Below are 144,179 nucleotides of genomic sequence, written 5' to 3'. Positions count from 1 at the left end.
TGTTGGAATTTTACAAATTATATAAATGTAAACCTCGAAGGCTTAAAAGAGAGATTTCGAGAGTTAGTGAGAGAGATAGAAAATAGATAGGAGGTTTAGATTGTGAGACTACAGGCATTGAAACAAAAAAGGGCCGTTGATACAATCATGCAAAGGGAGAGCAAGCCAAAGCTAGATTGTAAAAACAGAGTTTTATTTGTATCTGTAAATTTGTTAATGAATGAGGAAATTGAATTCATTGTGACTGTGTGTATCATTCATTTTTTGTGCTGAGTGATCCGTAATTGGGAATTTATGGTTCTGTGTGATAAACCATGATGAATGAATTCAAGTTGAATTTCTAAAAGTCTTTCTGAGTGACAAAAGACTTATCGTCTGGGTAGAATCCGTGTGATTCCAGTCAGATTTAATAGATGTATGTACAGGTCAAGTAATTATGAAATCTGAAGGAAGGGAAATAATACAGAGTGTATTATGTATTCCAGTTCGAAGTGGTGTTAAAGAAACAAAGGTATAAGTTGCAGGCAGAGTAATCAAAGAAGTCTCGGCGCACTATTCCTAAGCGGAGAAATGAGTTGGCAGAATTGAACTTGATAACAAGACGTTCTGGAATGGTGAGCTGGCGATGAAATCGAGTTATCAGTAAGTGTGGGGATAGGAGTGGATGAATGTTTTGATCATGGTTAAAGCGTTGTATTAAACCCTGGTCGTCGATCATGTTTTCAACTGCTGACGTCATAGTCAACTGCGGGGGTTAACCATTATTTAACCAGTGTGTTAGTTGAAGGGCCGCAGACCGTTGGATCATTGTTGTGCTGACCGTTGGATTAATATCGCATCGCATCATTCATGAGTGAATGAACCCTGGGCGGAAGAAATTGCGACATGCGATGTAAGATGATTGGGCAATTAAATGTCGTGCAAGTAGTCCATGTGATATCACTGCTGGGTGTCAGATCAAGTGTGTCTTGATCAAACGGTGGAGAATTAATCTAACAAGATTTGTGTGGAAAGTCAATGTGGGAGCAATTGTTGTTCAATCGGGCGTTGTTCATTTGCTATTCAATCGGGCACTGTTCAATTGATGTTCAATTGCAAGTGCTGTTCAATTGTTGTTCAATCGGTGCTGTTCAATTGTTGTTCAATCATGCGTCATCATGCGTCATTTTTAGGGGAGCCTCGGGAAATGTGCCAAAGCTGTGGAAAAATTGGAAAGGTAAAGTTAAAAGCGATTTATGTATATTTCTATAGTAAAGCGGATTAAGGGAAATTAACCATGGTATGATTAGTGTTGAGACCAGAGTAAGAGGGTATGGTTAATATGCGCGGGTTTAAGAATTAATCAGAGTTTATGAGGATTGAGTAAAGTTTCCGCTGGAGTGATTAATTAAGGTTTAGACCATTGATTAGTTTTTGAAACATTTCTGCATGAGAATTTATTAAGGGGTCTTAAACCTTAACTAGTGAAGGTTTGACTAGGCAGGATAAATGAAATTCCTGGGAATAAATGAGATTATGCATTTTATATGCATACTGTGGGTATTGTCGGCTTAGGCTGGCATCATTTTGGTATCAGAGCAGGAAAAATCTTTTTTGGGAGAAAATCAGAGTGGGTTTGTCTTTTGAAGATAATTTAGAACTTATGGAATTATTTTATTTCATAATTAACTTTGTGGACAGAGAACAGATTTTGAAGAGTTTTCTTTGAAAAGGACAGAACGGGAAGAATTTTCAGGAAACCAGAGTGGCACGACAGAAGTGAAGAGAAGAATCAGATCTGAATCTGATTGAGGTAAAAAGAAATTGATTTTCTTATTTGATTTTGAAATTGGTGATTGATAAATTGATTTTTGAAAGAGATAGAAGAAAATCTACTTTGGGAGAAAGTAGATCAGATTATTGGAAGGACAAATTGAAAAATTGTTTATGAAGGGATAGTGGAAAAACTGCAACAACAACATGTATTCAGAAAATTTGGACAGTGAGGTATGGTCTTTATGATTTCAATTAATTAATGATGAATTATTGATTGAAAAATGCTATGAAGATGTTTGATACTTGTAGTGAAGAACAAGCAGAGTTTTTGATGATGATGGCAACGAACCTATCCAACTAGAGGTTGGAAGAAAGGAGAAAGGTGACTAAGTGCAGCAGCCAGAGGAGCAGTGAGACTCTAAAAGGTTCGAGAGAGTGGACCAAGAGAGAGAATACCTATGAAGAGATCAAGCTCAGAGAGGAAGCTTGATATGATATTGAGTAGTAAGAGAATAATGCGACAGGAAAAGGCCATGTTGCAGATCACCAATCGGGCACGGATGAGCTCGTGAAGGAAGATGACCATGGAAGGTCTTAGAAGAGGTTCTAGAGAATGCCATATAGGTAAGATGAGTAATGAGGAGAGAGAGAGAAATATTGCAGTGATGAGAGTACAGTTGGATATACTACAGGGATGGCTACAAGAGAAAGAGAACGAAGACCGAAGACATGGATGGAGAATGAGGAAACATGTCAAATGGAACCCATTGCAAAAGAAATGGAATGCCAAGTTGATAAACGAGTTCAAATAAATTGAACAAATACATATTGCTTCGTTGGAAAAGGAGAGACTCAAGGAATTAAGTCACAGCAAAGAGGATTTGTTGAAACCCAGAAAGTCCATTGTGAAAGATTGGAGACAGAGAAGCTCGAAAGAGTTGAGCTACAGCAAAAGGAAAATGCTGGAGAAGGTGTTGACATTTTGGTATGTGAACCAGAACATGGACCATTACTTTTCGAAAGTGATGAAGAGACAGAGGAGTTGAATCATATGAATGATTCAGAGCAGCTAGAAGACTTGATGACTGAAGCATCAAATGAGACCATAAGATCCTGTGTTTTTAAAACTGATAATTTGTGTATGGTTGTAGGTTTGGAAGAAGATACGCAGCCTTTTAAAGCTGTCAAAAACATAGAAGAATACCTTCCAGAAGATAAAAATTTTGAAGCAGAGTATGACAATGAGACTAGAGAAGAAACAATTCACTACAGTGAACAAGTGCAGAGAGGCGTCACTAAGACAAATGGTGCGGAAAAGAGACTAGCTAACAGTCTCAAGGATTCTTTGAGTTTGAATTAGCATACTAATGTGCTGACAGGGGAGTTAAAGGAAAGATCAGAGCAATGTACCGAAAGGTTGCCAGAGGAATAAGACGTACAAAGGCCTTATATTTTTTATTTTGATAATTGTCTTATGATTTCAGATTTTGTTGCAGAAACTAGAACATATTTGGCACAGGTGGACATCCAAATGAAAGAAGGGAAAGAACATCTACTGAAAGATGTTAAGGAATATTTAGCAGAGGAAGAAGGACTATCTGATGATTGGTCAATAGCAAATGAAGAAATGAGAGATTGTGTAAAATTTCCAAATTTTACTCCAAGTAAAATCATTGAGTTATTAGAGAGTTAGACCTTCAAAGGAGAAAGTTGGAAAAGCAGGGGATAAACGTTCAAGATAAATTGTTGATGAAGGATGACAAAGAAATTGTCGTAAATGACAGTCAAGAAGAATTTGACAGGTACAATAAACAGAAGAAGAAAATGGTCTTGGAAGACAATGTAGCAGAAACTGAAAAGGTGCGAAATTCTATAAAAGACAATAGTGAACAAGAGGGTAAGGATGTAAGGGCGGCAACAAGAATGAGAGTTCAACAATCAAGAGTTGAAGGTAATCAGCAGACAGAGGATATACTGGACAAAGAAATTGAGTTGATAAGAAGGATAATGATGAAAGTGTCTTAGAAGAAGACAATCGCAAGAAAGGAAAGAAGCAAAAACAAGAGGAAGACAACAGAAGAATGTGAGAGCATAACAAGTGGAGCATTGCAGCATAAGATATGGAGACCTGGAAAACAACAGCAGACAACCGCGACAACAGAGCAGCTGAAAGGAAAAGAAATAGGCAAAGATAAATTACAAAACAAAGTATGGGATCCAGGAGGACAAATATTAGAAGCACATGATCTGGAGATCATGATTATTTTCTACTTTGGGAGTTTGATGCAGGAGCATTTGGCTCAGAAGAATCATTGTATTTTAGTAGACATAGGGGGGTATTGTGTTTTAAGGAAGTTGGTTTCCTAAGTGTTGAATTAATGTAATTACTTAGGTTTTGAGTGATTTTAATGAAAATAGGAATTAATTAAGTATTGTTTGGATATTTGTAAATGTTCCCGAATGTAGTAGAACATGAGTGATGATGAGTAATTAGTATAGATTGAGATATTGTAAATCTTAGAAAGTAGTTCATGATTTATGGAGGATCCTTAGGACTAGATGAAAGTTGAGATCCTTTAGGGATAAAGAAGATTTTTTAGGAACTAATTGAGGACTTAGAGGATTCTTAGGGTTTAGTTGAGAAGATTGAGGATCTGAACCAAAATTGGTAAACATAATCATTTTGTATAAATGTAAACCTTGAAGGCTTAAAAGAGAGAGTTCGAGAGTTAGTGAGAGAGATAGAAAATAGATAGGAGGTTTGGATTGTGAGCCTACGGGCATTGAAACGAAAAAGGGCCGCTGATACAAATCATGTAAAGGCAGATCAGGCCAAAGCTAGATTATAAAAACAAAGTTTTATTTGTATCTGTACATTTGTTAATGAATGAGGAAATTGAATTCATTGTGACTGTGTGTGTCATTCCTTTTATGTGCTGAGTGATCCGTAATTGGGAATTTATGGTTCTATGTGATAAACCATGATGAATGAATTCAAGTTGAATTTCTGAAAGTCTTTCTGAGTGACAAAAGACTTATCATCTGGGTAGAATCTGTGTGATTCCAGTCGGATTTAATAGATGTATGTACAGGTCAAGTAACTACGAAATCTGAAGGAAGGGAAATAATACATGTGTATTACGTATTCCAGTTTGAAGTGGTGTCAAAGAAACAAAGGTATAAGTTGCAGGCAGAGTAATCAAAGAAGTCTTAGCGCGTTGTTCCTAAGCAGAGAAATGAGTTGGCAGAATTGAACTTGATATCAAGACATTCTGGAATGGTGAGTTGGCGATGAAATCGAGTTATCAGTAAGTGCGGGGATAGGAGCGAACGAATGTTTTGATCATGGTTAAAGCGCCATATTAAACCTTGGCCGTCGATCATGTTTTCAACCGCTGACGTCACAATTAATTGCGGGGGTTAACCATTATTTAACCAGTGTGTTAGTTGAAGTGCCACAGACTATTGGATCATTGATGTGCTGACCGTTGGATTAATATCGCATCGCATCATTCATGAGTGAATGAACCCTGGGCAGAAGAAATTGTGATATGCGATGTAAGATGATCGGGCAATTAAATGTCATGCAAGTAGTCCATGTGATATTACTGTTGGGTGTTGGATCAAGTGTGTCTTGATCAAACGGTGGAGAATTAATCTGACAAGATTTGTGTGGGAAGTCAACGTGGGAGCAATTGCTGTTCAATCGGGCAATGTTCAATTGTTGTTCAATCGGGCACTGTTCAATTGCAAGTGTTGTTCAATTGGTGTTGTTCAATTGCTGTTCAATCGGTGTTGTTCAATTGTTGTTCAATCCTGCGCCGTCTTGCGTCATTTTTAGGTGAGCCTCGGGAAATGTGCCAAAGCCGTGGAAAAAGTGGAAAGGTAAAGTTAAAAGTGATTTATGTATATTTCTATAGTAAAGCGAATTAAGGGCAATTAACCATGTTATGATTAGTGTTGAGACCAGAGTAAGAGGGTATGGTTAATATGTGCGGGTTTAAGAATTAATCCGAGTTTATGGGGATTGAGTAAAGTTTCCACTGGAGAGATTAATTAAGGTTTAGACCATTGATTAGTTTTTGAAACATTTCCACATGAGAATTTATTAAGGGGTCTTAAACCTTAACTAGTGAAGGTTTGACTAGGCAGGATAAATGAAATTCCTGGGAATAAACGAGATTATGCATTTTATGTGCATATTGTGGGTATTGTTAGCTTAGGCTACCATCACTTTGGTATCAGAGCAGGAATATGCTTTTTTGGGAGAAAATCAGATTGGGTTTGTCTTTTGAAGATAATTCAGAACTTATGGAATTATTTTATTTCATAATTAACTTTGTGGAAAGAGAACAGGTTTTGAAGAGTTTTCTATTGAAAATGGCAACAAGAAATGCTAAAAATAGCATTGCTATAAATAGCCGTTTGAGTACCAGTGTTGGACATAGCAACAAGGAATGAAAAATGGAAGTGCTAAAAATAGCATTGCTATAAATATCATTTTGGCATGGATTCCAATTTTAGTTAGTCCCTGAACTAAAATTGAGAAGTAAAATTCGAATTTGATTTAGCTGCTGTTTGGAAAATAATTAATTAATTCATCTTGAGTTAATTAGTTGTAGAAAATCAAACATGAAGTCTATGTGAGGACATGCAGCAATTTCTCCATTGATTGAGGAATTTATCCATTAGTTAAAGAAATAAGGATGAGTTGTAATTAGTTGGCTCAGTTAACTAAGTCAAGTCCAGTTAGATTAGTTCAAATAGTTTGTTGAAATAATTGTGAGTTCAATTAGTTAATGCATGCATGCATGTAACTGTTGCACTTCAGATAACTGAATATTCTCTCATAAATAACTCATGCATGTCAGTTCAGACAGAGGCCCAGTTGAGATCAGATGATGGGACAATGTACTATCAGTTGCAGGAATATTCCATTGTGAATATCTCTTGCATGCAAAAGGAATTCATTCCTTAGAGATTGCGCAATTACTTATTCAGTTTAGTGAGTGTGTGATGAGGCCAATCACACAGGTGGCATCATTGGACCCCAAGAAAAACTGCGCAAGGAAATAGGAGGCTTGGAGGGTTGAGGGAAGGCATATTTAGTGTCTATTCGGTCTATGAGCTGTATTGTTTGATTGCAGAGAGAGCAGGATAGATTGTGAGCTGATTCTTTTTGTAATACTGAACATATTTACACTTGTATTATAATTCAGAGATTGGGGTTTTAGGCTGAGGATTTCCCTGGGTTATTCTTCTGCGTTCATGTGTGATTGAATTCTCATTCTCAATTATATGTGTTCTATTTGATCTTGCTCATATTCGATTAAGCTTCCGCAAGTTTGTTGTAGAAGTAGATCTTGTATTTTGTTTTAGTATATTGCATAATCTGTTGATCTACGGTGGGAATTTCTACATGGTATCAGAGCAAAGGTGATCAAAGGTGAAGAACAATATACAAAGAAGTGAGAAGTTCAAAGTTTGAGGTTCCTGAATATAGAAATCAAGTTTTTTTCACATCTCAATTTCACTCATGGCGTTCAACGGTTTAAGACTCAAGTATGCCCTTGATGGCAGCTCGAATTATATAGCCTGGAAGGATTGCACTGAAGCAGTATTAGAGGATAACAGTCTAAAGGACTTCATTGATCAAGAAGTCCCCAAGCCCGCAGCAACTAATGCTACAGAATTGGCGGAATGGAAGAAATGTGTGGCTAGAGGAAGGATAATCCTCCTGGAGGGAGTTAGAGACCACATTATCTTGAGCCTCCATGGGAAGGAGACACCATTTTCGATGTGGAAAACATTGAAAGATCTATATCAGAACAACAACGATCAAAGGAAGCTGGCGCTGAAAGACAAGCTTCGGAAAATCAAGTGTGAAAAGGGCAACACGATCTCTACCTTCCTGAACAAGCTCACCACCTGCAGGGATGAGCTTGGAAGTGTAGGGATCACGATAGCCGATGAAGACATGGTGAGTCTAGCTCTCCTCGATCTTCCTAAGAGCTGGCATAGCTACCAAGACTCGGTAAATGGAAGAGAAAAACTGCCAGATTGGGAACGACTTTGGTCGAATCTGATGCAAGAGGAGATATGGAGAAGCACCAAAGATGGATCTTCTTCATCCAAGGAGGATGAAGAAAATTGCACCTTAGCGAGTAAGGCAAAGAAAGGGAAGGAGAAGGTGTCCCCTTCCAAATCCAGTTCTTCCCATGGTGCGAAGAAGCTTAACAAATCAAAATTGTGATGCTTTCATTGTCATTAAGTGGGCCATTATGCTACGAATTGTCCACAGAAGAAATCCAAGAAGGGATCCTCAAAGGGATCTGATGGTGAGGCACTGGCCTCACAGTTCGAGTTGGATTTCACCCTCTTCGCATGCATGGTTTCATCTATGGTGGGATGTGGTTGGTTTCTTGACAGTGGAGCTTCTTTCCACATGACCGGAGACAAGAGTTTGTTCAGTACCTTGGAGGAGAAAGATCTCCACATACTCATAGTGATGGTAATGATGAAAATTATAGTGTCTCAGGTGTAGGCACGGTTGTTTTTCAGAAGGAGCATGGAGCTCGCATTACCTTGACTGATGTCAAGTATGTACCAGGACTGAAGAAAAATTTGGTGTCGATCGCAATGCTGGAAGACAAAGGGTATGATGTAGTCTTCAGTAAGGGAAAGGTTTTCCTTTGACACATCACCACTAGACAGGTGAAGCAGATCCGTTCACGAGTCAAGAACCTATATTCTCTTAAGGTTCAAGATGCATGCAAAGCCTTGAGGAGCAAGGCAACTGATGGAGACTTGGTGGTTGAAAGGGAGAGTACATTACGTCTCAACATGCAATGCCAGAAGAAGTCCCAGACAATTGTGGAGGAGCCACAATTGGTGAAGCAGCTTTAGGAGTTTGTGGAGCAACCACAACTAGAGAAGCCGAGAGGAGACCAAGTGGAGGCATCCACTCATGCAGAGACCTCCAGTAGGGGGAAATTTCGAGCCAAGTGGGCAGAGGGATCACATGCATCCATACCTCCAGGTCAGAGGTGGGGCAATGTAGAGTGATAGTCCTAAGAAGGCTAGAATAGGGGCAGGATCATTGAGGTACCCAACCTCTTTGATTAGACCTTACTACAGGAGCCCTAACGAGGAGTAGTAGGACTAGTTGAGTGGGTAGAGACATATGCGGATGGTGCAGCAGAGAGAGCTACAGTGCAGGAATCCCAAGACAGTGCAGAGCTAACAGGCTGCAACAATGCGAGAGGCACAGGAGTGTTGCACCAGTGCAGGATGGCACAGAGAGGTGTGCAACGGTGCGAGATGCATGGAGTGTTGTAGTAGCTCAGAGGTCACAGAGGGAGCACTTGTCAGCAGCAGAGGGAGCTTCAGCATCAGATGGTGTTTTTAGCCCAACAGAAAGGTCAGTTGGGAGATTTTTTGTTTCTAGAGTCGCTGGAGCAATAACACTTGGGAAAAATGTTGCATACAGAACATTCCAAAGGTTCAGGATCAGGTTCGAGTTGAATGCCTTTCTTGTTGAGAGGGAATGTTGAAAATGGCAACAAGAAATGCTAAAAATAGCATTGTTATAAATAGCAGTTCAGGTACCAATGTTGGACATAGCAACAAGGAATGAAAAATGGAAGTGCTAAAAATAGCATCGCTATAAATAGCATTTCAGTATGGATTCTAATTTTAGTTAGTCCCTGAATTAAAATTGAGAAGTAAAATTCGAATTTTATCTTAGCAGCTGTTTGGAAAACAATTAATTAATTCATCTTGAGTTAATTATTTGTAGAAAATCAAACATGAAGTCTATGTGGGGACATGCAACAGTTTCTCCATTGATTGAGGAATTTATCCATTAGTTAAAGAGATAAGGATGAGTTGTAATTAGTTGGCTCAGTTAACTGAGTCAAGTCTAGTTAGATTAGTTCAAATAGTTTGTTGAACTAATTGTGAGTTCAGTTAGTTAATGCATGCATGCATGTAACTGCTGCACTTCGAATAACTGAATATTCTCTCATAAATAACTCATGAATGTCAATTCAGACAGAGACCCAATTGAGATCAGATGATGGGACAGTGTACTATCAGTTGTAGGAATATTCCATTGTGAATATCTCTTGCATGCAGAAGGAATTCATTCCTTAGAGATTGCGCAGTTACTTCTTCAGTTTAGTGAGTGTGTGATGAGGCCAATCACACAAGTGGCATCATTGGACCCCAAGAAAAACTGCGCAAAGAAATAGGAGGCTTGGAGGGCTGAGGGAAGGCATATCTAGTGTCTATTCAATGTGTGAGTTGTATTGTTTGATTGCAGAGAGAGCAGGATAGCTTGTGAGCTGATTCTTTTTTTAATGCTAAACATATTTCCACTTGTATGATAATACAGAGATTAGGGTTTTAGGTTGAGGCTTTCCCCGGGTTATTCTTCTGTGTTCATGTGTGATTGAATTCTCATTCTCAGTTATATGTGTTCTATTTGATCTTGCTCATATTTGATTAAGCTTCCGCAAGTTGTTGTAGAAGTAGATCTTGTATTTTGCTTTAGTATATTGCATAATCTGTTGATCTACAGTGGTAATTTCTACATTTTCTTTGAAAAGGATAGAACGGGAAGAATTATCAGGAAACCAGAGTGGCACAGCAGAAGCGAAGAGAAGAATCAGATCTGAATCTGATTGAGGTAAAAAGAAATTGATTTTCTTGTTTGATTTTGAAATTGGTGATTGATAAATTGATTTTTTGAAAGAGATAGAAGAAAATCTACTTTGGGAGAAAGTAGATCAGATTATTGGAACGACAAATTGAAAAATTGTTTATGAAGGGATAGTGGAAAAATTGCAACAACAACATGTATTCGTAAAATTTGGATAGTGAGGTATGGTATTTATGATTTCAGTTAATTAATGATGAATTATTGATTGAAAAATGCTATGAAGATGTTTGATACTTGTAGCGAAGAACAAGCAGAGTTTTTGATGATGATGGCAACGAACCTATCCAACTAGAGGTTGGAAGAAAGGAGAAAGGTGACTGAGTGCAGCAATTAGAGGAGCAATGAGACTCTAAAAGGTTCGAGAGAGTGGACCAAGAGAGAGAATACCTAGGAAGAGATCAAGCTCAAAGAGGAAGCTTGATAGGGTATTGAGTAGCAAGAGAATAATGCTACAGGAAAAGGCTATGTTGCAGATCACCAATTGGGCACGGATGAGCTCATGAAGGAAGATGGCCATGGAAGGTCATAGAAGAGGTTCTAGAGAATGCCATATAGGTAAGATGAGTAATGAGGAGCGAGAGAGAAATATTGCAGTGATGAGAGTACAGTTGGAGATACTACAGGGATGGCTACAAGAGAAAGAGAACGAAGACCGAAGACATGGATGGAGAATGAGGAAACATGTCAAATGGAACCCATTACAAAAGAAATGGAATGCCAAGCTGATAAATGAGTTCAGAGAAATTGAACAAATACATATTGCTTTGTTGGAAAAGGAGAGACTCAAAGGAATTGAGCCACAACAAAGACGATTTGCTGAAACCCAGAAAGTCCATTGTGAAATATTGGAGACAGAGAAGCTCGAAAGAGTTGAGCTATAGCAAAAGGAAAATGTTGGAGAAGGTGTTGAAGTTTTAGTATGTGAACCAGAACATGGACCATTACTTTTTGAAAGTGATGAAGAGACAGAGGAGTTGAATCATATGAATGATTCAGAGCAGCCAAAAGACTTGATGACTTAAGCATCAAATGAGACCGTAAGGTCTTGTGTTTTTAAAACTGATAATTTGTGTATGGTTGTAGGTTTGGAAGAAGATACGCAGCCTTTTAAAGCTGTCAAAAACATAGAAGAATGCCTTCCAAAAGATGAAAGTTTTGAAGCAGAGTATGACAATGAGACTAGAGAAGAAACAGTTCACTACAGTGAACAAGTGCAAAGAGGCGTCATTAAGACAGATGGTGTGGAAAAGAGACTAGCTGGCAGTCTCAAGGATTCTTTGAGTTTGAATTAGCATACTAATGTGCTGACAGAGGAGTTAAAGGAAAGATCAGAGCAACGTACCAAAAGGTTGCCAGAGAAAGAAGAGGTACAAAGGCTTTATATTTTTTATTTTGATAATTGTCTTATGATTGCAGATTTTGTTGCAGAAACTGGAACATATTTGGCACAGGTGGATAGCCAAATGAAAGAAGGGAAAGAACATCTACTGAAAGATGTTAAGGAAGATTTAGCAGAGGAAGGAGGACTATCTTATGATTGGTCAATAGCAAATGAAGAAATGGGAGATTGTGTAAAATTTCCAAATTTTACTCCAAGTAAAATAATTGAGTTATATAGAGAGTTAGAACTTCAAAGGAGAAAGTTGGAAAAGCAGAGGATAAATGTTTAGGATAAATTGTTGATGAAGGATGACAAAGAAATTGTCGTAAATGACAGTCAAGAAGAAGTTGACAGGTACAGTAAACAGAAGTAGAAAATAGTCTTGGAAGACAATGTGGCGGAAACTGAAAAGGTGAGAAATTCTATAAAAGGCAATAGTGAACAAGAGGGTAAGGATGTAAGGGCGACAGCAAGAATGAGAGTTCAGAAATCAAGAGTTGAAGGTAATCAACAGACAGAGGATATACTGGACAAAGAAATTGAATTGATAAGAAGGATAATGATGAAAGTGTCTCAGAAGAAGACAACCGCAAGAAAGGAAAGAAGCAACAACAAGAGGAAGACAACAGAAGAATGTGAGAGCATAACAAGTGGAGCATTGTAGCATAAGATATGGAGACCTGGAAAACAATAGCAGACAACCGCGATAACAGAGCAGCTGAAATGAAAAGAAATAGGCAAAGATATATTACAGAACAAAGTATGGGATCCATGAGGACAAATATTAGAAGCACATGATCTGGAGATCATGATTATTTTCTACTTTGGGAGTCTGATGCAGGAGCATTTGGCTCAAAAGAATCATTGTATTTTAGTAGACATAGGGAGGTCTTGTGTTTTAAGGAAGTTGGTTTCCTAAGTGTTGAATTAATGTAATTACTTAGGTTTTGAGTGATTTTAATGAAAATAGGAATTAATTAAGTATTGTGAGGATATTTGTAAATGTTCCCGAATGTAGGAGAACATGAGTGATGATGAGTAATTAGTATGGATTGAGATATTGTAATCTTAGAAAGTAGTTCATGATTTATGGAGGATCCTTAGGACTAGTTGAAAGTTGAGATCCTTAAGGGATAAAGAAGATATTTTAGGAACTAATTGAGGACTTAGAGGATTCTTAGGGTTTAGTTGAGAAGATTGAGGATCTGAACCAAAATTGGTAAACAAAATCCTTTTGTATAAATGTAAACCTCGAAGGCTTAAAAGAGAGAGTTGGAGAGTTAGTGAGAGAGATAGAAAATAGATAGGAGGTTTGGATTGTGAGACTACAGGCATTGAAACAAAAAAGGGCCGCTGATACAGATCATGTAAAGGCAAATCAGGTCAAAGCTTGATTGTAAAAATAGAGTTTTATTTGTATCTGTACATTTGTTAATGAATGAGGAAATTGAATTCATTGTGACTGTGTGTGTCATTCCTTTTATGTTCTGAGTGATCCGTAATTGGGAATTTATGGTTCTTTGTGATAAACCATGATGAATGAATTCAAGTTGAATTTCTGAAAGTCTTTCTGAGTGACAAAAGACTTATCGTCTGGGTAGAATCTGTGTGATTCTAGTTGGATTTAATAGATGTATGTACAGGTCAAGTAATTACGAAATCTGAAGGAAGGGAAATAATACAATGTATTATGTATTCTAGTTCGAAATGGTGTTAAAGAAACAGAGGTATAAGTTGCAAGCGGAGTAATCAAAGAAGTCTTGGCGCATTGTTCCTAAGCGGAGAAATGAGTTGGCAGAATTGAACTTGATAACACGACGTTTTGGAATGGTGCGTTGGCGATGAAATCGAGTTATCAGTAAGTGCAGGGATAGGAGCGGACAAATTTTTTTATCACGGTTAAAGCACCGTATTAAACCCTGGCCGTCGATCGTGTTTTCAACCGCTGACGTCACAGTCAACTGCAAGGGTTAACCATTATTTAACCAGTGTGTTAGTTGAAGGGCTGTAGACCATTGGATCATTGCTATGTTGACTGTTGGATTAATATCGCATCACATCATTCATGTCATGAATGAACCCCGGGCGAAAAAAATTGCGACATGCGATGTAAGATGATCAGGCAATTAAATGTTGTGCAAGTAGTCCATGTGATATCACTACTGGGTGTCAGATCAAGTGTGTCTTGATCAAACGGTGGAGAATTAATCTGACAAGATTTGTGTGGAAAGTCAACGTGGGAGCAATTGTTGTTCAATTGTTGTTCAATTGCAAGTGTTGTTCAATTGTTGTTCAATCGGTGCTATTCAATTGTTGTTCAATCGGTGTTGTTCAATTGTTGTTCAATCCTGTGTCATCTTGCATCATTTTTAGGTGAGCCTCGGGAAATGTGCCAAAGCCTTGGAAAAAGTGGAAAGGTAAAGTTAAAAGCAATTTATGTATATTTCTATAGTAAAGCGTGTAGAATTTTCACTGTAGATCAATTGATATATGCAATGTCCTAAAGCATAATACTAGATCTACTTCTACCATAAACTTTGTGGAAGCCTAAACAGATATGAGCATCATCAACCAAGAACAAATATAACTGAGAATGAGAAGTAGTCAACCATAACACAAAAGATATAACACTGGGGAAAGCAACTGCCTAAAACCCAAACTCTATATTATCATACAAGTGGAAATCTTGTTCAAGTTACAAAAAGAATCAGCTCAAAAGCTATCCTGCTCTCTCTGTAATCAAACAATACAGCTCACACACTGAATAGACATAGAATATATCTTCCTCAAGTCCTCCAAGCCTCCTATTTCCTTGCGCATTTTTGATTGGGGTCCAATGATGTCACATGTGTGAATTGGCCTCATCACACTCACTGTAACCTCTGATCCAACTGCGCAATCCTTAAGGAATAATATTCCTTCTGCATGTAAGGAATATTCACAATGGAATATTCTTGCAACTAATAGTACACTGTCCCTCCATCTGATCTCAACTGGGTCTCTGACTGAACTGACATGCATGAGTTATCCATGAGTGAATACTCAGTTATTTGAAATACAGTAGTTACATGTATGAAAGCATTAACTAACTGAACTCTCATTAAATTAATCTAACTGGACTTGACTCGGTTAACTAAGCCAACTAATTACAACTCATCCTTATCTCTTTAACTGATGGATAAATCCCTCAATCAAAGGAGAAACTGTTGCATGTCCTCACATAGACTTCATGTTCATAATTCCTTAACTAATTAACTCAAGATGAATTAATTAATCAATTTACAAATCGCTGTTAATATCAAATTCGAATTTAATTCCTATGTTTAGTCCAGGGACTGACTAAAATAAGAAGGGATCCCGAAATGCTATTGTTAGAAAAGCTATTTTTAGCACTTTCACTTTTCCCCCATTGTTGCTAAGATCCACAATGGTTGAACTGCTATTTATAGTAGGGCTATTTATAACAGTGCTATTTTTAGCATTTTCTATTTTTAGCATTTCTTGTTGCACTTTTCAACACTCCCTCACAACAAGAAAGGGATTACCAGTAACCTCGATCCTGTTTCTGTGGAACTCGAACTTGCATTTTGACAATGCCTTAGTTGAAATATCTGCATCCTGCTCCTCGGTCGAAACATACTGCAACATCATGATCCTCTTGACCACACAGTCCCGTAGATGATGGTAACGGATATCTATGTACTTGGACCTGTCATGAAACAATGGATTCTCAGGGAGTTTTATGCAACTCTAATTATCACAGTATATCATTGTAGGATCCATCATCTGACCAAACAATACCACTAGAATCTTCTGCATCCAAATGGCCTTGCATGCTGCCTGGCAGCCATGTATTCAGCCTCTGCTGAGCTAAGTGCAACTGATCTCTGTTTCCTGTTGTACCAAAAAACTGCAGTTGAACCAAGGTTGAAGATTCCTCCAGAAGTGCTCTTCCGGTCTGATGGACTACCAGCCCAATCCGCATCCGTGAATCCTTGCAGCTTCACTCCCTCTGTCCGTCTGTACCACAATCCATACTGTGTAGTGCCTTTGAGATATCTCAGCACATGCTTCGTTGCTTTCCAAAACAGCTTGGTAGGCTGAACCATAGCTTGACTCAGCTGGTTCACCGCAAAGCATAAGTCAGGTCATGTGTTCACTAGATACATAAGTGAACCCACCAGCTACCGATAAACAGTAGCAGCTACTACCTCACCTAAAGTAGCATCCTCCTTCCTCCAGTTCCCAACTAGAGGAGTCTGCATGGGTTTTCACTTCTCCATGTGAAAGCGCCTGAGTATCTCATTGGCATACTTGCCTTGAGACACAAATACTTCCCCATCTTTCTGCCACACTTCCATGCCTAGAAAGTAGTGCATGAGGCCCATGTCCTTCATATCAAACTCTCTTGCAAGGTCCTCATTGTAAGATTTGATTAGCTGATCATCACCTGTCAAAATCAGATCATCGACATAAAGTACAATAATCAATGGCTTACCTTCTACCATGATGTGGTAAAGGTTCGCATCTGCTTCACTCTTGGTGAAGCCCAATCCAATGAAATAGCTTTCGATCCTGGTATGCCAAGCACGGGGTGATTGCTTCAGCCCATACAGTGCTCACTTCAGTCGGCAAACATGCGACTCGCGATCGAAGGTCTCAAATCCTTCGGGCTGCTCAATGTATACCTCTTCCTCAATCTTCCCATTGAGGAACGTCGTCTTCACATCCATCTGATGGATCTTCCAACCCATCTAAGCTGATAGAGCTAGCATTGATCTGATAGATGAGTACCTTGCTACAGAAGCAAAGGTCTCATCGTAGTCGATCCCCTCAACCTATGAGAAACCTCGGGCAACAAAACTTGTCTTGTGTTTCTCAACACTGCCATCAGCTGCCTGCTTTACCTTGTAAAGCCATCGGGAACTAACCACTGACTTGTCCCCAGGTCTAGGGACAACATCCCACACACTGTTCCGTATGATAGAATTGTACTCTTCTACCATTGCATCAACCCAGATTGGTTGCTGCATTGCCTCCTGAAAAGATGAAGGTTCGGTCGCTACACACTCCCCAACCAAGGCCATGTAGCCAGTGTATCTCTTGGGAGATCTCCTCTATCTGCGCTGAGAGGAAGGCTGCCCCACATTCTCTCTCGCATCTAGCATCAATCTGTCAGCTTCCCGCAAGCGTTTCCGCTCGTCTCTGGAAGACTATCCAGGAGTGGTGGTCTCCACTACTAGATCCTTTGCATTTGGCTGATCCACATCATCAGGAGGCTCCTCCTCCTTTGGAACTAAAAGTTCCTCATCTCCATGCAACTTGAGCTCCCTCTCAAGTGACACTCACATGGCTCTCTGCTTGTCAAACTTCAGATCCCTGCACACTACGGTCCTCTGACTGGCAGGCAGAAACACACGATAGTTGTGGGGTGTATCTGTGTACCCCACAAGTATCCCCAACTCAGCTGTTGGGTCTAGCTTCTTTCGAGCATCTTTGGTCACATGACAGTAAACTGATGATCCAAAGATGTGGAAGTGACTCACATCTAGTCGCTTCCCCAAAAAAGCCTCCATAGGTGTCTTCATCCCCAAGATACGATGAGGACTTCTGTTCTGAAGGTACACTACTGTATTGCATGCCTCAGCCCACAGATGAAGTGGTAGGCTTTGGTCATGCAACATTGCTCGAGCTGCTCCCACAATAGATCTGTTCTTCCTTTCGGCCACCCCATTCTGTTGTGGGTTATGAGGTGCCGTCAGTTCCCGTTTAATTCCTTCTGCAGCACAAAAGTCTTTAAACTGCTGGGAAACATACTCTCCACCATTGTCGCTACGCAAGGCTTTTACTTTCTTTCCAGATTCTTTCTCTGCCAAGGCTTTAAACTCACAAAACCTCAAGAAGGTCTGATCCTTCTTTTGCATAAAGTAGATCCAACATCTACGAGAAAAATCATCAATAAAAATAACATAGTACCTTTGCTTAGTGGTGGAGGCTGTAGAGAATGGTCCACATACATCTGAGTGAACTCGCTCTAGGATTTCTCTAGCTCTACTATCCCGATCCTGAAAGGAATCTTTTGCATACTTACCCAGGGTGCATCCTTTGCATGTATCTATGTGCTCCAGTTTTTCCTTGGGTAAGCCCATAGAAATTTGCTGCATGATCTTCAAGGTCCCGTGACGCAAGTGGCCCAGTCTTCTATGCCACAGCTCGCCAACATCTTGGCTCTGCATCACCTCTGCTTTGGAACTCAGTGCAACACAGTATTCTACCTCCAACTTGTAGAGATTCTTTACTCGAATCCCAATTCGCTTGGTCTATCCGGTGTCGATATGCCTCAAGAAAATTTTTCCTTTACTAAAGACTACATCATAGCCTTTATCTTCTAGCATAGCAACAGACACAAGATTATTTTTCAGATCTGGTACATACTTAACAGCAGATAGGGTGAGAGGAGCACCATGCTCCCTCTGAAACACAACTGTACCTTCACCTGAGACACAGTGCTTTCCATCATCGCCCATCTCGATCCACATCTGGAGATCCTTCTCCTCCAATGTACTGAAAAGATTCTTATCACCCGATATGTGTAAAGAAGCTCCACTATCCAGGTACCAAACACATCCCATCATGGATGAAACCATGCATGCGATAAGAGAGAAATCCAGCTCAAACTATGAGGCTAATGCATCACCATCAGATCCCTTGGAGGAACCCTTCTTGGATTTCTTTTGTGGACAATTCAGTGCATAATGACCCACTTCATGACAGTGAAAACATCACACTTTCAACTTGTCAACCTTCTTCCCACCATGAGAAGATTTGGATTGGGATGCCTTCCCTTTCCCTTTCTTAGCTTTACTTGCTAAAACTAGATTTTCTTCATCATCTTGTTTTGATGAAGATCCAACCCTCGTGCTTCGCCTTATCTCCTCCTGCATCAAATCCGACCAAAGTCATTCCCAATCTGGCAGTTTCTCTCTTCCATTAATCGAGTCCTGGTAGCTATGCCAACTCTTAGGAATACCTAGGAGTGCAAGACTCACCATGTCATCATCAGCTGTCACAATCCCTACGTTTCCAAGCTCATCCCTGCAGGTGGTGAGCTTGTTCAGGAACGTAGAGATTGTGTCACCCTTTTCGCACTTGATCTTTCGAAGCTTGTCCTTCAGCGCCAGCTTCCTCTGATCGTTGTTATTCTGATAAAGATCTTTCAATGTTTTCCACATCGAAAATGGAGTCTCCTTCCCATGGAGGCTCGAGACAATGTGATCTCGAACTCCCTCCAGGAGGATTCTCCTTGCTCTAGCCACACACTTTTTCCATTCCGCCAGTTGAGTAGCATCAATCGGTTTTTGGAATTCTTGATCAATGAAGTCCTTTAGACCATTATCTTCTAATACTGCCTCCATGCGATCCTTCCAGGCTATATAATTTGAACTACCATCAAGGGCATATTCAAGTCTTAAACCACTAAACGCCATAGGTGAAATAGATGTGATAAGAACTCAATTTCAATATTCAGAAACCAAACTTCGAACTTCTCCTGCTTGTATACTGTTCTTCCTTGATCACCTTTGCTCTGATACCATGTAGAATTTTCATTGTAGATCAACTGATATATGCAATGTCCTAAAGCATAATACTAGATCTACTTCTACCATAAACTTTGCGGAAGCTTAAACAGATATGAGCATCATCAACCAAGAACAAATATAACTGAGAATGAGAAGTAATCAACCATAACACAGAAGATATAACACTGGGGAAAGCAACTGCCTTAAACCCCAACTCTATATTATCATACAAGTGGAAATCTTGTTCAAGTTACAAAAAGAATCAACGCAAAAGCTATCCTGCTCTCTTTGCAATCAAACAATATAGCTCACAGACTGAATAGACATAGAATATATCTTCCTCAAGTCCTCCAAGCCTCCTATTTCCTTGCGCGTTTTTGATTGGGGTCCAATGTTGTCACATGTGTGAATTGGCCTCATCACACTCACTGTAACCTCTGATCCAACTGCGCAATCCTTAAGGAATAATATTCCTTCCGCATGCAAGGAATATTCACAATGGAACATTCTTGCAACTAATAGTACACTGTCCCTCCATCTGATCTCAACTGGGTCTCTGACTGAACTGACATGCATGAGTTATCCATGAGTGAATACTCAGTTATCTAAAATACAATAGTTACATGTATGCAAGCATTAACTAACTGAACTCTCATTAATTTAACAAACTGTTAAATTAATCTAACTGGACTTGACTCAATTAACTGAGCCAACTAATTACAACTCATCCTTATCTCTTTAACTGATGGATAAATCCCTCAATCAAAGGAGAAACTGTTGCATGTCCTCACATAGACTTCATGTTCATAATTCCTTAACTAATTAACTCAAAATGAATTAATTAATCAATTTACAAACCACTGTTAAGATCAAATTCGAATTTTACTTCCTATGTTTAGTCTAGGGACTGACTAAAATAAGAAGGGATCCCAAAATGCTATTTTTAGAAAAGTTATTTTTAGCACTTTCACTTTTCACCCATTGTTGCTAAGATCCACAATGGTTGAACTGCTATTTATAGCAGGGCTATTTATAGCAGTGCTATTTTTAGCATTTTCTATTTTTAGCATTTCTTGTTGCACTTTTCAACAAAGCGGATTAAGGGCAATTAACCATGGTATGATTAGTGTTGAGACTAGAGTAAGAGGGTATGGTTAATATGTGCAGGTTTAAGAATTAATCAAAGTTTATGAGGATTGAATAAAGTTTCCGTTGGAGTGATTAATTAAGGTTTAGACCATTGATTAGTTTTTGAAACATTTCTGCATGAGAATTTATCAAGGGGTCTTAAACCTTAACTAGTGAAGGTTTGACTAGGCAGGATAAATGAATTTCATGGGAATAAAGGAGATTGTGAATTTTATGTGCATATTGTGGGTATCGTCACAGTATTGTCGGCTTAGGCTGGCCTCATTGATTGTATTCTACACCTCAACTATCTAATCGTACTCATCCTTTTCTATCCAATGCTTCTAATCATGAGCCTTTGCTCGGATTCATGTCTGCGGTGACTACCAATTACCCATCCCAATCATTGCGCACTATTTGGAAACCCAATGTTTCCTTCTGCGAGTGGAAAGGAGTCATTTGCAGTCCGCGCACACAGCGAGTGCTTAGACAGCATGGGATTACAAGGTACAATCCCTCCTCTTCTCACTAATCTCTTGTTTTTTAGAATGCTCGACCTTCGAAATAATAGTTTTCATGGCCACTTTCCCTATGAACTGGGAAGTCTTTTTCTTTTTCGCTTGAAGATGCTTCTCTTGTCTTGGAATCAACTCGAAGGTTCTATTCTACCCACTCTTGGTGGGTGCCGAAGTTTACAGAACTTGTCTATGCCCTATAACAATTTGAGAGGAAACATTCCGTCCCAATTGTGTGTTCTCCCCAACTTACAATGCATTCACTTAAGATCTAACAATTTGTCAGGTACAATTCCCACCTGCTTGGGAAACTTATCCTCTTTGGACTACATCAGATTAAATAACAACCACCTTAGTGGTCGCATTCCTTCCGAATTGGGTATGCTAAGTCAAGTCAGTGTCATCAATATGTCGAACAACAGTCTGATGGGTCAAATTCCTTCCTCCTTTTCAAACTGCTCAAGTCTCCGTCAATTGACTCTGGCTGACAACCAATTATGTGGACACATTCCAGCTGATTTATGTAGCGAGAACACTCAGTTGAGGACTGTATCTATTTGGTAATCAGTTGAGTGGCAGCATTCCCGCTTCCCTCTTCAATTGCACGAAGCTTCGAGTGATTGAATTAGGGAGAAACCAGCTCAGCGGAGTAGTGCCCATGGAATTGGGTAAGTTGACTCAACTCAAGCACCTTTACTTGCAAAATAATCAATTGATTAGTGGCAGCACAACACAACAAGTTTGCCCATTCTTACTGCTCTTAGTAACTGTTCCACCCTGCAAGCAATAGCGTTATCCCATAATCATCTCAGGGGACGTTTGTCGTCTTCTATTGATCACCTGTCTAAAAAAATGGATGTCATATACTTGGGCAACAATGAATTGGATGGAGAAATAGCTCCATAGATTGGAAACCTAACTGGTTTAACATTGCTTGATTTAGACGAGAATTCATTTACAAGAAGAATCCCTTCTTCACTTAAAAGGCTTTAAAAGATGGAGAGGTTATTTTTAGGATCTAACAATTTACAAGGAACCATTCGAATGGAAATTGGGCAAATCGGAACTTTAGGGCTCCTAGATCTCCATGGAAATAATCTCTCAGGAAGAATCCCCAATTCTCTTGACTGCCTTTTGCAGATAAGATATCTAAATATCAATCAGAATTAGTTATCAGGTAATATACCAGCAAGCCTAGGTAATTGTGTGAACTTGGAACAGCTAGACCTCTCATACAATAGCCTCAGTGGGTACATACCTCCAAAGGTTGCTGGTCTTGCAAATTTAGTTTTTTATTTCAACCTTTCAAATAATTTATTACAAGGTCCCCTGCCTTCGGAACTAAGCAAGATGACTATGGTCGAAGCTATAGATATTTCTGCAAATCAGTTAACTGGTGACATTCCAAGCTCACTTGGAGGCTGCAGAGCATTGAATTACCTTAATCTTTCATGCAATGCACTTGAAGGTACAATTCCAGAACCACTGTGTGAACTTCAAAATCTTCAAGACATGGATTTCTCCTCCAACCATTTGTCAGGTGGAATACCCATGTCATTGGAAAATCTCAAAAATGCTCCAGCACTTGAATTTATCTTTCAACAAGTTTTCAAGAGAAGTCCCTCAGGGTGGTGTTTTCAAAAAGCTTGGTGCCACTGCTTTTATAGAAAATCTCGTTCTGTGTGGGAGTTGGGTAAGTTTGCCACCATGCTCTACTATCAAACATAAAAGACATTCAGCGCTGAAAAGAGTTATCATATCTGCTGTCGTAGTTACAATAATTGTTGTGTGGTGTTTGTTACTGGGTATCCTATGGAGATCAAGAATGAGCAATAAAGTGGGTACTGAAGTATTTCATATGGAGAGCTCATCATTCAATGACATGTATTGAGTGAGGACAACTTGTTGTATGGTGTTTATTTTTTGGTATCCTATGGAGATCAAGAAATCGCAAGAAAGTGGGTACCGAAGTATTTCATATGGAGTGCTCATCACTCTATGACAGGTATTCAGTGAGGCCAACTTGTTAAGATTTGGTAGTTTTAGTAAAGTGTACAAAGAAGTTAGAAACAGTGCCACAATCAATTGTTGCTATCAAGCTTATGAATTTGAAGAATGAGGGACCTCATGAGATTTTTGACAAATACTACAATGTTTTAAAATGACTCCTAATACCAGAACCTTATTTGAATCACAATCTTTTCTTCAAACCTCCGAATCAAAGATTTGAAATTTCCTAAAATTGGTTATATCTTGTTGGTGAGAAAGTGGATTGAGTTTATAACAGTAGACATTGCCCAAGGCATAACAGGGTATACTGGGGTATAATGTGTCTCTATCACCATTGTTTTTTGCAAATGATCCATCGGGGTTTAAAACCAATGAGAAAGATATGATAGCATACTTAATGTGCTTTGGCATTGCTATGGTATTTGTTTTGTAAATTTTGAACATTCAGTGTTCATTTCCAATATGCAAGGTTGCATTCCTCCAGCTATTGTTATTTGTTAGATATTAGATTGTATATAAGTGATATCAAGTGTTTCTTATTTTGTTGAAAACTGTGAATAAAATAGCTTATTATGATTATCTCTAAATGCAGAATATGGACAGAGTGAGTGTGTGACAACAACTATGAAATGATTTTATTGGTGATGTCAATTAGAAAGAAACATACCTATAACATGTTTCTGAAATAATTAAACTTGTAAAAATAAAAATAAAAATCCAAATAGAAAGATACAAGTTTGATGACAAGAATTAGTGTGACAAACATTATGAAAGGAGATAAGGTGACTCTGTTTTGTTGCTCGCAATTAGAATCTTCATGGTTCAGGAAAAATGCCGCTTCTTCAAGTTCTAACTTTATGTTACTAGAAACGAGAAACGGGAAACGGAACGGGAAACGAGAAACGAAGTTTGGAGGTTTCGCATATAAGAAACGAGGAGAGAGAAAAACACCATATTAAAGGTGAACAATATAAACAAAGCATTAATCATAAACCTGCAATGTTTTTGCTTATGAAATTGAAGAACTACATCAACTATCTACTGTTGCTAAGAAGTTATTATGCAAACTTATTCTTGACTCTTTATGATCATAACAAGGTCATGTTGTCATCCTTACAGAAACTCTGGAATAGTTATAATGTTGCTACATACTAATACTGTTTAGACTTTTAACTGGAAAATTTATCAGCAATGGTTACCTTGAAAATGAATTTAAACTGGTCGATATTTACAACTTCATAACAATCTAACTCATTGAAATCTAAATCATATAAAAGGAGAGAAGTTAGAACCTAAAGTTATTATGTAAAGTAACGAGTCATAGATTTCATAAGAAGCACTATAATTGTTTCCCCTTGGTTATGACACAGGCATTTGCCTTCCCGTGTATCGAGTCAGCAACAACTGGCTTACTGATTTACCACCGTTATAGAACCAAACTTACAACGAGTATTTCACTGTATATTTTTTCGAAAGTTTTGTTCCAGATTGTCATGATAGTACTAGTGCTTTCCCTTGGTTACAAACCAAATCCTCGATGATGAAAATGCCAGTAATCTTTGCTATGGAAGGTACGATAGAAGTGTTCCTGATCTTTGCTATGGAAGGTACGATTAAAATATCACTGAAGTGGTATGAGTTACAGAAAATCTCACGGCAGTCAGAATCATTTTAACGGAGTACATATACATGCATTGATATATCATATGGACGATAGAACAGAGGTTTCATTAAATTAGGCTAAAAGAGGATATTACAGGACTAAACAAAGGTATAGCGCATTATGATATGAACAGTTGATCCCAGCGAACCTCACCTACCCAAATCTTGAGAGAATTATGTGGTCTGGAATGAGCATTCATAAAAGAAAACCAGAGATAGAGATTGAAGTTTGTAGGCAGTACCTTTTGACAATAGAATTGACAATGCTGTTGAAGATAACTCGATGGGGGGCGTGAAGCTGCTTGGCTCTGATCTGTGCCTTGCTTGCATCTGAGTAGTGATGGGTTTGCTCTCTTCTTCTACTTAAATCCTTGAAAAAACATGATCAACTGGAGTCTAGAACTAAAATTTAATGGCAACTAGTGTTTTTCTTTGGCAGCGCTCTCACAATACCTTGCGTTCTCAGCTAGTTCTTTCTTCAGCTGCTCGCTCACAATACCTTGGAGTGCTTATGTTTAATTTCCAAAAACTAACAGTCCAGCGCAGAAACTAACAGTCCAGCGCAGCGGACTAACAGTGAACTACGAATTAAACTCTCTGTATGTGTAACTTTCAGAAAACTAACAATCAATTGCTAATTAAACTCGATTTAACCCACGGTTTGAAAAAATTAAATTTAATCCGAGTCCGAAAAAATAAATTTAACTGCAAGTCTATCCGGAAACGGCGAGAAGAAACTGTTTCGTTTCACGGGAAACTGTTTCTTGCCAGTGAAAACGAAAACGGCCGTTGCAGACGGCGTTTCTAGTATGGTCGGGTTTCTCCGAAGGTTTCTGCCAGAAACGGCGGACATCGTCCCGTTTCTGGTAACTAGAGTTCTAAGAGAGAAAAAGTTGTATGACTAAGTTAAGGTATTTGAATTCTAACATATTTTTCATTTGCATTCTCTTTGATACTAACATTCTACAACTACAGAGAATGGTATTGTTTCTTTTTAAATCCATATTCAACCTTGAAATTGTATGCTCCATAACTTGCTACATGCATACTCATTTTCAAAACCTGGAAACTATAAGTTCGAAACGTTTAAAGAATTTCCCTAAAAGCTCACTGTGGAGTAAGGCAGAAAAATGAATTTATCGGTAATTGTCATGCATCTTTATCTACTCTGCTCAAGCTGAAATTCCATCCATTCTGTATACAAGAAGTAATTTGTGCAGGCTCATTTTATTCATGATTAGTTTTTCTCCTTACACTAGAAACATAATATACATTTCGGGCTGTCAAATATATTTTTGGAATCGGAAGTATGCAAGAATGTCGGTGGCTCTGAAGACTAAAAAGTATGGTAACGAAAACATGAAGTCATTTGGTCCATTGTGATTGGCTACATTTAATTCAAGTCCTACCTCCCAGAAATTTTATCTATATTAATTGTATGATTGGCTATATTTAATTCAAGTCCTACCTCCCAGAAATTGTATCTATATTAATTGTATTGCTGTCAGACTAGGACACTGATCTGTTCAAATTCATAGCCGCTCTGGAAAATCCCCGTGCTGCTCGGTTATGCCCAGCTTCTCCTCTATTCACGCTCTCTTGATCGTCTTTTAATTTCCATGTATGCGGAAATCCCACAATCTTTTCTTCAGAATCAAGACTACAGACCAGGGTTTGGTCTTTCCGGCACACATAACACTTATGAGCGTCCCCAATTGCATACAGGAGTTACCCAAGCAGCACAAATAATACGCAGCTCTTTTGATTACATTATTAACCCCTAGAGGAGCCTTTCTCCTTAACTCAATATTCACAATCAGCGCTTACACCAAGTGCACGCAAAACAGCGCTTAAGCACCCAGTTCCTAATCTTCATAGATCACGCCCAGCCTGCTTTGTTCTCCTAAGGCTAAGGTTCGACCCCGCGCTTATCCAACCTCCGTCTAAAGGTTTAGTTGAGGCGCTTGGCCTCACTAATCCCCACTAATCCCCGACCAAGTGGAAAATCCCCGTGCTGCTTGGTTATGCCAAGCTTCTCCTCTAGTTACGCTCGCTTGATTGCTTTTTTTGGTCCATCCTGAACAGAAAGCGGTGGTAGAAAGAAAAAGTGGGAAGGGAAAATAATAGTTAGACCAAGCCGTTATTTTGGAAATTGAGGCTTTAGCAGGACTGATGTATCAAATTTAGTAGTAACTTTGTGGCTTTATGATTGTAAGCTCTGTGTGGCCTAATGTTAAATAAAAGAAGACTTTGTAGGGAGATTTATTGTCTAGTTTGTGATCATTTATCTGCTTGAAATTTTTTAAATTCATGTTTAAGTTCAAGTGCAATGACTCTCTAGTTTGTTTTGTAATGGTGGTTGTCTTATATAAATAATAAATGTATTTACTCACTTTTTAAAATCCTGATTTAATTTTTGGTAGTTTGGGAGAGACCTTCTTCCCTTGCGGAAGATTGAAAATTTAGTGTAAGCTAGATTACAGTGGCACCTTTTTGTTGGCCCCTGAAGCACCACCTTGGTCTCTTACATTATTTCTCACCAACTAATGGTTCTGTTGCGAGGACCTTGAAATTTAACTAGAGTTTTTCTGATAATGGCGAGTAGGATTTTAAAGAGCAATATTCAGACCTGGTGGGAGGGAAAGTGTGATGCCTTTGTTCATTAACAAGTAGAATTACAAGAAGAATCTTGCCTCATTGCACAAAGAGATCTTTTTCTTTGCGCCAGCTAATAATCAGTACAAATATTTTGGGCCGAATTCCCCGAAAATCTATATAGGTGGTTGTGACGGTTGCGAGATTCTTTACGAGATCGAAGTTCTAGTCGGATCTATCAAAACTGGTTTTCATCAAATCTAGTTGCATTAGATTGCCTAGATCACAAACTTACTAAAGTTGTTGATTTTTGGGTGAAAACTACATTGGAAGGGTATATTATTGAATTTGTTGCAGAAAACCATTAGTATTTCTCAAATGCATAAGTAGTTTTCATGTTTGGGTTAAGAGGAAGATTATTGAAGGAAATCCTTTTGTGGATCAAGATCTTATTGGTGGAAGAAATATTGCTACCCTTCCCTTCAACTAATATGGTAGCTTAAAACCCTTGTGTTGGGGGAAGGATCTTGAGGGAGATGACCTGTTGCAGAATATAGGAAAGAGTTGTGATGGAGGGGAAAGAAAGATGGAGTGCTAGAGATTTTAGGGCAACAAAAAGGACTCATATATCTAAGAAATGGAGGGAGAGAAAGATAAGGGAGATTTGAAGGAGATGAGAGGAGGAGAAAGATGAGGGAGATTTGAAGGAGATGAGAGGATTTGAGGCAAATATAAGAAGTGTTGGCCAACCCGGAGTTGCAGAAGAGAGGATTGAGAGGAGATGAGAGTTCTAACAGAGGAAAGGAAGCTATAGAAAGTGAGTGAGGTGAACAAAGTTGCGATGATGACACCCATTAGGAATCAAGTGAAGCATAGACACCAGACTAGAAGATTGTGGCGACTAACCCCAGTACCCCTATAGATGAATATATGCATTATGTGATGCATAGGTTGTTCCAAGAAGACATTTCGTCCCCTAAAATCAGTACTCCGCAAGATAGCAACATGGTTGTTTCTCTTCCATCCCTTCCCCTTATGCTTTATCATAATCTAGTAAGTTTCTTTTCTAAGATTTCTAAGACTTTGAAGTTTTGATGGTATTCACAAAGTAGATACAATTGGTAGATCCTCTAGTGGTAGTCAGCAGAATCTGGTGAATATTTCACAGCCTCGTCCAAATGGGTTTGTTTTAGTTTTACCTAGTCCTACTCTAATGGCTGGTAATGTGGTGAGATCTTTCATTTGGTACCTTGAGTTTTGGGGGTGAGGAGATGAAGACATTGAATAACCTCGGTACCTATGTGAGGCCATTTGGAGGTCTAAAGAAACTCTAGATGCAACTAAGTTAGTTGAGTTTCAAACTACATTGAGGGGAAGAGCTCTTTGACGGTACATCAAGTTTATACCAACCCTTCAAAATTTGACTTTGGATATATTGAAACAAAAGTTCATTAAATAATTTAAACTGCCTCAATTTGAGCAATGGGATATGACAAAGTTGCGGGACATCAAACAGAAGGAAGGGGAATTTGCATGGGAGTGCCTGCAAAGATTCAAAGATGTTGTAGGGAAACTTTCCCATCCTGTCCATCCATATCATTCAAAAAAGTGGTTTATTTAGGCTTTGTTACCATTAACAATAATACCCTTGACACAATAAAAGATTACCACTCTAGTAGAAGCCTTAGAGAAAGCTATGAAAATTGAAGCTATGACGGGATATCCTAGCCACCTCAAATAAAGTGCTACTTCTAGTGATCTTGCTCTAACTGATGTGTAGAATCAAATTGTTGTTTCGATTGAAAAATTGAAGGATATGAATACTATGAAACCTAGTCATCCTTACATTAGGTGCATAGGTTGCTACACCAAAGGCCATCATGTTACATAGTGTCCAAGGTTGCAAGGTGTGAGATCTTCCAATGTTTCTTTAGAACCCCATCCTTCACAGACAAGGCCTTCAGGCAAAGTGCACAAGTATGTTCAATTATTCCTTTTGAGGGACACACTTAATTTCATGCCTTCCTGAATCAATAAGGAATGTCCTCCAATGAATATTGTGAAATTTGTCATTCTCACGGGGATTCACCTTGATTATGCCCCATACTACAAAAATATTTGAATGTTTCTAGTTCCATTTTTTGTGTGCTTTGTGGATCTCCTACACATAGTATTGACTAGTGTAGAGCTTTGGATGCTCTAATAGTTCCCATAGACACAATTATCATTAAAGTAAATACAAGACACATTCAACAAGATGAGCACCAAAGCCAATGAAGTAGTTTAGTTTATTTAGTACTTATTAACATAACATATAACACACACATCCAAAGAATAGTCTTACAATATTCACGATACATGCATGAAAATGTGTTGGCTCAATGAGCTTCTGATTATTAGGTGAAAGATCCAAGTACATAGTTGCAATGGTGAACCACTAGCTCCAATAGTGGAACATTAAGTTACTTCTTGCTTCTCCAAAAGAATGATTTTCTCTCTTATGCCAAGCTGAAGAAGCCAAGGCTAAATCTCCATAGTATCTGCCTCCAAAATCCCTTTTCTTGAGTTATGAGGTTGATTTTTTCCGTAAGACAAATGACTTTTCATATCCCCATAACTCTTGAACTACCCTCATGACTCTTGGACTTCCAATGTGACCTTTTGACTTCCTTAAGACTTTTGGACTTTTCCTAATGACTCTTTTGTACATATATGATTATTTTTTCCACATGTGACTTTTCATATTCCACATGTGACTATTGGAATTCCACACATTACATTTTGTCATTTTTCATTTGATAATTACATCATTACATCCACAAATTATGTGGCAAGACACATGGACACATATGTCAATTTATTGACACTTGTACAAGCCATGACTTGGTATTGATGACATGGGACTTCATGATGATGTGGCAATACCACATTTTTCTCCTTGCTACTATGTCTTATATGTTCGATGATAAATTTGATTAGTTCTTCATCTTCACCCTCCAAAGGGCCTTGGATCAATATTGGGACCTTCTGAGCTATCATGCAATGTCTTCATTCTATCATGGTCCAGGATTTTCTTCATGTCCTCATGATGGTTATTCTTTATGTTGTTGGGTGTCAAGCCTAATTATCTTCTTTATTCATAGGTCTTGTCGCGTTGGACCCCAGTTCCTAAATGGAGCAACAATGTGACCCATATGATAGCCGTCAGGGGGGTCCAGGGGGGGCGATGGCCACTTTTAATGAGCACCCCCCTGGCAGGGGTTTAGGGGTAGTGCTCTCGAAGCTAAAAATAGATGAAAAAATTCCTTGTAAAATATTGTAATTTTGTAGTCAATCTAGATCGTTCATTAGGTGGATGATCTGAGGGTAGAAGTTATGTTTATTTAGGTTTTTCCCCCTATAAGGCAACCCTTGGTTTATATGAGGGAATTGTGTTACAATTGTGTATTATTATTCTAAGTGATAGAGAGAGAGGAGTCTATGTGAGAGTGAAGAGGAAATTACAGTGGATCTGTTGTAGGTTGTATCTCTTCATTTGTTGGATAATATAAAGGGAAGGACTGGATTTTTCTCCATGGACGTAGCCCAAATTGGGTGAACCACGTATATCTGTGTCTCTCTTGTTTTATGTGTTTTCTGTGTTTGTCTTTCTGCAATATTTTATGTATTTCATTGCTCCGTTAATTAATTTCTAACATATGCTTCTTCTTTGCAAGTTCTTATTTGTCTCTTCCCCTTAACATATTCCATGAGAATCACCTTATCATGCTAAGTTGGTACAACTTCCAATGAACACCACCCATGACAAGGCAAAATCAATCTTGAAATCATATATTATATCTCTACCTTGCTCATGGAATAAGCTACTTGTGATAAGCTTGTGAAAGCACTAAGAAGGAAGGGTTTGATGAGGATGGCGCATTTGAGCTCAACAATGGTTGAGGAAGGAACCATTGTTCACTAAAATTGCACCATGCAATATGAGGGGCTCATCAAGGTCCAGTGCAGTTGGCAATTGCAAAGGACAATGTGATGAGCTTGTTGACTAATACTATGCCATGAACTAGACTCAAGGGAGTAGGAGACAGTGATAGTGTAGTTGAGCTTGACAATGAGAAAGGGATGAACCCACAACTCAGTAAAAATGCACCATGCACTAAGAAGGCAAAGCAAGATAAGTCTCAACACAATGAGGAAGTTAAGTGGACAAGGGTTGAGAGCTTGTTGACTAAATTTATGCCATGTGATATTACTAAGAGGCAAGCTAAAGGGAAGTCATATTTTTCTTGAACAATGATCTAACTAGGTTCACACTTTCAACTAAAATTGTTTCATGTTCTAGGGAGATAGATGGGCTCAAGGGATGGTGTAGTTTTATTCAACAATAGCTTATTTTTCACTAAAAGTGCGCCTTGCGCCTTATGCTAGCGCAATTTTCTTCAACAGTGACTGATTGTTCACTAAAAGTGTGTCATGCGACCTAGGCTAGCAAATCCTTCTTCAATAGTGGTTGAATGTTCATTACAAGTGCACTCTGTGCGTAGGAAGGCTCACTGGAAGAGGAAATTTCACATTTGACTAAGGCAAGAAGGAGAAGGCTAGGTCACTTTGCCTTGAAGGTGTTGAATGTGCAGCCCTAGGAGATGAACTTAAGAAATACTTAATGCACAAGTCTAGGAGGGAGATATATGATCAATGAGGCTCATGAATGAGTAGTGCTCATCACCTGGTGAAGGGTTGAGGCTTTCATAACTTGCACTCGGCAGCAGGATCAAGAAGAACTACAAAATGGCTAAGTGTGGGATCAATATAGTAAGAGAGGGAAAAGCATCTGAATAAGACTCAAACATGGATCACACACATGAAAGCATCAATACAATCTAAGGGAATACATAGGACTCATTAAAAACAATCACACCTTGAAACAATAACAAAGTGACACTTATTTATAAGTGTGACATTTGAGATGACACATTGTGACACTTAGAGTACAAGTTGTGACACAAAGGTCGAATGCAACGAGAAAGTGTGCTAAAATATAGGAATGTGTCTAGTGAATATTCCTATGATATGTAGGACCATCGAATGCAGAAGAGCGTGATAGAATTGACTCTAGTGATGTGAAAAGGTGCGACACATACAAGAGTGAAAATAGCTAGAATCGTCTCTTGTGACATAAATAAAACATGAAAACATCTCTTGCAAAATCTAAAGAGCTTGAAGGCGATACATGCCATAGTAGATATAACATGAAAATGCCATTTTTTAAAGTGAAAACAAGAAAAAATGATAGCCATGAACATGAAAGAGACACTTGTGAAAGAAAAGGTGCATAAGAGAAATAGTTAAGAAAACTCATTAGAATAGAAGTACAATTGTAACCAAAGTGAGGGAGGATTATTAATGAAAGTGTGCATTGACTTTCATCATAGGTTGAGCATTGCATGAGTGTTGTCTTGATGGATTGTGTTATGCATGTTCAATCCTGCATAAAGGAAGTGCGCTTATGAATTCATTAAGGAATGAGCATGTGTGAGCAAGTGACTTTGAAAGTTAGAATCTGTGAAGAAGACTTAAACATTTAGCAAAATATCAATCGACCATGAATTGACCATGGAACGATAGATCGTAAGAGCCTCAGTGAGCTCCAAAATTCAAGTGTAGGAAAAATTTTGGAGGGTGTTGATCGCGACGTCAATACATTCCCAATGGGACAATATTGTCCATTGTGCATAATCTAGATAATGAATTGACTTGATAATTGCAATGTTCAACTGCATGTGTTGTAGGAATGTGGAACATGAGTCTTCTAACAAGGATATAAAAGCCATTTTTTTGGTTTTCCATGTTAGACAAATATTAAATTCCACATCAAATTAATGTTCAATATGGATAATTTTCCTTGTTACCCACCATTTGGTTGGGTACTTAAAGGGGGGAATTGTGTGGGAAATGTATAACAACTTGGCACTACTAGAGGCACTACAAAAAGAAAATTAACTCAATTAAAATAAGCTAATGTGGTGAAAACTTCATATGCTCAGGGAGATTCAGACACATCTCAAAATGAGAGGGACATAAAAGAAGAGTTAAATAAAGCAATTGATTTAAATTAGATGATGGTGTCTCTGATTGTAAGACACTTTGTCAAACTTCATCATGAGTAAAAGATTAATGTTTCAATGATTTCCAAATTCCATTTTCATTCAATATAAGAAATCCACGATACAATGGGGAAATAGTTTCAAATTCAGAGAGTAGGATAGGGGACGATACATCACTCTCATAGAAGCATGTGCAACCTCCAACTTTGCATCTATTTTTTGGTTTGACCCATTTTAGTGTGCCCATGACTGTGGGACTAAATTTTCCGGTAGATATTCTAGCCTCTTGGAATTCACATATGCAACATTCTCTTTCTAAAATGTTGGAAGTATATGATTGTAATACATGTATGATATTAAGAGAAGGAATTTGTGGTGAAGGGTTTCTTACACACGATATTTCACATTTTTCTTATGCAAACATTCTATGTTTCCACACATATCATCAGTTATCATAAGTGTCTATTATGTCAGTGATCCATTTTTACATAATTGATGTAACTTCAATGGTAATTAAATTTCCTAGTTATGTAAGAGGCGGTCACAAAAGAACCCCAACTTTCATGTATATTTGTTCATAGATCTTGATACAAATTCCCTATTCTTTTGTAAGTCCATTATTCTTTTTCAATATTGTCAGATGTTCTCCTTGAATTCTTAACTTGCCAACATTTTTTATATAATAATATTTTTTAATACTAGAACCATAAGATTAAACATTACACGAATTTCTACATTCATACAATGTGTATTCTCAATATCTTTCCTAGAAAAATATACCCTCCTACAATGTAGTCAAAAACTTCATTCACACTATGGAAAAAATAACATCACAAGTCTCCATTGAAATTATTACAAAGTTCTCTCTTTCACCTAAAAGCTCTAAAATGTGTACCTATTAACAAATTACATAGGAATACGATCAATAGCAATAGGAATATGAAGGGATTAAGTAGCATTATGAAGGAAAGAGCATTAAGTCAAGGCAACGAAAGAGGATACGATCTAAAGGCCTAAATGTTGGCTTATCGATCGGGAGGGAGGCAGGGCAGGGCACATCCAGAGTCGAGTCGTAGCATCAGATATAGATATAGATGCTAGCAGTTCCACGTCCAGGTGAAGCAATTGGTTAGTAAGGAGATCGATACCCATGCCAAAAGAAACCCTTGTAGGAACGACCTTAAAACTGCTTAATTCAAAATATGGTAAAATAGCTCCTGGATGAGGAACTATATATACCTATTAACAAATTACACACCTAACCTCCTCAGGAGTCAAATGCCTTATATGACTTAGACATTATACTAAAGGTGCATCTAGATGTAAAGTAATTCATAACTCATTAGTTCCAAACTAAAAATAAAACATTGAACTCGTGATCTACTATGCACAAGATTTTAGCATTAACATATTGCAAATACTCATAGCAATAGTTATAAATATAATATATAAGAACGTGTGTATATAGAAATACATAACTATGAATAAATGTATATTATATGTAATTATTAAAAAGCACCTTTATAATACTACTAAAAATATTGATAAATGTTAATTTAGCTTTTACCACTTCTAACAAAATAGGAAGTTTAAGATGTTCTTAAAATATTTCCAACGTGTTGTATATATGTTAGGATTTCTTACATTTGTATACAAACTATGTCTACAATCATGTAGTATTTACTTTACCATTAGTGGAGATTACAAAACCATTGAATCATCGATGCAGTGATTGCTTCATACATCATTCATTGTGCTTGATACATAGAATAAATTTCTAGTTTAAGTTTTATATTGATATGGAGTTGTTCAATGACAAGGTTTTACTAGTAACTCCATAATAATATTGAAATGATTAATGTCAATTTGACATTTTCTTCCTGGACCAACAACTTACATTAACTACATAAAGTAATTCAGGTAACATTTTGTTAAGTAACACTCCATTTTTTCATTATCTTCCCTTATCACACATTCAATTTCAGAATGTGTAAGCAAATATATATACATGGATGACATTTAACATCATATCAACACTTTAACTTACATTGTTCTCTTTGTGCCGAATTGTATACTGATCTTCTTCTACCTTGTTAAGAAAATACTATTTATGATTGATACCCTCTCATGGTTTAGTTTTGCATGTGAACTTTGTGAACTTTGCATAAATACATTGGATAATGCTTTCATATTTGGCATTATTCTATAATAATTTTGGATTGAACGTACTTTTATTTTAGGACATCAAATTCTAGATAGCTCTAAGCTTATACATTGTGTCAGCGAGAGTATATATTTCAAAGAAAACATGCTGCTATTTTATAATAGCATAGCTACTTCTATAAACAAGTTATTATAACTTGCGTATAATACTTTGGACTATGGTTTACTTGTATTTATTTTGGTGTGTTGTTAAAGGAATGGTCTCAGTAGTTTGGTTGTTTCTCGTATTTATATTTGAAATATGTTAATGGGTATTTATAATGTGGGTATTTTTTTATTTTTATTTTATTTATTATTTATTATTTATGGGAAATGAATGATTTATAGGTGCTAACAGACTAATTTTAGTTGCTTAGTCGCATTTGGTATCTATATTTGACATATGTTAACTGGTATTTATATGTGGACTTTTATTTGATTGAATTATTCTCTTTGCTCCACTATTCATGAGAAATGAATGATATGTAGGTTAGTAAAGAGAGAAGATGGAAGGAAATATCAACAACTTTAAAAATCCCTAGTTACTTTATAAATTACTTGTTTGTGCTTCACAAACATTACATAGAGTTTTTGCACCACTTTGAGTAAGTTAATTACTTTGGAACACGGTGACAACTTGCTCCTCCTCCTGGTATTCATCTTTTAATAATCAAATAGTTAGACCTACAATTATTTTCCAACTTCCTTTGTTGCTTTAAAAAACGTATATTTGAATGTTATTTTATCTTGTGATGCTTAGAAAATGTACATATGTTTAGGTCCATTTCCTACTCCTTGTCCTTCTACTAAGTCCATGGACAATGGCATCACATACCAACTTTTGGTTGATCCAAAGCAACCAACAAAGAAAAGGAAAAACATGGTTGATCATGCTTAGTTGTTTGGAGGTGAGATTCTGAAATTTGAGGAAGAATGCAACATATCTCCAACATTGTTGTGAATTCAATATATTTGTTTATATATTCTTGTTCCAGGTCATTTGTTTTATCTAGGAACTAACTTTAATATTCATTTTTGTTTCGTTTCCCTTCTAGTGGATCTAAGTGCATATGTTGGGAAAACTGTGACAAGAACAGTCGATCATAGATTTGATAATGGCTACTTGGCGACTGTGGTGGTAGGCTCATAGCAACTTAAAGGTATTTTATATCATGTTCCTACAAAGAGAGTTGTTCAAGAATATGCAATGGTTCTATGGATAACGAGCAATGTAGGTTGTGATGCCCTTGGGTTGGAGGTGCATGTCATGAAGAAGAGGAAAGAAAGGGTACCTAAGAGAGATCTCAGTGTTGCGCGTCTATCAAAAAATGGTTACAGATTCTTTTATGTCGAACAATGTGCTAGGTTAAAAAAGACATATGCACAGATATACCATGTATGACAATGAATGATTTGTGGAACAAGATTTCAGATAATGAAAAAATGATATGTCAATCTGCTATCTTTTCCTTTCTTTGTTTTTTCTCCTTTCAGCCCTACAAAATGTGCAAGTGGATGCACTTTGTTAAATTAACTATCATTATTATTATATTTATTGTAGCAATACATTGAACGGAGTCAACAAGTTGTGTGGATCATGCTACAGGGGTGTGACATTGAGCTAACTCCATTGAGTTGTTTTTTATTAAGTTAAAAGTAGGGGTTGCATGATTATAGATTTAACAAAGATTATGCCTTTATGTGTATGGCATTTTTTAAAATCATGCCTATATATGAGATTTTAAGGATTGACATAACTCTTCACGTAATTCTTTAAAGGGTGTTAGCTCAATAGAAGAGGATATGTCGTATAAGTAGGAGGTTGGTGGTTCAATTCCACTAGAGCCCTAAGATAAATTAATCAATGATACTGTGTTTATTTTTAATTAAATACCTTTTTTATTGATTTATTTGAGTGGTGAGATTTTTTTGTGGATTCATTATTTTATATTGTCTCTAAAGAAACAAAAGTGTTATTGTATTTTTTTTTAAATATAAATTTTTATTTCTCTAGAGAGATAAATAATAGCTATGATTAAAGAAATATTGTCTTTATAAAGGCAATATGTCGTTAATCCCAACTAAAGACAAAAATGAAAATGTCTCTATGAGACAATAATGCTTGTATTCTATAGTCTTTGTAAAGACAAATTTTTAAGACAATAATTTGAGACACTCACTTAAAGACAAAATTCAAAACAATACATAAGTTTTTGTTTTTTTCTTCTTCAGTTTGAAAATTAAATAATTTACCCAAAAATTGTCTTAAAACCCCCTCTATGTTAGTGACATAAAGAGCAACCATATGAATTGTTAATTGGTTTGAGTCATGCTAAGAGATTCAATTGTGTGATGGACACTAGCAAATAAGTCTTTAGCTAGTTCTTTAGTTCCCTCTTCTCTTTCTTATTAGAATATGCAAACTCTAGCAATGAACATGCATAATCTACCAAAGCCAATGCAAATGTTTGACTTATATATATATATATGTTAGGGATGTGTTGATAGTGATTGATCTAATTTATAAATATTTGCTTAATATAATTTTTTAAAATTAGGATAGATAGATAGATTCATTATTTTTTTAATCTATGATAAATAAATAAATAAATCAATAGGGGTGTAAATTTGAGTAAGAACATTCATTTTCTTGTTCTTACTCAAATTTATACATATTTATTTACTATAAAGTAAAAAATTTATATTAAATAAATATCTATAAATTAGATTGATCACTATCAAAAACAACTTTAACAAATAATTTTATTTTTATTTTTATTTTTTTGAGTATGGAGTATGTCCTAAAATTGCTTCTCTTCTTAGGACTTAAGGAACTGTGAAAGGTTACCTCTCCCCGATCATTCCACGTGAGCTTCTCTTCTTAAGACTTAAGGAATAGTTAATGGCCCAAGACCCAAAGGTGTTTGGTAGGAGTGAATGCTTACCCCTCCAATAACGTAATTTTCCTTAAATAACTTTGATAACTAATCTGCATAGGCCCATAGCAGCTAGAGCGAAGTCGAGTGACAACCTTGCCTTGGTTTTTCTTGCAACGATGAGAACATGGGAGGAACGTTCGTAGTGATATTCAGAGATTTTGCCTTGGTTTTTCTTGCAACGATGAGAACATGGGAGGAACGTTCGTGGTGATATTCAGAGATTTTTCCGTAGAAAGATCGAATTGTACCCGAGGAACAATGGACTCCAAAAGAGGAAGAGGCCATGCGCATAGATCCTTCGAGCTCTTTTGACATGACAGGTGGTGGTCTTTTTTAAATAGTATATGGAATGGGCGAGGAACCTCCCAGAACGCCTTTCCGCGTAATAATTGAGATAAAGATCATGATGGATTGGCTTCTAACGCAAGAAACCAAATCTGTGAAATACCGCATGAACTCTCAGTTGACATGTAATTTCCATTTTACCCATGAACTGCCATGTAATTTCGATGTTTCGTTTCTTTCCCTTCTATATAATGTTTCTATTTCAGCTTCTTCTCGGGCATGTCTACTTGGGTTTTTAGTTTCAGGCCACTGATTCGGGGGTATTTTATGGTCGTTTCTTTAGCTGATCTTGTGGTTCCCCAGAAATACATTCTACCCGACCCCTACAAAAAAGGGCCTGTTTTTATTGTCCTAATTTGGTTACGGAATTCTCAGCAAGCGAGGCATGTTCGATTACGGTGTTGTTCGCGCAACTTTCCTCCGGGAGTGGCATCGCGGGCACCTTCCGATTCTGCTCGTTATGTTTATGTTGATGATGAATGTTGCAGCAGCATCTATGGCTGGTATGGCCATGGTTGATAAGACTGGTAAGAATAAATATTGGTTAGCTTCTTTACTTGGATGCATTCAATTCGTACTCGGAGACCTGTAACGAATTATAATTTTTTCTTTTTTACTGCATAAGAAAGCCTATCGGCCTAGATATATGAGTATGATAATCATAATAATTTTTTACTGCATAAGAAAGCCTATCGGCCTAGATATATGAGTATGATAATCATAATAATAATAATTTTTTAAAATTATTGTAAAATCTGAGAGATTAATTAATTCAAATAAATATGATTAATTTTTTTTTGAAAAAAATATACTTTTATAGAAAAGTTACATCACCTTGCTCAACAAAGAGAGAACAAGAATTGGGAAATCGCACAAGCCTCAGCGTTTTTCCAAAATAACAAACAGTTATAATTACAGCGAAACCTGAAACCTGATACTGTATTTAAAATAAATTGATCAGCTGTTCTGTCACAGTTAAAATTACAGTTAAACCTGATGATTGATACTTATTTAATACTGATTTGACAGGTTAATACTGAAATTAATACTAATTTCAGTCAAATCCAAATCCAACGAATGACTCATTCAAAGCCTCCGCCTATCTGTCTTTCATATTCCACGCGAGCTCGGTCAGGCAATACAAATATGAAACACAAATATGAAACGGAGTGGTCTATAATGAGATTTTTTTGGAGATTCCGGTGACGGAATCCGGTGGAAGAAATTGAGGTTAAATTTTGATTTGTTGCAGTTAAAATGGTTTTTTAACTGCATATTTAGATTCAGCACCCTGAAAAATCCTGGGACGCTTTCATTGTGCAGAAACTAACTATCAAACTTGCGATTCCAATAAATTCCTGCCGGATTTCGACCCGAAAAACCCGCCGGAAAGGCTTTCAAAAAATCGCGTTATAGACAACTGCATATAATATAAACTGATTGGGTCCTCTCCTTCTGTGCCGTTGTTACTGTATGGCGATGTCTGTAGACTCTGAAAGTGCAATTCCACTGTTGTCATCGATGACAGTTAGAAGTGATGACGATCCCATTCGTTTGAGCCATTCGTGTGTCCAAAGTGACAGATTCTGCAAGATGTCTGCAGCCTCTGGAAGTGCAATTCCACTGTTGTCATCGATGACAGTTAAAAGTGATGACGATCTCATTCGTTTGAGCCATTCGTGTGTGCAAAGTGACAGATTCTGCAAGATGTCTGTAGCCTCTGAAAGTGCAATTCCACTGTTGTCATCGATGGTTAAAAGTGATGACGATCTCATTCGTTTGAGCCATTCGCGTGTGCAAAGTGACAGATTCTGCAAGATGTCTGTAGCCTCTGGAAGTGCAATTCCACTGTTGTCATCGATGACAGTTAAAAGTGATGACGATCTCATTCGTTTGAGCCATTCGCGTGTGCAAAGTGACAGATTCTGCAAGATGTCTGTAGCCTCTGGAAGTGCAATTCCACTGTTGTCATCGATGACAGTTAAAAGTGATGAAGATCTCATTCGTTTGAGCCATTCGTGTGTGCAAAGTGACAGATTCTGCAAGATGTCTGTAGCCTCTGGAAGTGCAGTGTCATTGAATAAGATATATAAATGTATTGATGATACAAAGATAATTGTCAATGACATTGCTGTAGGTAAGGCTAATTTTTTAATGATGGCATATTATCTTCTGGATCTCCGATCATTTCTGGAAGAGCTATCACAGGAAGAAGATTTCATTAATGCCATATTTTTGGAGGCACCGCTTCAACGCCTAGCTGACACGGTGGAATCCATCTATGCTTTTACAAAGCATTGTAAGAGTAGCAGCCGTATTCTGCTTCTGTATCAATGTAATGAACTGGTTGGTGAAATAACAAAACTTTTTGCGGGGCTAGTACAGTGTTTGAGTTTGATGCTGCAGGGGGATACAGAGATTGTTCCAAGGATCGAAGGTCAAATAAAGGATATGCAAAGTAATTTGAGTAGGGTGTCCTTTTATGTGGAGCCAGAAAATGAAAATCTAGCAAAAAATATATCCGAGGGTCTTATGAATGGTCAGGCAGATAAGGATTTCGCAACAGATTTGTTGTGCAAAATATTGGCACATTTAAATCTGCAATTTTTTGAGGCCAGTGAATTGTTGCAGGAACTTAAGGGTGACCTAGAGTCTGCGAGACTTGAGGGAAGAGAATCCAATTTATGCTTACTTCAGGGACTTTTCACATTATTCACCCCTGCAGTCCTGCCAGCTGTTAGAAATTTGGCATCTGAAGAGTCTCTTGCCGTCTCAGCTGATGACTTAGCAATTCCAAGTTCCTTTTATTGCCCTATTACAGGCCAAATTATGCAAGATCCAGTAATGCTAGCAGAAGCTGGTTACACTTACGAGAGATATGCAATAATTAAATGGTTTCAAGAAGGGAATAATATATGCCCAAACACAGGAACTAAGTTGGAGAGTTTTGAACTTGTTCCAAACTTAAAGCTGAAACAGAACATGGAGGAATTTTTTGATTTAAAATGGCACAAAACACTAATGAACACTATTCGTCAAATCGGCCCACAAGGAAATCCCACTGAACTAGAGGAGGCAGTCAATACAGTGAAGCATTTGTTGGATATTCATCCCAAATACAAACGCTTGCTTGTAACGTTGGATGGGATTCGACCATTGATTTCAATTTTGAAGCCAGCTGAGCAGCAACTGAAGGAGAAGATTTATAGTATTCTTTTTAGCATTGCAGTTCTGGGAGACGAGTATAAGGTAAGGCTGTGCCCCATTTTTCTGTGTTGCTTTCAGTTTATAACCATTATTTATTCAAATGCATCTCTAAGTTTGGAATGTTTCAAGTTAGTTGCTTTGTTTGCTCTGTTTTACTCTAAACAGCAAATTATTTAGTTTTACTTGTGTATCAGGCCTTTGAAAAGATGAAATTATGTTCTTTCTGGGTTTATAGAGTCCTAGATACACTTCAATAACAGGAAGACATTTTATCATCTCAATATACTTCCTGGTAGATCCTTGCTGGGAAGGTCACAAATTAAGTCCTGAACAAATGTACACAAATATTGGGAATATTTTCCTTTGGCATAACCACATATAAGTTGTTTTTTTCATTGGTAGATAGGGAACCACATTGGCAAAAACGGAACCTGTCTTCCAGGCAAAGACTAGAGACATTTCTTGACTTTCATAATATCAACTCTAGCACAAACATTGCTGCTCTATTTGCTGTGGTCAGGCAGTCTTTGGATACTGTAAATAATTCGGCTAGAAAGAGTAATGAGTGGAAGCATGTGTTCCAGGGCCCAGAATTAAAAGTAAACTTGCTAGAGAAGCAATTATAAGAAAAATATCTAAGGCCATGGGTGATAGAACTACAAAGAGCCTTCATGAAGAGAGTGGAGGCCGAAGCCTGGAAATAATTGCCTGTAACCAAATTGAGGATGAGGACTTGCTTGTTCAAGAGCCTGTCATGTAGAAAAAAGGTATGGAGAAGAGGACAGACAACATGGGAAAGATAGAAGAATGCTATGGAATTGTATTACAGAGAAGAATCATTACAACAGTGTAAAACTCCTAAGTGCTGGCTGTAAAAAACCAATTGCAGAATTAGATTTCGAGAGATTCTACTAACTAGTGAGCTGATTCTTCAATTTTTAAAATATAGTGAAGTGAAGTTACAGAAAAAGAATACAAGTTCTTCTGAAATCCCGTCCATGCAAATTAACTGGATCTTAATCTTCTGCAATACAGAGCAATCTTATCTGAGATACTTAGTTCTACATTAACTCTTACATGAGAGCCTGCAAATCATTTCTCCCTAAGATACAAATTTCAAACTCTGGTATGAATGCACATACTAACTAAAGATATATTATTGGTAGATAAGTATGTCATGTCATGTCATCTAGGCGGGTAGGATAAGATTAGATTTTTATTCAGTTAAAACTTCAAAGGACACAAATTAATCTCATTAGAAAACCGTCCCTTTACTAACAGAATTAAGGGAAAATGTACTTTCTCATGGTAAGAAGAAAAAGTGCATAATTCTGCATTGTTTGGTAACCTGATTATGAAGAGAAGAAAAAACAAGAAAGGAGATTGGTAGCTCTAAATAAGTGTATGACCAATTCCCATTCCAATCTTATATTGGAGTCCTCATTTTTGACTAAGAAAGAATAACTGAGGAACCCTCGATTGTTAACAAATGCTAGGCATGGTGGATCTCCATCTAGGTGTTACAGCCTTAAAAATTCAGAAAAGACTCTCTTTGGAGCTTCTCATATTGCGCTTAGTACATAATGTTAGGGATGAAGTTGGACTTGGGAAAGAAGATCTACATAATCTTAAGGAGGATCCCACAGAAGGGGCCTGACAAAGCCCGAAGAACAACATGAAAAAATCAAGTCTATGAAAGAGAAAATACACAATCTTCTAAAACGAAAAAAAGAAGTAAAATGATCGTGCACCACAAATGGACAAATCCAAATCCCAAATAATCAGAAATTGAAGGGTTTGGAAGGGAAGTGATTGGACAACCCTTTAAAAGAATTCAAGGGTCAATTGAGGGATTATTGATGGCCTTTAAATTGTTTAGGTTGGAGAGACTGCAACTTTGATGGAGTACTTGTGCACCTGGAAGATGACTGGTGAAGAGCTAGGCTAAGAAACTCCCAACTAAAAGAGGACTGCAAATAACAGATTCTATGTGTTATTATGGGTTGACCTGGATTTGGTTGAAAATGAAATTAAAGAGTGCACAATATTGCAGAAAGAACACAAGATACAGTGAAAACAATTTCTCTTTGGGAAACAATGGTGAAAAACATTTTACATATACAATGGCTAGAATGGTGGCAGCTATCCCTGAGAAGAGAAGTGACTGCACTTATTACCAAAAAGCCCTTAACCAGAAAGTGGAAAACTCCATTTATTACTATATGAAGAAATCCTAGAGTGAAAAATAGAAAATACCCTAAACCAAGGTGTTGAGGTGCCAAGAAATGGGCTACAAGCCATTGAGTGCAAATGATACATCAAATTCTTGGGGCCATAACTTCCAAGTATGACTTTGTTTTTGATATGCCCCACAAAACTCGTTGGGCATTTAAACTCCTATAAATAAAAAAATGAAGCAGACTCAAAGTATATGCGTTTATTCGACCAATCTAGTTCATCATATATCTTTTATATTGCATTGTAGCATATATTGTTTAGTATTACCAGAGTTTGATCTCTGGCCTCAGAGCTATGCTCCTCCCAGGATCTCCTCCTCTATAGATCTTGATCAAATTGATAGATCTAGGTCACCTCAAGGGTTGACCACTTCCCTTACCAGATCTTCTCAGTTTTTGCAAGGCTGGGCTCAACAACCCTGTGACCTCATGCATCTCAGACTACCCACTGTCTGACACAAATAATCAGCCTTCTCATCTTGCCCTTCCAGCTCACCTAATTCACCCTCCATCGGTTAAGATCTTTCCCCATTGCATCTCTCATCCTTTGGTTCGCAATCGCCCCCCAAATGATGCCACCTTTGATAGTGCCATTGATACTTCCATGCAACCTATCGACGAACTAATGGTGAATGGCCTCCACGCCATCATATACTGCTTGGAAGAATTGACCCATTGTGGAATTTTTTTGAAATTCAAAGTTCAATACAAAGCAGAAATTTTACCTTCAACCTAGAAGGTTTCGTGGATCTTATCCCTGTGAATTTTCAGCCTTAGGGCTGCTGTAAAACAAGGTACAAGACAGTTGCAGAAAGAGTATAATGTTTCACTTCCAAACAGCCCAAAATTCCTGGCAATTAGGGAGAAAAGATATTAAACTGAAGGGATAAGTTTCAGCCCTTTTAGGACAACTTATCAGCCAATAACCAGATCTGAAATACTTATAATAGTAATAACAGGAGTAAAATTAAGTTTCAACCCCTGTCTGTTGCTTGAGAGCATCAGAGGGACCAGCTCTAGACAGCCCTAGAGAAAAGCACCCCTAACACGTCCCATGTTGATTTTTAATGTACCTTGGACAAGTGGCTACCCATGGGTTAGTCTCTACCTAGGGAAAAGTGTCCAAAATAATTCTTTTCTTAAGTGTGACTTTATAAGTGGTAAAGTCAATGTTAAATTATAAAGTGAAAAGTGACTTTAGACATAAAGTACAATGTGGGTACTTTATTTAATGGGTGAGTTAAAATATAGAAACTGAGAATTAAATGCACATTTATTCTCATCTCTTGATCTAAATGAATCTGAGCCATTAGATCTTAGGGTTGCCCAAAAGTCATTTAGGGAAACAAAAGGGGAAAAGAAAAGAGACATTGCATTCATTCTTCATGAGCAGATTGGAGAAAGGAGGCTGAGAGCTGGAGAAAAGTTTTGAAGGAGAAATTTGTTGTAGCAAGCTGAAGGAGTGATTTCTGGGCAAAGCTGGGCACAAAAATCAAGGCATAGAAGACAATAGAAGGTACAGTATGGACAACATTTAACGCTGTGAGCTGCATGCCGTTCAAGAGAAGTTTTTGAGAAATTTTTTTTTTTTTGAAAAAAAATCTATACAGTCCGTACAATGGTATGGAAATCCATATAGTCCATATGGAATCCGTACAAATCTGTCCGTTAGTCAGTATCCATACAATACATATTTTCAGCTTCAAGTGGGCACGGAAATCGAGGCAAAGTGGGCACGGTTTTCAAGGAGTTTTGGGCTGAAGAGATAAGTTGTATTTTGCTGTTTTGTTTTGTCTGCAAATGTATTTTTCCTGAACTTGAAAGATAAATAAATTTGAAGAGCTCTCTAACAGGTTTTCCCCAGAGAAGATTGAAGGGGTTTTGCCTGGGTCTAAGTTGACCAAAAATCTGTGTGTATTTTTATGTGTGTTGCTGGTCTGTTTATGTCCATATTTATTTTCAGCATGTGTTGATAGTCCCATGTGTTTTAATCTGAAAATTTCATTTCCAGAATTCTATATGTTGAATGTATGTTTATGGGAAATGGCATTTAACTGAATGAGAGTGATAAGGTGAAATTAAAACCAGGTTGGGATTGCAGGAAACTTTTTAGTCATCAAATTTCAACATGGTATCAAAGCTACAAGCTGAAAATTGCAGTTTGAACAACAGAGAATAGTTTGGGACAACAAACAGTGGTTTGGACAACAAACTGAATTTTTTGACAGCAAATTGATATTTTGGGACAACAAGGTGAAATTTCACACAAACTGAACTTTTGGGACAGCAAGGTGTGCTGGAAAGTTCATGTCTTTGTTTTCTTGGTTTTGTAAATTTTGGACAGCAGTCATGGCCATGTTCTTAAGGATAGAGAACATACTGGATGGGATATCCAGCTATGCTGTTTGGAAGGACAAAATTCAGACAATGTTTAAGGAGATAGAAGTTTGGGACATTGTGCGCCAAGTGGTTGTAACTTGTACCTCCTACTGCTGCAGATGAATTTGCTGAATTCACAAAAAATAATGCAAAGGCAAAAATGATTTTGATGGACAGTCTGAAGGATCATGTGGTTCCTCAGGTTAGAGGAAACACATATGCATATCAGATGTGGACAACTCTAACCACTCTCTATTAGAGTACCAATGAGAGCAGGCAAATGGTATTCAAAGAACAATTGAAGAACATCATGATGACAAAGGATGAAAGTGTAGTTCATTATCTTGGCAAGGTCAAATAGTTATGTGATGATTTGACCGCTATTGGTGAGGCAGTTGCACCCACAAAGTTAGTCAGGATAGCTGTAGCAGAACTTTCTAAGTCTTGGGAGGTCTTTGGTGATGCTGTTACCTCTAGGGAGAATCTTCCCAATTGGGATAGATTCTGGGATGATTGTGTGCAGCATGAGATACGGAAGACTGGCAGTGGTGGGGTGAAGATAGCAGGTGAGGAGGATGTAGCTTTGAAAGCTAGGGGGAAGAACAAAGGAAAGGCCAAGAAAGAGGCCTCATCAGATGGGGCTAAGGGAAAAGAGAAGAAGAAGAAGAAAGATACGGATATGTCCAAAGTCAAATGTTGGGCATGTCAGAAGATGGGACACTATGTTGCTACGTGTCTTGACAGGAAGAACAAGGGGAAGAAGGGCACTGCAGCTTCAGCAAAGGTGGAGTAGTTTGCTTCACAGTTTGACCAGGACTTTGCATTTATTACTTCTATATCTAGTAGGAGTACATCATCCGATGTGTGGTACATAGACAATGGGGCTTGGGACCATATGACAGGTGCACGAGAGTTCTTTTCAGAGCTTGCAGAGAGGGCACTTGATATTGAGACTGTACTAGGAGATGACCACACTGTGAGAGCCATTGGTGTGGGGACTGTGACCTTTGAGAGGGAGTCCTTGCCTCCTTTGAAGGTCATGGATGTTTTGTAAGTTTCGGGGATGAAGAAGAACTTGATTTCAGTGTCTGCTATGGAGGAGAAGGGGTTTGACGTCACTTTCTCTGGAGGGCAGGTATTGATGCATCCCAGGGAAGCTTCCATCACTTCGGCCAAAATGATTGGAGTCCGCTCTGGGAAACTATACAAGTTCAGTTTTCATTCGGTAGGACCATTGGTGAGTAGCACATCTGGTAGCACTCACACTAGTACCACCAATAGTAGAGACTTGTGCGAGTTATGGCACCGGAGGATGGCGCATATGCATCATGGAGCTTTGAGAGTACTAAGGGAGATCTGTTAAAATTGGCAACTAGGGCCAAACTCCATGTGGGTTATATTATTAATGGAAGCTGATATTTTTCTTGGATCCCTCTCATCGAGAGGTGTAGGATTGATCTAAAGATCATCCGATTCTGATAAGTATTCATGGAGATATGAATTTATTTGTGTTATGGGACAATTCGTCAAGGTCGGCCAGCAACCAAATAAACCCCACTTGTGCTCAACGTTTTAGTATGAATAGAGGTGGCCTTCAAGTCATTTCAACACACTTGGGATCTCTTCCTCTCTACTTGTCTTTGGGTTTTAGTAGGAGGAGAGATCCTAAGGGATAACATTGTCCTAATCCAAAGGGCAAAAGCCGGAACTGCCAGAACTGTCAGGAATAGCTGGAATTGCCAAAATTGCCGGGAATAGCCGGAATTGCCGACAACAGCCGGAACTGCCGAATTGCCGGGAAAGCTGACGCAGAGGGGAGAAGCCGAAATTACCGGAACTGCCGGAACTGCCAGAACTGCCGGAACAGCCGGAACTGCCGGAACTGCCGAGAACAGCCGGAACTGCCAGGAACAGCTGGAACTGCCGAGAACAGCTGGAACTACTAGAACTGCCAGGAACTATCGGAATAGCCGGGAAAGCTGATGCAGAGGAAGAAGCCGAAACTGCCGGAACTATCAGAACTATCGGGAACAGCCGGAACTGCCGGGAATAGCCGGAACTGCCGGGAATAGCCAGAACTGCCGGGAACTATCGGAACTGCCAGAATTGCCGGAACTGCCGGAACAGCCGGAACTGCCGGGAATAGCCGGAACTGCCGAGAACTGTCAAAACTTCCGAGAACAGCGGGAACTGCCGAAACTTCCGAAAAAAGCCGGAACTACTGGAACAACCGGAGCATCTGTCTCCGAAGGAGAGAAACATGTAAGGGACAACTAACTAACATTGGGACAATTGTATGGTACTTAGTAGCAAATACACCAAGCATGCAATGTTACAACTAGCATGCAAGGGACAGCTAGCATGCAACAACAAGCATGCTAAGGACAACAAGCATGCTAGTGACAACAAGCAAGCAAGGGACAACAAGCAAGCAAGGTGCAGCTTACACATAGGTCATTATGGCAACATAGTGCAACAATGGCACATAATACAATACAGTGATGGGTAGAATCATGATTAACGAAGCATGATGAGATGCAGCATAGTGATGATGGGTGCAGCATGCTGCAGCACGGTGAAGTGCAGCATGATGACGAAATGCAGCACACCGATAGGTGAAGGAGTCACCTTGGAGAATCAGTTGAAGTAGCATGTCTTCAACTGATCTCATGTATCATCTTCTTAGAGATGATCTATGCTCTTATCTAGATAATTCAAGTGTTGACTTCTGTTGTAAACGTACTATCTCTCTCTCTCTCTGCTGAACTATTGAAGAACATATAAGAAGAATTGATCAAGGGTTTCCCCACATTGGGGTTTGTCTTTGGCTAGCGCCACATCTTGTGTCCTCTTGTCTTGGCTTGTCTTCTGCGATTTATGTTTATGTTCTATCTGCTGTTTACTTTAATGCTGATGTGATTGCTAATCTGGAAAAGGTATTGAGCTAACTGTGAAAATTGAAATAAATTGCTCTAAGCATAGAACATACCTAAAATTAACATGGTATCAAAGCTGAGGTGTAGACAAATGCCAAGCAAGAGTGAAAGAGCAATCACCGAAGACAGTTGGGAAAGGAAAAAAGGATCAATGGATTCCTCATCCCTCTTCAAATTCACCAAGGGTGAAGTAGAAGTAGAGAATATTATCAGAATGGCGCAACAGAAGTTTCTGATGGCCTACCTAAAGATCACTTCAATGGGAGGCCCGGATCTAAGGGTGGAAGGAAAGGAAGATGCCTTGGTTGTAATATGTTCCGCCATTATGCGAAGGAGTGTCTAAGGTAGGGACACATCACTTGATGATGATAACAATCATTCTAGGGACATCTTCAATGATCAGAGGAATGACAGGTAATGCAGGTCATCAAGGAAATGACCGACTCTTTAGAGAAAGCAAGGAACCCCAGGTATGAAGAATCAAATGTTGTTTCTGATAAGATAAAGAAGCGTTATCTTGTATTGGCCCTCTCCTTCAGATTCTTTGGGAATCTGGCTTATTGATCGTAGTGCTTCAAGGCACCTCATCGAATAGAAGGGTGCTCTCTCGAATTTGGTAGAGATGGAAACAACCGTGGGATTATACTTGGAGTTGATGCCACCTATCCCGGAAAGGGTGTAGGGAATGTTACCCCTCAATTGAATGAGGGTAACTCTATTCATTTACAAGAATCTCTTTTATGTACCTAATCACAAGAAGAACCTGGTGTCCATCTCAGAAATGGAAGTCAAAGGTTTCAGGGTGGCATTCATCGATGGAAAGGTACATGTTAAAAAATAGAATTTTCAAAGATGCTTTTTCTCATGGGTTCAGGGTTGGCAATTTGTATCAAGTTGCAGGATGGTCCATTGGGGATCATGTCAATTGACATATCGCATCTATAACACCGGAGGTCTACCTTTGGGGCCCTACTCGATGTGAGTCAGATGGTAACAGGGATGCCTAAATTCAAGAAGAGCATGAAGGTACATGTCTGAGATGTACCGAAGGAAAATCTTACAAGGGGACCATTCCCTTCATGTAGCAGGTCCACAGGTTTGGAACAACCCGAGGAGTTTGAGATTCATGATCGGGAATATCATGTATACAGGTGGAAGAAAGCCCTCTATGGCTTGAAGTAAAACACCCCGGGCGTAGTATGAGAGGATTGATAGCTGTCTGATGAAGCTGAGATTCACTAGGAGTGAAACCGATCCAAACCATTACCCGAAAGTTGTGGATGATAGACCTCTCATACTGACACCTTATGAGGACAACCTATTTCTGATAGGTGCAGACCCTCTCATTTGCAGAAGTAAGAGGGAGTTGGATTCCGGATGTGGAATGATAAATTGCAAGCCTGTGACTACCTCGAGGATCTTAACTTTCAGAAGTTATATGCTAGTGATGTCGGACCAGATTTGGGAAATGCCTCTGAGTTTCATAAACTCATTTGCGTTAATGTTCTTGGTGAACTTCCGTTCAGACATATGTTTTGCAGTTAGCATGGTGAGCTCATATTTGGTTGAGCCTCACTGGATTGGTGCCAAGAATCTTCTGAGATATCTTCAGGGCACAATCTCTCATGGATTGAGATACACTGTCAGAAATATGAAGCTGCATGATTATTCGAATGCTGACTGGGCAGGCAGTGTGGAGGATCACTAGAGCACTTCCTAGTGCTAGTTCTCTTTGGGTTCTGCTTCGATATCATGGATGAGCAGGAAGCAGAAGTCGGTTGCTATAAGCACCGCTGAGACCGAATACATAGCTACGAGTATGATCTCGTGTGAAGCTGCATGGTTACAGAAGCTCTTAAGTGAGCTGTTTGTACACATGATGAATACCACTGTGATTCTCTGTGACAACCAGAGGGGGGATTCGATTATTGAGGAATCCCGTATTCGATGATTGCTCCAGCAGATAGACATCAAATACTGCCTTATCTGGGATATGGTAAGTCGATGAGCGAGGAGGCTCCATCGCATTGAGACTGATGTACAGGTCGCAGACATTTTGTCAAAACCCCAGGGAAAGGTCAAATCTGTGACTTTCCCGAACGACTTGGAGTCGTTGAGAGACCTTCTTATAAGGGTCCTGCATTTTGCATGCATTGAGCTCTGGGAGCTCTGGGGGGCTTGGGGTACTTACTGGAGCAACATATGACCACAGGGCGACTCACCCTCCCTTGGTGGTGCGCTATGTACAGGATGACAGGTTCAACCTTCCCCTGTGATACCCCGTGGCGACTGTGGAACAGGATGATTAGTTCTCCTGTGGGCTGAGATGATTAGTTCTCTCGTGGCAACTGTGAAACAAGATGATTAGTTCTCCTGTGGGCCAGGATGATTAGTTCTCCCGTGGCAACTGTGGAACAGGATGATTAGTTCTCCTGTGGGCCGGGATGATTAGTTCTCCCGTGGCAACTGTGAAACAGGATGATTAGTTCTCCTGTGGGCCGGGATGATTAGTTCTCCCGTGGCAACTGTGAAACAGGATGATTAGTTCTCTTGTGGGCCGGGATGATTAGTTCTCCCATGGCGACTTTGGGGCAGGATGATTCGTTCTCCTGTGGACAGGATGATTAGTTTTCTTGTGGGCCGTGAAGATTAGTTCTACCATGGCGACTTTGGGGCAGGATGATTTGTTCTCCTGTGGACAGGATGATTAGTTCTCCTGTCGAGGCATCCTACCCATGCAGTCTGGGACTCATGGGAAGTACCTCTCATCTGATCAATGAGCAAGGAAATGGGGTTAGGGACCATAGTAGTACTATCGATGTATCTATCGTACTCCCTATGCTAGGATGACCTCCATTGATCTGGGATCAGTATGAGTGGTTTGAGACACTCTCTTGTGATATTGATCTGGGATCAATAAAACTGACTTTGGGCCAGTAAGAGTGATGTGACACACTCTCTTCAGATGAAATTGACTTCGGGTCAGTAGAGAATGGTATGAGACATTCTCGATCAATTCTTCTTCTTCATGGTTCAGCAGAGCAGAGCAGTGCAGGGCACTGATGGTAGAGATAGTACAGTCGGACATATGGATCAGCGGATGGAGTTCTCCCTAGTTGAGAGGGAGTGTTAAAATTGGCAACTAGGGCCAAACTCCATGTGGGTCATCTTATTAATGGAAGCTGATATTTTTCTTGGATCCCTCTCATCGAGAGGTGTAGGATTGATCTAAAGATCATCCGATTCTAATAAGTATTCATGGAGATATGAATTTATATGTGTTATGGAACAATTCGTCAAGGTCGGTCAGCAACCAAATAAACCCCACTTGTGCTCAACGTTTTAGTATAAATAGAGGTGGCCTTCAAGTCATTTCAACACACTTGGGATCTCTTCCTCTCTACTTGTCTTTGGGTTTTAGTAGGAGGAGAGATCTTAAGGGATAATGTTGCCCTAATCCAGAGGGCAGAAGCCAGAACTGTCGGGAAAAGCCGGAACTGCCGGAACTGTCGGGAATAGCCGGAATTGCCGGAACTGCCTGGAACTGCCGGGAATAGCAGGAATTGCCGGAACTGTCGGGAACAGTCGGAATTGCTGGAACTACCGGAATTGCCGGAACTACCGGAACTGCCGGGAAAGCTGACGCAGAGGGGAGAAGCCGGAACTGTCAGAACTGTCGGGAACTGCCAGAACTACTGGGAACAGCCAGAACTGTCGGGAACAACCAGAACTTTCGGAATTGCCGGGAACAGCTGGAACTGCCGGGACAGCCGGGAAAGCTGACGCAGAGGGAAGAAGCTGGAACTGTCGAGAACTGCCGGAACAGCCGGCAAAGCTGACGCAGAGGGAAGAAGTTGGAACTGTCGGGAACTGCTGGAACTACCGGAACTGCCGGGAATAGCCAGAACTGCGGGGACATCCGGAACTGCCGGAACTGCCGGGAACTGCTGGAACTGCTGGAATTGTTGGAACTGCCGAAACTGCTGGGAACAGTCGAAACTGTCGGGAACTACTGAAACTTCCGGGAACAGTCGGAACTGTCGGAACAACTAGAGCATCTGTCTCTGAAGGAGAGCAGCATGCAAGGGACAACTAACTAACATTGGGACAGTTGTATGGTACTTAGCAGCAAATACACCAAGCATGCAATGTTACAACTAGCATGCAAGGGACAGCTAGCATGCAACAACAAGCATGCTAAGGACAACAAGCATGCTAGGGACAACAAGCAAGCAAGGGACAACAAGCAAGCAAGGTGCAGCCTACACATAGGTCATTATGGCAACATGGTGCAGCAATGGCACATAATGCAGTACAGTGATCAATACAGTCATGATTAATGAAGCATGATGAGATGCAGCATAGTGATGATGGGTGCAGCATGGTGCAGCATGTTGAGGTGCAGCATGATGACGAAATGCAGCACACCGATAGGTGAAGGAATCACCTTGGAGAATTAGTTGAAGAAACATGTCTTCAACTGATCTCATGTATCATCTTCTTAGAGATGATCTATGCTCTTATCTAGATAAGTCAAAGTGTTGACTTCTGTTGTAAACGTACTATCTCTCTCTCTCTCTTTGTTGAACTATTGAAGAACATATAAGAAGAATTGATCAAGGGTTTCCCCACATTGGGGTTTGCTCTTAGCTAGCGCCACATCTTGTGTCCTCTTGTCTTGGCTTGTCTTCTGCGATTTATGTTTATGTTCTATCTGCAGTTTATTTTAATGCGGATTTGATTGCTAATCTGGAAAAGGTATTGAGCTAACTGTGAAAATTGAAATAAATTGCTCTAAGCATAGAACATACCTAAAATTAACAAGATCACTACTAGAGTTCTTGATTTCAGTGTTGAGCATTATGAGGTCTACAAAGGGTGTGCTTTGGGCAAGTACACCAAGTTACCATTCCCAGCGAGCGACAACAAATCTACAGGTATACTAGACTTGATTCATACTGATGTTAGTGGTCGTATGTCTCATGTGTCTTTGGGTGGTTATGAGTATTATGTTATATTCATTGATGACTACTCTAGGAGGACTTAGATATATTTCCTGAAGACCAAGGGTGAGGTCTTCAATAGCTTTAAAGAGTTCAAAGCTCTTGTGGAAAATCAGACAGCTAAGAAGATTTGGGTCTTGAGGTCAGACAATGGTGGTGAGTACACCGATGGTGGGTTTTATGACTTCTGTGCACAGGAGGGCATTAGGAGAGAGTTCACGGTTCCTTACAACCCCCAATAGAATGGGTGTATGAAAGGAAGAACAAAGCTATTGTTGGGGCTGCTAGAGCGATGATTCATGATCAGGGGTTGCCTTTGTTTTTGTGGGCCGAGGCCTGCAATACTGCTGTTTATCTTCATAATAGGAGTCCTCACAGAGTATTGGGGAATATGACTCCGGAGGAGGCTTTCACTAGAGAGAAGCCTCATGTGGGACATCTTCGTATCTTTGGATGTCTCACATATTCTTATATCCCCAAGGAGCAGAGGACAAAGTTGGAACCCATGGCAGAGAAGGGTATCTTTATGGGTTACAACGAGACTTCAAAGGCCTATCGAATCTTCATTCCTTCTAAACGGAGAGTGGTGATTAGGAGGGATGTGAAGTCCGAGGAGGAGAGGGCCTATCGAATATCACGTGACTATGATGAGAGAGAGTCACATACTTCTCTTCAGCAAGGAGGTCAGGTATAGGGAGCAGGACCTCAGGGTTCTGGATCGGCTGGTACAACAGGTACTTCAGTGTCAGTGACATCTGGGGCACTAGTGGCGAGTTCACCGAGCACTTCTTTAGGGAGTCCACTGGTATAGAGTTCACATGGCACTTCAGCTGACACAGGCACAGGTTCTTCGAGGATAGGTGCTGGTACAGGCACATCAAGGTCAGTTGGCAGACCTTCAGGTTCACCAGATTGGGGGGCAGAGGATGAGGTTCCCTATGGGGAAGCTTCTTCAAGGAAGAGGAGGCCCAAGTGGCTTCAGGACACCTTGAAGGAAGCAGAGTCCGTTGGTCCTCCGGAGAGGGTGAACTGGGAGAGTGTGCCACCCGAGCGGTTTTGCAGTTATGTAGCCAAGGCTACTAACATTGTTGACTCTGAGCCTACTAGCTATGAGGAGGTTGCCAACCAGGAGGTATGGAGAGAGGCTATGGTGGAGGAGTATGCCTCTATCATCAAGAACAATGTCTGGGAAGTGGTGCCTAGGCCTGAGGGCAAGTCAGTTGTGACTTCCAGGTGGTTCTACAAGATCAAGCATGCCGCGGATGGCAGCATTGAGAATTTCAAGGCGAGGTTTGTGGCTAGAGGGTTCTCACAGATAGAGAGAGTTGACTATGATGAGACCTTCGCTCCTGTAGCTCGGTTCACTTCTTTTTGGTCCCTTATTTCTATTGCTGCAGAAATGGGTTGGCAGATCCATCAGATGGATGTGAAGATCACATTTCTGAACGGAGTTATAAAGGAGGAGGTGTATGTTGAGCAGCCACAGGGCTTTGAGGTACTTGGGCGGGAGACCCATGTATGCCGATTGAGGCGAGCACTCTATGGACTTAAGCAAGCTCTGAGAGCTTGGTATTGGAGGATTGATACTTACTTGCAACAGATGGGTTTCACAAAGAGTGATGCAGATACGAACCTATACTACATTGTTGTAGGGGATGATCTGCTCATTCTTGTGTTGTATGTTGATGACTTGTTCATTACTGGGGCAGAGAGACTGATTAGTGGTTGCAAGGAGGATCTTGCTATGGAGTTCGAGATGAAGGACATTGGGCTGATGCATTACTTTTTGGGGCTTGAGGTGTGGCAGGAGGAGGGGCATATCTTTCTGGGGTAGGGGCAGTATGCTGTGGATGTGTTGAGAAGATTTCACATGGCAGACTGTAGACCCATGTCTACACCTATGATCACCAACTAGAAGAAGCTTTATGCTTCAGATTCTAGTTTGGTGGATCTCACATTTTATAGGCAGCTTATTGGGTCCTTGATGTATCTGGTCAACACTAGGCCAGATATATGCTTTGCAGTGAACACACTTAGCCAGTTCATGGTTGAGCCTAGGAGGGTGCACTGGGTAGCTGCAAAGCACATTCTTCGCTACGTGCAGGGGACTGTTGATTATGGTCTAGACTATAGGCGGGGAGATGGAGTGAGGTTGGCAGGTTACACAGATGCAGATTGGGCAGGCTGTGCTTCTGATAGGAAAAGCACTTCAGGGTGTTGCTTCAGATTGGGTTCGGCAGTTGTGTCATGGTTCAGTTGAAAGCAAAAGTCAGTTGCTTTGAGCTCTTCTGAGGCTGAGTATATCGCTGCTAGCCAGGTTAGTTGTGAGGCCATTTGGCTTCCCAAGTTGTTGTATGGCCTATTTGATCAGGAGTTGAGACCGATAGTTATTCACTGTGATAATCAGAGTTGCATTAAACTCATGGAGAATCGAGTGTTTCATGACAGGTCAAAACACATTGACATCATATATCTTTTCAGCAGGGACTATGTTCAGAAGGGGGCAGTGAAGCTGGAGTATATATAAACAGATGAGCAGGCAGCCGATGTTCTCACGAAGTCCTTGCCAAGAGGCAAGCATGTCCATTTCAGGGACAAGATGAGTGTGTTGAGAAACACTTTCCTCGGTAAGAGGGAGTGTTGATTCTTAATGTACCTTGGACAAGTGGTTTCCCATGGGTTAGTCTCTACCAAGGGAAAGGTGTCCAAAATAAATCTTTTCCTAAGTGTGACTTTATAAAGTGAAAGTGACTTTATAAGTGGTAAAGTCAATGTTAAACTATAAAGTGAAAAGTGACTTTAGACATAAAGTACAATGTGGGTGCTTTATTTAATGGGTGAGTTAAAAAATAGAAAGTGAGAATTAAATGCACATTTATTCTCATCCCTTGATCTAAATGAATTTGAGCCATTAGATCTTAGGGTTGACCAAAATTCAGTCAGGGAAAACAAAAGGGGGAAAAGAAAAGAGAGACTACATTCATTCTTCATGAGCAGATTGGAGAAAGGAGACTGAGAGTTGGAGAAAAGTTTTGAAGGAGAAATTTGTTGTAGCAAGCTGAATGAGTGATTTTTGGGCAAAGCTGGGCACAAAAATCAAGGCATAGAAGACAACATAAGTTACAATACGAACACCATTTAATGTTGTCAGCTGCACGCTGTTCGAGAGAAGTTTTTGAGATTTTTTTTTTGAAAAAAAACTTGTACAGTCCATACAACAGTATAGAAAACCATACAGTCTGTATGGAATCCGTACAATACAGTCCGTATCCGTACAGTACATATTTTCAGCTTCAAGTGGGCACATAAATCGAGGCAAAGTGGGCACGATTTTCAAGGAGTTTTGGGTTGAAGAGATAAGTTGTATTTTGCTGTTTTGTTTTGTCTGCAAATGCATTTTTCCTGAACTTGAAAGATAAATAAATTTGAATAGCTCTCTAACAGGTTTTCCCCGGAGAAGATTAAAGGGGTTTTGCTTGGGTCTAAGTTGACCAAAAATCTATGTGTATTTTTATGTGTGTTGCTGGTCTGTTTATGTCCATATTTATTTTCAACATGTGTTGACAGTCCCATGTGTTTTAATCTGAAAATTTCATTTCCAGAATTCTATATGTTGAATGTATGTTTATCGGAAAGGGCATTTAACTGAATGGGAGTGATAAGGTGAAATTAAAATTGGGTTGGGATTGCAGGAAACTTTTTAGTCATCAAATTTCAACATCTGACTACCTCCCAGTCCCATAGGAGCGACCAGAGACCTATTCAGAGTTTCTTCTTCTCAACCTCGAGTGATATGAGTATTCCTTGCTCATACATTCCCCCCAGGCTCATACAGTTGGATCCACCGCTGTCCCCAGAGGACTTTGATAATGGACTTGTACCCAGTTCTATCCCTTGCTCATATATCCCCCCCAGGATCATAAGGTCGGATCCACTGTTGCCCCCAGGGGACTTCGACAGCAAACCTTCACCCAATTCGCCTCCCTCACCATTGGTCATTAGACTTAGGAGCCCCTGATATCTCTAGCTACATTGCCAAACCTTACCATCTCACTCACTGATTCCTTTTTAGTAGGCCATTATTATTTTGTATCGTGCCACAAACTATTGAGTATTTTGTATTATACCATGGTCTCTTATATACATGTCGCGACAACACTACCACTAGTTTCTCTCTATCTATATGGTATTTTTAACATTTTTTTAGGATATGTGCTTTCACTCCCACATATAGTCATACTGACTGTACTCTTCTTTAGTCCCATTGACCTACTTTTATGGTCATTAGTTGGACATTAATAAATTTACTTACTTGGTTGGGTCAAGGATGAAGGCAACGATTTATAGATTAATCGACGTTGCACCATCACCTATGCTATCAACCCCTTTCGTGACATAATGGACTATGATTAACTCCTTTTTATTGCTCATATCTCATTCTTGGACGTCCTTATTAGTGTGATTGCCAGGCTATCTATGGTGGTTGGCTCAACACATATATGCATAGCAAGGATGGATAATCATTCCAATTCACCTCCTCAACTTCTTCTCCAACATTACAATACTGTAGTGAAGCAAGTCACACTTAGCAAGTGTTTGCAACTTTGTGTCATTTGTCCTACCAAGACAGATAATACTTCCTAGATGACACCAACAAACACGCAACATTTACTCAACTCCTTTTCTTTGATCTTTCATAGTTTGGTGTTTGATGGTTTAACAACCAAGAGAGACATGATGTTGGTTATTTTGAAGAAAGTAATTATAGGATTCCAAGGGTTCAGTATTAAATAGAGATAGGATAAGAAATCTGCCAAGAACATGACAAAAAGAAACTACAATGTGAATGAAATAAACTCAAGGTTTGATTCTTTAAGCATCAAGAGTTCCAAATAGGTAGAACACTCCATAACTATAAAGGGGGATAATGAAGAGTTGACTGCAGCTCCCAAGACTAAGAATTTTGATGCTTTGGATTATTTCAAGGATGGCATAGCAATTTGAATTATGAAGAATTTGTAGGTGATGAGGAATATGCAGGGCATGTGGAGGATCATGCAAATGGAGTCAATACCCTAGGCTTGGCCTGTTAGCCCCTAGATTTGCCTATTACAGCTAGAGGGTTAAGAGCTAACTAGCTTTCAATAGGATAGTATTCAAAGTCAGTTTCACACAAGTCAAAAATGCTTTCATCGAGATCAAATACAAGTTTTTCAGTGATTTGAGTTCATTTCAGAGGTATATTCATCAATTTTGGAGGAAATTTCGGTTTTAGCAATTTTCCTACATTTTTACATTTTAGGATATAGAGTTTGGAGGTCCATAGGTATGATTACATATTTGGGATCGATGTGCGAGACTTTTCCATTTTTAGTGGTTACAAGTTTAGGGCTCGAGTAACGATTTCAAGCATATATTCAAATTCCTTGCAAAAAATCGAATCCGATGAGCCCGATTTCATTGACATGTGAGAGGTGTCTATTTTTATGTGTGTTATGTTTGGCAAGGTTCTTTTAATAGTTCCTGACATTTTTTGTATTTTCCTATTTTTTATGGGGACCACTATTTTTCATAGGTCTACTTTTTAGCAGGTCTGGTCACTACGCAGGATGAAAAGTGGCAGAAGATGTGGTTGCTATGTGGCAATGGTTATTTAGCTAACCCTAGGCATCATGTCATAAGAGAAACCCTAGGTGCCTTGTTGGGTAAATTTAGTAGTGGCCTAATATTTAGTTCCATGTCTCAGTTCTATTTTTGGGAGAGTGACTCATTGGTTATTCTTGCCAAAATGAGGTGTCCTTCTTCTAGATCCTTCTTTCAATTAAAAATTATTAAAAGGGAAAAACATAAATTTAGAAGGGCATCCTTGCATTAGGAAGCTATACTTTTGGACAACTAGTTTATTCTGAGAAAGATTTCAGTTTATCTTAAGTCCAATCAACACCACATGGAGGGTGCATGAGCTTGGGATAATTTTGGACAGGGCGACTACACTTTATTTTTTGGTTTTCTTCAGTTCAGAGTGAGTGAAGGATGGTGCATGAGGGAGGTTGAATAAGGCACATGGATAGGATAATTTTGGAGGTGGCACCTTCCTTAATGAGCTCAAGAAATCTATAAAGGGTGGGCACGTGGTCATTGTTAACCAGAGTTTTTTAGTGAGCAGCTAGCAGTGTTTCTTCTCCATTCTTCTCTTCTCTTCCCGCTGTCTATACTCTTAGCAGAGCATAATATTGTGAACAGTTTTGTATTCGGTCTCTATGATGCAGCCAATCTCTTGACCAATACAAAGATAAAGTTTGACTATGCTTTTCTGCAGCTTTCTAACTTGTTGATGCAATATTTTATGTCTTTTGCAGTGCTGTGGGCAGTTTTTATGCCTCTAGTTTGGTCGTGTCAGTCACCTAGAGCACATCTTCTTTTTTTCCTTTCCTCTCCTACTTTATTATTGCAAGTTGAAATTCTCTCACTTTTTTAAGTATCAATATTCTCTAGTTTTTAGTTGCTTGCAGGCATTCCACTTTGTGCTGATTTCTTATATTAACACACTGATTTTAAGTGATTTCCAGGGCATAAACAGTAGGGATGCCCCCCTGAGATTGGAAAAGCACCAATCCAAATGGAGAAACAGTGAGCTAGTGACCTTTGGGCTTATTGCTTATTAGTTATTACTTAATTTTCTGTGTTACAGGTCTTGGAATCATTGCTGTCCTGTGGTGTAGTTTTGAGTTATAACAAGGCCACAACTTGGATGCTCCAGAATTTGAGAGTGTGTTGTCTATTCTATCTTCAACATTTGTTTGCGTTGACGATAATGAAGAGGATTCTGTTGAATTATTAAGGTTTACAAAATTGCAGACTAGAAATGATAAGGGGATCATGATCAATCTAGTAATCTTTTGAGTAATGCAAAGTATGTACATTGTGTTACTGCTTGAAAATACATGTTCATTTTGCATTTTTGGAGGTACTGTTTTCAGTAGCACTGTACTAAGGGATGTGGACTTTGGGAGTTTCATGTGAGTCATGGTTTGAGCATCATTTTATTTATTATGCATAGGAGAGAGATGGTGAGGTAGATCTACGTGATATCTTTCTTCCACATCTTTGAAGGCATGTTTTGTTGTTGAGTGGCACAATTGCACATATGGAAGCATGTTAATTTTAGGATAACAGTGGTATGTTCTATGCTAAGAGCAATTTTACTTCAATTTCTTTATTAGCCCAATATCAATATCCAGTTTAACAATCACATCAACATGATAGTAAAATGCAGATAAAACATAAACAATAACAATAGAAGACAAGCCAAGACAAGAGGACACAAGACATGGCACCAACCAGGGACAAACCCCAATGTGGGGAAACCCTTGATCAATTCTTCTTATAATTCTTCAAAAGTTCAGCAGAGAGAGTACAATGTATAATATTCACTTGCACAATTACAGTGAAAATCTGATCAGTCAAATAGCAAAAACAAAAAGCCCTAACCAGAAAGTCAACGCTGGTCAACAGGGCAGAATTCTTCCTCAATTCAGCTCGGTCAAACCCAATCAACTTCGGCCTCCAACAGCAAGTCCAATCAGCCCAAAAACAGTCCGAAAAAGTCCAGTCAAACCTGGTCAACAAAAGTCAACACAACAGCCAGCCCTAGCACAGTCAACACTGGTCAAATAGAGGTCAAACTGCCTCGGATTTCGTGCCCAGAACTGCAGCCTGCTCAAACAGAAATCCTCCACCCAAAACCGCACTCAAAATAGGTCAACGCTTGGTCAATGCAAGTCAAAAACAGCCTCTGCAATTTCGGTCAACTCTGGTCAATGGCTGGAACAGAAAACCCTTCCTTTTCTTCGCACGTGTGGAGAGCAGCCTCTGAATTTCATACCCAATCAAATGAAGGAGAGAGAAGATTGTGAGTGAGTGAAGTGTCCAAATGAGGAGGAGGCACCATGTATTTATATGCAAACGTTGAGGATGAATAGACGTCACTGTTGGGCTTTTGAGCCTACATGAGTTTGCTGGCCGACCTTGACAATTTGTCCATAATCAAAATAAATTCATAATTCCATTTGTACATGTCAGAATGGGATGATATTTAGATCAATCCTACACCTCTTGGAGAGAGGAATCCAATAAAAATATGAGCTGCCTCATATGAGCTGTCCAATGTGAAGTTTGGCCCTGGTTGCCAAATTTAACACTCCCTCTCAACTAGGGAGAACTTCACCTGCCAAACTGTTTGACAATCTGTACCATCCCTGTCTCTGTTTTGCTCTGCTCTATTGAACTATGAAGAAAGAAGAAATGATCAAGAATGTATCATACCATTCTCCACTGACCCGAAGTCAGTCTCCAATAATAGAGAGTGTGTCATACCACTCTTAACTGACCCGAAGTCAGTTTCCATTGATCCCAGATCAATATCAACATCCTAGCATAGGGAGTATGGTAGTACACGATGTGTCCATCGGTAGTACTATGGTCCCTATCCTCATTTCCCTACTCATTGGCCAGATGAGAGGTACTTCCCATGAGTCCTAGACTGCATGGGTAGGATGTGCCAGTAGGAGAAGGTGAACCACTCATCCTGCTCATATGCCATAGGAGAAGGTGAACCACTCAACCTATGCATATGTCACCATGGGGTATCACAGGGGAAGGTGAACCACTCACCCTGTACATCGCACACCATTAGGGGAAGGTGAACCACTCACCCTATGGTCGCTCATCGCTCCAAGAAGTACCCCAAGCCTCCTGGAGCTCAACATCCATCTCATACGGGACCCTCATAAGAGGGTCTCTTCACGACTCCAAGTCGTTCACAGAAGGTCAAGAATTTGACCTTCCCCAGGGGCTTCGTAAGAATATCTGCGACCTGTTCATCAGTCCCAATGTGTTGGAGCCTTATTGCTCCTTGTTGTACCATATCCCAGATAAAGTGGTACCTGATATCAATATGCTTAGAGCGGTCATGAAACATGGGATTCTCCGAAAGATGAATCCCACTTTGATTGTCTCAGAAGATCACGGTGGTATCCAACACATGTCCAAACAACTCACTAAAGAGCTTCTTCAACCAAACAGCTTCACAAGAGGCCAAACTAGCAACAATATATTCAGCCTTAGCGGTGCTTAAGGCAACCAACTTCTGCTTCCTGCTCATCCATGATATTGAAGCAGAACCTAGAGAGAAGCAACATCCATATGTGCTTTTACGATCCACCACACTGCTAGCCCAGTCTGCATCAGAGTAACCATGGATCCTCACATTCCCAACAGTGTATCTCAACCCATAAGTGATTGTGCCTCGAAGATATCTTAAGATATTCTTGGCAGCAATCCAATGTATGTGATGAGGTTCGACCATAAACTGGCTCGATGTATTCACTGCAAAACATATGTCTGGATGAGAGTTTACCAAGAACATCAAGGTTCCCACGAATTGACGATACTCAGAAAGATTTCCCAAAACGGGCCCAGCAGCGCTTTCACATAAATTCTTGAAGTTAAGTTCCATCGAAGTAGTCATGGACTTGCAATCCACCATCCCAAGTCTTTCAAGTATCTTCACAATATATTTTCCTTGAGAAAGGAAAATCTTCCCTGGCTTTTGCTAGACTTCCAACCCTAGGAAGTAATGCATCAATCTTAGGTCCTTCATCTCGAATTCAGAAGCCAACTCCCTCTTACATTGATGAATAAGAGAGTCTACACTTGTTAGAAAGAGATCGTCCACATAGAGTACCAAGATGAGAGGTCTATCATTCTCAACCTTAAAGTAAAGGTTCGGATCAACTTCACTTCTTGTAAATCCCAACTTCATTAGATAGCTATCGATCCTCTCATACCAAGCCCAGGGTGCTTGCTTCAACCCATAGAGGGCTTTCTTCAACCTACATACATGTGTTTGACGATCTTGAACTTCGAACCCCTTAGGTTGTTCTACATAGACTTCCTCCTTGAGTGAACCATGCAAGAAGGCAGTCTTGACATCCATCTGGTGGAGATTCCATCCTTGCGAGGCAGCAAGGGCTATAATTGAACGAATGGTGGTGTAGCGGGCAATCGGTGCAAATATCTCATCATAATCTACACCTTCCTTTTGAGAGAAGCCTTGAGCAATGAATTTGGCCTTGAACTTTTCAGCACTTCCATAAGCTCCATGCTTGATCTTGTAGAGCCATTTCGAGGTGACAATGGATTTGTCCTTGGGTCTAGGAACCACATCCGAGACACCATTCTTCATAATCAACTCAAACTCTTCGTTCATTGCATCCTTCCAAAGTTTGGCAACTTCTTCGAATGTATTGAACAATGGTGCTCATTGCAGTTAAGTACCCTTGGTACCTATTCGGCTTCATGCTTTCACGAAATGTCCCCCTAGGTGCAACATGTCTCTCGACATCTTCGAGAGTCTCCCTAAGCCATGAGGGTCTTCTTTTCGAGGAGGAGGGCTCATGAGGGGGCGGATCAATGGGATCCATTGGTCCTTCAACATCGGGCATCTGCTCATCGTGCCGTTCTCCCTGCTTTTCGGAATTTGCTTCTTTGTCCTTCCTTGGAAGAGGAAGGTTACTAATCTTCCCAAGGGCAGCATCCTCATCGAAAGTGACATCATGACTTATCTCTACTTCTCTTTGACCAGGCACATAGATTCTATATGCCTTAGAAGTTTCACTGTAGCCCACAAATGTTCCTTTCTTCCCAGAAGCATTCAATTTGCTTCTCTTTTCTTTTGGCACATGAAAATATACGGGGCTACCAAACATTCTAAAGTGAGAAACATCAGGTTTCTTACCGGTGAAAACTTCTTCTGGAGTTTTGGAGTCCAACTCTTGATGATGGCATCTATTTTGAACATACAAGGCGATGTTTGCAACTTCGGCCCATAAGAACTTCGAAAGGCTTTGATCATGAAGCATGGCACGAGTGGCTTCTACGATAGAATGATTCTTCCTTTCAACAACACCATTTTGCTTAGGAGTATATGTGGTAGTTGTCTCCCTCTAAATGCCAGCTTCTCTACAATAATCTTTGAACTCATTTGATTCGTATTCGGTTCCATTATCGGTCCTCAATATTTTGATCTTCTTCTCAGTTTGATTTTTGACCAAAGCTTTGAAAGAATGGAACCATGAGAATACTTCGTCCTTCTTCTTCAAGAAATATATCCAAGTCTTGTGAGAGAAGTCATCCATAAAGATAACATAATATAAATATCCTCCCAATGAGTTCACGGGCATTGCACCAGATAGATCAGAATGAATCAATTGCAATATGTCAGTAGTCTTGCTATCACTTGAGGGGAATGGTCCCCTTGTATGCTTTCCTTCGGCACACCCCTGACAAACACCTTCATGTTCTACTTTAAATTCGGGCATACCTGTCACCATCTTCCTTACATCGGGTAGAGCCTTATAATGTAGATGAGCAAACCTCCAGTGCCATAATTCAGATTGAAGTGATGTGTCGCAAGGCATAGCTTCCAATGGGCTTCCTCCAACTTGATATAGGCTATCAACCTTGAAGCCAAGTGTAAATGCATCTTTGAAATTTTTATTCCACACACGTACCTTTCCATTGATGAATGCCACCTTGAATCCTTTGTCCTCCATCGCCGAGATAGATACTAGGTTCTTCTTTAGATCAGGTACATATAGTACTTCTTCTAGATGAATGGTATTACCCTGATTCAATTGAAGAGTAACATTCCCAACTCCCTTCACGGGATAGGTGGCATTGTCTCCAAGGATAATTTCTAAATTTGTATCCCTTTCAATCAGATTTGAAAGAGCTTCCTTATACCCGGTGAAGTGCCTTGAGGCACCACTATCAATCAACCAATTTCCCAAAGTGTCCGAAGGAGATGCAGTAGGAAACAGCAGATATAAGATATAATTCGTTTTGCTTGTTATCAACAACATTAGATTCATCATACCTGGTGTTTCTTGATCTCTTGGGAGGGTGACCATTTCCTTGATGAGGAGCGGAAGCATTCCTTTTTCCTTGGTTGTTGAATCTGCCATTCCTTTGATTGTTGTTGCCCCTGAAATTGTTGTGGTTGTGGTTGTCATCATCATGAGGTGTATCCCTTCTATTAGGACACTCCCTAGCATAGTGACCGAACTTGTTGCAAATGAAGCATCTTCCCTTCTTTCCATTTTTGAAACCTGGCCTTCCTTGACATTGCTTCTTTGAACTTGCATTGTTCTTTCTTTTAGTATGAGCGAAGAATGTAGTAGTATCATTCCTATTTGAAGGCATATCTAGTTCCATCATCCTTGTTTCTTCTTAAGAGCATCTAGTCAACAATTCTTCAAAACCTGGAATCCTGTCGTTGTTAAGAATAGTAGTGTTGAACACGTTCCATTCACGAGGGAGTCCTCCAAGGGCAATGAGGGTAAGCTCCTTATCAGCAATAGCTTCTCCAATAGAAAGAAGATCATTTTTGATCTCAATAATCCTCATGAAGTATGATTGAATATCTTCATTTCTTTCTTTACATCCTTCAGCTTGTTCTTGAGGAAAAGAATTTGATTTGCATTGCTAGATTTGAACATGCCAACCTGTCATATATCTCCTTTGATGTGTTCAAATCGGAAATGTAAACAACTAAATGCTCATGAATAGAATCCTTGATGATCTTCTTGGATTTGACTTCACCTTTCTTGTACTTGGTCTTAGCAGCAGCCGATGCATTAGAAGGCGGTTCTGAAATCTTTCCCTACACATAATCCATCGCATCTTGCTCTTCTAATGTCAAATCAAGAGACATCTTCCATGCATGATAAGACTTATCATGAAGCTTATCATCAGACTTGAAGTAGGATGTGGAAGCCATTGAATCTTGTCTTTGATCAGTGATTGCTCTTCTCACTCTTGCTTGGGCTGTGTCTTCACCTCAGCTCCGATACCATGTTAATTTTAGGATAACAGTGGTATGTTCTATGCTAAGAGCAATTTTACTTCAATTTCTTTATAAGCCCAATATCAATATCCAGTTTAGCAATCACATCAACATGATAGTAAAATGCAGATAGAGCATAAACAATAACAGTAGAAGACAAGAGGACACAAGACATGGCACCAGCTAGGGACAAACCCCAATGTGGGGAAACCCTTGATCAATTCTTCTTATAATTCTTCAAAAGTTCAGCAGAGAGAGACAATACAATGTATAATATTCATTTGCCCAATTACAGTGAAAATTTGATCAGTCAAATAGCAGAAACAAAAAGCCCTAACCAGAAAGTCAACGCTGGTCAACAGGGAAAAATTCTTCCTCAATTCAGCTCGGTCAAACCCAGTCAACTTCAACCTCCAACAACAAGTCCAATCAACCCAAAAACAGTCCGAAAAAGTCCAGTAAAACCTGGTCAACAAAAGTCAACGTAGCAGCCAACCCTAGCACAGTCAACACTGGTCAAATAGAGGTCAAACTGCCTCGGATTTCGTGCCCAAAACTGTGGCCTGCTCAAACAGAATTCCTCCACCCAAAACCGCACTCAAAACAGGTCAACGCTTGGTCAACGCAAGTAAAAAACAACCTCTACAATTTCAGTCAACTCTGGTCAATGACCAGATCAACAAACCCTTCCTTTTCTTCGCACATGTGGAGAGCAACCTCTGAATTTCGTACCCAATCAAATGAAGGAGAGAGAAGATAGTGTTGAAATTTCTAAATGTTACCCATTAGAAATCCCTACTGCATTATCTGGTTTATTTCACCTACTTGTTTATTCCTTAACATGTTATTTATCCATATAAATATTGAAAATAAACACAAATACAGTCTCAACTCATATACAGATCATCAACTGAAATAATAGACAAACACACAAGGGACACTGTTATTTTTGGACAATCGTCCCCAGAAAAACCCAATGCGGGAAAACCGGTGCAATAGTTCTGAGGGTTTTATTATTATGCAAATTTCTTGAGTACAACTAGGGTGCCAAATTGGCTCACCCAACAGAGATTTCTACACGACAGTAATACCTCTTCTCGGAAGTAGATATTCAGCTTCTCAACACTAGTCTGCCCCATGAAAATCCTTCCGGCGCTTCTCCAAGGCTCTGCGTCAGCCCTGCTAGCCTCTGCGTAGCTCTGGAATCCCCTGCGTCAGCCCTCTGCCTCTCTACGTCAGCTCTTTGGCCTTCTGCGTCACCCACGTAGGCCCGTCAGCCTCTGCGCAGTCTCCTGCTGCCTTTGCGTAGCTCCTGCTGCCTCTGCGTAGCCTCCTCAGTCACTGCGCTAGCCCTCTGGCATTATCTCTTCCTCTCTGCTATGTACTCACTGCAACTCAAATCACTTGTTTGAATTTTCTCAGCAAGCCCCGCTCCAGAAAATTGAACTGATTGATAAATCTTGGTGTATCTCCAACTGACCCTCAAGCCTCCTCTTATACTTTTCCTGTTGAGTCTTCAACGGTTGAGATTAAGTCTCTAATCAACGGCTAATATTATATTTGGCTTGATCCATGTCATTTAGAACATTCTCACCCAGTTTTATATTAATACACATTAATATTTTAATTTTCCTAAGTTTAGACTTAGGAACTCCATTAAAAATATTAATTATTTTAATATCTCTCTAACTGGGTGGAATTTCCCCAAACCATTTATGGGTCTTGGAGATCTCATGTGCTTTAGCCTCTCCACCAATTTTCATGGCTAGAGCACATCTGATGCTACCACAAATCAACACTCCCTCTTAGCGAGGAATGTGCTCTAGTAATGCTCCACCACTGAACATCACACTGATCCTCCCACACCAGTACCTGTGCTAATGCTTGGCCTGCTGCCCAACATCCACTGCATTGCTGCTTCCTGTACTGCTGCCCATGGCTCTGCCACTGCCACTGCTACATCTATACTGCAGCTCCCTCTGCATTCGTGCTACTGCTGGTCCTTCCTCCCAACACTGCATCTGCATTGCAACTCTCTCTCAGACGCTGCATCATGCTGCCCATAGCACTACCACTACTAACTGCTGCACTGCAACTTAGTTACCGAGAAGTAAGTAACTGATCTACCCAAGTCATGACATCCTTGTCATTTTGGAAGCCTCATGATGTTGAAGCTACCTCTGCTGCTATCTTGTGCTCCCTCTGTGCTGTTGCAAACACCTCTGTGCCTCTAGCACTACTGCAACCTCCTCTATGCCTCTCTGCACTGTTGCAACCATCTCTGTGCCTCTCGCACTGCTGCAACCCCCACTGCGCTGCTACAAACCTCTGCACTCTAGCACTGCCTTGTCGCTTCATCGCATCTTGCTTCTACCGACATCCGTCATCCTGCTACTGTCACTCGGGGCTCCCGTAGCTGGATATGATCCAAGAGTTTGGGTACCTCAAGGATCCTACATGTAAGGCCTTCGAGTTGCGGGTGCGACAGGCGCCGGTGAGGACGTGCACGAGGGCGCACGGGCGCGCTCAACGACACTATGCGACATCATGCGACGATTGATGCGACGAAAGGCGAAACACTTAGAAATGTGGCTAAGTGTTGAACGACATATATACGATGACTAAGGGAGCTTGCAAGCCGACTTATGAAGAGGCGTTGTGGGCGTATGTTGGTGGCTTTGGGGGTCGACCAAGGGGCTGCACACCCCATGTAAAACCCACACAGAGATGGCTATATATAAGTGAGCTTGAGAGCTCATTTCATCATCGAATCTTCATCACATATCTACGCATAAGGTAGAAGGGGTAAAGTAAAGCTGCGCAGGTTTGGGTAGAGCTGCGCATAGCTCATGCGCACTATCTAAAGGTGCAGTTTGAGGATTATCTTGTACCGGTAGAGGTGTGGGCAAGGTGTGCCCGGGGTTCGGTGTATGTGCAGAAATTGTGCAGGACTTGGTAAGGGGAATTAGTGGCTCGGGTGAGCACTACCCTTTATGCAAGAGGTGTACATGGTTGTAAAGGCAAGTTTGCCTCTCTTGTAATATTTGGCTAAGTGTGAGACTTGGCTCGGCCAAGACACACTTGTATTGTAATCTGATATGAGTTGCCCCTCCCCTTTATACTTGTTGCAATTGTTGTTGTTCTTGGTGTAATTGCATGATGATAATGAATGAGTATGGGCTTCATTAAGTATAAAGGATAATTGCATGTTTACTTGGTTGCGAAACACAAGCTAAGTAATGTTAAAGTGAAAGTAGGCGTAGTCCACGAATGTTAGTATTGGTGAAAAGAAAGCGTTCGGTGGTGCCGCACCTCGCTATAAGCGGTTGGAAGACTACCGCAGGTGTAGGGGCGTGACAGTTGGTATCGGAGCTCGGTCTAGAGCTGGAGAGCAGGTCTGAAGACTTGGAGAAGTCTTGCAGGAAGCTGGGTGAAGCAAGTGTGCATACACTTGGAAGTTGATGACAGGTTATATTGAGACTTGAACAGGTTCAGGTGTTGAAGCATTTGAAGGTAGTTTCAAGGCTCGGTTTGAGTAGGGTTGCTCGTGACAGTGGAAGCAGGTTTAGCAGAGGTGAAGCTTAGTGCTTGGGCCAAGCTGAACAACAAGGCATGGCAAGTTTGGAAGAATGCGAAGGGAAGCTCTTCCTTACCTTATACAGGTTGAAGCGGATGAAAGAAGAGAATCCCCGGATTCGAAAGGAACTTGAAGTCTTGGAAAAGAATGTTGAAGACGAGCTTCTTCAACTTGGTTGGACAATGGAGCAAGATGAAGTTGCAGATTGTGCTGACAAGAAAGAGGAAGTGATGATAGTTGAAGATGTTGCAGACATGACAACGATGGAGGATGAACTTGAGATTGATCAAGTGGGACCAGGATCGTGCAGTTTGCAGACATGGATGGATGAGGTCACTCACATGGAGGAGCCTCATGATGATGAAGTAAGTATTGATACTTGTGTTTCATTTGGGCATTTGGTAGATGGACCATATGCATGGAAGGGCAAAGCCAGTTTGCCAATGCTAGGGAGGATCTTACTATGGATGACTATGATGGAACCTTGTATGGAGAAGCAAGGATTGTTGATTGTTGCAGGACTTGTTGGGGTTGTTTGTGACCTTATGGTAGAAGGTGCAAAGGCCCTTGACAAGGGAGGAACATGATGATCGTTGTGGAGGATTGGGTCATGCTTTAGCCACATGGCTAAGTGCCCGGCATGACTCATGGACAGATTGGAGGGCACACTCTTGGGTGGACTTCTCATGGCCGAGACCAAGAGATAGTCTTGGTGGACACTTTGGTGGAGGAGCTATGATGGAGGGAATCATGACATGATGATATGGTTGAGTGACCGAGTTCACTAGACCGAAGATTGAAGACTTGGGTGGGATGACCGATTGTTGTGATGAGTCTATTTGGTTGGACTACATGGGCAACTTAGTCATGGACATCAGGTTGGAGGCATGGAGCATGGCTGACACTTGTATGGAGATGGATTCTTGATCGAATTGAGGATGTGACAGGATGTTTTGAGAAACAACTGATGGTGGCATGAGGATGTTCACTCTCATGGTTTGAACGTGACAGTTGGACTGGCCATCCGACTAGTTCAAACATGGGGACTAGTAGTGTACAGAGATATGTTAGCATTGTGTTGGAGTATCATGGCAGCAGTTCACATGAGGATGACACATGATGAGGTCGACACGAGATGTTGCAATAGAGATTGTAACATGGGGTCAGGTAATCATGGATTGAGATGACTTCCGATATATGACATATTGTTGAGACGAGATGTTGGTACATGGTTGAGGTGTGTTAGCACTTGTTGACATATCATGGACAGTTTTGCACATGGTGGTGATGACATGATGGAGTTTGACACATTGTTGCTGTGGACATGTAGCTTGAGTTGGAGGGATCAACCTTCCGTGGTGGAGAGCAGCATGAGGAGATTGTGACAGGGTGGTCGATGATCATGGACATCTGATATATGACATACATTGGTATGGAGTATCTTGGTGACGGTTGCTAAGATGAGACATGGTGAAGATGGAGTCCTACATATGTTGCAGGGATGTTTGCCATATGTGAGGGGTAGTTGACATCATGGATATTGATGCTTGGAGGATGATATGTTGTCGAGGACGACAATGACTTCAGGTGGAGGAGTGTCACGCCCCTACACCTGCGGTAGTCTTTCAACCGCTTATAGCGAGGTGCGGCACCACCGAACACTTTCTTTTCACCAATACTTATGTTCGTGGACTACGCCTACATTCACTTTTTCCTACTTAGTTTGTGTTTCGCAACCAAGTATTATTATGTTTATCCTTTATACCAATGAACACCCATACTCATTCATTATCCACAACAATTATAAACAAGAACAACAATTGCACAGTATAAAGGGGAGGGGCAACTCCCTGCAATATGAGTTTGCCCGAATCAATATATTATATAATCATCACTTTTACAATGTATAGGGTTCACAAGTATTCTTGGCAAAATCCAAGTCTATACTTAGCCAAATTTACAACTTCGGCAAACTCGGTTGCCTAGCTCGTCGGCACCTCCGCACGGTCGCCGCACGACTCTCCAACCCGTCATTCACCTCGTCGCATGTCTTCGCCGGTTCGCTCTTCATTTGGTCGCAAACGCCCAAACCGTGTATCCCTGCCCACACGCAGTCTCGCTTGTCACTTCTTGACAAACGCCCAAATCGTGTGCACAACATGTAGTACCGCCTGCCCAACTCAACGACCTCCAGTTCCAACCTTCATCTCACCTTTGTGCACACTTGCACGGTGGGCGGGCGCTCACCCGAGTTGCCAAGACACCCACGCCAAGTCGTCGCACAAACGCCTCCGCACAATCACCTCAGGCACGCCTTGCCCAACACATCCACCTCTCACCAAGAGTGCCTTTCACCAAGTGCGAACCCACTAGAGGAGCGCATGAGCTATGCGCTCATCCTCCTCAAAACTGCGCACTAAAGACTCTCCTCCAAGAGCGAAGATGAAGTGCGAAGTTGGATGATTGAAATGAGCTCCATCGCACTCATATATATACACATCGCAAGTGTGGTGGTGGCTCGCCCAGCCGACCACCATATCTTCGTTTACACACCCCTTCGCAACGTTCAACGCCCACTTCTAAGTCGGCCTGCCCGCCATCGCAAGTCGGCTTTAAGCCAAGCGCTCCACGCTCCAATCGCCATATAAGTGCTATCACACTTCTATCATTATCGCATGTTCGTCGCAAAGTTTCGTCGCATTTTCTCCGCACGCCCGGTTCGTCGCACCCGCCCGTCGCACCATCGCACGCCCGTCGCGCGCCCGTGCACGGTCACCCGGCGCCCAACCGCACCGCAGCTCCGAGGACCTTACATCCTCCTCCACCTGAAATCGTTGTCGTCCTCGACAACATACCATCCTGGTAGCCATCCACCAAGATCATCCATGATGTCAACTCCTCCACATACTGCAACTATCACTGCATCATATGTAGAACCACTGTCTCCACCATGTCTCGCCTCGGCAACCATCTGTCACCAAGACCACCATACCAAGGTATACACCTCATCGGTATGCCATCCATCAGAGATCATCTCAATCCATGATCATCGACCCCTCTGCCACAATCTCCATTGCAACATCTCGTGTCGACCTCATCATGTGTCACCATGTGAACTGCTGCCATGATACTCCAACACAATGCTAACACATCTCTGCACATTGAGCTCCCTCATGTTTGAACTAGTCGGATGGCCAGTCCAACTGTCACGCTCAATCATGAGAATGCACATCCTCATGCCACCATCAGTTGTTCCTCAAGACATCCTGCCACATCCTCAACTCGATCAAGAATCCATCTCCATATAAGTGTAAGCCATGCTCAGGTCCATGAAGTAGTCCTCATCCCATCTGCAACATGTTGTCCAAAGTAGTTGAGTCTCGGCTCAACCCATGCCCAAGTATTGCCACCAAGGCATCATCATCGTTGTAACTCCATCACTCCAAAGTGTCTCATATCGATCCTCCACATCAAGTCACTCTTCCAAGCCATGCCCATACATGTACTTTGAAAGTATGCATCCCATACTGCATCAAAGTCTCTGACCTCAGCTCCTCAATGCATCAAATCCTCTAAGTCCACCATATATGAAGTCCCTAAAAGTCACAACAACCTCATGTCATCATGAGCTCCATAGTCTGCTCACAAATTCACCCAAGTCCATGGCCTTGTTGTACAAGGGTGTACAACCTCTCCATCGGCTCATAAGTAATAAGTCTCCATGTCACATCAGCAAATCTACCTGCACAACATCCCTGCCTTGGCACTCCTCATTGGATGTCCATGACACCTCTACAAGTGCTCCCACATAATGTCCCTGCATAAGACTGCCATGCTCCATGCCTCCAACCTGATGTCCATGACTAAGTTGCCCATGTAGTCCATCCAAGTAGACCCACCACAACAACCGGTCATCCTCATCCAAGTCTTCAATCTTCGGTTTAGTGAACTCGGTCACCCAACCATCTCGTCATCATCCTCATCATGAGTCCCTTCCATCATAGCTCCTCCACCTGAAGGTTCCACCAAGACTATCTCTTGGTCTCGGCCATGAGAAGTCCACCCAAGAGTGTGCCCTCCAATCTGTCCATGAGTCATGCCGGGCACTTAGCCAATCTTCCATATGGCTAAAGCATGACCCATTCATCCACAACGATCATCATGTTCCTCCCTTGTCAAGGGCCTTTGTACCTTCTACCACAAGGTCACAAACAACCCCAACAATTCCTGCAACAATCAACAATCCTTGTCCTTCATCATCATCATCATGAGGCTCCTCCATATGAGTATCCTCATCCATCCATGTCTGCAAACTGCACGATCCTGGTCCAACTTGATCATCCTCAAGTTCATCCTCCATCATGGTCATGTCTGCAACATCCTCAAACATCACGACTTCCTCTTCCTTGATAGCACAATCTGCAACTTCACCTTGCTCCATTGTCCATCCAAGTTGAAGAAGTTCGTCTTCAACATTCTTTTCCAAGACTTCAAGCTTCTCTCGAATCCGGGGATTCTCTTCTTTCAACCTCTTCAACCTGTATAAGGTAAGCAAGAGCTTCCCTTCGCATTCTTCCAAACTTGCCATGCCTTGTCGTTCAGCTTGGCCCAAGCACTAAGCTTCACCCCTGCTAAACCTTTCACCAGCTTCACCAAGTTCCCTGCAACCATGAACCAGCCCTTGTTCCACTTGTATGTGAAACTAGCTTCCTTCACCTGCAAGTACCTGCTTCCACTGTCATCAACTGTCAAGCTTCCAAGTGTACCCACACCTGCACTTCGTCACGAGCAACCCTGCTCTAACACCAGCTCCAACCGAGCTCTGATACCAACTGTCACGCCCCTACACCTGCGGTAGTCTTTCAACCACTTATAGCGAGGTGCGGCACCACCGAACGCTTTCTTTTCACCAATACTTATGTTCGTGGACGACGCCTACATGCACTTTTTCCTACTTAGTTTGTGTTTCGCAACCAAGTATTATTATGTTTATCCTTTATACCAATGAACACCCATACTCATTCATTATCCACAACAATTATAAACAAGAACAACAATTGCACAGTATAAAGGGGAGGGGCAACTCCCTGCAATATGAGTTTGCCCGAATCAATATATTATATAATCATCACTTTTACAATGTACAGGCTTCACAAGTATTCTTGGCAAAATCCAAGTCTATACTTAGCCAAATTTACAACTTCGGCAAACTCGGTTGCCCAGCTCGTCGGCACCTCCGCACGACTCTCCAACCCATCGTTCACCTCGTCGCACGTCTTCGCTGGTTCGCTCTTCGTTTGGTCGCAAACGCCCAAACCATGTATCCCTGCCCACACGCAGTCCCGCTTGTCACTTCTTGACAAACGCCCAAATCGTGTGCACAACACGTAGTACCACCTGCCCAACTCAACGACCTCCGGTTCCAACCTTCGTCTCACCTTCGTGCACACTTGCACGGTGGGCAGGCGCTCACCCGAGTCGCTAAGACACCCACGCCAAGTCGTCGCACAAACGCCTCCGCACAATCACCTCGGGCATGCCTTGCCCAACACATCCACCTCTCACCAAGAGCGCCTTTCACCAAGTGCGAACCCACTAGAGGAGCGCATGAGCTATGCGCTCATCCTCCTCAAAACTGCGCACTAAAGACTCTCCTTCAAGAGCGAAGATGAAGTGCAAAGTTGGATGATTGAAATGAGCTCCGTCGCACTCATATATATACACATCGCAAGTGTGGTGGTGGCTCGCCCAGCCAACCACCATATCTTCGTTTACACACCCCTTCGCAACTTTCAACGCCCACTTCTAAGTCGGCCTGTGCGCCATCGCAAGTCGGCTTTAAGCCAAGCACTCCACGCTCCAATCGCCATATAAGTGCTATCGCACTTCTATCATTATCGCATGTTCGTCGCAAAGTTTCGTCGCATTTTCTCCGCACGCCCGGTTCGTCGCACCCACCCGTCGCACCATCGCACGCCCGTCGCGCGCCCGTGCACGGTCACCCGGCGCCCAACCGCACCGCAGCTCCGAGGACCTTACAAGGAGGATGTAAGGCCTTCGAGTTGCGGGTGCGACGGGTGCCGGTGAGGACGTGCACGAGGGCGCGTGGGCGGGCACGCGGGCGGGCGCACGGGCACGATCAACGATACTATGCGACATCATGTGATGATTGATGCGACGAAAGGCGAAACACTTAGAAATGTGGCTAAGTGTTGAACGACATATATACGATGACTAAGGGAGCTTGCAAGCCGACATATGAAGAGGCGTTGTGGGCGTATGTTGGTGGCTTTGGGGGTCAGCCAAGGGGCTGCACACCCCATGTAAAACCCACGCAGAGATGGCTATATATAAGTGAGCTTGAGAGCTCATTTCATCATCGAATCTTCATCACATATCTACGCATAAGGTAGAAGGGGTAAAGTAAAGCTGCGCAGGTTTGGGTAGAGCTGCGCATAGCTCATGCGCACTATCTAAAGGTGCAGTTTGAGGATTATCTTGTATCGGTAGAGGTGTGGGCAAGGTGTGCCCGGGGTTCAGTGTATGTGCAGAAATTGTGCAGGACTTGGTAAGGGGAATTAGTGGCTCGGGTGAGCACTACCCTTTATGCAAGAGGTGTACATGGTTGTAAAGGCAAGTTTGCCTCTCTTGTAATATTTGGCTAAGTGTGAGACTTGGTTCGGCCAAGACACACTTGTATTGTAAACTGATATTCTTAATAAATTGTCGGGCAGACTCACATTACGGGGAGTTTCCCCTCCCCTTTATACTTGTTGCAATTGTTGTTGTTCTTGGTGTAATTGCATGATGATAATGAATGAGTATGGGCTTCATTAAGTATAAAGGATAATTGCATGTTTACTTGGTTGCGAAACACAAGCTAAGTAATGTTAAAGTGAAAGTAGGCGTAGTCCACGAATGTTAGTATTGGTGAAAAGAAAGCGTTCGGTGGTGCCGCACCTCGCTATAAGCGGTTGGAAGACTACTGCAGGTGTAGGGGCGTGACACTACCCCTCATCTTCTGTAGTCCTCCTGACTACAACTCGATGTCGCCCCACCTCTTCTCTAGAGGTGCATGAGCACTCATGGCATAGTCGTCATCCGTCTCGACTTCTTTCTTCGCCTTAGCCGGAGCTGCCTTGGAGTCAGAAGCTTCTCCCTTATTCTTCTTCCTGGGACACTGGGTTGCATAATGACCCAACTCCCCACAAGGGAAGCACTTCAGCTTGGAGATGTCCTTCTTCCTCTTCCCATGTTGTCTCGCAGATGCCAGAGCTGCATCCTCCTCCTCCTCCTTCTTGATTCGACCTCCTTTGCTGCTACTTCCCGCCTTGGTCAACCGTCTAATCGCTTCTTGGCGAAGAGCTATCCACATCTCTTCCCACCCTGGAAGATTATCTTTGCCCAAAATGCTTTGGACAAATGTCTCCTAATCCTCGGAGACTGCATTCAGGGCGGTTCTCACCATGAACTCCTGATCCGGCGTGGCCCCTATGGAAGTAAGTTGGTCCTGAATCTCTTGCACCCTCCTGAGGTATAGATCTATCTGCTCCCCCTTCTGCATCTGATACGACCACAATTGATTCTCTAATAGCATCTTCCGCTGCACGGAAGTGCCCTGATACAATGTTGTCAAAGTATCCCACATCTCCTTTGCCGTTTTCTTCTCGGCAATATGTGGTACTACATGATCCTTGACCCCATCAAGGATTATGTACTTTTCCTTCTCCATTGCATTCTCATACTTCTCATTATCAGCTGGGTCGATTGGGATAGCCATGGTTCTCAAGGTGAAGCCCTTGATGTAATGTCTATCCAGAACAAACAGGATCCCGGCCTTCCAGATGACAAAGTTGGAGGCCTCGTCCAATCTGTCCTGATCCCTCACTTTGTTCATTGCCATCTCCGCTCCTTTTCTGGACTCCCTCTGAGTCTCGACTTCCCTCTTAGAAGTTCTCTCCTAGACTCCCTCTGAGTCTCGATTTCCCTGCTGGAAATCTTCCTGCCAACTGTCGATCCGCTCCTCTCCGATCCTCTTTGCAACTGCAACTCAGATCTGGATTTCTTGGCTAGAAATCTGTCAAGGCAGCGACTCCCTCTACCTTGGTTCTGTCCCGTTAGGTACTGTTCTGCTTCGACAACAACAACACCCCACCAACTTCCTAATCCACAATCTGCCCACAGCTCCCTATGCCCCAACAACTGAAGAAACTGAGCCTTCCAGCTCTGCGCAATCCCGGCAAAGGCTGAATCACTCCTTTGGCCAACTGTGTCAAGCCTACCTGACTGAGTAGGATGACGTGGCTCTTCGTGAGCCTCTTCTGCCTCTCTCTGCCTCTGCGCTGGCCCTCTCTCTGGCTCGAAATGATGATGCAGGCCCTCTGCGTCACTCCTTCTTTGCTGCTTTCTGCTTAGGAGCAGCTTTGTCTCTCGGGACAACTGCTACTGCTACAAATACTTCTGATTATGCTGGTGCCTTCAGTCCTCCTGTGATCTGCAATCCTCTGATACCATGTTGAAATTTCTAAATGTTACCCATTAGAAATCCCTACTGCATTATCTGGTTTATTTCACCTACTTGTTTATTCCTTAACAAGTTATTTATCCATATAAATACTGAAAATAAACACAAATGCAGTCTCAACTCATATACAGATCATCAATTGAAATAATAGACAAACACACAAGGGACATCATTATTTTTGGACAATCGTCCCCGGAAAAACCCAATGCGGGAAAACTGGTGCAACAGTTCTTAGGGTTTTATTATTATGCAGATTTCTTGAGTACAACTAGGGTGCCAAACTGGCTCACCCAACATATATTTCTACATGACAGTAATACCTCTTCTCGAAAGTAGATATTCAGCTTCTCAGCACTAGTCTGCCCCACGAAAATCCTTTCGACGCTTCTCCAAGGCTCTACGTAGCTCTGGAACCCCCTACGTTAGCCCTCTGCCTCTCTGCATTAGCTCTCTGGCCTTCTGCATCACCCAAGCGGGCCCCTCAGCCTCTGTGCAGTCTCTAGCTGCCTCTGCATAGCCTCCTCAGTCACTGCGCTGGCCCTCTGGCACTATCTCTACCTCTCTGCTATGTACTCATTGCCCCTCGCTGCAACTCAGATCACTTGTTCGAATTTTCTTAGCAAGCCTTGCTCCATAAAATCGAACTGACTGATCAATCTTGGTGTATCTCCAACTGACCTTCAAGCCTCCTCTTATACTTTTCCTGTTGAGTCTTCAACGGTCGAGATTAAGTCTCTAATCAACGACTAAGATTAGATTTGGCTTGATCCATGTCATTTAGAACATTCTCACCCAGATTTATATTAGTACTCATTAATATTTTAATTTTCCTAAGTTTAGACTTAGGAACTCCATTAAAAATATTAATTATTTTAATATCTCTCTAACCGGGTGGAATTCCCCAAACCATTTCTGGGTCTTAGAGATCTCATGTGCTTTAGCCTCTCCACCAATTTTTATGGCTAGAGCACATCCGATGCTACCACAAATCAACAGATTGTGAGTGAGTGAAGTGTCCAAATGAGGAGGAGGCACCTTGTATTTATATGCAAACGTTGAGGATGAATAGACGTGACTGTTGGGCTTCTGAGCCTACAAGAATTTACTGGCCGACCTTGACAATTTGTCCATAATCAAAATAAATTCATAATTCCATTTGTACATGTCAGAATGGGATGATCTTTAGATCAATCCTACACCTCTCGGAGAGAGGAATCCAATAAAAATATGAGCTGCCTCATATGAGTTGTCCAATGTGAAGTTTGGCCCTAGTTGCCAAATTTAACAAAGCATCTAACCTCTGCGACATTTTTCTACATATTTTGATGCATGGTTTTTGATTGGAGAATACCTTTGTGGTGTCTTCATGGTTCTCAAGTCACAATTTACATATTTAGAGGCATGACTTATCACTTATGGACCCATTGGCACATTTCATTAGCAAGATTACATATAGAGTTGTGTCCGCCTTTTAGGGAGCATTGGGGAGTTTCTCATGGCATAATTGAAGGTTGATTGGACTAAAGATAAACTGAAGTCTTTCTCAAAATAAACTAGTTGTCCAAAAAATATAACTTCCTTATGCAAGGTTTCCCTTCTAAATTTATATTTTTTCCTTCTAATAATTTTTAATTGTATCCAAAGAAGGATCTAGAAGAAGGGCACTTCATTTTGCCAAGAATAATCAATTAGTCACTCTCCCAAACTACCAGGTGTGAGAACTATCTGAGGGATACAACACTAGGGCCAATGCTACACATAGAATCAATAGACACATAACCATGCGGTAAGACATAGGTGCACCTTGACGTGAGTTGCACTAGCCCATATAGTGGTGATCACCCCTACAAAAGCAAACTCCTCTACAACCATGAGTCATCAAGTAAGCACATCCAGGCCCTCCAATCCTATCCAAGACAAAATGAGCCAGAGATGAACCCAAAGGCACTAGCCATGGCCCGACCAAACACAAGGTCTAGAACACCTAATACAAGGCCTTACATGGTTGTTACAAGGCTTTAACATGTGACCTTGGGCTTACAATGGTACGAAATGCATTGCAAAAATATGTGTACCCTTGCTAATATTAGGGGTAACAAGCCTTGTTTAGTTCTTTTATTTCTGTATAGATTTCAAGTTTTGCATTAGTTTTTTCATTCTAATAGTTAATCTTATTTCAACATTTAGATTAAATTTCTTTTTGCGAAGTGTAGATTAGATTTCATTTGTGCAATTAGATTAAGAGTTGGGTTGGGGATTCTAGAATTTGAGTGTTGCAAAAGTGAAAGGAAGAAAACAAAGGGTAAGAGGGACTATGTATGTTTGAGAGTTGCTCTAGACACGATTTCTTCAGTTGAAAAAAAAGATGGATTTAAGGTTGAGTTATTTATTATCTTACTCAAGCTTGAAGGAGTTGTGACCATCATTCCACGATCATGTGCTTAACCCTTGGCTGAAAGGCTGACTCTATTGTTTCAATTGTTGCTAATCCTTTGGTCAAGCATTCTACACAATATTTAGCCTACACACATGCATGGTGTGCACACATCAAGGAGAAAGAGTGAGGCTAGACATAGATGATCTCTCTGGAAATTGAGCAAAGGAACAACCATTAGATTTCTTGTGTCCTCTTTTATCTTAGGTTTGAGTTCTTTGCTTCCTTGGATTTAAATCCACTATTATGTCATTGATTATGCAGACACAAGACTTTTAGAAGTTTCTTAGTGCTACTTGTTGGTATTAACGACTCATTTCATTCCGTTCCATATATGCAAGTCTTGTGGCAAGACCCTCCCTTACAAAAGAGAAGATACAAAGATAAAACTTGAATCATGGATATGTGTAATTATGCCTCCTAACTTTTTCTCGTTGAATAACATTTTGCATGACATGACTCCTTTTGGCACCTCACAACACAACATTCTTCATACATGAATTGCTTATGCCAAGAGGGCCAATGTAGTGCATGGACATGGGCTTGTGCACAATGGCATCCTATTATTATTTTTGCATTGAGAGGCGCTCTGCAACCCAATATGGATGAGATGTTGTCGTGAAGCATTAGGTGAGAAATAAAAAAATAAAAAATTTAATGTTGGCTCAATTTAAATATTCAAGTATGGGTGAGATGTTGTAGTGAAGTGTTAGATGAAAATTTAAAAAATAATGTCAGCTCAATTCAAATATTCAAATTACTCACATATATTTTTTTTGTAAGCTTGGTAGGACCTTTCTTTTCATTATCTTTCAAAAACAGGCAGGTTACATCCAAAAACTAAGTGGTTAGGTGGCCTCAACCTGCCAAGAGGGAAACCAAATCTGTTGGCCACCTAACAGCATGATAAGCCATCCAAAAGCAAAATATTATGAGTCTATCAATCCAAGCTAAATAAGCCTGTATGTCCTTAAACTTCCTAAATTCTAGATAACTATAAGCATAAGCATGTAAAATTTGAGACTGCTGCCTACAAAAACTAAACAGGAAACATCAAACTATTCATCATTAGCTGAATCAATAGGAGCAGGATCCTTCACACTTGAGCCTTGAAGCTCAGAGTGCGGGATACACGGGATACGCTGTTCAATGCGATTGAGGCGACCATTCTGCCTTTGGAGTTGAAATTGGATCTGTTGGAGATCCTTACTATAATCCGGGAACCTTTGAGAAGACGAGGTCGAACCAGAAGGGATATGTGCCAAAGCTTTCACCAAGAGATTCTTCATCATCCAATACAGATGGACAATTTGCTTATACTGAGAGGTTCTTCCACGAGAGTGTCTAGGGTCAGGCACCAGGGATTTCCAATCTTCCATATCGCTATCCATAAGGCTAGCTTGTTGGTTAAGCTTGACTTCCCATGCATCTATCAGCTGGCGAACTTGGGCAAAGCTACCCTCATGGTACGCAGAGGCAACTTCGTTGATTATACGAGAGACAAATTTGTGGCCACGAGGTTTACCCTCGGATTTGTTAAGGAGACGAGACTCAGGCGCGCCTCGAGATTTCTTGCCTTGGTTGCGAGAGCCCCGGGTGGCCTTGCCCTTCCCAGCAGTGGCACGGGCCATGGTTCGAAGGTAGCTGAAATAAATGATGACTGTAGACTTGGACCCTGTTAGCCAACCCGAGGATGGGTCGCACCGGACCAGGGGACCTGCCACATTAACCATATGTGAGAGTCTCATCTTGTTCATAACCCAATGCTTCCCTCTGATGCAGACTTCCACCCAAAAATATAAATAATTCCTGAACCAGGAAACAAGGGTCCCTCTCTGTCTGGCGCAACTGAGGCCATAAGAATGAGCCTAGCCTCTCTCATACCGAAACCCATAAGCCTCAAAACCTACTCTACCAACATTCAAAAGGAAACCAACTCCATGGCGCCAGGGGCAAGGCCAAGAGGGCGGCCAGGAACAAGACAAAGGCCCTGCCCACCAAATGCCCATATGCGACAGGAGAATTCCAAAATAAATAGACACAGGAGTAAAGCAAATAGAGAAACCCTCATACCATTTTGCAATTTCTAGATGAGATTTCCAGTGGAACACCTTCCAAACCATCCAATGTAAAATATTTCCATTCTTCTCAGAGACCATCAAAACTAGGGAATTAGCCATGGCCGCAGAGAGACAAAGATTAGGACCGAAAACATACCTGTATGCGGTGGTTTGAAGCGAATGTGGATGAGCCGACACCCGGTGAAGGATCGCGAAGGACACCTCCCCCAAGCCACAGAGCTTCTCAAACCAAGGTGGATTCGAACAAGGATTACTAACATAAAATTTACCAAACTTACCAACATGAAAACCTGAAACTTTCCCCTCAAGATTGCTGTTGCCACCTTCTTGAATTTCATTAAGTAGAGGCAAGTGAGAGAGCACCGCTCCATGTGCCTCGTGCATGTGGAGGGTGGCGGAGTACCTTTTCGAAATCATCATATTAATTCGCTGGTAGGGGCGGGGCCTGCTCTATCCTGCTCACACCTTGATCGGGGAAAATTATGCACATATATATTAATATTATGCATGCATAACATAAATTCAAATTCAAGACATCAAACAATTTGAATTAACTGAGGAAATTACAAAGGGAATATGAAATATCAAATTAAGGAAGGAAATTATGAAGGGAAATATCAAAAGATAACAAAGGATATAAAGATGTGAAATATATATAAAGTATATATAGTAGCTATAAATTATAGATCCATCTTCCCATATAAATTAAAATAATTATGATTTATATCTGTAACCATGATATTTCAAAACTTCATGGTTAAATTTAATTAATAAACATATAAAAATTTAATACTTAAAATAAAATTCTTTTTCTAAGCTTTATATATATTTAATTAATAAACATATACAAACTTAATACTTACAACAAACTCTTTTTCTAAGCTTATATATCCCTGGTGGTTGGGAGGAATGATTGGGATCCTCCTCACCAGGTTCAATTCCCGCAAGTGACATGATAAACTTTGATGTAATTGCTTCGAGCCTTGTTGTTGAGAATTAATGGTCCCTCATGGAGTGGAACATGTGTCTTCCTCATATGGAATATAAAGGTGTTTTCCATGTGAATATATATATATATATATATTTAATTTAATTTAACTTAATTTAATTATTTATTTATTTATTTAATTTTTTTTTTATTTCTTTCGATTAAAAATTAAATAAAATATTATAAAACATGTGAAAGAAAAATACCATGCACACATGTATATAGCTATATGTATTATGAAGGTTTTAATAGAATAAAAAAATAAGGAATATTTCTATATAGAGAGATGTGAAATTTACATATAATATAAGTAGTATTGTAAAAGCCACCAGATATCCATCTTAACTTTGAATCTATCAAGCATCAAGAGGGATCACACCTCTCGAGGTGCAAACTCAAAAATAGGTTTGCATCTTGTGAGATTTGATTTTTCTTGGCGCTTGGTAGATCTAGAGTTAAGATGGATCTATGCTATAGTATATAGGCAATATCATCTCCTTCGTCCTATTGAGTCATGCATCTAGTTGATGGTAGATTCAGTAGATGAATCTAACATGACTTAATTTAGCACCCTTCATGATTTGTAGGATGCCTATCCTCGATTGTGTTCTTGCCTATTGATTAGCTTAGGTCTTGAATTCCTTGAAGCTGAGCACTCTATGTGCCTAAACCCATTATATTTATCATTTCACTTGTTTTGTTCTTTGAGTGGTGTTCGTAGGTCTTAAAACTCGTGTACATTGTGATTCAAAATTAAACCATGCCCAATCTAGCTTTTCCCACCTATAATTTGGTTAATTACTCTAGATCATCGAGATTTAAGGGAAATTTGAGAGTTTCCCGGAAAATTTCCACCTGAAACATTTTGAGACTTTGGAGTAGGAATCTTCCAGAAATTGGCTAACTTGGTGCTCAAGCAACCTACATGAGCACCACTATTTCGCATTCAATATAGCAAACCCATGTTCCAAATATATCCATTTTAATTTTATAGTACTATTGTATGTTCCCTCTGTACTCGTGTGTTCTCCAGTGATGCACAGTATCTTGCACCCATGCATGTTCCAGTAAATTGTATGTTCCCTCTGTGCTCATGTGTGTTATCCAGTCATGCAAAATATCTTGCACCCATGCATGTTCCAGTAAATTGTATGTTCCCTCTGTGCTCATGTGCATTCTCCAGTTATACAGAGTCTGTTGCATCCATGCATGTTCCAGTAAAGTTGCTTTAAAACAAGCTAGAAATTTCATAAATCAGAAGTGTAGCAACCCATGCTTTCATAGCAACACTTTCCCTAGATTCTGTGAATTTTTTGATCAATTCCATTATTGCCTAAAGAGTACATTCTTGGCATGTTTGAGTCTTGACTACTATGACGAGCTGCATCTGAGGAGAAGCTCATTTATTTTAGCATCATATTGAATGAGCTCTCACAGTGTCCACAATCTCTGCTATTTGGCCTATTCAGTTCCATCTTTTGGCTTCCATTCTACACAATTGGAAGCAGAGCCTTAACCTAGCCACTTGGAGATTGCCTTCTCTGTGGATTGATTTAACATGATACTTGTTTCAATGCTTCAACACCCTTCTAGTATTTGTGTTTACTATTTTGTCCATTTTTCCAGGTATATTCAATTTTTGTTTGCCTGCCATTGCTTTTTAACAACTTTTTGTCATCTATTTTGGGCATGTATTTCATGTATGGCTCATTTTATTCATTGGAATGGTTTCTCTTTAAAACTCTAAAATCCCTAGAAGGCATTGTTATCAGTTATTTGGTTCATTGAATTTTGTTGTTTTGTTCTTTTATTTGCTATTATTTTTAGTGTTATATCTCCTGCATACATTTATTATGGTTTAAACTTAAATATAATTAGAAACCATTGTAGCATCAAATTGCATCCACGAGCACTAATCTTGCCATAGTTGGTATTGTACACCATATTCATGGGTAGGCTATAAAACCTTAGCTGATTGACCATGCACCTATGTCACTCACTCTCATAGATTGAATCTCAAGTGGGGTGAGTAATCCTGGGGGTGTTATCCATAGTGAGGGATTTCTAGTTCAATAGGAACTTCTTTGGCAACATATACAAGGGGAGCAAGGATTAGTATTGGCAGGCATGCTAATGGGAGTTTTGACACACAAACAAGGATGGAAAAAATTCAGGGTGCTAATCCCTATGAGAGCAATTGATTGTTTTCCTGACAAGTTAGAACACCAACAAAGGTCTTCTCGAAGGATGCAACTTGGCCATTACCTTGAGAATAACAGGGCAAGGAGTTCTATGACTAGTTTGGAACATTTTGCTAACTCTCTCATTTCATCATTGCAAAAGGGTTTCCCATTCTTTTGTAATGACCACTTCGTGAATATTAAATTTGTAGATGATTTGGTTGAATAAGAAAATGGCAATGGTTTCTCCAATGGTGATTAGTGGCACAACCTCTACCTACCTTGTGAAATACTCCCTCACAGTGACAATGAATTTATGCCCCTTGGAAGAAGGTGGTGAAATGGTGCCAATGAGATGTGAACTGCATTATGAAAATGACCAAGGTGATACAAACAAGTTACATGACTTAGCTGGTGCATTGATCTCAGATTCATGCACCAGGAAGTAGAGTAATTTTGTACAAAGTGATGAACATCATGGACCATGGTTTGCCAGTGATAATTCGTGCACAAAATCTTCTAGACAATAGTGTGGCATTGTATTGACTACAAAAACTAACATGGAACTCTTAAGAGCACTTTCTCAGCCTCTTATCAAGGCAGGACAAAGATGGCCATCAAAGGATCCCTTCTATAATGCTTTCCTAGAATGACACGTCCCCTAGAAAGCATCTGTACACACTTTTGCTTAAGAGATCTGTCCCGAGGGTCAAGGGTAATCTTATGACCTCAGGTATCTAACAGTGTTAGAATACTACTTTGAACTTGTGCTGGATTGCTGTCTACTAGCATCTAATTCTCATCAAGGAAGTCATCATTAACATATTCACATTGATCATTTGGGAGATGAACGCCAACATGTTGCTGACTTGCATGAAGTGAGAGAGGCACAGGCTTTGACTTAAATCCTTCTATTGAGAATTTTGCATGCTAAATTTCAATTTATGACACGAATTGAGCAACCTCTCTCTATTGAAAAGAAACTCAAGAATGGCCTTGTCATTCTTACAACAATCAAAAGATTGCAACAATGTTAACGTCCCCTGGCATAATGTAAGGTTGATTGGCCACTGACTTTGATGGTAGCTTGTATTGACCATGTCCTATAGACAAAATCTACACAAAATTCCTTGGTAACACTATCAAAAAATATTTGAGTCTTTGTAATATAGGTCTTTGCTTAGATAGCTAGATGGAATAGCTGCACTACTAAGCGTTTGAACATAAGAAAATGGCTAAAAGGATTAGGATCCTTCTTTACAATACACACCTTACAATGATAGGAAAAATGTAACTTATTGGATAGTGTGGAGGAGATGATACACATTGCATGGGGCTGTGGGAAACCTAGCAAGATGCTATAACTTAGCCGTTGAACGAGGACAACCACCTTTGTGGTGAGTTGGAGACTGTCTTGCCTGCTAGGGTAATAGTAATATCCACTGTGTCTAGGGGAGCAGCTTCAGATTTATTGCATTGAAAGTGTCAAGCTAGATGAGATTATGTTAGACCCAGAATTGATAAAATTAACAAATTTAATGGTTTTAAAGCTCTGAGAACAGTTTAAGATACCCTAAATTAGGAATTTAACAGGGTATGACCAATATTACTTTTAGAATTTAACAGGCTATCTAATACATTTACAGAATTTAACAATTTTATACTGAGTACCAACCCGGAGTTCTGTAGTTGAAGGTGTCTTTGCTCTGCAGTGGCTCTTGCTTCCGGTTCTGTTACCAAAACGACCAAAACCTCCCTGCCAAACTGAGCACAATTTCAGTACCCAACTCCAAAGTACTTCAAATTCGAGGTACTCTGGCCCTCGTGTCCAAAACTTCAAGAACAATTGAGCTCAAAATGCTTTCTATCAGTAACATCCTTTGAATCGATATCATATACAGGCCAAGAATATTCATCTAAGACATTGTTCCACAAATGAGCAAATTGTAGACATCTTCACCAAAGCACTTGGAAGAGAAAAGTTCAAAAAATTTAGAACGATATTTGGGTTCACTAACACCCCTTTGAATTAAGGGGGGGGGGTGAGGGGAAAGGGGAAGTTAGACAGCTAATCCTTGGGGATTAGGGGAAATCGTAATTTTTTTATAAATATGAAACATTAGAATAGGAAGAGACATCGGACCTTGGAAGTTGAAACCAAAGGTCATGACATCATTGTATATATATAAGTGCTTGGTTAATGAAAAAAATTAAGAGTTTTGGGAGTTATCTGTAATGACCCACCTACAATTACAAACAGAATGTGAATATTAGCATTCATACGTGACATCCATATGATAGCTACATATGCATGAACCGCATGTATTGCACTACTATACCCACTGGCTAATATTAAAAATTTTGATTATCAAAATAAGTTCCTGAACTCACCAAGATATAATAAATACACTGATTGGGGCATTTATATGTGTACCGCCTTTATATATATATAACTAATCTTTTAAATCAAAAAATATATATATCTATATATAAAATAAGATAATGGAATATATAAATTAAAATTTAACTAATTTAGAATTAATTAAATTAAATAAAAGAAATTAATTAAAAGTTTACATAAAGTAATTTATTTTAACATATGAACCAAAACAATTTAATTAAATTATAAATTAAAAGTTAATAAAATATTGCCTAGTCCTAAAAGTGAGTCAATTAAATTAAAATAAAAGAGGACTGCCTCCATCTAAAAGAAGGAAGGGCCGAGAAGATAGTGGGAGAATGACAACACAGGGAAGTATGGACGCAGTGGAGGAAGGAGGCGGACAACAAGGAGTTTAAGAGGCAGTGAAATTAAACATATAAGGAGTGAAGAAGGCCATAACAGGGAGGAATTTGGGGGGAAATTGACAGAGAAACAGTAGGAAATTCTCACAGTATACTTTATATTGATATGTTTGGTTCAATCATGAAATCTGGGATTCTTTGCCGACTTGATTGTGGAAGTATTGTCAATTAGAAGAGGAGTAGAATTCACTTGTTTCTCTTGCAAGTCTTCAAGAATTTTCCTGAGCCACACAATCTCCTTTGTTGCTTTTGCAGCTGCCATGTTTTATACCTCTGTCGTGGAATTTGTTGGAATTGTCTGTTTGCATGACCTCTAGGAGACAACGCTTGATCCGAGAATCATAACATAGCCTGAAGTTGATACTCCATTTTTTTTCTCTCCGTTAAAGTCTGAATCAGAATATCCAATAACGCTGAAGTCATCCACTTATGAATATTTGAGTCCAAAGTATTTTAGAACTCTTTTTCTCTCCTTTCAAGTATTTTAGAACTCTTTTTGTAGCAAACCAATGTCCTTCACAAGGCTTTTGCATTAATTTGGAAGGAATTCCAACAACAAATGAAATATCTTGTCTACTAGTAGTGACTCATGAGGTAGATAAGACTTCCCACAAGTTGTCTATACTTGGTTGCATCCTCAAATTCATTCCCTTCTTTTGATGTGAGCTTTAGATTCTGTGCCATTAGATTAGATAAATGATTGCATTCAGCGATTCCAAACCTATTCAACAATTCTCCAATGTGCTTCTTTTGAGAGAGGAATATATACTTTGGATGTTGGGTCACTTCAATGCCCAAGTAGTAGTGAAGGTGTGCCAAATTTGTAATCTCAAAGCCTTTTTTCAATTCTTTCTTTATAGATGCAATATAATTTTCATTGTTCCTTGTTATTAATAGATCATTTACATAAACCACAAGATATACAACATTTTTTCCAACTTTCTTGACAAACAGAGTTGCATCATCAATGTTGAAGTGTTTGAAATTCAATTTCAGAGGATGCTCATATAGCTTTTCATACCAGGATTGTGGTGCTTGCTTTAGGCCATATAAGGATTTAATAAATGTACATACTTTCTTTTCCCTTTACAACAAAACCTTAAGGTTGAACCATGAAGACATTTTCTTTCAAGTTTCCATTCAAGAAAATAGTGCTCACATCCATTTGATGAAATTTCCATCCATTATGAGCTGCCAAGGCGGAGTTCAAATGGTGGCCCATTTTGCTGTGGGGTCAAAAGTCTCTATATAATCAACACCATCTTTTTGTGCAAATCTTTTTTCCAAAAGCCTTGCTTTGTGCTTGTCAAATGATCCATTTGATCTGTACTTTTTGTAGACCCACTTGCAACCAATTGGTTTGGTTTCGGATGGAGGGTCCACCAACTCCCATGTTCCATTCTTTATGAGAGCATCATACTCTCTACATTGCTTCTTTCCATTCATTATGAGAGGTAGTTTCTTTAAAGAAAATTGGTTCAAAATTAGTAGATAAATTCAATTCACAATCATATGAAACATCCATGTCATCTACATCAACTGAATCAAAAATATCTACATCACCTCTTTCTTGTTTGGTGGAACCTCTAGTTCTTGTCTTTCCAACCTCACTAGGATGCACACTTTCAAGTGTTTTGGTGAGCCATTTTGGGGGACCTTTCTGAGACGTTCTAGGTTGCTCCATTGATTGAGATAGGGCTACATCAAATTTTAGCCTTCCAATCCTTCAATCATTTCACTCAAAGGATCTTCCTATTTTGAACAAGTGGTTGGAACTTCATGAAGGGGAGACAATGCTTCAGAAGGAGATTCCATAGATTGATCTGAGATAGGGATCCCCTCCTTCAAGATATGGAATCTCATTATCAAATTCATGATAAGTCTTTGTATGATTGAAGTTATCCAAATGATCAAGCTGCCACTCAATGGTGTTGTTAGTTTTGGCAGATTCAAGAAAAATCACATCTCTAGGCAGAATCAACTTTTTGTTTACCTCATCATAAAGATAATATTCCTTGGTGGTATCTGAATACCCCAAGGAGATGCAGTTGTGACTTATTGCATCAAGCTTGCTTCTTTTTTCCTTAGGAATCAAGGCATAATAGGTGGAATTAAAGACCTTGAGATGCCTTACTGAGGGAATGTGGCCATAACTCATTTCATAAAAAGTCTTATTTTTGAGAGCATGAGATGGACATTTGTTTTTCACAGATACTACGCATAGAACTAACACCAGCCCAAAACATCAACTTTACATTTTTGACAAACATCATTGACCAAACCATATTCAAGATAGTCCCGTTCATTCTTTCAACTACACCATTTTGTTGATGATTGTATGGAACAATAGATTGATGTTGGATCCCATGTTGGCGAAGGTAGTTTTCAAATTCATTAGAAGTATATTTTTTTCCATTATTAGTACGAAGGTAGCTTGTTGTCGCTCGTATTGTACAGGCACCGCGACAACGCTCATGGCGGGGGCTGTCACTCTAATCCCCGCCCACTCCGTTCTAGTTGTCTCCCAACAACATGCTATGGGGGGTAGTCCCTATGGAATGAGGTGAAGGAAAACAAGTTGGAAACCAACTTGTTTGGGAGACATGGATGAGTGGCCTAGCCACTTGGTTGAATTTAAGCAAGATTATTAGTTATATTAGATTTTAAAGTATGAGACCAGTGCCTTAATGGAGTCACAAATTCTTGCTTATAGTAAATTGGAACCAAATGACCGGATGGACACCTGCTGCTTGAGATGATTGACTAACCTAAATGATGTGCAAGTCCTATGACCTAGGTGTGATGTAGTGATATTGGTTATTTTTAGTTATATGCCTAGTCTAAGTGTAATCTTCCCTTAACTATTTTGAAGCTGAGCTCCAAGGTAGGTTGTAGGAAGGAGGCCAATAGAAAGCAGGCTAGGGCCTGATTAACGATACCTTCTGTTGTGCTCCTATCACCTGATGCCTCCAGTGCTGCAGAGACTATGGCTCTGATGACTGCAAGGTCACCGTGTTAACCACCGAAGAGTTGCCGAGGCCTCTCAAGCTAGGTGAGAAGGGTTGTCCTAGATTTCTATCAACTTAGCTTATGCTAGGAGGTAAATTATTAATGCAATCTAGACTTAGTATGCTTGATGCAAGATGAGTGAAAATTATCTTGGGTTAAGATTGTTTTATGTTACTTAAGTATTTTTTGTAAATTAGTCTTAAAGCAAGAGTACTTAACAATATTAATATACAACCTTAAGAAAGATAAATGCTGAAAGATATAAGTGTAAACTTCAACAATATTCCACAAGATGCCAAATAACCAATGAACTTAAGATGCCAAATGCTTAAGATAAACAAATCAAGATGTCAAGCTTCTTAAGATTATAACAATTATCCAATGATTTCTGCCAATTAAATTTTACGAGGTCAAAGGCTTAGAACTTAATCAAAGGAGTGCAAATTTAGATTTTTTTTGTAAAACTTAGAGCAAGCCACACAAGTGTTAGATCCCAATAGTCGAATCAACAACATCACTTCAGAAAATTCAACGTTCATTAATGTTATGACAACAGTAAGGAAATGCTAAATCAACAATGCTTATGTCTGCCCAATATCACAAAAAATATGCCCAATTATCAAACAAACTTACTTAACTGAAAAATCAGAGGTATTAGGGCCTTTAAGGTGTGTTTTCAGCAAATTTTTTGGGTATGTCTGCCCAATATCACAAAAAATATGCCCAATTATCAAACAAATTTACTTAACTGAAAAATCAGAGGTATTAGGGCCTTTAAGGTGTGTTTTCAGCAAATTTTTTAGATCTGAAATATTTATTACAGCAGCAAGTAGATGATAGATCAGCAAGCTAGTGATACCAAAATCAATGCAAATATGCCTAAAAATAGTAAAAATTCACCAAACTTGGAAACATCAATTTTTAGGGCTCTTAAAGGGTATGATTCAGAAAAATTTCAGAACTTATCTGTTTATTACAACAGTGAAACAGTGACAGATTAGCAGGCTAGCAACACTAAAGATAATGCACAAAATGCCTAAAAATAGTAAAATTTTGTCGGAAAATGAAAATTCAAAATTTTTTACCCTTGTTAAGTGTATGCTTCAGAAATATTCAAATCTGAATTTTTCAGTTATGCAGTAAATTCCAGCAAGCTTAAGAGTTAGATCTAGGCCAAATCCAAGATGCCCAAGTGGCTAAAACTCATGAAAATTTAGATTTTACGATTTTAAGTGATTTTGACCATTAAACATGTGATTTTAGGGCTTAATTCTTACTGATTTAATTGCTGTAATAAAACAGAAGTGAAATTAAGGTTTAGAGGTCAAACCCTAGGCCCAAGGCCTTGAAAATCCCTTGGTCGAAATTCGTTGAAACTTCAGGATCAAGTTTCCACCTGAATACATTTTTTGAGACCATAAACCTACAAAACCACCAAGTATTTAGTCCGAAATTTCAGATCTAGGGTTTTAGGGCAAAAGAGGCTAAGAAGAGCCAACGCTAGGCCAAGGAAGGCCAAAGTTTGGGGATAAAGGGGCTAGAATGATAGATTGAGGTTTAACAAGGTTGGAAAAGGCCACAAGAAGGCAACACTAGAGGAGAAAAAACCTCAAAGGCTTGACGCAGGGCAGAAAAAGGCTCAAAAAAGGAGGATGCTGGGGTTTAGGGGCTTAAGAGGCCATGACAAACCCTCAAGGGCTGCCATCCAGCCTTCCAGAGGGAGGCTGAGGCCCAAAAAGGCCACGACTAGGCCTAAGAAGGCCTAAAAGGGACAACACAGGGGATAAGGATGGAGGCCGAGGCCCAAAAAGGCCACGACTAGGCCTAAGAAGGCCTAAAAGGGATAGCGCAAGGGCTAAGGATGGAGGCCGAGGCCTCACGACCTGCTTCAAAGAGGCCAAAAAAGCTGACGGAGGAGGAGAAAGGGGTGACACTGGGGCCTGGGAGGTTGACGCTGACCTTGTAGGGGCCATATCTGGTCCCGGGAAGGCTGAAAAGTAAAACCCTTGTTTCAATTTTTTTTTTCTTCCTCAGATCTGAATTTTGTTGAATAATCTTTAGTGAATGGCCCTGCAAAATTATCTAGAGACTAGATCTTACCGTCAAGGGCCTAGATCTAGCTCTTCCTTCACTTGATCCCTTGATCCAACCTGCAAAAAATAAAATACAACACCCAAACCCCAAATATATACAAAATAAATCTAAAAACCCCAACACAAGTTAGAAAAATAATTTACAATTTAAATTACAAAATTATTTTACAAATTATACAAGGGTTTCAAATAGATTTTGAGAAATAAAATATTTTATAATATTTTTTTTTAAGAATGACTAGATAGTAGAAATGCTTCAGAAAATTTATGCTCACCATAGCCTTCGCGAAGATTTAATCCTGTTAAATTATGGTATGTTCTATGCTTAGAGCAGTTTAATTCTTTTCTTCTTATTAGCCACAGATTAGCAATCACATATACATTAAGTAAAGTGCAGATAGAACATTAAATGATCAATAGAAAACAAGCCAAGACAAGAGACACAAGATGTGGCGGCTAGCCAGGGACAAACCCGAATGTGGGGAAACCCTTTGATCAAATCTTCTTTTATCTTCAATAGTTCAGCACAAAGAAATAGTACAAAATCAGAACTCTGTAATTTTATATCAGCAGTAGCAAACCCTAGATCAGCAAAGTCAAACTTGGTCAAACAAGTTGAAATTGACCTCCAATATGCTTGGTCAATTTTCGGTCAACTAGCCCTCGAACAACCCTTGAACAACCCCAAAAACACAGTCAAACTGCTGTTGACTGAAGTCAACCTGCTGCCCAAAACTAGGGCAGTCAACGCTGGTCAAACCTGTGGATGAATTGCCTCGATTTTTGTGCCAAAATCTGCGGCCTACCTAGGAGAGGCAGCCACACCAAAACCGCACCCTTGATGAGTCAACGCTTGGTCAATGCAGGTCAAAGAGACCTTCAGCAGCTTCTGTGTCCTCCTTTTAGCATCCTCCTTGCCCTAATGCGTCCTCCTTCCCACATGTGAGCTGCTCCTTGTATAACCCAAAGCTAAGGAGAGAGGGAGAGAAGAATGAGTGAGATGAGATGATGAGAAAATGAATCAACCTCTCTTGTATTTATATGATTCACTGGGCATGTGTGCCACACATTTAACTGCTGGCCGACCTTGACAATTTGTCAAGTAAATACAAATAAATTCATATCTCCATAAATACTTGTCGGAATCAGATGATCTTTAGACCAATCCTACACCTCTCGACAAGAGGAATCTAGGAAAAATATCAGCTGCCATAAATGAGGTGACCCACATGGAGTTTGGCCTAGTTGCCAATTTTAACACTCCCTCTCAACTAGGGAGAACTCCATCTGCAATCCGTCTGACCGTCGCTACTATCCCAGCCATCAAATGCACTGCCTTGCACTGCTTGGCCCTGCTCTGCTCTGCTTTGCTTTTCTCGAACTATGAAGAAGAAGAAATGATCGAGGATGTATCATACCATCCTCCACTGACTCGAAGTCAGTCTTAGTGTGTGTCATACCACTCTCATTGATCCCAGATCAATGGAGGTCATCCTAGCATAGGGAGTACGGTAGATACAACGATGCGTCCATCGATAGTACTACTAATGGTCCCTAACATCATTTCCCTACTCATTGATCAGATTAGAGATACTTCCCATGAGTCCTAGACTACATGGGTAAGATGCCTTGACAAGAGAACTAATCATCCTATCCATAGGAGAACGAATCATCCTGTCCAACAGTGGCCACAGGAGAACTAATCATCTTGGCCCACAGGAGAACTAATCATCCCGTTCCACAGTCACCATGGAGAACTAATCATCCTGGCCCACAGGAGAACTAATCATCCTGTCCTACAGTCGCCACGGAGAACTAATTATCCTAGCCCACAGGAAAACTAATCATCCTGTCCTACAGTCGCCATGGGGTGTCACAAGGGAGGGTTGAACCTTTCACCCTGTACATAGTGCACCACCAGGGGATGGTGAGTCGCCTTGTGGTCGCATGTCGCTCCAAGAAGTACCCCGCGCCCCCCTGGAGCTCCCAGAGCTCAATACATCATACTCGACCCTCATAAGAGGGTCTCTGAATGACACCAAGTCGTTCTCGGAAAGTCAAGAATTTGACCTTTCCCAAGGGCTTCGTCAAAATGTCGGCGACCTGTTCATCTGTACCGATATGTTGGAGCCTTATTGCTCCCCGCTGCACCATATCTTGAATATAGTGGTACCTGATATCGATATGCTTGGAGTGATCATGAAATACAGGATTCTCTGATAAACGAATCCTACTCTGGTTGTCACACAGGATCACGGTGGTATCCAATGTAAATCCAAACAGCTCACTGAAGAGCTTTCGCAACCAGACCGCCTCACAAGAGGCCATACTAGCAGCGATGTACTTTGCCTCGGCGGTGCTCAAAGCCACCGACTTCTGTTTCCTGCTCATCCAGGATATCAAGGCAGATCTTGTTAACCCTGAGGTGCAGTGTTGACTTGTTGAAGGTTAAAGGAAAGGCTCAGCCTGCTTTGCTGTTCTTAAAGGGGTCCCACATGGGCCATTATTCCCCTCCTTCTCTTACCCCACTCACACTCTACCCGCCCCGTTTCTTGACTAAACTTTCTAATCCCGACGAAACTCCCCTTTGGCCTTAGCCCCAAGCGCAAAAACCAAAATACCCATAAAACCTTACCCATTCACCATACGCGCATTCAACATAGCTCCCGAGGACATCTCGTCATTTCACCGCATCTGTGGTGTTGATGTTTTCCCACCGATCCAACAGCCCACATTCCTTCCGATAAAGGCAACTTGCCCGATCATTCCTTGCCTTCAGATCGCCTCTGCGAGATCTAACGGTTAGCGTCCATATCGCACGGAAAACAAGCGCGACAGGTACCCGCGTGATGAGGGCGGATTTCCTCTCTCCTCCGCCACTACATGTCATCCACTGAATGGCATCGCGCGAGTTCTGACACTTATCGCTTACCACCCGATGCCCGTCCGATAAAAACCATCACCCATCCCAATAAGTTCCTAGAACCATACTGAAGATTATATGTTACCAGGCATCTCCGAGTTACAACCTAGGAGAGTTTCTTGGAGCCCTAACATAATTGGCGCCGTTGCCAGGGAGAGGAGATTGAAGCTCAGCTTCCCTGGGAGAACGACACAGATCCAACTTTGATGATAGACAAAGTTTGGACACATTTTTGGTTGTAATCATCTATCTGGCGACTCTATTGGAGGCCGAACCTATTGGCGACTCCACATCACAGTCCTGGCTCAGTTTGTGAGGCATAATCGGAGAAATCCTCAGAAATCACTAGCTGGCTCAGTACCTGACCCTGAGAAGATTATCAAGGAAAGAAAGACATCACAAAAGGGAGCATCAGGATTAGGTAAACCTAAACAATCTTATGCATCTCTGCAAGAAAGGCTTGTAACAAAGCACATACATATTGAGAATATAGCCTCTAGCACTAGTAGTGAAGAAAATTTTTCAAAGATTCATAAAGCTCCTTATTCTTTAGGTCCTCCTTTAGATTTTAGCACAAAGGAAACCTCCCCTCTAGTCCATCATATTCCTTTAGTCCTGTCAGTCACCCCTCAGCTTTCTATCATCTAGAATGCCGTACTCTTCCATCCACCACAACCATGGCAAGTCCACAAGCACCCCACCAAAATGGAAAGAATCATAGCTGCTAGGTATGGACCTCTAGTACCGCCCACTCCCTTGAATGCAATGCCTGCTAGAGAATATCAGAAATACATGCCTAAGTTCACTGGGACTGAAGGGGTTACAGCTGAAGCACATCTTGAGTCTTTTTATAGTTATGCTGATAATCTAGACATCAGTGAAGATGATGTGTGGATGAGAGTATTTGTCCAAAGCCTAGATGGAGAGACTAGAAAATGGTTCAGAGAATTAACCCCTAGGTCTATAACAGACATTGAGGCCTTAGATGATGTTTTCCTAAAGCATTGGGGGATAAGAAAGATTTGCTCTATTATCATACCGAGTTTGGCAACCTAAAAAGGGAGAATGGGGAGTCATTGTTTGATTTCAATAAAAGGTTTAACCGCATGTACAACAAGAAACCAGTTGAAGGGAAACCGACCCCCACCTCTGCCAAGCTCACTTATGCCAATGCCTTTGATTCTGACTTCTGCCTGCTATTGAGAGAAAGAAGATGTGCTTCTCTGGCTGAGATGCAAGATGCAGCTTTGGAGGTAGAGTCTAACATCATGGCTGCAGAGAAACTCAAGGGACATATTGACCGAAGGAGACAGAGGGGTGAATCTTCTTCATCCTTAGACCCCAAGATAGACAAAATGACCAAGATGATAGAGTCATTGGCCTCTGAAATCTCCAAGCTGAAGGTTGAGCAACATTCAGGGAAAGGAAGGGTTCCTAATACATTTGCTCCTAGAAATCCAAATCCATATAGGAGAGCAAATGAACAATTGTAGATCATGCAAAGGGGCAAAGAGGCTAGTGAAGAACAGAAGGTGAAGACTCCTTTCCAGAACGTAGTCATGGAGGAGGAGCAGTTTGATGAAGAGGATGAGATCCATTGCATGGAAGACAAAGGCAGTGCTTCCTTTTTGACATTAGCTGCCTATGAAGAGTCATTACTCAAGGACCAGACTAGCCAGGAGTGGGACAGAGAAGTTGTTCTGCAAACTAAAGATCAGCAGAGATATAACCTGAGGTCAAAGATGAGTAATGTCAAAGAAAGCCCTATCCAAAGAGCTGTTGTCCCCACAGAGCAACAGATTAGCAAGCAGAAGCGACCAGCAACTGATCCCATCAGCCTCAAAGCACTAGCTCAAGAGGTAAGAGGTCCTGACAAGTCCCCTTCCCCTTTCAATTTTGAATCAGAAGTCCAGAAGTTGAAAATATCTGTACCTCTGATAGAACTAGTAAAGAATGAGGCCTTTAAGAAACCCATCCTTGAAGCCCTTGAGCTTAAGGCCACGCAAGCATCAAACGACTATGTGAATTTGCAAGATGACAAACCTGCAGTTGTGCTTAGCCCAAGGACTGAACCCTCTGATGATAATTCCCCATCATTCTATGTCTCCTTGACTATTCATGACAAAATCCTTCACAACTGTCTACTGGACACAGGTGCCAGTCATAATCTAATGCCCAAGGCTGTCATGGATGAGTTAGGCCTTGATATCACTAGACCTTATCATGATTTGTTTTCTTTTGATTCTAGAAAGGTGAAATGTTTGGGGTTAATCAAAGATCTAGCCATCACCCTGTCTCAGCTGCCCATGAAGAGCATGATGATGGATATTGTGGTAGCAGATGTCCCTCCTAAGTTTGGCATGTTACTTTCCAGAGGATGGATTAAGAGATTAGGTGGGACATTGCAGAATGATTTGTCTTATGCCACTGTCCCGGTTTTTGGGGGAGAAAGCAGAAGGTTATATAGGGAAGCCCAGCTGGCATATATCATTAGTGATGAGAAGCATCCCACTAATCATCCCATTTATGCTGTGGACATTGATTTTGGAGCATGTATTCTCCAAATTGAAGAATCTCAGTTGGCTTTAGTGCAACTCAAGAAACCAATATGCTAGGTCGTGGAGAAGGAAGGGCCACAGATTTGGGACATGTTCTTTGATGGAGCTTGCTCTAGGGAAACTGCAGGAGCAGGTGTAGTGCTGGTATCCCCAACACAAGAATGCATACATCTGTCTTTCAAGCTGACTTTTCAAGTCACCAACAATATAGCAGAGTATGAGGCTTTGATATTGGGCTTAAATGCTGCTAAAGAAATGGGAATCAGAGACATAAAGGTGTTTGGAGATGCCGATCTCATCATTCAACAAGTGAACAAAACCTTCCAAGCAAAGCACCCAAGGCTGAAAGCATACAGAGATGAGGTATGGAGGCTCAAAGATTCTTTTAGTAGCTTTTGTATCTCATATATTCCCAGAGTCAAAAATCAGCTTGCTGATTCCCTTGCTATGTCTGCTAGCATGTTCATCCCTCCCATGCCCCCTAGATTGACTTATGAAATCCAAGTGAAATATAGACCATCCTTGCCCGACAATGTCAAGTATTGGAAAGTTTTTGAGGATGATGATGAAGTCAATAGGTTTCTACAAGTCATTGATGAATTCTCTGACATGCAAATTGATCAAGAGAATGAAGCCATGGGGGAATGTCATCAGTCTCAGCTAAGAAACAAAATTGGCCAAGACAACATTGTACAATTGCCTAGTAACCATATACTGAAAGGGTTGGTGCCTCTAGAGAAGTTGTTTGACCATAATGATGTACCCTATAAGACCGCCCAAAAGGAAAATAAGTCTGCAGTCCGTAGGCATAACATAGGGAGCCTAGATCATCCAAAGTATATAAATCTGTCCACTCACTTGTCTACTGCCCAAAGTTCTGAATACTGCACCCTAATGAAGCAATTTGCCGATGTCTTTGCCTGGGAATACAGTGACCTTAAAACTTATGACAAAAACATTATTCAGCATAAGATCCCATTGGAGAAAGACACCATTCCCTTCAAGCAGAAGCTGAGGCCCATAAACCCTCTGCTACTTCCTTTGATTGAAAAGGAAATTAAGAAATTGTTGGTTGCCAAGATCATAGTTCCCCTGAGGTATTCGAAGTGGGTAGCCAACCTGGTAGTTGTGAGGAAGAAAAGTGGGGAAATCAGGCTGTGTGTTGACTTCAGGAACCTGAACAAATGCTCTAAGAAAGACAACTATCCCCTGCCCAAAATGGAACATTTGATTCAGAAAGTTTTAGGGGCTAGAGTCATGTCTTTCTTGGATGGATTTTCAGGTTACAACCAAGTTGCTGTACATCCAGAGGACCAAGAAAAGACTGCCTTCACCACTCCTTGGGGCACTTTTATGTACTCCAAGATGCCTTTCGGACTGATGAATGTTGGGGCCACCTTTTAGAGGGCCATGGATATAGCTTTTGTGGGAGAGAAGGACAAATTTGTCCTAGTTTACCTAGATGATATAACAGTTTACTCCAGCAGTCATCAGGATCATCTGCAGCATTTGAAGAAAGTGTTTCTGAAATGCAGAAGGTTTGGGATTTCAGTAAATCCCAAGAAGTCACAGTTCGCTTTAGAAGAAGGCAGGCTCTTAGGACATATCGTTTCTGCTGCAGGTGTCAGGATCGACCCAGAGAGAGTCAAAGCAATACAGACATTGTCTGTTCCAAGGTCGAAAAAGGACATTCAATCCTTTTTGGGCAAGATCAACTTTGTGAGGAGATTTATTCCCAATTTCGCAGAACTAGTGAAACATATCACCTCCATGCTAAAAAAGGGATTAGAGATTAAATGGACTGATGCAGCAAGAAATTCTTTTGAAGCCATCAAAAGAGCTATTATGGAAGCTCCCACTCTAAGCAGCCCAGACTACAACAAGGAGTTCCATATCTTCTCTTTTGCCTCCTGTGATACCCTGGCAGCAGTCTTGTTGCAGAAAGATGATGAAGGAGCAGAGCACCCAGTAGCCTTTTTCAGCAAAACTTTAAGGGATGCTGAATTAAGATATGACATTATTGAAAAACAGGCTTATGCTCTTGTTAAGTCTTTAAAGGCATTCCGAATCTACATTCTGCACTCCAAGGTAATTGCCTATGTACCCTCTACCTCAGTAAAGGATGTCCTAACTCAACCAGATGTTGATGGAAGAAGGGCTAAATGGATTGCAAAGCTCATTGAGTTCAACATAGAATTGAAGCCCACCAAGCTTGTCAAAGGCCAGGGCCTGGCTAAGCTTATGGCTGAGGAAAATTGCAGTCTGCTGGACATAAATTGCATAGGTGCAGATTCAGAGGTTGAACAAGCAGAGGAGGTAACAGAAGAATGAAGGCAGAACCAGTCATTAGCTGAGAATCTGGCTTCATGTGATTGGTATTCTAGAATAGCTCACTTCCTGCTGAAGCTAGAAATCCCTCTAGGGCTTAGCTCGAGTCAAGCCAGAACCCTCAAGCTCAGAGCAACCAAGTTTTGTATTATTAAGAACTTGCTTTATTGGAAGGACCCGTCCGGAATCCTCTTGAGATGTCTAGACAAAGAGCAATCTATGGAAGTCATGCACCAGTTACATTCTAGCATCTGTGGAGGACATCATTATTGGAAAACCACAGCCCACAAGATCTTGAGGGCTGGGTATTATTGGCCCACTCTATTCTCTGATGTGTTTTCATTTGTGAAATCTTGTGATGAGTGCCAGAGATTTGCAGGAAGGCAACAACTGAAATCTTTGCCCCTGAAGCCAATACATACCAGTGGCCCTTTCCAGCAGTGGGGTTTGGATTTCATAGGGGAGATTAATCCACATTCCAGTGGCCAGCATAGATGGATTTTAGTGGCCTCTGATTATTTTACCAAATGGATCGAGGTCATCCCCACTAAGAAAGCTAATCACCAGGTTGTCATGAAATTCTTGACAGAAAACATTTTCACCAAGTTTGGCTGCCCAAACAAATTGGTTACAGACAATGTAGCAGCTTTCAGGGCGAAAGAATTGGTGGACATGTGTGACTCAGTGGGCATTAAAATAGTGCATTCCACCTCATATTATCCTTAGGGTAATGGCCTAGTAGAATCATCCAATAAAAGCCTAGTGAGGATAATAAAAAAGCTACTGGAAGACAACAAGCGGAGCTGGGATTCCAAACTGAAGTTTGCATTATGGGCTGATAGGGTTACCACCAAGAAGTCCACAGGGAATTCTCCATTCAAGTTGGTATATGGCACTGAGGTTGTTTTCCCAATCCAATTGATCCTCCCTGTGGCCAAATTCTTGCAAGAAGAGCAAAACGAGGAAAGTGACATGGCAAGGAGAATGAGTGACTTGGCTGAAGTCCATCAGATCAGAGATCAACTGATTGAGAGGTCTACAATACATCAAAGGAAAATCAAGGAAGCTTTTGACAGAAAGGCAAAGATGGACAATTTTCAGGTTGGTGACTGGGTTCTCAAATGGGATGCACTGAAGGAAAAGAAAGGCAATCATGGTAAATTTGATGCTCTCTGGACAGGACCATTTGTCATCTCTCAGGTCCAGGGGAACAATACTTTCATGCTGCAAAGTTTGGAAGGAGAAACAGTTTTTGATGGCCCAGTCAATGGGCGGTTTTTGAAAGTTTATTTTGTTTAAGGCCTGCAGGCCTCAATATTGTAAATATGTTATTTTTCAAAGTTCAGTGTAGGCTTAGATAGACTCCATGCCCAATGGAATACTAGGTAATATTTTTAATCTTGTTTTTCATGTAAAGGCAGTGGTCTACGGTTCTTGAAACCTCACAGGGAGGCTTTCATCCCTAGAAGGAGCCAGTGTTAGCCCTGAGGTGCAGTGCTGACTTTTTGAAGGTTAAAGGAAAGGCTCGGCCTGCTTCGCTGTTCTTAAAGGGGTCCCACATGGGCCATTATTCCCCTCCTTCTCTTACCCCGCTCACACTCTACCCACCCCATTTCCTGACTAAACCTTCTAATCCCGACGAAACTCCCCTTTGGCCTTAGCCCCAAGCGCAAAAGCCAAAATACCCATAAAACCTTACCCATTCACCATACGCGCCTTCAGCACAACTCCCGAGGGTGTCTCGTCATTTCACCGCGTCTACGCCGTTGATCTTTTCCCGCCGATCCAACGGCCCACATTCCTTTCGATAAAGGCAACCTGCCCGATCATTCCCCACTGTCAGATCGCCTCCGCCAGATCTAATGGTCAGTGCCCATATCATGCGGACAACAAGTGCGACAGGTACCCGCGCGATGAGGGTGGTTTTCCTCTCTCCTCCGCCGCTACATGTCATCCACTGAATGGCATCGCGCGAGTTCTTACACTTACCGCTTACCGCCTGATGCCCGTCCGATAAAAACCATAACCCATCCCAATAAGTTCCTAGAACCATACTGAAGATTATATGTTACCAGGCATCTCCGAGTTACAACCTAGGAGAGTTTCCTGGAGCCCTAACAGATCCCAAAGAGAAACAACACCCAGAAGTGCTCTTTCGGTCCACCACACTGCCCAATCAGCATCGGTATATCCATGTAGTCTCACATCTCTGGCAGTGTATCTCAACCCATGAGTGATTGTGCCACGAAGATATCTCAATAGATTCTTGGCACCAATCTAATGTGAGTGGTGAGGCTCAACCATATGTTGACTCAACGTGTTGACTGCAAAACATATATCCGGACAAGAGTTCACCAAGAACATCAATGCTCCAATGAGTTGACGATACTCGGTAGCATTTCGTAAAACGGGTCCGGCAACACTACCGCTTAACTTCTTGAAGTCAAGCTCCATCGGGGTAGTCACGGGCTTGCAATCCACCATACCGAATCTCTCCAATATCTTCACCACATATTTTCCTTGAGATAGGAAAATCTCCCTTGGCTTCTGCCAAACTTCTAGTCCTAGGAAATAGTGCATCAATCCTAGGTCCATCTCAAATTCAGAAGCCAACTCCCTCTTACATTTGTGAATGAGAGGGTTTGCACCTGTTAGAAAGAGGTTGTCAACGTACAACACCAGTATGAGAGGATTGTCATCTTCAACCTTAAAGTAAAGGTTAGGGTCAGCTTCACTCCTAGTGAATCCTAGCTTCATCAAGTAGCTATCAATCCTCTCATACCATGCTCGGGGTGCTTGCTTCAACCCATAGAGGGCCTTCTTCAACCTGCACACATGAGATTCTCGATCATGAATCTCAAATCCTTCGGGTTGCTCCACATAGACCTCCTCTTTGATCGAACCATGCAAGAACGCGGTCTTGACATCCATCTGATGTAGGTTCCATCCTTGCGAAGCAGCAAGGGCTATGATCGAGCGGATGGTGGTATATTGGGCAACAGGTGCAAATATCTTGTCATAGTCTATACCTTCCTTCTGAGAGAAGCCACGAGCGACAAAACGAGCCTTATACTTTTCCGCACTTCCATCAACTGCATGCTTTATCTTGTAAAGCCATTTCGAAGTGACAACTGCTTTGTCTTGGGGTTTGGGGACCACATCCCAGACATCCATACTTGATGCTTGACAGCTTCTGTGAATGACAAAGGCTCATTTTGGATGATCGTGCTCATGATGGTCAAGTATCCCTGATACCTAGTCGGCTTCTTACTTTCTCGGAAGGTTCCCCTGGGTGCAATGTGCCCTTCAACATCATCAAGTGTCCCCCTAAGCCATGAAGGCCTCTTCCTAGAAGAGGAGGGCTCTTGCGGAGGGGGATCAAAAGGATTCATAGGTTCTTCCACATCGGGCATCGTCTCATCTTCCTTTTCCTTTGGATCCCTGGTGTCAGCTTCTTTAGATCCCCTTTGAGTAGGAAGATTGTCAACTTTGCTAAGAGCCATATCTTTGTTAAAGTTGACATCATGGCTAATCTCGATTTCCCTTTGACCAGCCACATAGATTTTATAGCCCTTAGTGTTTTCGCTATAGCCCACGAAGATTCCTTTCTTTCCAGATGCACCCAATTTATTCCTCTTCTCCTTCGGCACATGAAAATATACCGGACTTCCAAAAATTCTAAAATGAGATACGTCAGGTTTCTTACCAGTGAACATCTCTTCGGGAGTCATGGAACCCAATGCTTGATGATGGCATCGGTTTTGCACATATATGACGGTATTCGCAGCTTCGGCCCATAGAAACTTCAGAAGTCTTTGATCGTGAAGCATAGCATGGACAACTTCCACAATCGTACGATTCTTCCTTTCCGCCACACCATTCTGCTCAGGAGTATATGGTGTTGTAGTCTCCCTCTTAATGCCAACCTCTTTGCAAAAGTCATGGAACTCATTGGATTCATACTCAGTCCCATTATCATTCCTTAAGATCTTGATCTTCTTTTTGGTTTGATTCTCGATCAAGGCTTTGAAGTGACGAAACCAAGTGAACACTTCATCCTTCTTTTTCAAGAAGTATATCCAGGTCTTGCGAGAATACTCATCTATAAAAGTGAGGTAATATAAATATCCTCCCAAAGAGTTCACAGGCATCATACCAGATATGTCTAAGTGAACCAACTGCAATATATCAGAGGTCTTGCTTTGGCTTGAGGGGAATGGTCCCCTTTTGAGCTTCCCTTCGGCACATCTAGGACATATACCTTCTTGCTCTACTTGGAACTCAGGCATCCCTGTCACCATTTGTCTTGCATTGGGTAGAGCTTTATAATGAAGGTGAGCAAACCTCCGATGCCATAGTTTGGACTGAAGTGATGTGTCACACGAAACCCAAGAGTGAAAGCTTCCTTAAAATTCTTTTTCCATACACGTACCTTGCCATCGATGAAGGTTACCTTGTAGCCTTTGTCCTCCATTGCCGAAACGGACACCAGGTTCTTTTTGAGATCAGGTACATATAGGACTTCTTGCAAATGAATTGTATTACCCTGATTCAATTGAAGAGTGACATTCCCTACGCCTTTCACGGGATATTTTGCGTTGTCCCCAAGAACAATTTCCAGGTTGGTCTCCTTTTCTATCAGATTGGAGAGAGCTTCTTTGTAGCCAGTGAAGTGCCTTGAGGCACCACTATCAATAAGCCAATTTCCCAGCGAGTCCGGGGGAGCAGTAGTAGAGAGGGCCGCTGGTAGACAATATTCATCTTGCTTATTGTTAACAACATTAGATTCATACCTGGAGTTTCTTGCCTTCTTGAAGGGTTGTCCTCTTCCTTGATTTCCAACATTTCTTTTACCTTTGCCATTGGACCTGCCATTCCTTTGATTGCCTTGAGAGTGATTTTGGTCATCGTCATGGTGTGAGTCCCTTTTATTAGGGCACTCCCTCGCATAGTGGCCCATTTTGTTGCAATTGTAACATTGACCTTTTCTTCCACCCTTTGGTCCAGCCTTTCCTTTGGATTTAGCCCCAAAATTGTTTCTTCTTTTAGCATGAGAAGAAAAGGTAGAGGGATGGCCTTTAAGTGCAGGCATTTCTTGCTCTTCCATCCTTGTCTCTTCTTGAATACATCTAGCCATCAATTCCTCAAATCCTGGGATGACATTATTGTTGAGAAGAGTAGTCTTGAATATATACCATTCAGGTGGCAGTCCTCCAAGAGTTGTGATAGTCATTTCCCTGTCAGGAACTACTTCCCCAATATTTAGGAGATCATTCTTGATCTTGGTGATCCTTAAGAAATATGTTTGCATACTCTCATCTTTGCCCTTCTTAATTTCCTTCAGCGTATTTCTAAGGAACAGAACTTGATTTGCATCATTAACTTTAAATAAACTCACCAGTCTATTGTAGATTTCCTTGGAGGTTGTTAGCTCGGAAACATAGGCCACCAAGCGCTTGTCGATAGAGTCTCGGATGATCTTCCTTGCTTTGACTTCTCCCTTGGACCACTTGCTTTTGGCAGCAGCAGATGCATTTGATGGAGGCGCAACAATATTGCCTCTCACATGGTCCAACACTTCCTGATCTTCTAAAGTCAGATCGAGAGACATCTTCCATCCGTGATAGTTAGACTTCTCACGGAGCTTGTCTTCGGCGGGGAAGAGTGTTGAGGACCCCATGAAGTTTTTAGGATAGCCTTGCCAACCTTCTCTTCGGTGATTGCTCTTGCTCTTGCTCTTGCTTGGGCTTTGTCTTCACCTCAGCTCCGATACCATGTTAAATTATGGTATGTTCTATGCTTAGAGCAATTTACTTCTTTTCTTCTTATTAGCCACATATTAGCAATCACATATACATTAAGTAAAGTGCAGATAGAACATTAAATGATCAACAGAAAACAAGCCAAGACAAGAGACACAAGATGTGGCGGCTAGCCAGGGACAAACCCCAATGCGGGGAAACCCTTTGATCAAATCTTCTTTTATCTTCAATAGTTCAACAGAGAGAAATAGTACAAAATCAGAATTCTGTAATTTTATATCAGCAACAGCAAACCCTAGATCAGCAAAGTCAAACTTGGTCAAACGAGTTGAAATTGACCTCCAATATGCTTGGTCAATTTCTGGTCAACTAGCCCTCGAACAGCCTGAAGAAACAGCCCTTGAACAACCCCAAAAACACAGTCAAACTATTGTTGACTGAAGTCAACCTGCTGCCCAAAACTAGGGCAGTCAACGCTGGTCAAACCTGTGGACGGATTGCCTTGATTTTTGTGCCAAAATCTGCGGCCTACCTAGGAGAGGCAGCCACACCAAAACCACACCCTTGATGAGTCAATGCTTGGTCAATGCAGGTCAAAGAGACCTTCAGCAGCTTCTGCGTCCTCCTTTCAGCATCCTCCTTGCCCTAATGCGTCCTCCTTCCCACGTGTGAGCTGCTCCTTGTATAACCCAAAGCTAAGGAGAGAGGGAGAGAAGAATGAGTGAGATGAGATGATAAGAAAATGAATCAACCTCTCTTGTATTTATATGATTCACTGGGCATGTGTGCCACACATTTAACTGCTGGCTGACCTTGACAATTTGTCAAGTAAATACAAATAAATTCATATCTCCATAAATACTTGTCGGAATCGGATGATCTTTAGATCAATCCTACACCTCTCGACAAGAGGAATCTAGGAAAAATATCAGCTGCCATAAATGAGGTGACCCACATGGAGTTTGGCCCTAGTTTCCAATTTTAACAAGTCCACTATATAAAAACTAAGAATCCAAGCAAAATGATCCTTGCCCACAGTTTGTGAACTTGGAGACCAAGGATTGAGTACCTGCAAACACTATGTATTACCTCAAAATAATCACATAAAGCACAACATAGGAAGCCTGTAGTCAATACATACCACAGAGCAACGAACAAGAACAACCTCGAGTTGCACCCCGAAGTCTTTTATTATAGCAGAAAAAATAGTTCTCAGCGGGACAATAGTTTGCAAAAATTCTTCAGTAGCAATATTCTAGCCAGAGATCAAGATGACTAGAGACTCAACTGACTCTCTAATTTATAGATAAATCCTCCAAAAGGAAAAATACCGGCTAGTTTCTTTGATCCTTGTCAAAATAATCTTGGCCGTTGATAAACACTTCAAGATACTTATATGCTTTGAATACTTATATTTAAATACTTTTATCTATCTATCTATCTGTCTATATATATATAAGTCGTTACCTTGTTACCGTGCTGTATCGTATTTGGATTTTTTGAAAATTTGCCGTATCCGTTTCAATCCCCGTATTTGTATCTGTTCTCATATCTGTTTCAGTGCAACTTAGTCTAAAGGGAAAATGGGTGATGTGGCACCAATCTACTCAAGCGTTGGGGTCAACTAGTGATGTGCAAGCTCTCCCTTGTCATCTCAAGGATAACCATCATCATCGGGGCTTTGGAACAAGCAAAGCCCATCAAACAATGTCAAGGCCAGCATGGAGGCGTTCTGGGTCTATCTGGGCACATCATTATTATCTCCAACACCAAGCTTCATGGGATCAATGTTTTAGCATCTGGGGGTACCTCAAAGTGTTAAGTACCATGCAAAATCATCGTATGATCCAATGCTATGCTTTGGATGGGAAACACTGCATCAACAAAATCATATCCTCTCTCTAGCATGGGAAAAGCGACCTTTGGTATGTTGTTGAATGGAGTGATAATCATCTTTCCAAAGGCCTCTGATGCTATAACAATACCGCTTGACAAAACCTTACTCAAAACCAAGTGAAATCACCAATCATTAGGGACAAGAACTATAAATGCATCATAGTGGACCATAGCTCACCTTCAAATGTCTAACTAGATCAAGTCTCATAAACAAGTTACCTCCTTATGTTAGGGATGGTTAGGTGGATAACCCTATTAGGTGTTTTCAACCCTCAAGGGGAAGTGTCATGGCCCAAGTTAGCTCATGAATTCATAGGTGCGTGTGAAAATGGTGGCTGCAGAGTGGGAAAGACTTTAGGGCAAGGTGCTAGAGCCACGTGACTAGCTAATGGAGGTCCAACATCTTGATTGTATGGATGCAAGGAGAGAAAAATCATGGAGCCATGAGCTACCCCTTTCCTTCGCCTACTTTTTCCACGCCTCTAGTGTGCCTTTTACTTCTTTATGATTTGCTTTGATTTGGGTGCATAGCTCAAGATCCCGAGTTTGCTTTTTGAAATTTTCCATTACCCCTTAATGATGAGTCAGTTTATTGCTCATCAAGGTTGGGACTAGACAAGAGTTCCTTTTATAGATGAAGCATCATCTGCTTGAGAAACTACTTGATGGCTAATGAGGGGGGTAGATCCTATGCTAGGCTTTTGCCCATGTGCTAATCAAATGTCCCAGCCATATTTTGCATTCTATCTTTTCTTTTCATTTTGGCTTTCATATGCTTTTATCCTTCTTTTAGCTGCATCAACCTCTAGGGCAAAGTTTTTTGGGACCAGACTCAAGGACAGGGATGAAAAGGTACCAATACCAATGACCACTAGCTTGAAGAATGGAGATGAATAGAGGGAAAGATGAAAAGTGGTAAGTATGGAATATCTTGAACATGCTACTTCAATCAAAGTCTCCCCAGTAGTGCCCTCCTTAAAACCTAATGCCTCATAGGAGGTCCCACTAGACTAGAGTCAAAGACTAACCTCCCAGGTGAAGTGAGTGAGCAAGAATACAGTCAAAGATTGGTCAATCATCCAATTTTCACCTTGATCCATATAAGTATGCCCGTACCATTAAGTGAAAGCACATGATTGCAAAATTGTTAAATTACTTATTGATGAATGACCCACCCTCTGTAGGAAGGTATGTCGAATGGGAGAGAGAAAATTGACTAGAGCAAGAAGTTGAGGATCTTGGCATCATGTTATGTGCGAATCAAATAGGGCTGGTGACTGGCTGTTTGTCCAAGGAGGAGAAACAATTTCTCTTATGGGTTACCCACTTTTTGGTGGGTAATTGGGCCACACAAATCAGAATGAATCAGTGCAAGTTTTCTATGTGCTCTGGGAGTAGAATTGTGAAATTCCTGTTTGTTATGTTTTCCTAGGATGCAACCATCACATTGATTTAGTTTCCTAGGAATAGTTGGCAAACTAGAAACACCATTTTTTTCAGTAAATGAAGACTGTCATAATTAAAATGTCCAAATCTTGCATGGCATAGAAGACTGGATGGCAACATACCTTCTTTGTGCTGAGAGAGGTATGCAGAGTTCTATGCATGAGCATATGTTCCTTCCAGATTCAACGGTCTTTCTTCCTCTACTTTAGTCATGCCACCTGTGTTGTCATAAGCTTTCCTTATCTCTACTTCAAACAAATGAATAGAGTGGCCTTGCTGGCAAATGTGAACAAGGGACAGTATATTTCTCTGCAACTCTGGAAGGTGAGTACATCATGGAGAAGAAAATCAGGAAGTCCAGGAAGTTTAAGCATGATGGTGCCAAGTCATGAGGGATTGAGACTTGATTTGTCTGTAAAACACACTATGCCATCTACATTGTCATTGAAATCTTTGAAAAAATCATTTTGAAAGGTCATATAGCAGGTTGCCCCTGTATCAAGCAGCCATGCATCTCTCTGAGAAGCAAATGAAGTGTGAAACAAATCTTCAGTTCCTCCAGTATTGCAATGAGCAGATTTAGGTGCTTTACCTTTAGTTGGATCTAGTGTTTTACCTTTGTCTTCTTTTTGGTTTTGACTTTCTTTGATTTTCTCCTAGGGGATTCTGCATGTTGTTGCATCATGTCTATCTCTACTGCAACGAGTGCAGTGAAGATCGAGCCTTTCTCCTTGATGGTGTTTACTCTGCCATGGCTCTTAAATCCTTTCTTCCACATCCTCTTCTGCTGCCACATCCTATTCTGCAATCGTGTTGCCAGAACTCAAGTCACCACCTTTAGAGGCCCTCTGCTCATGTACTCAATTGTGTTGGCTCCAATCTTGGCGCAGAGCCCACTTAGAAGCTTCGGCGCCTTCGCAGGGGAGGGAAACGAGAAACATGAAACTTTATTGAGAAATGAGAAACCAGAGTTTCCAGTGGTTTAGATAGTGCCAAGAGTGGATGTTGGGTTGACATTATCCCGTTTCTTGAAGGTATCCTCGTTTTTCTTGATTTTGCGGATCAACGGGTCTGAGAGGAGGGCATGGCTGAGGATTGCAAAGGAAAGTGGGAGGATTAGGGTGAGCATGTTGGGGATCCTTTTGGAGGTCTTGAAGATCCTATGCATGATCAGGAAAGGTTTGCAGCTCAATTCTGTTTGGAAGCACCAGGTTCGCAGCCTGATTCTGCGTGGAAGCACTAGGTCCGCAGCTCGATTATGTTCACTCTCAACTAGTTACAATAAAGTGTTTGGATCTACATGTGGAAATCTAATGGTAGATGGCAGCATGAGATCGATCTTTCCTAGAATTTTTGTGAACCTGACTTTTGTGAAGGGGAAGGTAACGTAGGGGAGAGAGGTAGGTGGTTTGGTAAAGTGACAGAAAAATGGGATTGGTGACCAGATTCGCCACTGCAGGGACATTAGGACTATGCAAGCGCTAAGGCATACAAATATTTTGGCAGTAGGACGGCCAGATTTAATAGTGGAATGAGCAGAGGAAATGCTTCTGATAGATTAAACAGTGAGCAGGTCAGACTAGCGGGGCAGAGATGGCAGGCCGGACTAGTGGGGCAGAGATGGCAGATTGGACCAGCAGGGAAGAGATGGCAGAGGAGTTACTCTAAGCGGGGCAGAAGTGCCTAAATTTGGCTCTGATACCATGTCAGGCCAGATGAGATAACTCCCAAGAATCTCTTATTTTTCTTCATTAATCAAGCACTCGTATATATACAATGATATTGTGACCTTTGGTTTCAACTTCCAAGGTCCGATGTCTCTTCCTATTCTAATGTTTTGTATTTTCATATTTATAAAATATTTACAATTTCACCCAATCCCTAAGGATTAGGTGTCTAACAGAAAGACACTTATACAGTCCAGTAAAGTAGAGATATTGTCACATTGGTAATGCTTACATCATTATATTTAACTTTTTAAGCTTCCAGAAGACTATGAAACTTGTAACAGATAATAATACTAATTTTATATTTTAGCCAAACATAAAATAAAAAGTCTTTCTCTATATATGAAAGACAGATTTGATATGTACACATAATTGTCATAATATAAAAATTGCTCTATGGAGAGATAAAAGAGAGATATCAGGTTTACACATAAATATAAACACTGTAGATATGATCAAAAGTTGTATTTTTACATATATGTATCTCCATAATTTGTGACTTCTGAGTTTTACTGTGTTGAGTGAAATTGCAGGGATCCTAGATCCTTTTTAAATGATTGAAAAATTTACACCTCAAGGTATTTGATCCTTCTTCACGCTTGATAGATCTGAGGGTAAGATCGATCTATGCTGGTTCAACTTTTCAAAACTAAGCCGCAATGATGGTTTCCTTGAAATCAAGGATGTGAACTAGTGAGATTGATGTGACAATCACAGCTAATCTAGGATACACTATAGCCCTTTTCTCAATGAACTATCCACATGAACGTTGATGTAAAATTAAAAATGATCAGCCTCAAACTTCAGGGTAGGATATATCTGTTACATCAAAAATGAGTTGGAGCATTGGAGGTGACAGCTGTTGAAAAAACAGGCTGAATTGCTGGGGAACATTCAAGGTTCCAAATAATAAGCTCCTGTTCACAGCAATTTTCCTACTTCAAGCACATTAGCTATGATTATCTGTTAAAATTGGCAACTAGGGCCAAACTTCATGTGGGTCATCTTATTCATGGCTGATAATATTTTTATTAGATTCCTCTCATCAATAGGTTTAGGATTGATATAAAGATCATCCGATTCCGATAAGTATTCATGGAGATATGAATTTATTTTGGTTATGGAATTATTATCAAGCCGACCTAGAACTCATGTAGGCTCAGAAGCCCAACAGTCGCATCTATTCAAACACCAATGTTGTGTATAAATACAGGAGGACTTTTCCACATCTGGACTCACTCATCTCATCATATCTCTCTCTCTCTACTGCGCAGAAAAGAGTCTCTTCTCTACTATGCAGAAAAAGGTCTCTCCCTCACACATGTGAAGCCGGAAGCTGCTGAAACTGAAACTGCAACTACAGAAGTAAAGATTGACCTGCATGGACTAGAATGTCTCCTCATCTGAACTGAGTTGTAGGTTCATTTGAACCTCCTCTGAAAGCCGCAACTTTTGGTGGGGAATCAGGTCAATCTGACAGACGGTTTGCAAGATATCGACTGCCCTAGTTTGAAGCTGGAAGCTGCTGAAACTGAAGCTGCAACTGCAGAAGTAAAGATTGACCTGCGTGGACTAGAAGATCTCCTCATCTGAACTGCGCTGTAGGTTCATTTGAACCTCCTCTGAAAGCCGCAATTTTTGGTGGTGGAATCAAGTCAATCCGACAGACGGTTTGCAAGATATCGACTGCCCTAGTTTGAAGCCGGAAGCTGCCGAAACTGAAGCTGCAATTGCAGAAGTAAAGTTTGACCTACGTGGACTAGAAGATCTCCTCATCTGAACTACGCTGTAGGTTCATCTGAACCTCCTCTGAAAGCCACAACTTTTGGTGGTGGAATCAAGCCGATCCGACGGTCGGTTTGTGAGATATCGTCTGCCCTAGTTTGATGATGAAGCCACTAATGCTAATGCTGTTGATCTAGGGTTTGCTACTACTGATATAAATCAGATTTGTTGTACTATTTTTCTCTGCTGAATTATTGAAGATAAAAGAAGATTTGATCAAAGGGTTTCCCCACACATTGGGGGGTTTGTCCTTGGCTAGCCGCCACATCTTGTGTCTCTTGTCTTGGCTTGTTTTCTGTCGATCGTTTAATGTTCTATCTACACTTTACTTTATGTACATGTGATTGCTAATCTGTGGAATATAATAAGAAAAAGAAGTAAACTGTTATAAGCATAGAACATACCATAACTTAACATGGTATTAGAGGTGAGGTGAAGACAAAGCCCGAGCAAGAGCAAGAGCAATCACCAAAGAGAAGATTGGCAAGGCTATCCTAAAAGAACGATGGGGTCCTCAACACTCTTTCCTGCCGAAGACAAGCTTCGTGAGAAAGCTGACTATCACAGATGGAAGATGTCTATCGATCTAACCCTTGAGGATCAAGGAGTGTTGGATCATGTGAGAGGCAATATTGTTGAGCCTCCATCAAATGCACCTCCTGCTGCCAGGAACAAATGGAAGAACGGAGAAATTAAAGCGAAGAAGATCATCCGGGACTCTATCGACAAGCGCTTGGTGGCCTACATCTCTGAACTAGACACCTCCAAGGAAATCTACGATAGACTGGTGAGTTTATTTAAAGTTAATGATGCAAATCAAGTTTTGTTTCTTAGAAATAAGTTGAGGGAAATCAAGAAGGGTAAAGATGAGAGTATGCAAGCATACTTCTTAAGAATCACCGAGATCAAGGGCGATCTCCTATCTATTGGGGAGACTATTACTAACAGGGAAATGGCACTCATGACTCTTGGAGGATTACCATCCGAATGGTACATGTTCAGGACTACTCTTCTGAACTATAATGTAATTCCTGGTTTCGAGGAATTAATGGCTAGATGCATTCAGGAAGAAACAAGGGTAGAAGAGCAAGAAATGCCCTTGCCTAAAGGTCCTCCTGCTGCTTTTTCTTCTCATGCTAAGAAAAGAAATAATTCTGGGTTTAAATCGAAAAGAAAGGTTGGACCTAAGGGTGGAAGAAAAGGACGATGTTACATTTGCAATAAAGTAGGTCACTATGCAAGGGAATGCCCTGATAGAAAGGACTCTCACCGTGACGATGATCAAAATCCCTCTCATGGTAATCGAAGGGATGGAAAATTCAATAGCAAAGGTAAAAGGAATGCTAGAAATCAAGGAAGAGGACAACCATTCAAGAAGGCTAGAAATTCCAGGTTGTATTAAATGCACTTGGCCTCCAAAAGAACCTGGTGCCCATCTCGGCAATGGAAGACAAAGGCTACAAGGTAACCTGCGATGGCAAGGTACGTATATGGAAAAATAATGTTAAAGATGCCTTTACTCTTGGGTTTCGTGTTGATTCATTATATCAGGTCGATGGAAGTCTGCTAGGTGTCATATCTTATGACACATCTCTTCAATCCGAACTTTGGCATCGGAGGTTTGCCCACCTTCATTACAAAGCTCTACCCAATGTAAGACAGATGGTAACAGGGATGCCCGAATTCCAAGTAGAGAAAGAAGGTGTATGTCCGGGATGTGCCGAAGGAAAGCTTAAAAGGGGACCATTCCCCTCAAGTCAAAGCAAGACCTCCAATATATTACAGTTGGTTCACTCAGGCATATTTGAGGTTGGCATTAAGAGGGAGACTACTACACCACATACTCCTGAGCAGAATGGTGTGGCGGAAAGGAAGAACCGTACGATTGTGGAAGTTGTCTCTATGGGTAGATGATGTAACAATGCCTGATGTGAAGGTACCCATGGATCCTATTTATCCACCTGAGCCTCCCTCTTCTATGAAGAGGCCTCCATGGCTTAGGGGGATACTTGATGATGCTGAAGGACATGCTGCACCCCGAGGAACCTTTCATGAAAGTAAGAAACCTAACAGGTATCAGGGATACCTGACCATCATGAGCACGATTATACAAAATGAGCCTTCATCATTCTCAGATGCCGTCAAGCATCAAGTATGGAAGGATGCTATGACGATTATGGAGAATGATGTCTGGGAAGTAGTTCCCAGACCCCAGGACAAGACAATTGTTACTTCAAAATGGCTTTACAAGATAAAGCTGCAGCAGATGGAAGTACGGAATAGTATAAGGCTCGTTTTGTTGCTCGTGATTTCTCCCAGAAGGAAGGTATAGACTATGATGTGATATTTGCACCTGTTGACAGATATATGACCATCCGCTTGATCATAGCCCTTGTGGCTTCACAAGGATGGAACCTACATCAGATGGATGTCAAGACCGTGTTCTTGCACGGTTCGATCAAAGAAGAGGTCTATGTGGAGCAACCCGAAGGATTTGAGATTTATGATTGAAAATCTCATGTATGCAGGTTGAAGAAGGCTCCCTATGGGCTAAAGCAAGCACCCCGAGCATGGTATGAGAGGATCGATAGCTACTTGATGAAGCTGGGATTCATTAGGAGTGAAGCCGATCCTAACCTTTACTTTAAGGTTGAAGATGACAAGCCTCTCATACTAGTGCTGTATGTAGATGACCTCTTTCTAACAGGTGCACAACCTCTCATTCAAAAATGTAAGAGGGAGTTGGCTTCTGAATTTGAAATGAAGGACCAAGGACTTGAAGTGTGGCAAAAGCCAAGGGAAAATTTCCTATCTCAAGGAAAATATGTGGTGAAGATTCTGGAAAGATTTGGTATGGTGGACTACAAGCCTGTGACTACCTCGAGGATCTTAACATTCAGAAGTTATATGGTAGTGATGTCGGACCAGATTTGGGAAATGCCTTTGAGTCTCAAAAACTCATTCGTGTTGATGTTCTTGGTGAACCTCCGTCTGAACATATGTTTTGCAGTTAGCATTGTGAGCTCATATTTGGTTGAGCCTCACTAGATTGGTGTCAAGAATCTTCTAAGATGTCTTCAGGACACAATCTCTCATGGATTGAGATACACTGCCGGAAATATGAAACTACATGATTATTCGAATGCTGATTAGGTAGGTAGTGTGGAGGATCACTGGAGCACTTTTTAGTGCTGTTTCTCTTTGGATTCTGCTTCGATATAATGGATGAGCAGGAAGCAGAAGTCAGTTGCCATAAGCACCGCCGAGACCAGATACATATCTATGAGTATGATCTCGTATGAAGCTGTCTGGTTGGGGAAGCTCTTCAGTGAGTTGTTTGAACACATACCACTGTGATTCTCTATAACAACCAGAGGTGGGATTCGATTATTGAGGAATCCCGTATTCGTCAATTGTTTCAGCAGATAGACATCATCTGGGATATGGTAAGTCGATGAGCAAGGAGGCTCCATCGCATTAAGATGATGTACAGGTCGATACAACTTGTCAAAGCCCTGAGGAAAGATCTAATTTGTGATTTTCCCAAACGACTTGGAGTCGTCAAGAAACCCTTGTACAAGGGTCCTGCATGTTGCATACATTGAGCTCTGGGAGCTCTGAGGGCTTGCGGTTCTTACTGGAGCAACATACGACCACAGGGTGACTCACCCTCCCCTGGTGGTGCGCACTGGAACAAGATGATTCTTTCTCTTGTGGGACAAGATGATTCACTCTCTTGTGGAACAGGATGATTCGCTCTCCTGTGTAGCAGGATGATTAATTCTCCTGTGAGCCCTGGATTGATGTGTTCTCCATGGTGGCCTGGATTGATGTGTTCTCCATGGCGATTGTAGCAGGATTGATGTGTTCTTCTATGAGGACAGGATTGATTAGTTCTCCTGTCGAGGCATCCTACCCATGCAGTCTGGGACTCATGGGAAGTACCTCTCATCTGATCAATGAGCAGGGAAATGAAGTTAGGGACCATAGTAATACCGATTGTATCTACCATACTCCCTACGCTAGGATGACCTCCATTGATTTGGGATCAATGATACTGGTCTGGGACCAGTGGTAGGAGTTGTACCATACTATGACGCTGGCTTCGGGTCGGTTGAGACTGGTCTGGGACCAGTGGTACATACTCTGAGACTGACTTTGTGTCAGTGCAGTGCTGGTCTGGGACCAGTGAGAGTGGTACATACTATGACGCTGACTTCGGGTCAGTTGAGACTGGTCTGGGACCAGTGGTACACTCTCTAAGACTGCGATACTGATCTGGGACCAGTGGTAGGAGTGGTACCTACTATGAAGCTGACTTTGGGTCGGTTGAGACTAGTCTGGGACCAGTGGTACGCACTCTGAGACTGACTTTGAGTCAGTGGAGGATGATACTGGTCTGGGACCAGTGGAGTTGTACCATACTATGATGCTGACTTCGGGTTGGTTGAGACTGGTCTGGGACTAGTGGTACATATTTTGACACTGACTTTGAGTCAGTATGATACATCCTCGATCATTTCTTCTTCTTCATAATTCGAACAAAAGCAGAGCAGAACAGAACAATGCAAGAGCAGAGCAAAACAGAGCAGATCAATACAAATCAATACAAGGCAGAACAAGACAAAGCAGAACAGGCAGAATAGAGTAGAGCAGGGCAAGGGTCAGGCTGTACAGGGTAGTGCATTTGATGGATGAATAGTAGCGACCGATAGACAGATTGCAGATGAAGTTCTCCCTAGTTGAGAGGGAGTGTTAAAATTGGCAACTAGGGCCAAACTTCATGTGGGTCATCTTATTCATGATGGATAATATTTTTATTTGATTACTCTCGTCGAGAGGTGTAGGATTGATATAAAGATCATCCAATTCCGATAAGTATTCATGGAGATATGAATTTATTTTGATTATGGAATTATTATCAAGTCGACCTACAACTCATGTAGGCTCAGAAGCCCAACAGTCGCATCTATTCAAACACCAACGTTGTGTATAAATACAGGAGGACTTTTCCTCATTTGGACTCACTCATCTCATCACATCTCTCTCTCTCTACTGCGCAGAAAAGAGTCTCTTCTCTACTGCGCAGAAAAGGGTCTCTCCCTCACACGTGAAGCCGGAAGTTGCTGAAACTGAAGCTGCAACTACAGAAGTAAAGATTGACCTGCGTGGACTAGAAGATCTCCTCATATGAACTGCGCTGTAGGTTCATCTGAACCTCCTCTGAAAGCCACAACTTTTGGTGGTGGAATCAAGTCAGTCTGACAGATGGTTTGCAAGATATTGACTGCCCTAGTTTGAAGCCGGAAGCTGCAACTGCAGAAGTAAAGATTGACCTGCGTGGACTAGAAGATCTCCTCATCTAAATTACGTTGTAAGTTCATTTGAACCTCCTCTGAAAGCCGCAACTATTGGTGGTGGAATCAAGTCAATTCGACAGACGGTTTGCAAGATATCAACTGCCCTAGTTTGAAGCCGGAAGCTACCGAAACTGAAGCTGCAACTACAGAAGTAAAGTTTGACCTGCGTGGACTAGAAGATCTCCTCATCTGAACTGCGCTGTAGGTTCATCTGAACCTCCTTTGAAAGCCGCAACTTTTGGTGGTGGAATCAAGCCAATCCGACGGTCGGTTTGTGAGATATCGTCTGCCCTAGTTTGATGATGAAGCCGCTAATGCTGATGCTGCTGATCTAGGGTTTGCTACTGCTGATATAAATCAGATTTATTGTACTATTTCTCTCTGCTGAATTATTGAAGATAAAAGAAGATTTGATCAAAGGGTTTCCCCACACATTGTGGGGTTTGTCCCTAGCTAGCCACCACAACTTGTGTCTCTTGTCTTGGCTTGTTTTCTGTCGATCGTTTAATGTTCTATCTGCACTTTACTTTATGTACATGTGATTGCTAATCTGTAGAATATAATAAGAAAAAGAAGTAAACTGTTATAAGCATAGAACATACCATAACTTAACATTATCATCATTGGAAATAGGCACTAGTTAAGTCAAAATAATGTATGGTTTAAAAAATTGGAAATTGGATTTTTGTTGGAATTACTTTTCAGTCCAAATATAGTAGTTTTTACTGCTATTATATTTTTTTAGAGATAAGGTCCACTATTTCTTGTATACGTTTCAAGAATATCTATTTTTGTTTTTAAAGTCCTTGAATATAAGTTTGTTGCTGAAACTTGAATCTTGCTGATACACATATTTAAGATAGCGTGAAGTCATGTTATAAAGAAGACAGTGGTAAACTAAAATTCATGGTAAATGTGTGTGATAGAGAGATAGATCAATAGAGAGGTCTATGCATGTTATTAGATTTGTTGTGAAGCCAACCCGAGAACATTAAATTCTCTATTTTCACTTGAGCAGGTATTGGGTTTCACCATAAACTCATCTTTTGTTGTTTATCATTGAATTGAAGGCTTCGATAATTGAGGCAGGAGCAGTGCCAGTCTTATTACGTATCCTACAAAGAAACCCAGCAGTAAATGGTGGACCAGTTCAGCTTCTTTGGGAGCTATCCAAGAGTGAGTCTGGGAGGGTGGGAATTTTGGCAGAGAAGGCGGCTGTTGTCATAGTGGCAAGTGCTTTTAACTTGTGTACATATGACCAGAAGTTGCAAGCAGAGAAGCTCTTGTACAACCTTTGTGAGCATGACAAGTCAGCTATCATTCAAGCAGCAACATCAGGACTTTTTGGACCATTAGTTCGCAGGTTGGCTTCTGGTAAGATTTTTACAGTGTTGCTTATTGTTTGGAAGTAGTTCTCCTCGTATAACTCTGGCAGTTTGTTCGTTTATAGCATCTCTTTCTCTGCTATATGCTTGCTAGTTGTGTCTTGGAAACATATACAATATTGCAATTGTTTGTTATTGGTTTATTTTATTAATATTGCAAGTATAAATTGGATATTGATTCCAATGTTGCACATGGTATATGAATTGGGATTTATTATTCGCAGGTGATGAAGCTTTGCAGCTGGAGATGCTGGAAACTATTTGCTCCCTTGACCTCAATGAACAAGGAATCTGTTCTCTGGTGGATTGTGGTGTAGTTCCACCCCTGTTGAATCTCTTGCAGAATGGCAAGCCAGATTGTAGACTAAAAGCTGCAAAAGCGCTTAAGCTTCTCTCCAATTCAGATATCAACAAAGTTGTGATGGCAAAATCTGGCACTCTCCCTGTGCTTGTCAGATCACTTTCTTCTCGAGTGCCTGATCTTTCTCTTCTAATTTTGGAAACTCTTGCAAACCTAGCATCAGAAAGGCAAAGTGCTGCCCAAATTGAACATGAGGGTGTTGTTTCACGTTTGATTGACATGTTAAAATTTGAGGATGTTCTCATGCATGAAAATGCATTGAGAACATTAGACTGCATTGCCAAGGACAGTCATACAGTCCGCCAATGGATAGCAGATTTAAAGGTGGTCCCTAGATTATATAGCCTTGTCCAAAATGAGAAACTTTCTTCCTCGTGCAGGGTGAACATCTTAAATCTCATTTCTTACCTTGCAAAAGATCGTATTACTCGTCAGGCAATCGTAACTCCAAGAAAGATGCTGAGCTTTTTTGTTGGGATCTTAAAAGGAGGCCAAGGATCTCAAGGATATCCATATGAGATTGAAGCAGTTTTGGCAATACTATCTGTGATGGCAAAGATGGATGAAGCAAAGCATTCCATGGTTTCAGAAACTTCTCTGCTGCAATTTTCAGTGGATTGTTTGAAATCAGATCGTCCGAAGATAAAAGAGTGTGCTGCAAAGATTCTTGCAAGGCTAACTGATCCAAATCTTGTAGATACAAATTTCCAACTGAATTTGGCAAGAATGGGTATGATTCCTCTTCTGGTTGAAATGCTGAAGTCTGGCTCAGAGCGTGCAAAGCAATATGCATCCGTTACACTTACACATTTGTCCATGCAAACACCGTATTTAACAGAAAGGCAGTCTGTTATTAAGAAGTTTCTTCCGAAGCTTGGTTTTTTAAGGTACAAAATTTGCAGAGTTCATGCTGCCAAGTGTAGTTCAAGAGGAACCCTTTGCCTGGCTGAATCTGAAGCCGTTCCTAATCTCATTTATTTGATCAAGGATGGCCAACACAGAAGTGCACAACGAGCAATTCAAGCTTTGCTTACTTTGGTGAAGAACAAAAAAGATATGGATAAAGGCATTGATTATCTTGTGAGAAATGATATAATCAGTTCTCTTGTCCACATTATAGGAAAGAATGAAAATTCTACTGAGAAAGCAGTTATACTGTTGGAAAGGATATTTAAATGTAAGAAATATAGAGTTCCAAGATATGCAGAGTTGGCTAAGGCAGCATTATATACAACCATGGCAACAGGAAAACGAGATGCTCGCAAGGCTGCAGCCACAGCCCTAATGCATCTTGGAATGCTGCCAAACACCTCGACCTATACACAAACTGAAACGGGTTAAACATATTTATGGCTAAAATTTTCTTCCGGTCACAATTACTCCATTGTCTCTGAAATTCCTAAAGACCTTGACAGTGGGCTCTTCTTTTATTCTTTTCAACCCCTGTATTGCCCATTGTTAACTGATAAACAGTATTCCTATCTGGTTGTTTTTGTAATTTACTGCAGCATAGTCAGTGAGTCTAACTGTAGCATTTTGTCAAGTACTTTAAAGTAATAAGAATTGAATCCCTGATAAGCGAGAGCTTTTCTTCTTCTAGGAAGGGTATTCCTGTATATGAATAATCTGGGCTGGAAAGGTTTAACTTGCTCCTCCCTATCTTTAGGTTGGAAACTCCTCCCTATGTACAAAAGTACTTACGATGAAGCTCCTCCTATATACAAAGTACTCACGATGAAGCTTGCCACAACTCAATATGTTCAGCTGCTCGGAAACTGTTTTGACTTTCAAAACTTTGCCTCGCTTTGTTCAAACTCTAAAAATATTCTTTATTTCTGACTCTAATGGTCAGGTTAGATTTATATCACGTTGGCATCCTGATTATTCTTGAGATTCTGGGTGTAGTTGCTGTTAAAACTAAGGTCTCTTCAATAAGTTTCATGGACGTTAAGCCATTGCTACGTTGTCAGGTACACGTTGGATGAGATAGTAATAGGTGGAATTTCAATATTGGTCCAAAAGGTCCCATCCTTTAAAGCGTGCACCTCTATAATACAGTAAGTTCAATTTTAACAGATTTTGTGAAGGAGGAGCAAGGTTGATTTTAACAGATTTTGTGAAGGAGGAGCAATGTTTTTCAAATGGGAGAGGGGCTAGTTCCCTACCGAAGCATTATGGGCCCTCTTTTTATACATATGATACATATGCGTGTCAGAACAGGCTGACAGCCAAACACATCGCTTTACCTCATATTAGTGCTGCGAGACCTGTGAGGCTGAGTGCGTTTTGCATGAAGCATGTATATGTTACTATTTGTTTCAAGTTTCAACTATCAAATCTGATGCATATTTTCTTATTTGTTCTAGTTTACTTCACACGTGGCAATATATTCACTGTTATATTCACCGTTTAAACATTATTGAGGATCCATGTAGGACTTCTTTACCTAATCTTCACATGGACCCGTGTAAATATCAAGTTAAAACCCGTCATTCCTAATGCAGAAAAAGGGTATGGTTTGTATATAGCATTTCCAAAATTGATGGAACGTGAAATGTCATTTATGTAAACAAAATTTAAAATTTAGATTAAAGTTAATTATGTTTTAAATTTATATGTTATTGCTATTTATGAGTTAAAAGATTTAATTATACATTATGGTTATAAATCAGTAACGAATATATATATAGAGAGAGAGAGGTTAGACACAATTTCTGATGAACCCGCTGTTAACATTCCTTGTCTAAATTGGTGATCGACCTGCTGTTAACATCCCTTGTCCCATCCATGTCACTGTTTCAATTGGTTTGGTTGCTGGTTAGATTATGTTGGTGAAGTGTTGATCATCTTTACTCGTAGCTTTTGACATTAGGGTTATGGTTTAATTATTTACCTAGTCAACATTTATATATATTATTTGAGGTAGTTAAGGTTGATTTAGGCATTTATGTGGGTTCACAACTCTTTTATGGTAAAAGGTGCCCCACCTCATAAGTTGTGTATAAATAAATATAATTTGAGTATTTTGTATTATCATTTTGAATTCATTAGTGATTGATTCTTTTGCATAAGGGCACCGTATCTTTTGTTTGGGGGTTCATGCCTATTTATGTGATATTCATGTCCAAGGTTTATGTTGGTTTAGGTTTTGTCAAAGTGTTCACTGTAGATCCACAATCTCTTTGTGGAACATGGTATTAGAGCTAGTGTGGACTTTTCCTTCTCTCTCCAACACTATTTTATGTATGTTTCATGTTTGAAACTAGGGTTTTTTCAAAACTCTTTTTGGGACATCAACGAATTTCTAGGGGTTTTAAATTTTCTTTCACCAAAGCCCTCCTCCTTTTATAGGTTTTGGTCTTTTTAGTGCATTTAAGGGATTTTTTGCAAGTTTGTGCTCTTTTTAGGGGAGTGCCCTCCTTGTCTCCTTTGCTTAGCCAAATATTACACTTTTAAGGTCGTTTTAGGTATAAAATTATGTTTTTTTCCATCCCTATTTCAGGACAACAACATTCTTTTTAGGGGTTTTAAGCCTTTCCACTATCAAGTCCCTTCCCTTTTTGGTGTTTTTTTATTCTTTGAATGAATTTGAGGGGTTGTTTTGCATATCAAAGTTTTTATAAGACAATAAACCTTATATTTCACTTTGTTTTTGTTAAAAATCGTTTTTGGTTTTTTGGAACAACATTGGTATTGTCTATGTTTCTCCAATTTTTTAAATTTTCCAAGGCTCTTGTTGGGTGCACTATCATTGTGGAATCAGGGGTTAATAAATTCTTCTTCAGGGCCTCTAGTGGGTGATGTATAAATTGCCATGGATATTCCACTCGATAGTTCATTATAACATATTTGATAAAAATAATTTGAATCTGAAATATATAATATGAGGGTTAATTTTCTTTGATTTTGTGGTTTATTAATTACTATTTTTTACTCGTGTGCAATAGATAAAATGTGAAAAATAGAGAGCAATGAAATACATTTACACACCAATCACAACAAACACCTAGATGACTTGGAAAACCCTAGCTGGAAAGTGAGGTCACTTTGCGCTCTTTTTTCTGAATAGAAATGATGCACATATAGAGAAGACACTCTCTATGGAGTTACTTGAGACCTGTGGCATATGGGCTGCTACAAAACACATACCTCTTATGTTATGTTCTTTTTCTATCCACCCTTAGCTACTTTGTTCTACTATAGAACAAAATGCACACGAATATATTAAAACCCTTTTTTCTCCTAGTTGTTTGGTTATAACATAATCCAATAGCCAACTAGAGGTTAAGTTTGACTCCTTCAACTCTGAATTAGAGTTACAACTTTGACCCTTCTAAAGTATTCTTCATGGTCTCCATGTGGTTAGCCCCTTTTCCATGAGTAACGGGGGTTGATGTGACATCTTCTTGAAATATGGTGGTCTACCACAATGGGTCAACTTCCAAGAGACATAACTTTTTCATTTGAACCCCTATTGACGTCTTTCTTGCACTGTTGGAAAGCCTCTGTGTGTAGAATATCGTTATGGGGTATGGCACTTTGGAAACAAATTTTCACCCCAAAAACCATCACTTAAGGCCCTAAATTTGCCTCGGAAGGTTTCAGGTCTTAATTCTCTGAACTTGTTTTTGCCACCAAAACTGCTCCTATAAGCTTATCCCTTCAATTTTTCCACTCTGAAAGCATCGAGATGGATGACAAATTATAGTGGTTCAATTTGGATCATACCTCGATTTTGGAGGACTTTGGTCCCCAAAAGCTTTTACTGAATGAGGTAAGGAAATTTTTTCTCCACCTCCTCCACGGAGTACCATTTAGCCATGCATAGAAGCTGTCTTTTAAACCCAATCTGCTAAAGTTCATACAATTTATGTTTTGTAGTTTTGGACCTTTTTTGCAAAACTATATCCACTGTCAACTTTGTTTGAGTATTTGGAGCTACATCCTCTATGGTGTTGGAAAATGTAACTAGATTCAATCTTCATAATTACCTTTGTACTTATGACATCACATATTTTTTTGAAAAGAAGAAAAATAATTATTATTTTCTAGCATGGGTTTCATGCTTAAGTTGATATGTCTCTAGGTCAAGCATGCTCTTCATGCTTCTAGGGTTTGTCAAGTTAAAAGAGTATTTGTCATAGTCTTGAAGTCAAGTTCCATTTGGATTTGAAAAGAAAATGTAAAGGAAAATTTATTTTGAGTCAAAATGTCATTTTTGTCCCTACAAGACCAATTTGGCGCTGCCTCAAGTCGGCCTAGTTTGGGGTAATTCAACCTCCTCATATGTGTATATATACGAGCAACTTGACCTCATTTCACACACACAACAAGCAAGTTCGATCTCTTGTGCAAGAAGAAGCAAAAATCAATGAAATGTCAAAAGAAGAAGTCAAAGGAAAGAGGAGAAAAAAAGCGAAATCAAAAGAGAGAATCTGCCCTAGAAAACCTCACACGTGTGAAATTTCAGAGTTGCAATAAGGATGAAATTTGCATGTCTGTTGCAAGAGGTTGAAATTTTGTTGTAGGGGCCGAAATCTGAAGTTTGACCAACTTTTGGAAGGGTTTGATTACCATTGACTTGAGGAAACTTTGACTTGTTGGAAAGGCTTTGAAGGAGGGTTGACTTGGGGCTTGTGAGTGAACTTGGTCTTGACATTTGGGTCTTGGATTTCTCATTTGATCCGATTCTATAAAAAGAGAAGAAATTATTTTGGGTTTTCCTCTTTGGAGGGGTTTTGCCCTGGCTTGGAGCCTACATCTGGTGTCCATTTTCTTTTATGATCTTCATGTTTTATGGTCTTGATAATTGTTTGATGAAAGAATCTAACAAAGAATAATAAAAACTGACATAATTTCAAAGCAGTTATCAAGGATAAGGAGAATTGTTTAAATATCTGCCATGCCAGATTCTCCACCACGGTATCAGAGCTAAGGTGAGAAGAAGACAACTTGATGATCTTCACCATTGGCATTAAGTGGAAGGCATCCATTGAAGGACATCATTTGCTAAAGAACACAAGGAAAAGTTTAAAACATAAGACTTGTTGACCTAGAAGAAAGGATACTACTCCCTTTGATGAACTATGGGCTCAATGCATCTTGGAAGAAACAAGATTGAAGGTAAAGGATGACACCGAATTAAATGCAAAGTCTCAAGCCTTTGTTGTAAAATCCAAGAAGAAGAAAGGCAGGTTTCAGAAGTCCAAAGGAAAACAAGATATGTCCAAGATACAACGCTATGGATGCAATGCATATGGACATTTTAAGAGGGATTGTCCAAATAAGAAAAACAACAAAAGGAAGGAAAGGAGTGGGCTCACATGGCTGAAGAACAGAAAGACCCTGAGAATAAGTCGAAAGGTGAAGATCCCAAGGATCTATACTATTGAAGGGGTTCCACCACTATCATGTTTATTCACAGTTTGTCTTTCTTTTATTAGAAAGTAGCAGTTAGAGTAACATGCACTGTTGCATTCTCTAGAATAGTGTTGGTTTTTGTGAAGCATGTTATCATAGAAGGAAACATATGACATTTGTAGATTTAGAGTCTACATGATCAAATTGCTTTGAAAGAAGTCATATAGCTAATAAGAATAAGAAGACTTGGACCATATTGCACATCATAGTTCATCCAAGTATTTTCTAACATAATGTTAGAGGTAGTCATATCGCAGAAAGGATCACCAAGATCCTCCAATAAGAACCATCATTTAGGGGAGGTTCTTTAATATTTAGAAGAAGCATTATGACTGATATATATTCCATTTACTATGGAAACAATAATCTTGAAGGATGAAGGGATGATGATGGTCAAGTTGTGGTTTGAAAGGTAGAATTGAAGTCTTTCTCCTCTAAGGAAGGGAAGCTTATCTTCAATAAGGATAGAAGCAAGCTTGTTCAAAGAAAGGATGGTTAGATGGTTGTATAAAAGAAAATGTATGTATGCCCTTAGTAACTGATCTTTTCTAGAAGGTAGAATTCTTGTCTACAAAAATCTTTTACAGAAAGAGTTGGTTGTAAGAATGTGCTCAATAATATGAGCATGAGAGGTCTTCTATGTGGCTACTTCATTGAAAACTTGACTAAACTGAGGGGGGGGAGTGAATTAGTTTAGTATATACATGGACATTAATTTTCTTTTCATTAATATCATTAATGATACATAACATGAGAAGCTTAACAAATAATAACCAACATATGAATATGTGATCAACAAGTAATAAGCAAACCAAACCAGATACATGAACACATAATAACAACACACATTGACACCAGGTATATGTGGAAACCCATAAAGGGAGAAAACCATAATTTTATTATTGTTGTGATGCAAAGGCAAGCTCCTACTCCTTATTACCTCTGATTTTATGTAGGCCTCAACCTACAGGAGGCTGCTACCTCCATTTTCTGCAAGCTGCAATATGCAAGGAAGCTCCAACTCCCATATGTTTTCTGTAGGCCACAACCCACAAGAGGCTCCTATCTCAACCAACTCCAACTGGATATTTATCAAGCTTCAACTTGAAAGGAGACTACCATCCCTTTATGCAAACACAAAATAACAATGCACTGGTTTACCTGGTCATAAATTTTACATATCTCCATCTTCATTTCTGCATCTTCTTCCCTTCAAATTTGCTTCACATCAGCTTCATAAGTGCTAGGTAACTAATGCATAATAGTTCAATCAACTCCCCCACATTCATCCATTCTCACATTCTCTTATGCCTTCCAAAACCACATATTTTATAGAGATAGTTTTTTCGCTGTTCATATCCCACATAAGAATATGAAGTGAATAGGCTTGACTCTTTGCCTTCCACTCATTCATTTCCAAACTCTTCATATCTTGAATATTAGAACAAAAATAATTCATCCAATATTAATTTCAGCCACATGTAATCATTAAATGAATCAATCTAATGCCAAAATCAAATATCAATATTTATCATTAATGCATGGAGTCTTGCCTTTGCATCACAACAATTAAGCTTAATGAGCAGTTTTACATCACAACAGATTATGTAATATAGTAGCTGCTGCAACATTATCAAAACATTTTAATATATCACAACTCTTCCTCCTTCTTCTGCTCCTTTGCCTTCTCTTATTGCTCGCTGCTCCTTGTGTTGCTATTCTTTGTGTTGTTGCTCCTGCATCCCTTGCTACTCCTTATGCTGCCTCTTTGTTTGCTGCACATTTGCCATCAATGACAATATTGCCAACAATCTCCCCCTTTGGCATTGATGGCAACTCAACTCATTCGCCCTCCTCCTTTTGTCTTGAAAGATATTTCTCCTTTGCTGGTTTACTTGGTCATTTCTGCCCATAACTTCTGCTTACCTCTCCCTTTGACATCAATGGCAAGGGGTTATAGATGCCTTGTAACATGTACACTATAGTGTATTGGTCTGTGTAAACAATGTTGACACTATCATTGATTGAATGCTACTTGATAAACATTGCTCCAAATAAGCTTCAAAAATGATTGAATACAGTAAAATATTGTTGTGAAAACATTCTGGCAAATGTTGCACATATTTTGTTGAGAGAACACTTTGTAAGATATTATGAATTATAGTCGCCAAATAATAAGTGCATTGCATCATTAAGTACATGAGACATTGAATATGTGAGGCAAGTATTTGAGGATGTAACTCCATAACCTTGTATGTAATAGGCAATAAATCTGCAAAAATAAACATTGAACCATTGCAGCAACCTTGAACATCCATTTCATCTGCATCATGTATTTTGAAGCAATGGTCCAAAAAAATCTGTATTTTTAATATTATTAAATATATAGTGCTTCATTGATTCCAAGAATTCCCCTAGCATGATAGCCACAAAAATAGTGATTGGTTTCCACCATAATCTTAAAGTAATGGATGATTTCTGCTTTTATGGGGTATTGAATGAATGTTGCCAATGTACAACATGAATGTTGCCTCTAGCTGCCTCCCATCAGTAAACATTTTTGCACGCACCATTCCACCAATCAATATTGCAAGGTTTGGAGCAATATCTGGCATCTTTGACACAAGATAAGAATGAAGTTTCTTTCGATATTCTGAAAGTTCTATAACCCTTTGTGCAAATTGCTCAATGTTTATTAAGTCAATTGCAGAGATGTCTTGACACATGGCATTCTTTGACAAAGTGGACTTGTCCTTCAAATATGGCATTCTTTGACAAAGTGAACTTGTCCTTCACATATTTTGCTACTCTTGCACATATATAATTGTCATTGATGATCTTCACCAGCGTGGGAAAATACCATGAGTACCACTCCCTTATTCATGTCTTTGTCCAAGTTATCGAGAAGACTAGTGGCCACATTCATATTAAATTATGTGATGCCATATAGGGATAATACCATATTAAAGAATTTGAAAACTCAACTAAACTCTTTCCTTGACCAACTTGTATGTCGATAGGGAATAGCTTGCACAACTTTATACAGGCAGACACCATGGCTGGATAAGATTGGCTATCTCAATATAATCATTGGAACAAGCTCTTTTTTCTTCAGCAAACTGTCAAGCACACTCTAGAAAATTACAAAAATTCTTCTATTTTCCACTGCCATCTGATTTCATTTAGCAGTCCATGAATAAAACCTATACAGCCCCCACGTTACTGCACTTCAGTAACCACAACTTCAGTAATACGCTGACCAGGAGGTATACATATATGCGTAGGCAATAATAATAGATCTTCACACTCAACCAACAATAAAAGACACACTGAATACACCGTATAAGAGGGCTGATAAACACAACAGATAATAGGCCTGGTAAGGGAGTGTATATATGTCCTTATCCTAAAGTAAACACATCCAGATATGCAAAGATAACTCGTACTTGTCCTTTAGAGGAGTATCCACGAGCAGATTGATATGGATAAACTCGGCCCATAACAACAATATGGCTTGGGGTCCGACCCATATAATAGCTCAGATGAACTCAGTCCCTTTACTTGATTATCTCAACCCCTCTTCAACATAGAAGAAATCGACTAGCAATAAACTCCAGTCACAGTCACCAATGAAAGCCATATTTTCATTTGTATACATAGTTTCGGGCAGGCTTTAAATAAATATAGAAGTTGTAGCACTCAGGCAGGATATGCGCAAGCAAGCCAAACCAAACATGCATGAATTTGGAGTCTTCCTCTCAACTCATTAGTGATACTAAGTCATTCCAACATATATATATACGCTCTTCATGAAGCCATATGGAGTGTTCCAATATTAAACACGCTCTCCAACAATAAAAATGCTCCAAAAAAATATACAAGAATATATACAAACGCTCCACCGAAGTAATACAAGAATAATAAAAATGCTCTTATCGACATCACCACATCAAGGCCAATTGGAATTACCTTGTTTTCATCGATCTTGTACCACTTTCCTTTCAAATACTTTACATAGCATATAAAATGACCGAAGAATGAAGCATTCAACACACCCAAATGAATAACCATGAGTAACCACGTGTTTGATAAGAAAACCTGTTGTAGAACGTGTTGCATATCAACATAGTAAAGTCGAACACACCGGCATATGTAAATTGTATCTTTACAACTATGGTCCGAATAGAATATATAGTTGACACTCAAGCATTAGCTCGCGGAGTCAGTCAGGTAGGAATAATACTATACTATTTTGATAGGAGGTGTCTATAATGCGACTTTTTGAGATTCCGGTGACGGAATCCAGCGGAAGAAATTGAGATGAAATCATGATTTGTTGCAGATAAAATGGTTTTTTAACTGCATATTCGGATTCAGCACCCTGAAAAACCCCTGGGACGCTTTCATTGTGCAGAAACTAGTTATCAAACTTCGATTTCAATAAATCACTGCCGGATTTTCACCGGAAAAAATCGCCGGAAAGGCTTTCAAAAAGTCGCGTTAAAGACTACGGCATTTTGATACACACGCCCTACGACTGAGTTAGAAACATGTAAGAGCTTTGAGGACTGAATATATATTGTCTGTACAAGTCAATATCTAACATCCTTGCCAATGGAATAGTCCCAGTAACCAAGTAGTAGTAGGTAAAAATGATAGGAGTAGCACGCCAACACATGATGTTCAGTGTGAAGCTATGTTATATGATGGATAAAACGGTCACACAATAATCGATATTGATCTTGAGAAATTGTCCGAGCAACAATCTGGTAAGCGAACATGTTTCACCAAATAACACGATAGAAAAACACTCTGGTGCACATTAAAATCTCCAAGGTGTATATAGCATTAATTCCAATGCCAGTACATTCCAAACTTGTATATTAAAAACTCCAACACGACGCATATTATTTAAGGGAGTTGTCTTTAAAGAGATTTTTTGGAAGCTTTTCAGGTGGGTTTTTCCGGTCAAAATCCGGCAGCAATTTATTGGAATCGCAAGTTCGATAGCTAATTTCTGCACAATCAAAGTGCCTTAGGGGTTTTTCAGGGTGCTGAATCCAAATATGCAGTTAAAAAACCATTTTAAATAATACAAGTCAAGATTTAACCTCAATTTTTTCCACCGGATTCTGTCACCGGAATCTCCAAAAAGTCGCACTAAATACAACTCCTTATTTAAGCCTATAAAAATTTATATTACGTGCCGAGACTAAGTTAAAAAAAAATTCTGACAATTTCCAGGTTCAAACCGTTGTGACAAGAGGTTGCCATCCAGCTGACAGCCCACTTTAACGCCTTCCTCCTATTTGATGAAACATGGCATCAATCTCATCCCCAGCTTCCATTTCAAGTTCTTCAGGAGTTTGCTCCCCTCGTAAACGCCTCCCATCAAACATAAAAACTATGGAGTTCAAATCAGCAGATTGCCTATCATAGTAAATCGTCATTAAAATCCTCTACTTCATTTCCATCCTGGACCTTGACCTTGAGAATAATGCGTGCACCCTGGTCCGTGGGCTTCTTCTCTTCCTCCACGCTCACTATGCCAGTACCCTAGTTTTCGCCATTGTCAACGCTAGACATGGCTGGTTCTTCTGCTCAATAATTTTGGGAAGAAAAAAATTTAAGAAACTCACTCAGAGTTGCTTAAACCGTGTTGGTTATTTTTGATGGGGAAAATACCAAAACCAAGATTCAAACTAAACACAGAGGCAATGCTCTGTTTTACCTCCACAGGATTTTTATACACAGACAGCTTAAAAAAAATTTCACTGAGTAACAGAGGATTTCACCACCATAAAATATTTCTATTCATTAAAACAAAAAAAACTAATACATCCTCTTTTTCTGAGAGAGATTTACCACTGTAAAATCATTTTCATATTCACTGCTGTGAAAAACAACTTACTGCTGTAACAAAAGTTTACATGAGCTTACTGCTGTAAAACAAAATTTACATTCACTGGTGTGTAAAACAACTTACGCTCCACCATTTTCTTTATGCACTTGCAAAACCACACATGGTTTTCCTTCACCTCTGTTTTTCAATGCCCACACAAAAACATTACAACATATTTGTGCACTGCTGTGCATACACCCTCTGGTTCTTCTTACTGCCGTAAAAAACCAGTTTTCTCTTTACTCCCGTGCGCAATACATACCAAAAAAAATCAACACACATAGCCATGTATAAAAAACATAATAAAAAAAACTAACGTGGCCCATAACCATATTAAATGGCCTACACCTAAACTTACGTAAATGCATATATAAAAAAATACAAATGGGACGTATGCCCATAACCATTTAAAACAGGCCTCCACCAAACAATTACGAACAGCATTAAAAGCCATGACTTTTCTTACACGGCGGTCAAACCATAGACCTTTTACTCCACGTAAAAATTGATTTGACGTGGGCCTGTGCACTTTCCGGAGATCGACGGTGAAGATTTCATGCCCAGATCACTTGGCTGATCCAACGAGGTTCGCACACCAACCTCGGGTAAAACAAACGAACTTTACTGTCGGGGAAAATGGTTTTGGGGGGTTCGTACACTGGACGCGTGTCTCATGCTGAATGTGTTCGGAGGGCTCCAAGGAAAAACAGCCTTTGCCAAAAGGCGGTGCGAACAAGGTAGATGGTTTTGTTTGGTGGTTTTCGGCTGCGTTGAAATTACACTTTTAACACTCCCCTTTAATTTCAACAGCTGGGCATTCTGTCATACCCAGACACTTCCTCAAAAATTCAAAGCTTTTCTGGTCCAGTGGCTTTGTCAAAATGTCTGCTACCTGTTCCTGAGTCCTGCAATGTTCTAAGACAATTTCTCCATTGTTCACTAACTCTCTGATGTAGTGAAACCTTGTGTCGATGTGTTTCGTTCTCTTATGAAACACTGAATTCTTTGACAAAGCAATAGCTGAGCTATTGTCACAAAAGACCACTGTCGCTTTTGCCTGCTCTTGGCCTAAGCTTCTCAACATCCTTCTCATCCATACTGCCTGACATGCTGCTGCTGTCGCTGCCACATACTCTGCCTCTGCTGTAGATAATGCTACAATGGACTGCTTCTTAGAAGCCCATGAGATGGCTCCTGAACCCATATTAAAAACATAACCGGAAGTGCTCTTCCGATCATCTACACTTCCAGCCCAATCGCTATCTGTGTACCCAACCAAATCTGAATGTTCTGAGGCATGATATAAAATTCCAAACATTTTGGTACCTTTCACATACCTCAAAATTCTCTTTGCTGCCTGCCAATGTGCTTCCTTTGGCCTCTCCATGAACCTGGAAATCAAACTAACAGCATACATTAAATCAGGCCTAGTTGCTGTTAAATACATAAGGCTGCCCACAATGCTTTTATACAAGCTAGGATCAAAATTCTTGCTGCTGTCCTCTCTGCTGAGCTTTAATCCCATCACTGTGGGAGTGATTGCTGCCTTGCATTTTTCCATCTTAAATCTGCCCAAAACTTGATTTACATATCTTGCTTGAGATATAAAAATTCCTTTTTCATTTTGATCTACTTCTATGCCTAAGAAGTATCTCAACAACCCCATGTCAGTCATTTCAAATTCATTCTTCATGACTGATTTAAAATTCTCAATGAGATAAATATCATTTCCAGTGAAAATAACATCATCTACATACAAGACAACAATTAAAATTTTACCATCCTTTTCCTTGATGTAGACTGTGGGTTCTCCTTCACATTTGTCAAATTCATTATCCAAGAGATATGAATCTATCCGGCTGTACCATGCTCTTGGCGCTTGCTTCAGCCCATAAAGAGCTTTCTTTAATTTGCACACTTTGTGCTCTTCACCTTTCTTCTCATAGCCAAGAGGTTGTTCCACATAAACCTCTTCCATTAACACTCCGTTTAGGAATGCTGATTTCACATCCATTTGGTAGACTTTCCATTTGTTTTGAGCTGCTATGGACAGCACTGCTCTCACGGTTTCCATTCTTGCAACCGGGGCGAAAGTCTCCTCATAATCTCTCCCATACTGCTGCTTGTAGCCTTTGACAACCAGCCTTGCTTTATGCCTTTCAATCTTGCCTTCAGCATTGCTCTTGGTCTTGTAGACCCATTTCACACCAATGACTTCTTTGCCTTTTGGTAGCTCAACCAAATCCCATGTTTTGTTTCTCTCTATGGCATTGATCTCCTCATCCATAGCTTCTATCCATTTCCTATCTTTAATTGCTTCTTCAAAATGGATAGGATCATCAACATGACAAAACAAGGCAAATAAGGAATTCATTCCTTCTTCATAAATTTCACTTAGATTTCTAAACTTCTTACCTCGTTCACTTGGTGTGCAAGTGCTTGAAGATGCACTTGAATTTCCTCCTTGTGGCGTGCTTGGAGAAGCACTCTCATTTATCCTCAATGGTGTACCTTGCTGTCCTTGTGTTGGTGCTGCTGTTTGGGGATTCATTTCAGCCACCTCCTCTTCATCTTCATCATGAGACAAACAGTTTTTAATGTTCACTGTTTTCTCTATGCTTCCATCCCAAGCTTCCTCCTCAATGAATTGAACATCCCTGCTGACAAAGAACTTCTTGGTAGATGGAATGTACAGCCTGTAGGCTTTGGATTCATCACTGTATCCAATGAAGATGCATTTCTCCCCTTTGCTGTCCAACTTCCTCCTTAGCTGATCTGGAATGTGTGCATAGGCCACACACCCAAAAACTCTCATGTGGGTGACTCCTTGCTTTCTCCCACTCCATGCCTCTTCTGGCACCTTGTTCATCACTGCTTTTGTAGGACACCTGTTTAGTATGTAAACTGCACAATGTACAGCTTCAGCCCAATACTCATTTGGCAAGTGCTTTGCCTTCAACATGCTCCTTGCCATCTCCATGATGGTTCTGTTCTTCCTTTCAGCAACTCCATTTTGCTGTGGGGTGTACCGAGTTGTGAACTGTTTATGTATTCCATTTTCTCTACAGAACTTTAGGAATTCATTGGAGATATACTCACCTCCTCTATCAGTTCTCAATACTTTTATGTGCAGCCCGCTTTGGTTCTCCACAAGTGCTTTGAAGTTTTGGAATTTCTCAAAGACTTCACTTTTGTTCTTGAGGAAATATATCCAAGTCCTTCTTGTAAAATCATCAATGAATGTCAAGAAATATAGGCTGCCAGCTAATGATGGAGCTTGCATTGGTCCACACAAATCTGAGTGGATAATCTCTAAGGGTGCCTTTGCCCTTATACTTTTCCCTGATGGAAAACTCTCTCTATGTTGTTTGCCCAATATACAACCTTCACAAAGGCTGTCCGGCTTTTCTATCAACGGTAATCCCTTTACCATTCCTTTTCTGCTCAATAAGTTTAGACCTCCAAAATTTAGATGCCCGAATCTCAAGTGCCATAACCAGTTCTCATCCTTTGGCACGCTTTGGAAGGCCTCTTGGGTGACTGCTGCCATTTCCTTCTTGTTCTTCAAGTCTGCCCGGATCCGGAGAGGGAACATCCTGTTCCTTGTCATTTTTACCTCAGCAATGCATCTTTTGCTGGGTGGTATATCCATGATGGTGCACACATCATTTACAAAATAAACATTGTAACCCTTTTGGATAAGCTGTCCAACACTCAAGAGGTTACATCTCATTCCGGGGACATAGTATACATCTGCTATGGTTTTCCTTTCTCCTTGTTTTGAAAATATTTTTACCTCCCCTTTTCCCATAACAGACACTTTACTATCAGTTCCTAGTGTGACCTCTGATTTCAAATTCTGATTTAACGCTGAGAAGAGGGCTACATTCCCTGTCATATGGTTGCTGCAACCTGAGTCTAAAAACCATATGTCCTCACTATGTGTTTCAGCCATGTTACAAGCTAACAGGACATTTTCTTGACTGTTGTTTTCTCTTGTAACATTTGCACTTTGTCTGCTGTTCATATCATGTTGTTTCTTTCTACAATCACTAGCATAATGTCCATACTTTTTGCAGTAATAGCATTGAACATTAGATTTATCATACCTTTGTCCTTGAGCCTGATACTGATCTCTTTGTTGGCTGCTGCCTTGACCTTGGTTCTGATTTGTATTGCTGCCTCTTCCTTGTGCATTTGATGAGCTGTTCCTTCCTCCTCTATTCTGGCTTCTGCCTCTTCCTCTTCGGTTTCCTCTTCCTTGACCTCTTCCTCTTCCAAAGGACATCTGGGTCTTGAAGGCTTGCTCAAGAGATGAGTTTTCATTCCTACTCAACCTCTGCTCATGAGTCATCAGTGATGCATGTAGCTCATCAACTGAATATCTTGAGAGATCCTTTGTCTCTTCAATGGTGGTGACTATGGCATCAAACCTTGAGGGTAAGACCCTCAATATTTTCTCCACTATTCTTCTATCTTCAATTGTTTCTCCATGAGTTCTCATTTGTGTGATTACACCAATCACATGAGTGAAGAATGATTCAATGTTGTCTGACTCCTTCATGTTCAAGTTTTCAAAATCCTTTCTCAGCATTTGCAATTTTGCTGTCTTCACTCTCTCCATGCCTTGATAGGCTGTCTTGAGGGTTTGCCATGCATTGTGTGATGTTGTAGCTGCTGCTATCCTTGGGAATATACTCTGGTCCACTGCTTGATACAACAAGACAATGGCCTTTGCATCCTTCTTCCTATTGAGTTTCAGTTGATCCTTCTCTCCCTGAGTTAATGCATTGAACTCAGTTTCATCTGCTGGTTCCTCAAACCCATATTCTACTAGTTCCCATATATCTTGAGAGATGAACAAAGCTCTCATGGTTATAGACCAGTAGTCATAGTTCTTCCCATTAAAGTGTGGGAGCTGGGTGTTGAACATACCCATGCTTGTGCTTGCCATTCCTTGCATCTTGAACTATGGTTTTAAATCCTTGACTGTGGGTTTTTTAAAAAAAAAACTGACAGTCTTCAGCAATAACAAGAGAAATGCTTTTGGGGAATACCTGAATCCTTCGCTGTCTGTGTCTTCTGTCTGCCTGAGAGATCTTGCTGCAGCAACAACCTTCTCCCTTCAGCTTCTTTAACTTCTTTAAAGAGCCTAAGCCTTGCTCTGATACCACTGTTGGTTATTTTTGATGGGGAAAATACCAAAACCAAGATTCAAACTAAACACAGAGGCAATGCTCTGTTTTACCTCCACAGGATTTTTATACACAGACAGCTTAAAAAAAAATTTCACTGAGTAACAGAGGATTTCACCACCATAAAATATTTCTATTCATTAAAACAAAAAAAACTAATACATCCTCTTTTTCTGAGAGAGATTTACCACTGTAAAATCATTTTCATATTCACTGCTGTGAAAAACAACTTACTGCTGTAACAAAAGTTTACATGAGCTTACTGCTGTAAAACAAAATTTACATTCACTGGTGTGTAAAACAACTTACGCTCCACCATTTTCTTTATGCACTTGCAAAACCACACATGGTTTTCCTTCACCTCTGTTTTTCAATGCCCACACAAAAACATTACAACATATTTGTGCACTGCTGTGCATACACCCTCTGGTTCTTCTTACTGCCGTAAAAAACCAGTTTTCTCTTTACTCCCGTGCGCAATACATACCAAAAAAAATCAACACACATAGCCATGTATAAAAAACATAATAAAAAAAACTAACGTGGCCCATAACCATATTAAATGGCCTACACCTAAACTTACGTAAATGCATATATAAAAAAATACAAATGGGACGTATGCCCATAACCATTTAAAACAGGCCTCCACCAAACAATTACGAACAGCATTAAAAGCCATGACTTTTCTTACACGGCGGTCAAACCATAGACCTTTTACTCCACGTAAAAATTGATTTGACGTGGGCCTGTGCACTTTCCGGAGATCGACGGTGAAGATTTCATGCCCAGATCACTTGGCTGATCCAACGAGGTTCGCACACCAACCTCGGGTAAAACAAACGAACTTTACTGTCCGGGGAAAATGGTTTTGGGGGGTTCGTACACTGGACGCGTGTCTCATGCTGAATGTGTTCGGAGGGCTCCAAGGAAAAACAGCCTTTGCCAAAAGGCGGTGCGAACAAGGTAGATGGTTTTGTTTGGTGGTTTTCGGCTGCGTTGAAATTACACTTTTAACAAACCGGTGGCCGAGATTCAGGTTTGTATCTTCATTTTACCTCTGATATATAATGCCACCAATTATAACAGCAATTTCAACAGATTCCCTTGGGCGATAACACACTGGCTCTGTAGGTGGCATTGACTACGTAACCGTTCTGAATACATTGAATTCGCCAGTATTAACTTGCAATAATTAATGTGTTGGGTGCATAATGCATACATAACGTGCGTGTTTATAGTGTCTACGGTTTCCAAACAATCCTTTGAGATAAGAACACTTCCATGTAAAGAACGCTCCCACTGTAATAACGCTCCTTTGAGATAAGAGCATTGCCATGTAATAACGCTGCCATGTAAAGAACACTGTCACTGTAATAACGCTCCCAAAAAATTCGCTCTGTCGACTGGCCCAACATTTGTAAGGCATCTTATTACTGTCCTCTCTATTCATAGCTATATAACACATGCAATTGTGTCTCATCTGTTCATAGCTAAATAACACATGTAATATTAACTCTGGCACTGTGTTTCTGACAGGTAAAGATAACCAATATCTATTCTCTTCTAAGTGATAATTGTTGTCTTTACTGTTATCCTGGCACTATTATTTATAACGGTCTTATGACCTGACATATCCTCATAGATTTGTCACGTTTTCAGTCCTGGAATCTCCATATGGAAAGGCACGAAGAATACACAACACCCACCACCCTGATCTTATTTAGATAAATGTGGCACAAAACGGTGATGCCCCAAAACATCTGCTTCCCATTCCTTCTTTTCCCTTGCTGATGCCAACCATATTGGAAAATATCGATCAAACTACACAGGAAAATCTCGAGATGATTCAAGTTGCTCGACATGATCAATTTCGGCCATAATTCGCAGTGCTTTACTACATTCTTTAGCTGTCTTAAATTGCATGACAATCTCTTCATTGGGACCCTCAACTCCAATGGAGATTAAGAGACGCCTTAGATACTTGGCTTTACTAGTATGGCTTGAAGTAAACTAATGACGCCAAGGAGCTAAGTCAATAATTTCAGTAACTAGCCAGCCAAAGAAATAAGTAACCCAAAGAAAGGCCAAGGAAAGAAAGAAGGACCAATCCTCCTCTAGCGATCTATTACTTTCGAGGAAGGAGATGGATTGATTAGCTGGTGACTGTGTGCGATATTGAGAATTAGAACTCCATTAGAATTCGCGTGGTATCGGTTTGTGAACATGCATGCAGGAGAGACGTCAATGAACCCTCAATATCTTATGACATTCAAGAAGGCCAAAAGCGAATAGCTCGATGATGCCAAAAAATTTTCCTACACCTGGTCTTCTCGAATTGATCCCACTTATGTGCCTCACTATTTTAGTTCTTTGATAATTAGTTATGAGCTTTCTTCCAGTTGACATTTTCATTCAAGCCATTTATCTCCTTATGGTGCCCTAACTTGCACTAGGACTGAGCATGATCCCATCTAGGCAATGCATTTTTTATGACCCACGAGTGAATCAACACCATGTAACTCGTGAACTTGTCATCATCCAAATTCTCATCATCGATGTTGTCTTATTTATTTGTCGACAAACACCTATAATCATCTTCAATTTCTAGTTCTAATGTTGATGATAATAAACATTACAAAGAATGTAAAGTATGCTAGAATGTGTCAATTGCCTTCATTTCATAGTAATTAAATGTTATCCTCATTGTAAGTCTTCTATGCACAAATCCTTTTATTCCATGAATTGGGATAATGTTTTGATGGATCTATCTTCTTGACAATATCATCATCCTTGCACACAAGAGGCACATAGTTTTCCATTTTCTTGAACAATGCCCTTAGGCTTGAGATTTTCTTTTTCCAATTACATGCATGGTTTGTTTTTCTTGCAGAGGTTTCTACTCTGATTTTCTTCATTGATTTTCTATTAATATCCTCTTGATTTTCATGTCCTCAAATGAACATTAATGGAACTGCTCTCCCCTTGAGATCATGACAGATTCATTATGTTATTGAAATCATAGGATGTTCATTTTTCTTCCTCTTCCATACTTTGCCAGGTTGTTTTCTACTATCTGCATTCTTTGTGATTCAGAGTTAGGTTTGGTTTGATTTTCCTCCATCATCTATTTAGGATTCTTTAGGATATATGGCAGCTTGTAGTTTTTGGCTTTGTGTCCAGGATTACTACATAGATATCACCTTATATGGCCGAGAAAAGGAACAAATGATGTGTGTTTCCTTGAGGCATTTATATTTCTCTTTACATCCTTTTTGCATTCAATAGCTCTATGTCCAAATTCATTGCATGGATAACAGTAATCATAGAAATAATTTATGTACCTGGTGGCTGATGTTCTCCTTTGATTGTTTGTTTGAGGATATCTTCTTTCTTGTTGTAAGTTATGCTGATTAGTCTTGACTTTCTTTCTCTTACATTCTGCTGCTACATGTCCAAGTTCATGGCAAGAAAAACACTTGATATCTTTTCCAGGCGAAAAGAATCTCCTTTGAGATCTTCTGAATTTGTTCAACTCATCTCTAGGAGGAAATGACCTTTGTGCAAAACTCATTTTCCGTGACTCACTCTTTGGCTCTTGTTGTTGCTGCTTGGTACATTCCTCTAGTGGTATTTTTAGGGCTGCTTCATTATCCTCTATGGATGCTTTTGAGCTACTGCTATTTTCTTCTGAGTCCTTCATGAATGCTATCTCCTTTTCTAGCTGCTTATAAAACTTGTTATTTTCATCTAACTCTCTTCTAGTTGAGTCAACCTCATCTTATAATATTTTACATTGTAGGTATCTCTCCTTGAGTTTACTACATATCACCTCT

General features: G+C 40.3%; 1 protein-coding gene across 1 annotated transcript; it reads left to right on the top strand.

Moving 5' to 3' along the window:
• Positions 1 to 38,997: 38,997 nt before the first annotated feature.
• LOC149222450 (U-box domain-containing protein 43-like) lies at positions 38,998 to 125,083 on the top strand. Its single transcript, XM_089385451.1, has 5 exons — positions 38,998 to 39,465; positions 39,968 to 40,168; positions 40,262 to 42,187; positions 122,154 to 122,457; positions 122,693 to 125,083. Exons 3-5 carry the CDS (start codon positions 40,412 to 40,414, stop codon positions 124,168 to 124,170), a joined length of 3,558 nt encoding a protein of 1,185 aa, XP_089241577.1. The 5' UTR covers positions 38,998 to 39,465; positions 39,968 to 40,168; positions 40,262 to 40,411; the 3' UTR covers positions 124,171 to 125,083.
• The last annotated feature ends 19,096 nt before the right edge of the window (positions 125,084 to 144,179 follow it).

Source organism: Pinus tabuliformis, chromosome Q, assembly GCF_031772625.1.
Source record: "Pinus tabuliformis cultivar Carrire ecotype Pingquan chromosome Q, CPIR1, whole genome shotgun sequence".
Taxonomy (NCBI): domain Eukaryota; kingdom Viridiplantae; phylum Streptophyta; class Pinopsida; order Pinales; family Pinaceae; genus Pinus; species Pinus tabuliformis.
This window is presented reverse-complemented; position numbering and strand designations above follow the sequence as displayed.

Coding starts and splice junctions, on each gene's coding strand:
- LOC149222450 (XM_089385451.1), top strand. CDS start 40,412: ATGGCGATGTCTGTAGACTCTGAAAGTGCAATTCCACTGTTGTCATCG. Junction 42,188..122,153: donor TTCTGGGAGACGAGTATAAG/GTAAGGCTGTGC, acceptor ATTGAATTGAAG/GCTTCGATAATTGAGGCAGG. Junction 122,458..122,692: donor AGTTCGCAGGTTGGCTTCTG/GTAAGATTTTTA, acceptor TATTATTCGCAG/GTGATGAAGCTTTGCAGCTG.